This window comes from Pezoporus wallicus, unplaced genomic scaffold (genome assembly GCF_028554395.1).
Source record: "Pezoporus wallicus isolate ANWC-B61680 ecotype Strahan unplaced genomic scaffold, APGP_CSIRO_Pwel_v1 contig_13350, whole genome shotgun sequence".
Lineage (NCBI taxonomy): Eukaryota > Metazoa > Chordata > Aves > Psittaciformes > Psittacidae > Pezoporus > Pezoporus wallicus.
The window spans coordinates 8015-137284 of NW_026637943.1; the positions used below are offsets into that span (position 1 = coordinate 8015).

The following is a 129270-nucleotide window of genomic DNA, read 5'->3' on the forward strand; positions in this document are numbered from 1 at the left end:
GCCACCTTCAGACACAGCTGCTCACTGGAAATGGGCTCCAAAAACAGGCTGTTGGGGTCCATGTCTGGCAGGGCTCCACGGCTCCTTGAAACATGCTTTCCTCCTGTGGGAAAAGGGGGGGGGGAGGGGGGATAAAATCAGGATGCCTTTGCTAGCAGCCGGTCCTAGAAATGAGTCAGGAATTTGCACTGTGATGATACAGCCCAGCGCTGCCAAGCCGGCGGTCTGTACATCCCTGTAGGCTGTCTGGGGACACAGGGACACTGAGCGTGCTGCCTGTCCCCACCTCCCATCTGGCTGCACACATGCAAATGTGTGGCAAGTTGCTTTGTTGAGTGATAGCGGAGATTTTGGGGGGCTGTTGCTTGGATTAGTGAGCTACCGGCCCTGTCGCGGCAAGGAGGAGGGTGAGGAGCATAAAGGTCCTGGCACTCGCTGGGCTTGCAACAAAACAAAGCACCAGATGGTTTCAACTTCGGCATAATACATGGTGGAAAACTATTTGAACTGGGGCTGAAAAAGCAAATGTGGAAAGAGAGAGAGAAACAAAAGAAAGGAAAACCCTCAGCAAGTGTCAGAGCAGAAGAAAGAGTTGGAGAAAAATGGCAAATGTTAAAGACCAAAACAAAAAGCCCTCTCCCAGCGCAACGCTCATGGCAGGCAACATCTGTCCAGCAAAGCCTCTTGCCAAAGGCCCCCTTCCCTGTAAAGTCACCTTTTTCGTTGCCTGTTGTGACATGGCCCCATCCCTGGACAGGGCTTTGGGGGACGTGTTTGGTGCTGCCATGTCCCATGGCCATGGCATTGGCATGGGGGCAGCTGGCAGTGATGTGTGGACACTGGGGCAGCAGAATTATCCCTGCTGCAGCAGGCTAATGTCTTATCATGGTTTTTAGCTCACATATGGTGTCCCCATAGCCAGTGGGGCTGTGTGGCAAACCAGCTCACATCTCCACTGCAGGGCCTCGTGGAGTTTTTAGTTTGGTTTCCTATCGAAGGCTTATGCAACCTGCAATGTGTGCATGTATATGGCTGCGAGGCTTTTGTGTTCCCCTTGCTCCTCCCCCATAAACACTTGAACCTGCAGACCAACTTCAGAGATGTCTTAGAAAAGGGAAGAAGGCTTCAAAGTTGTTACATTCCCTGGCATTTTTGCAAAATGAGCAAAATAAGCTCATGCAATTGTGTGAGAGTAGATTGCAGTGTTAGTGTGTGTGTGTGTGTGTGTGTGTGTAACTCCTTGTTAGCCATCGGAGAATCCACAAGCCATAACCCTCCACGACATTTGGCTTCCTGCCACTCAGCCTGTGCTGCTGGCGCTGAGGAGTGTGAGCGGCTGGTGGCTCTAATGGTGGCTGCTGAGGTTTAAATAAGGGTTTGAATTTTGAGGTGCCCATGGGAGGTGCGTCAGTGCCCTGGACCCTCACCCCCTATGGAATGGCTTATGGGGCAGAGGGTGATCTCTTTCCCCAAAGCAAGTGGAAGACACAGGTGGGTTTGTGTGCTGAGACACCATGGGTGCTGGAGTGAGTGACAGGACTGGGTGCCATGAGGTGCAGCATGGTGACACAAGGACACCCATGGGGGATGCCAACTCTGCAGGCCCTGGGATGGCAGGGATCCAGGGTGCCATGTCTCCCAGGCAGGGGACAGTGGGGTGACATCATGCCATGACCTTCAGACATGGGGCAGCCCAGATGCGCCATTGTTTGGTTTTTTTATGTAATGAAGGGCTGTAGGGCCATGTCCCGAGGGGTGCAGAACAGTGGGGAGCCGGGATGATGCCCCCTGGGGTGCGAGATGGTCAGAACTAACGTGATGCCACCCAGGGGGGAAGGACAGCGGGGACCACGGCGGTGCGAGACACGGGGCGGGGACCACGGCGGTGCGAGACACGGGGCGGACCCCACGCAGCCGTTGGCAGCTGCGCGGGGCGCTGCCGGTGCCGGCCACAGGGCGAGAGCGGGTGGTGCCTGCGGGACCCCGCTGCACAAAGGCTGCCGGTCGCTCCCGCTCCAGGGCCGCCCCTACTCCGGGACCCAATAAGCGCCGCTGCATTTGAACGCGGCGCCGCCTCTTTTCCATTCTGTTCTGTTCCGCTCTCTTCGCAACGCTCCGCCGAGCCGGCAGCTGCGCCGAGTGAGCCCGGGAGGGGAACGGCGCCGCGCCGTCGGGGGTGGGGACATACCGGAGCACCGCGGTACAGGGGTGCGCTGAACTCCGGAGCTGGGGCGGGGGGGATGTGAGGCTCTGGCAGCCGCCGGTCCCTCCTCCGCGGGCGGTGCTGGGGCGCAGCCCGCCCCTTCCAGCCGTGTGTGCGGGGCCCCGGCCCGGGGAGACCCGGTAAGGTGGGTGCGAGGGGACAGTTGGGGGGTGCTGCGGAAGGGAGGGGGGTCCCGTAGTCAGAGGGTGCGATGTGGTGATGGGGTTTTGAGGAGTGGGGGAGCCACGGCAAAATCATCGTGGCCCCGGTAGTGGCAGCAGCACCGGTGGCAGAACCCTATCTCGCGGTGCACCGTCGTCCCCGGACAGCTGGCTTTGATGGCCACCCTTGAAGAGCTGAGTGTGCTGTCAAATGATTTAGTGGTATTTGGGTGCTCTGAACGCCCCAAAATGCTGGGAATGGGAGCCGGTTCTGGCCCAGTTCTCTTCAGGTTTGAAAAGCAGCAGGCTGAGGCTGGAGGAATTTGTAATAGCAGTTGTTTTGTCGTAGGCGAAGTCCCCGCTGTCACCAAGGCGGCAGACAGCATCTGCTGTCTGGCCGCAAACCGTGGGCCCCATCACCTCTGGCGCATCCGGGTAAGGATGGGGTTGAGGCTATGAAACCCAAACCCGCAGCCTGGGGGGGTCAGCCCCCAGAGCAGGGTGCACCCGGGGTTTGCCGCACAAGCGGGTGTCAGTTTGGGGGGGTGTGTGTGTTTATCCTGCCCGTCTTTCCCATATGCTCACCAAAACGGGGATTATGGCAAAGGCCCGGTCCCTGTAGTATGATGGGCATTGCCGCCGTGATTCAGCATGGACTGGGTTTACCGGAGCCAGCACGGGGCTGAGCTCCACAGGAATTACTGTATCACTGACTTCCTGGTGTGCGAGGTACCACTGGTTAAATTGACAGCTCGCTTTGTTTACTTCTGAAATTATCGGCTTTGTGCCTCTACCTTGGGCTTTATGGAACGCAGGCTCCCCCAGTTACTGCAGCCGGGTTTGAAAACCAAACCAGATGGGCGCATTGTTTTTCTTTATGGAGGGGAATGCTGCTGATTGAAAGGCCCTATTACAATGCAAATACCAGGGTGGTGTGAATATTCAAAACACTGCCTTCTTTTGAAGCTCTTTACATAAATCGATAGTGCTTTATAAGCTATCACTGCTTTGCTAATCTGGAGTGGAGCTTGGTTAACAGAATCTCCTTTCTCTGCCAACTTTGGAGGGTTTGCGTGTGTTTTGGGAGCACGGTGAGAGGTGGCATTGAGGTGCAAAGCAGCCAGTGCCAAAAAATTATGGCTATGCTCAATGGGGAGGAGGAACCGCCAGCTGTAAAGTTTGACTTCAGTGGTGACCCTTGAAGAGTCGGGTGTGCTGTCAAGTGATTTACTGATACTTGGGTGCTTCATTGCCCTTTTGGGTTTTGTTTTTCCCTTCTCCTTGCTTTCTTGGTGTGACCCTTTGTGGATGGGTGTTGCAGGGTGGGCTGAGCTCAGAAATCACCTTGACAGAGGCAGTGGGGGGGGGGGGGTTGGATGTGTACTGAGTGAATTGCTGCAGCTGCCATGGATGAGATGGTTCATTAGGGGAAAGAGATAATGAGTTAGATGAGACAACCTTAGCTCTGAGTTTCCATCAGGGGCTTTAGGGTCCGATTTTGGTGGCTGATGGACATCTTGTCATAAATTCTGCCATTAAAAATTGGGGTCCTGTTGTTTTTTTGCCAGTTGCGTTCACATCATCCTTGTTGGCTCAAGTGCAGGGAGAAAGGCAAGTTGCTTTTAACGTGGTCACACCTGGCCTTGCTCTTCAGCATGGGGTGGATGCCACCAGATAGTTACATCTCGGGGAGTGGGTGTTCGTGTTTTGAAGGTGGCCACATGATGCTGCTCTGTTGGACACTTACCTGCATCTACTTGCCATGCCCTCATTTGAGTTGAGGCAATCAAGTAAGTAGGAGCAAAGCAGCATTTTCCATGCTGTCTCTTGAAGGAGACTACTTGCTCCAGGCCACTGCCTTCTGTGGAGGGCTGGTTGGGATGGAGGCAGGGTAGCCCATAGCCCTGGAGAGGGGCAGTTGGTGATGGCAGCCCATGAAGGCATTTGGGCAGAGCATCCCTAAAATCCCCAGCTTGTGCCATTGAGCAGCTTGCATGAATGCTGTTTGCATTAATACTGTTTTGCACCAAAAAAAAAAAAGACATTGTGCTAATTGTGGTGTTTTTACTTGTTGGTGCCATAGATTGACCAGGCAGTCTGTGTCTTCATCGGTCAGAAGCTGAAGCTTCGAGCTTGGTACTGATTCCAGGAATTTAATATGCCAAGTGGTAATTCCTGCTTATGCCTATACCGAGTTAAATTTAGCTGCAAATTCAGTTGTATCAGGCCCCCACATTGTGTGCTGTGAAGGTTATCTGGCTCTCAGGAGGGGGTGGATTTAAAGGAAGGAAGGAAGGAAAAGAAATGCTGGTGAAAACTTCGTTTCATCATCCCTGACCACTATGCTTTTAGGGACTTGTAGGGAGAACAGGAATAAACAATAATGTGGTAAGGACTCCAAGTAGTTCTCCTAAACCCGCACCTTCCTGTGCTGTCTGCTCAAGCCGGTCATTTGGGGAGACTTAACATGGCACAGAAGGGCAGCTATAAATCTGAACAAAGTGATGCCCTATGTGGAGACCAGGGAGCCCCCACTCAGCTGCTGCCCACCCCTATTATCCTGCCTGGTGTGCGCTGCCCTTCTGCATCTCAGCTGCTGGCCCATCTGCAGTGGAGATGAAAGGCTGGGGTTTAATTCGGGCTTTGTGTGCCTCTTGTGCTCCTCCTCCCCTCCCCCCCAGCCCTTTCTCCATTGCCAGTCTCCCATCCCCTACCCTGCAGGGCAGCTCCAGTGCGCGGGTGCAGAGGGTGGCTGTGAGCTGGGGCTCTGATGCCGCTGACCTCATTATTTTGACTGCTGGGTGATGCCAGGCAGCCTGTGAGATCATCAGGTAGGAGGGTTGGGCTTTTCTTTCACCCCCCCTCAAAGCGCTGCTGAATAATTCAGCTGGGAGTAGGCATCTTGGGTCACCTTGTGCAGCCGGCTGCCTGCTGGAGCCGGCTTCCTAAGATGGAGGTTGTGCAGGATGCGTGCGGGATCGCCTTGCTGCCAGCAGCTTGCCATTGTTGACTGACTGCAGGTAGGCGAAGAGCGTTGTCATTCTTTATTTCTGATGCTTGTTATGTTGAAGGTATGGAATCCCCTCCCCGGGCTGCGCGAGGGTGGCTGGGTCTCACTGAGCTTGTGTGGAGCTCCGACCATCCCTCGCCATGGGGATATGTGAGGCTGGCGGGGCCAAAAACCTCACCGGGGCGGTAGCGCAGCCCTGCCCCAGGCAGGGGCTATGCACCTGATGCTCTTCTCTTTTGGGGATTGTATTTTTCTTTTATGGGGTCCCAGGGTCCTTCAGCCCATCTGGACTCATCTAGGGTAGGTTTTGGGGGCTGCTTGATGGTATGGCTCTGAGACAGGGTGATCCCAATGTTCCAGCAGCATGGGTGCTTGGGGACATATTGGGAGGTGGCATTTAGGCTCTTTGTGCTGTCTGACTGGGGGAACTGGTTCTGGTAGTGTGATAGTAGGGTCAGGTACTGGTGAGAGAGGTCTCTGGTGGGCAGGAGGTGGCTGACTTTGAAGTAACTCATAAATGCCTGGGAAGCTCCATGGGTCGGTTTCACCTTTGCTGCAGGATCAGCTGTGAGCTCTGGATTGGGCAGAGCTCTCCCGGTGCTGGTACCCAGCAACACTATGGAGCCCCATGTGTGCTGAGCCACGGGTGTGGGTGGGAAATGGGGTTGCTGGCTTGAGAACAGAAAGTAGTTTGTTGCCTTCCTTCTGCTAGCAAGCACTTGAGGTTTTGGGTGCCAACAACTCCTCTGTGCCCTGAGCTGAATGCAAATGCATTTGTATCTTCACCTCTTCCCACAGTGCTTGGGTGCTTTGCTAAAGCAGCTCAAGTGGCATCTGGGGCAGGGCTATAAACCAGGGGACACCAAGGGTTTGGGGCTCAGGTGGGGCAATGTGGGGATGGGGGTGGGATTGTGTCCACTCTCTTGAGATGTTCTGTGATGCTGCCATCCTTGCCCATGTTGGCAAGGGAGGAAGGACAGCCAGGCTGGGCTATTTCTGTCCTGTGAACCCTGCATGCTGCTTGGCACCAGCCCTGCATCCCTCAGCAGGCACGGGAGTCTGGTGCTGCTCTGCACTGTCATCTACTCCTGTGGCCGGCAAAATCAAGGACACAGCTGCTGCAGTGCTACCCTGGATGTTTCCCACTTATCCAGCCACATTGGACAGGCTTTTCTAATTGCCTCCCTGCCATGGTGTGCTTGTGTGAGCTGATGTGATGGCTCATGATGTTCTAGAAGATCAGTGTTCCTCGAGGCTGCAGTAGTGGACAGGGCGTGAAATCAGGCTGCACCTTGCAGTTGGGGCAGCTTCAGTTGTTCCGGGATGTCCGTGAGCACTGTCAGTGACACAGGCAGCTGCAGGCACCCTGCAATGCTAAGACGGATAGTGGGAGGTGGCAGGGCTGGACATCGAGGGGGTTTGGATAGGGCTTCATCTTTGGGAAATCTGGATGAGGTGACCGGCAGCAGCATTGGCAGAACAAAGCTCACGCAGAGGCCTGGCTGGCTCTTGCCTGATGGTCTGAGGCTGGCTGAACATCTCGGGCTATCCTTGGGGCACTGGGTCCCTGCAATGCCTATTGCCACTTGGTATGCCCTGTCGATGATGGCTGCAGTGCCTGTGCATGTCTGCTGCGGTGGCTGTGCATGCTAGAGCTGTGTCATGGCACTGGGCTATGCTGCTGCTGCATTGAGCCAGGCAGCCAGGCTGGGTAATGGGATGCCAGCTGAATCCTTCATTTCAGACAGGAAATATCCTTCCCTGTTCCCTGCCAGAACAGTTCCTGGGGCTATGATGCTCTGGTTAGCAATGGGATGAGAGAGATGAGAAATTGTTGACTTGGAGGAGAGGGTGAAGCTCTTGGGCAAGTGGTAAGGAAACCACCTTGGCTTTGTTTGCTGGTGCAGGAGACCAGGTATGTTTCAGCTGCCTCTGTGCTGCGCTCAGCTCTGTTCTGGGGCTGGGTTTGCTGCCGTCCTAGCAGTGTCCCCTGTCAAACAGCTCTCTGCTTTCAGACAGGGTTTGATGTGAAGTGCCTGAAGCAGAGCAGTGCCATGGGACTGGGCAGTGATGCAGCGGGGCCACGCTGGGGTTGTGGAGGAAAGCAGAGATGCTGCACACTGGCATCAACAGGGCTGACAGTGTGTTGGGGCTCCCTGAAGTCAGGCCAGCATCAAAATGAGCATATTTGGCACGAGGATGTGTTTTGTGTTCATGGAGGGAGGTGCATATGGTGGCTGGCTTGCTTGAAGTGTTTGGGATGAGGGCAGAGGCAGTAGTTGGGGTGTCTTGCCCTCCCCTCTGCACGCAGAGAGCCCCACACTTTTCTCCCTGCCACTGGTGAGCTGTGGCTGCTGGGATTGTTTCTCTTCTCGCTAAGGTGGGCAAAGCATCACCTGTGACACCTGGGAACCAGAAGGGCTCAAGGGAGCAATTTTCCCCTGCAGCTCCTCAGCTGCTCTAGCTGAGACACTAATTGAGACAGTGTGGGGTGGCTCTGCAGGCTTGTCCCCGTGGTCTCTCTGCTGTGCAACTCCTGCCTTCACCTGGTGGGATGGAAGAGACTGTAGCAGTGGTAGAGCACTAGGTTCACTTGCTGTGAACAAACAGGTTCTTGGGCTGTCCCTGTACCAGCCCTTGGGGATTTTAGACTGCTGTGGGCACCGTAATTGATGTTAACTGGCCCCATCTCTCCCTGCAGGTGAGTGTGGCAGGCTATGGGATGGATGAAGCTGAGCAGGACCAGTATGAAGCTCGCCTCAAGGAGCTCTTTGACAGCTTTGACAGCACAGGCACAGGGTCCCTGGGGCAGGAGGAGCTCACTGACCTCTGCCATGTGCTGCACCTGGAGGAGGTAGCCCCAGCGCTGCAGCAGACCCTCCTCCAAGACAACCTCCTAGGCAGGGTAAGTCTGGGGTGATGGTGGGGGACAATGGGGGGCCTGGGAGCAAGGCAGTGGCAGGCAGCTGCTCCTGTGTGCATGGGAGGGTGATGGAAAGAGGCAGAACATCTGTAACCTGTGAATGTCCAGCACCTCTGAGGCTCTGGGGCTGCAGGACTGGCAGTGTCTGTTGGTCTGTTCAGCAGGGTGGGCACAGGGCAGCTTCCGAGGGGGGGATTAGTGATAAAAGGGAAGGAAACTGCTCACTGATGTGTCTTCCCTGACTGGAGGTAGTCTGCACTCTCAGAAACAACCACTGTATGTTTAGCCTTGCATGCTGGCATTGTGCTGATGCATGGTGTGTTGTCCCAGTGTCCCAGGCTGAGTGCTGGGTCCCTGCTGCCTTCACACTGGTGCTGGGCCCAGCACATGCTTGTTAACATTGTGTGTGTGCCCCCGGCAGTGGTTAGTGCTGCTTCTGGCCTAGGTCATCTCCCCAAACCAGCTCACCGGGTGCTTGCACAAACTGCAGGGCTGGGGAGGTATAGCCAGGACTTGAGCCTGTGATTTACCTTGACTTAAGCTGTGGTTAAACTGGTGGAGCCGCATGCAGTCATGCACATTTCTCAGAAGAAGAGGCTATTGTCCAACACCGGCAGTCGCTGGCTGAGCCACCTTTGTCTGTGGTACCTGGTGCGGGGTTTGGGGGACCAATGGCTCCTTCTGCAGGGCTGCAGCATCCCACCAGCCTGAGGAGGGGAGCTGTGGCCAGTGAGCACACCATGCTTTCCAAAGTGACTTTTTCAGTTGTGGTTATACCTTTATAGAGTTAAATGCCAGGTTGTTGAGAGGAAGCTGCTTGCCCTTGGGGGAATCTCCATGTTCAGCATGGATGTCCTTGTGTTCGTGCATTATCTCTTTGCTGGCACACTCTGCTCAGAGAGTGTTGGATGCTTCTCTCAAAATCATCCTGAAATCCCATCACTGCTTACTAATATCAGAAAACGCAGAGCAGGCAATTGGGGCTCTCGATAGACATAAGCTAAGCAGCCATCCCAGCTCCAGTTTCCTATCAAACTGCAGCTTTCACAAAACAACTCCTTTAATGAACAAAGCCTCCTCTTCCTTGCCTGTCCTTGAGCAGTAGCTCTTCTGCTGAGAGTGAGAGTGCTGGAGAGCAGATGAATCCAGATAGGGGTTTCTGACCTCTGAAGTTGCAGTGTGGCACTCGCTTGTGCGCTGGAGACTTTCTGTGCTGCTTGGACATCCTGAGCTTCCACTGCTCGGATGCTGTTCTCTGGCTTTGCTGCTTGCAGGATAGTGGGCTAGAGGTGAAGGAAGGGCAGTAAGGATGTGGTTGTCATGCCTGGTCAGGGCTAAAACAGCAGTGCCCATCCCTGTAGCCTGCTCAGAGTGGGAGGAAAGCAAGGTTAAATGCTGTAAATGCTCAGCCCAGTGGCACCAAAAAGCTCCTGCTAAAGCATCCCAAGTGCTGGTCATGCTTGCCCAGCTCCATCCCTGTGACCTGTCCCATGGCACAAGACATCCTGAGGAGCATTTTTATTTCGTTGCCCTGCTTTGTCTTGGGAATGGTTCTCGTTTACAGCCTGTGAATTGAATCATGTCAGAAGAATCCATCTCCTGTGCTTCCTCCCATCTCTCTGGCATTTGTGCTCGTTAGCAGCAGCAATGGCCCATGTCTAAGCGCGAGCCTGATTTAATAGCTATCGAATCCTCTGGGTTTCCTAGGGAGCTCATCAGGAGAATAGCAGCAAACATGTTGCTCCCTGAGTGCAGGCTCCGTGCACCTGCCCTGCCAGCTCCTTGCCGCAGATGGTCCCTCTGTGTGGTGGGAGCAGCCTTTGTTTGCCTTCACTTCCAGAGGCTGGGTTTTACAGGAGGGCACTGGGAAGGGGGGGCAGCGGAGGGACGGTTTTGTCTGCTGAGGGGCAACTCGGTGGGGCCACGTGCTTGCTTTTGTGCCGGTGGCTCTGCTCTGGGGATGAATGCTCCGTGGTGGGGCTGCTCGGTTGGACCGGGAGCTGAGCCAGCATCCTGGTGAGGGGCTGGATGGGCTGCATCCCCGGCACACTCGGTGCGATGCTGTGGGGATTAGTGGGTACACGCTATTTCTGAGCTGTGGCGGGGGTGTGCAGATCCTGCCCTGACTCGCAGCAGAGCCAAACCATCCCAGGACTGCTTTCCCCATGCAGTTGCACGTGGAGGCGATGCAGTCACAGCAATTCCTAAGATTTTTTGGGGAGGCTGTTTCCTCTGGCCCCTTACACTTTACTGCAGGACTGAGAGGATATGCACAGGCATGTCCTTCTCATCTGGCCTCCGAGAGGTTTTGCCCATTAATTAGCTAATGCAGAGTGGTGTCTTGGGGACAGTGCTCGTGGGCTGCAGGATGACCGTGGTGATGTGCTTTGCAAGGATGGGGCGAGTCGGGCACCTCCAGACCCTGCACAAGGACCGTTCTCAAGCAGGGACAGGGAGTTCAGGTTTCACCCTGCCCTGGTGCTGTTGCATTAACAAGCCTGCAGCAAGGACATTGTGGCATGGGGCTTTGCTTTGCTTGTAAGCTCCTTTCGATGCTTTGGCTGGTGACCTCTTGCAAATATACTCCCTCTGAGCCAGCTGTTCTGCTGCCCCCCTAACATGCAGCATCTTTTTGCATGCCAGGCAGGAGACTGGCATTGTGAGATTGCCCTGTTCCTGTTTCTTCTCCACCTGACGTTTCCCTCTGCAACCATGCATTTGCTGCTGCTAGAAGGGGTTTGCAAGCCCGGACAGGGCTCTGGGAAAAGGACTTTGCTTGAAGATCAAGGAGAGGGAGCTTGAAGAAGACACCAATGCTGGTTTGCCCCAGAGTCTGGGGTTGCAGACTGCTGCTTTGCATTCCAGGGACAAATAGTGAGAAGCAGCAGGTAGCTTGACACATGCACACTCTCTTTTTAGTGCTAATAAATCACAGCTTCATAGGAAACTTGCTTTAAAGCTGGCGTCGAGGTATCTCAAAGATGCTGGGGTTGCTCAGTAGCTGGCAGCTTGGCTGGTCTCCGATTACTGTGAGGAAGCCGGCCTGAGCTTGCTATGCCTGTGTTGGTGTATTAGTCTTGATTCTGATTTACTTGTTCTTGGGGACAAGTCTCCTCTCTGGGGACTTAATGTGCCTGCAGCACTGTGCAGAACCCTGGTCTCACTGTGGGGTTTGCCAGTATCTGTGTCCTGTCCCTGATCCATGGCTCTGAGTTGGCACAAACATGTTCCATGTCATTGCCTCCCAAGCTCTGTTGCATTCGGGCTGGATTGGATCAGGCCTGCTGTTCAAGGTCCTTGTGAACAGATGCACAAGTTGGAATCTTGTCCAAATCTAGTCCAGCATATTGAAAATACTATTAAACTTCAAACGCTGCAACAGTGTTTTTGCTGGTATGTGCATTCTGTCCTGTGTTTGTCAAGTTTTTGGGTTGGTTTGAGTGTCTGAGGCTGTTTTCCGTAAGTGGATGGTGCTTTGTGCAGTGCTGCTGCAGGTAGTGCTCTCCTCCCCAGGGCTGTTACACCTGCCCTGTGCTGGGAATATTCTCTAAGCAAAGCCCAAAGGTTGTTGCTGTTACTTGTGCCTGCCCCTGTGGGCTGTCACATCCCTGGAAGTGCCCCTTGCCCTTGCAGGGTGCCCATACCCTCCCTGACATGGGCTCTCCAGGCAGGAGTGTGACTCTCTGCCAGCACACGGGTGCTGGAGGTGTGCTGGCATCAAGCATATGAGGCTTTTTTTAAAATAGGAGTCATTGTAGTGTTTGTGGCTTTGCTGTCAGGCAGGCTGCCTTGCCTGGCTTGTACTTGAGCACAGCTCTGATTTAAACAGTTGTGTTTCCCTAAGCGCTCTGTGTACACACATGCAGCATCTGACCTCGGATGTGCGCCACACACACCTAACCTGGTCATCTGGTGTTGGGATAAGCCAGAAACTTTCCTAAAGGAAAATAACCCCCTCTGCTACCTTGGGCTGTGTCTTCAGAGTTGGGCACTGCTGCTCAGAAGATGCTGTGGGACCCTCTGAGCCTGTTCAGGTGCCTGCTGTTGGATCTCTCTGCTGCTGATTTGCATTTTAAATCCTGCTGTGTAGCTGACCAAGGCACTGGCATGGGCAGGGGGACTGGAGGTTGGCCACCTCCTGCCCTGCAGCCTAATCTTCCACAGGCTCCTCTGGACATTGTGGTCATGGTAAAATTGCTCCATGGCCTCAGTGCCGGAGCCATCTGTCCTGCGTGCAGCTGTGGCAGTGAGGGCTCAGCCCCCCTCCTGCCTTCCTCCCCTTTACTGCTTCTTGGCAAACACGAGTTATGGGGCTTGTTAAGCAGAGCAGGTTACATGTCAGTGGTGCTGTCTGCACCTGCACAGGTGGTTGTACTCGTACAGTGTGTTCGCACAAGTGATGCAAGTGATTCCTTATTTTCTTACTGCCATGAGGTCCCATTCAAACCCAGCGCCAGCACTCATCTGAGGACCAGCTGTGTCTATCCCTGTGATTGTTGTCCCTGTTCCTGAGGAGATCCCAGCGGAGGGACCTGTTATTCGAACACCCTCATCTTTTATTCATGCTCATTTAGTCTAAATGTCAAGTTTTTTGAATCGGACAAATTCTCCTATCTCTGTAAAATGTCCTTTTGAAGTACACCAGTGTTTGGAAGTGAATGACCGCAGTTAGTATTCAGATGAAGGCATCCTTGACAAGTTTCTTTGCTGAATATATTTCTAACTGTTTAATTACCTGGGGAGCGTGCATTTTGAACCACAGAGATGATTTGCAGCACATGTGCTGCAGTGTGAGGTGCTCCCCTGCATGGGGACCCATGGCTGAGCCCCCAGGTCCGCTGTCATCCCCTGCCTGCCTGGGAGATGTGCTCCCCCACAACATTAGAATTCTCTCTGACTGCTCCTCAAGCTGGATTCGCAGCAACAGCTTTGCCAGCAAGGGCAACCTTGGTGGGTTCTTTAAGTGAAGTCTCTTGTTCAGTGTAAAAATTCTCTCCAAGATTTATTTAGCCAAAAGGAATCATAGCAGCCAGCTTTGTCTTGCCACTGACCCATGTCAAATAGCTTCCCCAGCTGTCCCTGGGTTCCTGTCCCCCACGGCTGGAATTGCTGACATTCCCCAGCGCAGCTGTGGAGGATTCTGTAGCCCCTTTGCAACTGCTCATAGTGGTGAGGCAGGAGGCTTTCTAGGAAGACACAGATGGGAAAGGAGGGGGGGGAAGCCCCAGTGGTAGGCTCATCCCTGCTCATGTTTCCCATAGCCTTGCTCCACACATGGTATTTCTATTCCAGCCCCTTTGGAGCCGCAGCAGGCTGGAGCGCCAGGCTGGGGCTGCCCGGGAAAGGACACTGCCATCCACTTCAAAAAAGTGGTTTCTGAAGCTTTATTAGGGGAGTGGAGTATTTCCACAGCTGAATAGCTCATCCCAGGTCAGGACTGGTATCTCGCTGTAGGAGCCACTGGCCCTGGCCAGGTCATCCCAAGCAATAGAGATGCTCCCTGGTCCTGTGGATATATTATTTCATTGTCTTGCTTGTAAGAAAAACCCGACCAATGCATTAAAGCAGTGGCTTTGACTCATTCTATGATAGCAATCATTTTTTCCACATGCTCAGAGATGCTGTTTGTGTCTTTGTGTGTCATTTCCCCAGGCCCCAAGTCTGAGGTGCACTCTTGTCCCTTGCTGAGGTGGTTGGCAGATTCAGGCATGCTCTTGTCTCAGTGTGGTGGGCTGAGTGCTTTGCATTGCTGCCTGTCTTCCTGATGCATTATTAGCATGATATTTAATTTTCTGCACCAGTTGATTTCTTCCTTTCTTCCTTTTTTTCCCCCACAGGTCCACTTTGATCAATTTAAAGAAGCACTTATCCTCATCTTATCCAGAACCCTGTCAAATGAAGAGCACTTCCAAGAACCAGGTAAATACTAAATTATCTAAATCAGTCTGTTTTTCTTTGGCAAAGCAGACATGGGTGGCTGTTACAGAGGGGCTTAGAAGAGAAAGTGATTTCTAGGTGCTAAGGTAGGCTCTTCTGCTTGGATGCCCAGACCTGGGGAGAATGGAGCTAAGGTCTGTTGTGGAGCCTTCTACAAAAGCATTTTCTGAGCTATTAGATATTTATATCCCATTAGCATTATCTGAATGCCTGGAGAGGCACATGATGTCTGGGCACAGACCCCTAACGGCACTTCAGATGCTTAAGACATCTCAAGGCTGCTAAATGTGCTGAGGTCTCTCTATCCCATAACGCTGCCAGTGGCCAAGGATGCTTTGGGTGCTCTCCAGCTGCAGCAGATAGTTAGGGGCAGGCAACCAAATGGCCACTTTATTGCTGTGGGTGCTTTTTTTGCAGCCAGGGCTGGCACACCCCCTTGCCCTCCACTCGAGTGCTTCAGCTCTGCGGTGATGTGATGTGGCACAGAAGCCCCAGCTCAGCAGAAGGCCTGAGCCAGCGGTAGCTGCTGTGCTCCTGCCATGCCTCTGAGGGGGTGCTTGGTGGGATCTGTCTTGAGGGACAGCAGTGTCTTGCTGGAAACCTGTGCTGGTTTTGGGTGCTGCTCTTTGTTGTGAAGGTTGTAAGGGGAAGCTCTCGACAAGATTTCCTTCTAGAAATGGGCTGCTCGATGCAGAAATACTCCCCCTGTCTAGCACTGATTTGCATTATTTTTCTTTAAAGTCCATACTGTTTTCTTGTGTCTGAGATGAGCAGGGTGAGCTCAGACCTGTCGCAAGTTAACTCTGAGGTGACTGTTTCTCCCAGGGTTCTGAACAAGACAAGCCCTCTGACAAACCAAGTTGGGGCTAGTTGGAGAAACACTGGCTGCTTCTCTTCCTCGCTGTCCTGCTTTTTATCTTGCTTTGTTTCAATGTGCCTTGAAAATGTAGCCTTTTTAGACCAGGAAAGGGGGTCACAGGTTTGGTGTGCCACCCTGTTTGTGCATGTGGGCTGGCAGAGCTGGAAGCACTGGGGAGCTGTGGAGGACTGAGCCCCTGTGGCTCCATCTGGAGCTGGGGGTCTTCAGTCCGCCTGCTGTCACACCTGTATGTAAATCCCTAATCCTGCCTTTGGAGCAGCAGGGCTGTGAAATCCCCAAAGGAAAAGACAGCTTAGCAAGGACGGAGAGGGGAAACTCCAGGTTTTCTCTCCTGGAGCATCAGTCTCAGCTGGAGCATCCTCCACTAGAGAGCTCAGCCTCTCAGCAAAATTACAGCTCTTCCCATTAAATAGGCTGCAAAAACTGCAGGGCCCAAGAGATGCGATTGATGGATTACTTTTATTTTCCACCCCTCATTTCCAAAGCTCTTAATGCTTAGAGGGATGTGGGCGATGACAGCACTTGCACCCAGCATCCCTTAATGCAATTTCCCAGCACAGGTCAGTAGATGCTCAGGAGCAAGGGGGGAGCCTCACCGGTGCCTGGCAAGAGGTGAGGTCTGCTGTGATCCCTTCCAGCCCCTCAGAGAGGAGCTGGCAGAGCAGGAGGCAGCCCCAGCACCCCAGTGAACCAGAACTAATCCAGCGCTCTGCATTTATTGGGGAATCATGTGGCTGAGAAGCTCCGGCTTGATTTAAATATAAATAAATCTTCTAGAAAGGGCTAAATTTGGGGTTATTGCAGGGGAAGCTACAATTGCAGCCGGCAAGAGGCTGCTTTGGAGCTGGAGAGCCCTCCTTGGGGACACGTTTATCAGCTGGGTCTTGCATGGCAGGTAATCAAAGGGCATGCAGTGCAGGTAGGGAGCCTGCACCAGGCAGGCCTGGGAGGCATTCATTTTTAATGCGTTTTGACAGGTCGGTTAACGCCAAAGTCTTTGCTGCTTTTAATTTAGATCAAACTTGAGATTTGGAGAACAAGCTGTTTTGTGCTGTTGGTGTCAAACTGTCAAGAGACTGTGGAAACGCTGGTGTTCCAGCCCGCCCCAGGCTGGGCAAAAATTGAGTTAAGACCTTCAAATCATATCATTTAAATGAAAATTTAATTTGGGGGGGAGGGGGGGAAGGCACACAGATCTTAAAGCTGTTTGCTGCATCTGCAGTTTGCTCTGCAGGGAAGTGGCTCTGTACCTTGATGAGGTTTTACCCAGGGACTTGGGTGATCGAAAGGCCCCCTGGGGACAGGTGGAGGGCTTCTGTCTTTGATCTCCAAACCAGCGGCTTCCAAACAGCCTGTGGACATGGGCAAGGGGACCCAGCAGGGGAAAGCATCCTTGTCCCGGTGGGTGCAGTGCAAGCTTGCTCAGGGAGGATGGCTTGGCACAAGGAACTTCTGGATGATGGGGCAGCCCCCAGGGTCGTGGTGGGTTCCACAGGCTGGGGACACGGAACCAAAACTGCCATGGGATGCAAAAGCAGATCCTGCAGAAGTGACTGATGGGGCTTTCCTTGTTTGGTGGGGGGGAGAAGCAGTCAGGCTTGCAGATGGCAGCTGATGTATTTGTTTTGGGGTGGTTTTCTTCTTTACAGAGAAGCTAAACTCCCTTTCTGAAGGGACGGCTGCCAGGAGGCTGGTCCTGATGTGCTGCAGGCACAGGGAAGCAGCCCTGAAAACCAAGGCAGGCAGAGTTCCCAGCGCTGCTGTCATCAGTTCCATCCCTTTGAGGATGTGGGGTCAGACCCAGCTGCATGGGTGTGAGGTGTAGGAACAGATCCAGCTGCAAACCTGGGCATCAGCCAGCCAGGCAAACCCCAGCTCTGCTGGGAAGTGGAATGGCTGGGCAGAGAGATGGGAGAAACACTGGGAAAAGCAGAAAAAGGCCTGAATGCTCTAAAAATAGTGTTTGTTTTAGTGTTTGTTTTAGTGACTTCCAGGGAGACCCATCACCCCCAGCAGCACCTTGTGCAGAGGTAGCCTGGATTGCTGGGGTTAGATGTTCTGGAGAGATGCTGCTTCAGGGCTGGGGCTGAGCCTGCTCCTGCTGCGAGCCCTGGGCTGAGGGCGGCTGCTGCCAATGCTCTTTGTCCGTGGGCCACTGTAGCAGTGAGGAGGGCCTGGGGACAATAAAATAGATTTAAGGGTTTGGAAAGAAAAAAAAAATATCAGTTTTGTGGGTGATGGGGAGGGAAATCAGGCAAATAAAGTCAGCTCTGTGTGCTGTGGAAGCCTGGATAGGAAGGGTTTACCAGGGTGGAGCGCAGGATTACAGGAACACCAAGGACAAATTAAAGAGCAGCTTGATGCCATCCTTGCTGCGGTCGTGAGGGGCTGTTGGGTTGTTGTCTTCCCAGCATATGGAGACAACAGAACTGCCCTCCAGAAGTGTATCTGGTGGGGATGATGCTCTTGCAGAAATCCCGTCCACGGGCAAAAGGTTGCTCCCGTGGCTGCAGAGGTCTGGCTCCTGCTCCACAAGCAGACCAGGGTGCGGACAGGTATAAAACCAGTGTCACTGTCCAGACAGGGTGACCTAGGCACCTAGGCATTGCCTCTGGGCCAAAATTCATTGCTCCGGTGCTGTGGTGCCCAGCCATTGCTCCTGTCCACCTCAGTTGCTGAGCCCAGGGTGTGAAACAGAGTGTAAAAGGAGTTCAGACAGTACCTGGTGTCTTGGAGGATTAGGATTTAGCAGATCCCAGCTGTGATGAGCTTTGCCCACTGGAAGGCTGGCTGCTGCTGTGAGGAGGATCCCTCCCTTCCAGATCTTAAGCAGTAAAGAAGTTCATCTCTAAACGGGCTTGCAGGACGAGGGTCTTCCTCCGTAAACCTCCTTTTGTCTGCATTTGGTGGCTTTGATGCTGGGCCCAGGAAAATGCTATTTGGCATCAAGTAGAGCCCCCCCCTCTCCTCCTCAGGCATCTGAGGGTAGAGTAGGATTTTGAAAATACTCATCTAGCAGAGAAAGGCGAGTGTAAATCTCCAAGCGTGGAGGCATTTCACTGTCGAGGTGGGTGGGGGGAGCAAGCCAGGGAATTGATGGCTTTTGTCTGCAGTGCTTAATTCAGGGGAGTTCTTGTGAAATGCTTTGGGTTTGTGTTGTTTTTCAGGAGCGGGCAGGGGGTCAGGGAGGTGAGAGGCTTGCTCTCTTGGCAGCTTCTGCTCTTACCCCTGCCCGGGGGCAGTTCAGGGGGGCAGATCAGACCCCAGTGTCTAATTAGCTCTGGAGTGTGTTTTGCTAAGCCCATGCATTGCCGAGGGCTGTAGGAAGGAGGGAGCATTCCTCCTATTTTATTCTCTTTTTTTTCCCTTTCTTGGTGCCTTGTCAGCCACACAATAGAGAGGGTCTTGGAGGAGCAGCATCTCTCCTTGCTGCTGGTTGCAGACAGGGGTACCAGAGGTCAGGCTTGAGGAAGAGCAGCCTCCCCTTGAAGCTCGATACCAAGATATATTTTACAGTGTTCGGGATAAATAGCACATGGGGCTGTCTCATGGGCATTTGCCTCACTGAAAGCTTTGATTTTATTTTATTTTTTTTGGCATCTCCCTTCTGTTTGTGTGCCTTTGAAAGAACATGTGGATTGAGCAGCTCTTTCCTTTCTCTTTTGACTGGAAATGAGAAACTCAGTTCAGCTCATCGATGAACTTTGCATTCAGGGATATGGGTTGCTGCTATTTGCTGGCATGTGTGCTCAGCTTTCTCTAAATCCTGGGAATGCCAAGAGTACCAAGAGCATCAGCTGCTTTGCTGGGGGGTTGGGTTAGAAAAGCGGGAAGGTGAAGGGACTTATAGGATGCTGCATGCATGGGAGGTATCCATGCTCAGCTGGTCCAGAGATGATGGTGCACGGAGTTTTCTGCAAAAGAGATGGGTCTGTGCTCCCAGGGATGGGGCTGCAGGCTGCTGTCTGTTACACCAATCCGACGCCATGGCCCTGTAATGCTATTGCTTTGGTCTGCACTGGGTACCCACCAGCCAACAGCACAAAGGTGCATGGGGGCTAGCAGAGAAAGAGCTGTAACGCAGTATTAACAGAAGCACTCTGGCTCTGGAAATGGGGTTTCAGGATGTCTGAGCTGGGATTCTGTCTGTACCTGGGCTGAGGCACAGCCTGTTTTGAAGTTGGCTTTGCAAGGCAGGAGTGAAGTTTCTGCTCTTTTCAAGCTGTGAAGGGTCACCTTTCTCTCCTGGGGATGTTCTCAGGCTTCACAGCTTTTTAATTGCACAGGAAAAACAAGCACACCCAGGTGCTGAGACCAAAGAAGAGGGACAGAAGTCAGTTGCCAGCCTCCAAATGCTTAAAATGGAAAAGGGGGGAGATGTTCCCATTTCTGCTTGCTGATAAAGCACTTGTAGGATGGCATGGTTTGAAGGCACCTGTATTTCCACATAAAGCTGGATTTTCAGCTTCAGCAGTGGCTAAACCACACTGTCAGGGTGGGAAGCATTGGAAAGGGAACCCTTCTGAGCATTGGGGAACCCAAAAGGAAATTTAGCCATAGCTTCATTATTGCTCAATTACAGTTTCTTTTCCCCCCACATCTTTCCAAAGACAGATGGGTGAGGAGGTGTGTTTGTCCTAGAGGAGGAAAAGCTATTTCTCAAAAACCCAAAGCCCCCCCCGCCCCAGCCCTCTTCTGCAAGGGCAGGGAGATGGCAGCAGGGAGAAAATAAAAGGGTGAATGAGTAGCCACAAACATTAGCATTTCAGAGAGAGCTGCTCGATGGAGATTGTTCACCACCAGGCAAGCTTTAATAGGAGTGATAAGGTTTGCTTTTGTTCTCGGGCTCTTACTTAATCAGCCTGCCTCATTGCGATTTTTCTATCGGCACACTTCATCACACAACTTTCATGTACGAGTCCCAGCTGCAGCAAATCTTGTTAAAATGGCCTTGTTCAAACACAGGCCGCCGGGTTTGTTCCCTAGAGCTGCAATATGGATAGATGGAGTGCAAGGCTGGAGGAATCAAAGGACTCCTAGGCCTGTGTATTTTATAATTCATTGCATAGCTAAGTTGCAGAATATTTTTCCTCTAACAAGCTTGAAGCTTTCTTCCATATCTAAAGGAATATTATCCAAGGAGGCATTTGGGCGGGGGGGGGGTTCAGAGATTCTCTGCTTTCTGTGTACCATTTGTCAGTGATTGAACAGCTTCCCTGTGCCTTACAAGTATTGCACTGTGCATTTGTTTTGTACCAGAGTGCTCTGCAAATAAAATTTCAAAAGGCTGCTGCTCTTGCCACTGCCTCAGTGTGCTGCAAGTGGCAGAAAATAAAGATGATCAAGTCCTGGGGGGGTTTTGATGGCAGGGTTAGCAAACACCGAAGCGGAGCGCGGCAGAGAGCCTTTCCCTAATTGAATCCCTGGTTAATTTGGTCCTCGCTTTAATTTGCCCCCTGCTCCAGACATTGAATGATTCTCACTGAAAATAGCCCAAAACATGCTGATTTATTTTTTGGTTTGATCCTTATCAGTGAGTGCTCCTGGATAATTCAGTCCCCAAAGGCAAAAGCTTGATTTGGGAAGCTGGAGCCAGGGAATGTGAGCGGAGCCCCCTGTAATTAGATGACGACTCCAATGGGTTATTTAGATCTTGCAGTTGGCATTAGTTGCACAGCACAAGCTGGGACCTGCCCCGCTGTCGCCTGAATTAGCCGCTTGTGTTGGCCCTCAGGAGGCGTTTGCCTCCAACCTTGCCCAATTTTTCTTCCACTTGCCACACATTTAATCGAGCTGTGATTTAAATCCACCAAAAGCAGCGGCAGTCACCCAGGTGTCTGCATAATCCGGAGACTTGAGCTGCCTAAGTGCAATGCTGTCCCTAATTAAATCTGCCCATTGCCGGTAATGAAGATCAGTGCAAGGAGGAGAGACCTAATGGACTTTCCATCCAAAGCTGTTTGCAAGGTTGGGTTTTTGGGTTTCTTTTGCCCCATCCTGTGAACAGAGCAAACGTGATCTGGGAATTGGGAAAGGATGAGGAAGATGGAGCCCTGATTTCACTTGATGACAGCCTTTTCATTGAGCAGGACTCATTCCAAGCCATCAGGCCAGATGGTATTGAGGGTAGTGGTCCTGGGAAAGGAGCAGCCACTGTTGCCTGCCCAGGGGCAATGGTAGTGGAAATTTGGAGCTCAAAGTGCTGCAACCAAGCCAGTGCTGTGTGGTGTGACCTGGAAGCAAAAACCATGTTACTGATAATGTTTTGTTCCTGAATGTCACAGATTCATCCCCAGAAGCGCAGCCTAAGTACATCAAAGGCGGCAAGCGCTATGGCCGGCGGTCCCTGCCGGAGTTCCAGGAGTCCGTGGAAGACTTTGCTGAGGTGACTGTCATTGAACCGCTGAGCGAGGAAGCATGTCCCCCACACATCGCCTCCAGCAGCTGTGAGGAGGTGAGCGTAAAGGGTCCTGGGTGCTGTGGGAGCTCGCCATCCCCAGACATAGCTGCCCCCCACGCCATCCTGAGGTGGTTTGGGTGTCCTTGGGGCCTTCCTAGCAAGGGTGATGGTCTCCCTCTTTGCCGGTCCCCGGGGATCAGCCGTGCCCGGCAGCACCTCCCTTGCTGCAGCCCCAGAGTCCCACCTGCAGGCAGGCTGCTGTGGGGAGCTGGGGAGGATCTGGGCACTCGGTGATGTGCATTGGTGCCACTGATCTTCCTCCACTCCTGGCTGCAGTGTGGACCAGCGGTCAAGTGAGGGCTGAGATCCTGCTTCTGTGGCTAATGAAGTATGGGCTGGGAGCTAAGTGAGCAGAAGGAGCACATCCTCATCTATTATCTCATCTGCAAAAACCTGGCCATGGCTCTGGTGCTCTCGGGTAGAGAGGATTGGGAAGAGGGGTGGTGAGCAAGAGAGCTCTGCAGCAGGCGGCTGCCTTGGGATGGTGCCCTAAATGCAGAGCCACCAGCTGCTTCTTTCAGTCTTCTACTTTTGATTTTCCCAGCAAGAATCTTTTGCACCAAAGCTGCATGGCTCTCACCAGCCCCCATGCTTGCTCCAAAATCCAGATTTTTCTCAGGTTTCGTGATCAAAATTTGTGTCTCTTTGTGCCAGTGCTTTCAAGCCCAGAATCTTTTCTCGCTTGTTCAGAACAGAAGAGCGGAAAGTGAAGAGTGGTTGGGCTTGATGGGTGTGCATTAGCATACAGCCACAGCAGCACTTCTCTGACACTGGGCTCATTCCAGCCTGTCCCAGTTTGCCAAGTATTGTTGATTTAGTGCTGCATGTTCAGGAGCGCACAGTGGGAGTTTTCCACTGGGAAGGAGGAAACTGTGATGCTTTCTTTGCTCATCTGTCTCCTGGCTTCACTTGTGCTTTCCTAAAGATGTGGGGGCTCTGCAGCCACTGCACCCAACGCTGCATGGGGAAGTAACAGAGAAATTTCCAGGTTTCCAGTGTTATTCCTATGCAGTTGAGCTTAAAAACTTTTTATATATATATATATTTATTTTAATTTTTATTTTTTTAGAAAAAAGGCTTTTCCACCAGAACCAGCTTCCTTACCCTATTCTCAGTGATGTTTGCTCACCACCACAGGGATGCTCCTCATCTGTCTCCTGGTGCTGGCCCCATGGGTTGCCCTGACCTTGAAATCAATGTTAATCTCCCCACAACCCCCAGGGAAGCTATGTTCTTGATGGAAGAGGTCCCTCTAATTTTACTCCTCTGTTTTAACTGTCAAGGAGGTGTAAAAGGCTAGTTTATTAACAAGGTCATTCAATTAACTCAACCAGTACATAACCACACTGTGCTTCCTGGTGGGAACACTTGGCTGCACCTTCTGGGGTGGATGGGATGGTTAACTCTCTTGAAACTTAAGCAAACCACAAGCTAATTTTGTTTAAATCCCCACTTGTCAACTTTATCAGCATTACTGTCTTATCTCTGAAAGTTGATTCTCTTGGTATGCACAGAAACCAGTTGTTTGAAGGCATAGGGGGTCCTGGGGCTGAAATGCTGGGCAGTGTTGGAGACTCCTGATGCGTTGGCTTCTTGGTACCACAACTAACAGCTTTTGCCCAGTTTTCTCCTGTTGCACCATAAACATGTTGTCGCCTGCACTCTGCAAGGCTGCCTCTAGCCCAGGGTGTTTTGCTGGCCTGAGAACTGGGGCAGTGTGGCTTAATTGGTGCTTTCTTTCAACCAGTGCCAATTAAAAGGGCTCAGACTCTGTCTGAGAGGCTTCCTTCCCCTACTCATCTCTGTAAACAGGAGAGGAGAGGCTGGAGGGCTGGTCTGTGTGTGTGCGGGATCGGCTGCCTGGAGATGCTCTGTGACCTCCATCCCTGGTGGCTTTCTAGGGACTGGACAAAGCCATGAGCACCTGGGTGTGAATTCAGCATTGACCTGGCCATGGGCAGAGGGTGGTGTAGGGATGCCAAGCTTCCCTTTGATCCACATGAGTTTGTCCCCATGGATACTACTAGGAATATGGGTGGTGAGGAACAAGTGGCTTTGGCACTGTTATGAATGTGGTGCTAATGGAGCTGCCGCAATGAAAGCCCCTAGAAATGCAGTGTGAAAGCTTGTGGTGGTTAAAGCTGTGCATCTCCATCCCTGACTACCACTTGAGCTTGTTTGTTCCAACTTCTTGATACAAATGATGGATTTTGGTGGGCTTGGGAAGCACTGTGACTGCTTTCCTTTCTGCCTTGTGTTAGACCTGGTGATGATCTGCTCAGCGGTGGTGATGCAGGGTTGGGATGGGGAGCAGGTTTGGTGGCCATGGGGTACCAACCCCAAGCTGGTGGTGGAGCAGCAGCACCCTTTGGCTTGTAGGTTCGCAGCAGCACACCCCTGTGTACACAGCCAGACATGGCCAGTCTTAAGGCCATGCTCACTTCCAAACCTCAGTGCAGGGCTTCTATCATCTCTGCTTCCCCAGCTGCTGCCTCTGCTCTAGGAAAGGTCAGTCCTACTTGCAGGCTGTAGAAACTGCTGTCATGTCCCAGCTCTGTCCCTTCACTGCTCACCAAAGCCGGTCACTCCCCAGACATCTGTGCTTGCTTCTGCATAGAGCGGTTTCCAGCATGGCATGGCCTTTCTGAGCAAAACCTTCTGGGAGGGTCAGGCTTGAAGATTTTTGTCTTCAGGTCCTACATGCACAAATGTGTGGCCCGCAAAGGGCAACTGTTCTGTAAGGCCGGGATCTGCAGAGAACAGCTCAGGATAGTGCTTACCCCACACAAATGCATTATTGATGTGACTCTGGTGCTTTGCAGCTGAAGGCAACTGGCAAAATGGAGTGTGGAGATTTGCTGGCAAAAGGGGTCTGTGCTCTGGCTGCTCAGACCAGGGCACTGACCTCCGTGTAAGCATGCAGGGAGGGGAAAAACGGGGTCCATCATCATTGATGCGCAGGCTCACCTTGCCGTGTGCAAAGCAGAACAGGCTCAGCGTGTGCTCCTGATCGTTGTTTTAATTAGCAATATATTCTGGCAGAGAACAAAGGCCTGTCTTGCTGAAGCAGATGGCAGGGGGAGAGAGGTTGCTGCCTTATTATGGGGAGAGGCCACCGCAAGCAAACAGCACAGGCTGCAGATGCTAGCCTGGGCTCCAAGCTGGAGGGTGGCGAGCATTGAAAGCCACAGCCATCTGCTCCTCAGCCCGGCCAAGCACGTGCCTGCCCAGATAATAATGCATTCCTGGGATCTGCACTTCGCCTGGATGTGTGTGACCTGCATCCAGCTGTAGCACTGCCGGGGCCAGGGAAACAATGCTGTGCCTGACATTGGGATGCACTGTCCCTCTGCACCCATCCCAGATCTGCTTTGTCCTCCCGCTGGCGGTGGCTGACCCTGAGCCCCCACTGCATAAAGGGACCCCCTTGCCCTCCATAGTGAGGCCCTGGCATGGGGAGAGAGGTCACATGAGCTCCTCAGGGTCAGTGTCAGGGGGTTACCAGCCTGCAGCACACACACACATGCACAGCCCTCCTGTATTCAGCCTCTTCAGGTTGTTGGTGTTCATAGAGTTACCTTGTGCTGCGGTTTGGGGTTCTTGGTTTTGTAAGTCCCCAGCTTGAGAGAGTCTGGTGCTAAACGGTTTAGATCTGATTTTGTATAAAAATACATGTTGCTTATGCAAAAATACTTGGACATAGCAGTGGATCCCACTTCTGAGCATCACTGCTCAGATTCCCCCTCGGTGTCCCCCTCAAAGACAAGGATGAGTGGCTGTGGGGTGGCAGCTCTGTCTGGCACCCAAAGATTCCGTCTCTCAGTACAAAGTTGGCTGTTGCACATGCACAGGCACCTATGGGTTGGGCTGGGTTGGTGTCAACTCATACATTTTTGGGAACACAGGCTCTTTTCTATCTTTGCACATGGTACTTCAATGGTACCTGTTGCCTCAGCTCCTGCTTTTTGTGTGTTCACCCTGATGGTTTATCAGGCAAACCAAGAATCTGCCACATGAACACTTCCATGGTGGTGCTGGCAAGACAGCACTTGTTTGGGCCAAAATCTGTAGATTTCTAGTGCAGTATTATAGGTGCTCTTGGCTTTCTCCAGAGCATCCAGCAAAGCTGCTGTGACTGCCTGCCTTGGAAAGCAAAGGTGAGGCCGCCTAGCTCCATCTAAGGGTCTCCCTGATTCCTGCCCTGTGACCCTCCCCAAAGGCAGAGGGGTACATTGAGATGCTGCAGCAGCAAACAGCCCTTGCCTGGTCCAGGAGATGTCACAGGAGCAAGCAGCAGAGCTAAAAAAAGGTCTAGTGAACTAATCCAGTTTCCATGGTAACATTGTAGATTAATGGCTTTTAGCTGTAATCTGAATGAGATGCATTGAACTTTTATATGATGATTTAGAGCCTCTTTATGTCCTGGGTGACTTTGACTTCAAATCCATCAGTCACATGCATGCAGAAGTATCCACTTGTAACAGTGGAGAAGTGACATCTGCCGCTGGCACAGCTATATCAGAAGTTAATATCACTGAGCATTGTGTGTGATTAAATACCCTTGGCTGGGACAAGGGTGGTAGAGACATAACAACGTGTAGTACATGAGGAAATCACTTTAAACAATGTACTTGTGCCCTGCTCCCAGTGTCCCTGAGCTGATGTGGTATTGCTACAGAGGAAGCAGGATGGCTTAAGACCAGCAGATAGCATGTTGGGGTTTTGTTCTGCCGCTAGCTCAGTGGAGAGCTTGTTGGCAGTGTTGTTCTGTCTCCTGACCTAGAGCTACAGCTCGTGGAGGTGGTTTGGAGTGGGCTTGGCTGAGCATGTGCCAAAGTAGGGGAGGATAGGGTGCTCGAAGGGACAGCCCAAACTCAAGTAGTGGCTATATGCAGTCCATGATCGTAGAACTACAGACTGGTTTGGGTTGGAAGGCACCTTAAAGCTCCTCCAGTTCCAACCCCCTGCCATGGGCAGAGACACCTTCCACTAGACCAGGCTGCTCCAAGCCCTGTCCAACCGGGCCTTGAACACTGCCAGGGATGGGGCAGCCACAGCTTCCCTTGGCAACCTGTGCCAGTGCCTCACCAACCTCACAGTGAAAAACTTCTTCCTAATATCTAATCTAAATCTCCTGTTTATCAGCTTAAAGCTGTTCCCTCTTTATCCTATCCCTACATGCTCTTGCTCCAGCTTTCTTGTCAGCTGCCTTTAGGTACTGGAAGGCTGCTCTAAGGTCTCCGTGGAGCCTCCTCTTCTCCATGCTGAACAACCACAGCTCTCTCTTCCTGAATTTTTATCTTGACCACTGATACCTCTAAAGACAAAGCAGCATGGTTTCCTTGGAGGGCAAATCTCTTCTTCCCTCCCCATCAACCTGCTGGACTCTGATCTGTTACCTCTCAAAGGTCATTTGCAGGGCTTTAGGCATCTTTCTGCAGCTGTGGTTTATCCCCACGAAAGAGCCTTGCATGCCAGAAAAAAAGAGCATCAAAGAGCCATGGATTGCCAGCCCAGCCTGAGGGGAGTGGGGAGATGAAAGCCTGGCGGTGTTGCTGGAGCCCTGTAGCTCATGCTGACTGCAGAGTCTCTTTCATGTGGGCGATGTCTTGCAATAATAATAACTTGGGAATCTTTTGTTTTCTCCCCAGCACTGGAAGACGCGAGACAGCGAGGAGTATGAGGCTGAGGGTAAGAGCAAGCAGCAGTACTTGTATGTGCTTACTCTCTTTTCAGCTTTGAAGATGAATCGGAGGGGCACACTAAATCTCAGGCCATCTGGGTGTGCTGAGCAGTCCCAGCTTGGTGTGGTGCAGAGTTTGACAAGGTGCATATGGGGCAGGCAAGCCCCTAGCTGGGAATTAAAGGAAAAGCGGGGCTTCTTGGAGGTCAAAGTCTTGTGCCTTAGCCCTTCTGCCCTCTTTTCTTCCTGCTGCCTGATGCAGAGGCTGTCCTGCTACAGGTGCTTCTGGTCTCCCTGGCCTCAGCACCCCAAGAGCAGGTCCCGGTCCCTGCTCCTGCCTGGGGGGCTCCTGTAGGAGAGGACAGTAGGCACTAGATGTCATCGTGGACCAGTCATTAAATATTTCCTAATTTTCCTACAAGGGAGAGCAGGGTGACCCCTGGTGTGATGGTCGGGGTGACAGTTGGGCTTTGGCACCAGCCCCCAGCACAACGTGCAGCTTGCAATGGTATGTTTATAACTAAGCCATGCAGCTTTTAATCACTTCAACATCTCTTCTATATTTCAGCTGCCCTCTAACACCTACTCCATCCAAAGGGACCAATTTTTGTTTTCTTTTTTTTTTTCCTCAGAAAGTTACTTTTTTAGCCCCAGGATGGTAGCGGATGCAGGGAGGTGTCAAGCTCTGACTGGTTTGTGTCTAGTGGCATTTGCAGCTGGATGAGGCTGTACTCCAGGCATTTGCTGGAGGTAGAGGAAGTGTGTGCACCTGAAGGCTATTGGGTTTTGAATTATTTGTTTTATTATTTTTCTTCCCCTGAAGAAGTGCTTGAAAGTATTTTTAGATCAAAACATACACTAGAGCTTACGTTCGAAGGGGATGGGAGTTTAGGAAGCACCGCTTGTGGGTTGGCGTTTATGGAGACAAGCAACCATTGAAGTTCTTGACCTGGTCATGGTTCGGTATGGGGATGCAACTTGCTCAATCCTCTCCTTGACCTTATAACTGCCCAGAAGAGGAGGGGCTGGGTCCCTTCTCCATCCATGCCAGTAGCCAAGGCAGCAGGGGTGTGCTTCTCCTGGCTGCCAGCCCAGGTTGGCACAATGCACTTTTCCACAATCTTTCTGGCCATGGTCCCGTCCTCACTGGTATGTGGGGTTCCCTCAGCTGTGGTGGCACATGTGAGTTGAGTGCTGAGCAGGATCTGCTTCTTATTGTAGAGTCCAATAGCCATACCCTGAAATAATGAGTGTGCTCTGAGAGGGATGGGGTAAGGCAAATGGTCCTGTGGGGTCTGACAAACAGTGAGGGATGCTGTGCCTGCTGCAGCAGCAAGTCCCCCAAGCCTTCACCTGTGTGCAGTGGGTGGGCGGAAACCAGAGCAGCTCTCCCCTGTTTCCAGGGCAGCTCCGGTTCTGGAACCCTGATGACCTGAATGCCTCCCCTGGTGCCTCACTGCCCAGCCCAGACTGGATAGAGGAGAAACTGCAGGAGGTCTGCGAGCACCTTGGCATCACCAGGGATGGCCACCTGAACCGCAAAAAGCTTGTCTCCATCTGTGAGCAGTATGGGCTCCAAGCAGCAGCTGGGGAGGTGAGTGGCCAGGTGCAGACCTGCTTGCTCCAGGGTGTACATCTGGGTTTTGGCATGGCCCCCACAAAGTCTGTCCTGTGGGTGACTGCAAGCCTAAAGCACAAGTGCTGGTTCATACGTCACCACTTGGAAAGTAGTTTTCAGCCCAGCTTATGGTTTTCCAGTGAGGCTGTTGGTGTCAAACCACCAGAAATGGGAAACTGCTCTGGTAGAAGGCAGCTGCCAGCCGTACTATGCAGTGTGCGTGTCTTCTCATGCATTCGCAGAGTAAACTGGATTTTAAAACATATTCTGGATTCCAAAACATATTCTGGATTCCAAACGTGTCTCCTTAATCCCCAAAATCTTTGAGCTAGACAGTAAATATTAGTTAAAATATTCATAGCTGGTTGCTTTTGAATTTGTTGAGGGCCTGCAGGCTGTTTCTGTCCTGCAGGAAAAATTCATGAGAAAATTATTTCTTTAGCAAAGAAGTTTGTTGCCAATTTATGGTGAGTTTTCTTAAAAAAAAATTAAAAAATTGTATTTTAAAATACAAATTGTAATAATTTCCTTCATGAAACATGAATACATGAGCAAGTATTCCTTTGCAGCATTCATAATAAAATGTTTTCAGGGTATTAAGGCACAAAATGGAAAGAATAAATTGTAAGTGAAGAAACAGCAAAGGACTAATCTTAACATCTCTGGTCCTAATAAGGTTGGTCTTGCTTTGCAGAAAGCAGACTGCCCCGAAGCATAAAACAGATTTATAAGACCTTGCAGTGTTTTACTGTGTGTTTTGCCCAGTCACTTCAAGCTGCTGGGGGTTTGGTCTGTCTCACCACCTTGCACTTGAATCCTGAGGTCACTCTGTCTCAAGAGCAGAACGAAGTGAGGTGTCTTCATGCTGCCTCACAAGATACGGAGGCTTCAAGAGGACCAGGAGCTTACATCATTATACAGGCAGGATTTTCATAGTGTGTGTGTGTGGATGTACAATTTTCTATACGAAGGTTGCTGTACCAGTGTTAGGCTGATGCAGTGTAGCAGGCAACTCTTGCTTTGCGTTTTTCCTTGGCAGAGCCTTGGGAATAGGGTGCTTTCTGCTCTGTCAAATTGTTACCATTGTGGTTTTGGCAATAGCAAATGTGATTTCTATCCCTTGCCACTTGCAGGTGCTTGAAGAGGTACTCCATAACCTGGAGCAAGATGGCACCATGAGCATAGAGGACTTCTTCTATGGCTTGTTTAAAAGTGGAAAGCCGCTGATGCCCTCAGCATCTACACCATACAGACAACTGAAACGACACCTTTCCATGCAGGTGGGAAACTGAGGTGGATCCTGGGGTAGAGGCAAGAGCGGGGGGGAAGTCCTGAGGAAATAGCTCCTAGCTTGCCTCCTGCTTTTCTTGCCCATTTGTCTCTGTGGTGGGGCAGCTGTGACTATCCCCCAAATGGGTAGGCTGAAGACTGTGGGTATGCAGGTCCCACATATATTCTCTAACTATTTTGGGGCGAGGGGGGAAGAGTTTGGAATCTTCTGCCCATCTTTGCTTTGAAGCTGAGGCCTACAGCAAAAGCACCTGTGCATATGCTTCCTGCAGCCTTCTTAGGGGAGGTGATGCTTGAAACCAAAACCAGAGAGTGCAAAACACTTTTGAAGCATTGAGGACACTCCAAAGTGCCTGGTTGTGCTGTGGTGCTGGGATGTCAGCAGCAGCATTCCTGCTGGGTATTTGGCTTGGCAATGAGGAAGGGCAGACTTAATCCTTAATCTCCAGAATACTGTTAGTGAAATTACATTTAGAAGCCTTTCTTGTCACGGGGTGGGCAGATGCCTGGCTCTGCCTGTGCCCCATCACATCCTCTCCCCTTTCTCCACAGTCCTTTGATGAAAGCGGGAGGCGCATGATCACCCACTCTGCCATGTCCAGCACCATTGGCTTCTGCCTCTTCTCCAACCTGGATGATGGGATGGGCTATGGCTGTGTGGAGAGTGTCCTTGACTGCTGGCACCAGGAGGGCATAGAGAACAGCCAGGAGATCCTGAAGGTAACTGACAGCTGCATCTTAACTCTTCTGTTTGCCTTGTTTTTTTATCCCAGTATAGGATGCTGAACTGTAGCCAGATCACTTCTTTATTTCATTTCTTTGATTCCCAGTGCTAGTGAGAAGAGTCTAATCCCAGAGAGCTAGAAGTTAATGATAAAAATGTAACGTGACTTCCAGCTTAGCTTGGAAGAGGTCACCTTTATTCATAGAAAGTTGACTATGAACCAGCAGTGTGCCATTGTGGTCAGAAGGGACAATAGTATGCTGGGGTGCATTGGGAGGACTGTGGCCAGCAGGTTGAGGTTCCTGTACTTGCTCCTGGTGAGGCCACATCTGGAGTACTGTGTCCAGTTCTGGGCTCCTCGGTACAAGACAAGGAGCTGTGGAGAGGGTCCAGTGGAGGTCACAAGGATGATTGGGAGGATTGGAGCATCTTTCTTATGAGGAGAGATTGTGGGAGCTGGGCCTGTTTAGTCGTGGGAAGAGAAGACTGAGAGGGGATCTCATTAGTGCATATAAATATCTCAAAGGCAGGTGCCAGCATGATGTTGCCGCACTCTTTTCAATGGTGCCCAGCAACAGGATGAGCAGTGGCCATAAACTAAAACACAAGTTTCACCTCAACATGAGGAAGAACTTGTTTATGTTGAGGGTGGTAGGGTGCCCAAAGAGTCTCTCTGGAGAAGTTCAAAACCCTCCTGGACTCGTTCCTGTGTAACCTGCTTTAGGTGGCCCTGCTTTGGCAAGGGGGTTGGGCTAGATCATCTCCAGAGGTCCCTTCCAACCCTAATGATTGTGCTTCTGTGAATCTAAATCCTTTACCTCACTGAACAGCTGCTCCTGCAAACGTTTCAGCATTGGGATGTCCTAAATTATTGCCTGTGCTGAGTGGAGGGACAGAGCTTGGAAACCTTGCCCAGTCCTTAGTGTTTTATTATACAGAGTAAAGGGTAATGGGGGGTTGCAAATCAACCATCTGAAGTCATTCTGCCTGCCCATCTCACTAGAAGCTGTGGCTGGGAGACGATAAATTCATGTGTCATTCTGAGACCATCGCTGGGTTCCCAGCAGCAATAATGGCAGATTTCTTTTGGCATTCAGTGGCTGTGTGGGTATTGACACCCAGGTGGTAATAAACTCTGCCATAGCTCAGGCTTTAAAACCCACTTGTAGACCAGTTTGATAACATGGTACTACTTACAGTGGACTTGTGTGATTATGCCTTCTGCTTGTTGCTTTACTCTTGTAACTTGCCTTGTTATCAGTGTTCGCAGTGTTTCAGTCCCACTGCCAGCCCTTCTGTGCTTCACTTTGTGTTCCTGCAGACTTAAGTTGAAGGAAATGAAAAGCAGTTGAAGGAGAAAAGAAGGTTCTGGGGAGACTTTAAGGCAGCTTCCAGTGCCTAAAGGGACTGACACAAAAACTGGAGAGGGACTTTTGACAAGGGCCTGTAGGGATAGGGCACGGGGAAATGGCTTTAAGCTCAAATAGGGTGGATTTAGATTAGATATTAGGAAGAAGTTCTTCCCTATGAAGGTGGTGAGGCACTGGCACAGGCTGCCCAGAGAAGCTGTGGCTGCCCCATCCCTGGCAGTGTTCAAGGCCAGGTTGGACAGAGCTTGGAGCAACCTGGTCTAGTGGAGGATGTCCCTGCCTGTGGCAGGGGTTGGAACTGGATGAGCTTTCTGGTCATTTCCAACCCAAGCAATTCTATATGGTTGATTCTGTATGATTCCTTACTCTGTGAGAGGTGGGATAGTTGCTATCAAATACCTCCTACAAGGCTGTTTCTGTGTTTCTACTGCAAGAGCTGATTTTGTTTAACATGAGCATCTTCAACCACTTTCTTGCAGCATTTGAAGACATAAGAAGGCCAGTGTAGTTATGTCCTCTAGAGAATTAGTGGTTTTAATCAGGCATAGGCTTAATTTCGTGTTGGTCTTACAGCACAGCCAAGACACTTTCCATCTCCACAGCTGTCAGCAGCTCTTTAACATAGGAAAGTGGCAGAGATGTCTGGTTTATTGCCCCAAAGGCATTTGTGACACATTAGTCTCTTCTGAGCCTCCTCATTTTATTCTGTCACTCCATGTACAAATGTCTTCAGTCTCCTGCAGGGCAAGAATGCTTGTTCTGCTCTAACAATGTGGTGTTCTGCAGGCTTTGGACTTCAACTTGGATGGGAAGGTGAACCTGACAGAGCTGACGCTGGCTCTGGAAAACGAACTTTTAATAACCAAGAATGGAATCCACCAGGCAGCCCTGGCAAGCTTCAAAATGGAGATCAGACACTTGCTGTAAGTCACCTAGATTGCCACCTCTGCTGTTTCCTCACTGCCCTCTCCCTTTGGCCCAGCAGAAGTTTAAGTAGGAGCTGATTAATGATGGTTCACAGCACTTCTCTGAGGGGCATTGATGTGGTGCTGCCCTTTTGCTGGAAGGCAAAGTTCTTTTCTAGCTTGGTCAGAGACTTTCAGTGCTCTCATTTTGCATGGGTAAAACACTCAAACCCAAGTATTGCCGAAAACCAGACTTAATAAAATCCAAGCAGTAGGCTGTTCCCAGAGCCCGGCTCTGCGGTCTGGAAATGGTCACTGCAATCTACAGTTGTCGATGGCCAAGGAATGCAAACCTGAAGATGGAGGCTGGTGCAATTTGATAAGCAGTACCTTTAATAATAACTGATTTCTTGTAGTAGCATTACATAGGTTTTGGCATGTGATAAAGGGGTGGATGAGGTACAAAACCACCTTGGATCCCCGCTTTTTTCCTTTGAAAGTCAACACAGTTTGAATTTGCACTGGACTTGCCACGCAAGCCTCTCTGTTAAGAGAGCATAGGAGATGAGAAGCATATTCCCCTGTTTGTATGTTTAATATAGATATTATTTGCATGTGCTACTGAACTCAAATATTTCTTCATATAGATACCAATGGATCACCTTGTCCACCACACTTTGGAGACTGCACCCTCAGTTTTGCATTGGTTCATTCCTCTTGTGTAACTGTGGCATCCATCTGCCATGTGCATGAACTCCAGTTGCTAGTGGTATTTTGTTTGTACTGTAAATCTTTGAATAGCTTAGATAATTATCAGGTTATGCATTCAAACCCATGCAACACCACAGATGACTTTCATTGGTCATCAAGACTGCAAGATCATTAAGTCCTGTTACTTGTTGGCTCACCACTTGTGCTTGCAAGTTGCCCACTTTGCTTGTATAAAAAGATGAGGTTTTCGGTGTGCTTGCATCTGCATGTGTAAATAACTTGTGTGTGAAGAGATTTGTTGTCAAATTATCACCAAGAAAACTGCTCAGTGTAGCAGATCTTACCAACTTATGATGAAAACCTGGGTGGGTGTAGTGTAAGGGTGAAATGGTAAAGGTAATAAAACAAGAGAACAAATAAATGGGCAGAAAGCGGCTTGTCAAAATGGCATAGCACTGCAGTTTAGGAGGCTAGACCACAGCTGAGGAGCTCATGAGTTGAGGTCTTGTGAATCTAGGAGTCCAGAGCTGTGTGTGCAGGTTCATACCTAATGACTAAATGCATTTGATAAGACCCTTGGACAGCTTTCTGAGCTGTTTTTCTCTCATGAGCCTCTTGCAAGTATCTTCTTTGGGGGAGGTGTGAGGGATGACCTAATCCAGACCAGCTGTGCTTACCTTAGGGAGAGAGCTGACCAAGTGGCCAGAGAGAAAGAGAAGCTGCGGTCGGACTTGGAAAAAGCTGAAAAGTTGAAATTCCTGATGGCCTCCGAAGTGGATGACCACCACGCTGCAATTGAGCGCCGGAATGAGTACAACCTCAGGTATGATATCCTGGTTCACCCCTCTCCTTCTCTTTGGCATCATTGCCATAGTGTTGCAGGGACTCAGAGGTGGAGCGGCTTTACACCTGCTGATTACCACTGAGCTTCACTCACAGTATCACTGGCTGACTGCTCCTTTTAAGAGCTCTTCTTACTTCCAATGCCTTTGTAGGAAGCTGGATGAGGAGTACAAGGAACGAATTGCAGCTCTAAAGAATGAGCTCCAGAGAGAGCGGGAGCAAATCCTGCAGCAGGCTAACAAACAGCGGCTGGATCTGGAGCAGGAGATAGAAAAGCTGAAAAATGATGAGAACTACATCCGCGACCGCCTCGCCCTTTCCCTGAAGGTAGTGGGCACTAAATACAGCTCTCTTTTTCCCCAAAAAGACAAGGGAGTGCCACTTGCAGCATGGTCCTTGTTGAGGAGATGTGTTGCAGTGCATGCTGAGCTATCTGAAAGTAATTTCAGCAGCAACATAGAGGCATATCTGTGAGAACTGGGGTTTTTAGGTCACCTTGATAGGTTACTCCTTGGATTGATAAAGCTCCAGTTCAAGTTTCTGCTGCCATCAAGTGCAGAGTGTACATGTGTATGGTTATCAGATGGGCTGTGTGCCCTGCTGGCTGTTCGGCTGTCCAGCCAGGAGCTAATGTCTTGACAAAGTTTAAACTATTGTTTTAAAAACAAACACATAAAACCCCTCTTAAGCAAGCTGGCTGCTATCCCTGTTGATAATTTAACTGCTGCCTAATGCAATGGTATTACTCACCCGTGACCCCACAGATTCGACTCCTGTTCTAGATTGTTTTGTTTTGTCTGCTGCTGATCATGTAATTAACTTTTGCTCAGTATAAAAACAAAATGTAATCAGTAATGGTGCTGTCTTACGAACACAGGAGGGAGCTGATGCACCTTTACAGTGTTCAGGTGAGCAGCTTTTGAAAGGGAGTGGTTGTCCTGTGAGCATCGGGATCATTGTAAAATGTTCTTTCTAAAGAAGCCAGCTGAAAGGTGAGAAGAGCCAGAGGAGCACACACACTTGCTGTCCTGCTTCAAGCAGGAGGGTTGTATGTGCATGGGTTCACAATTTCTGTCTTTGAGTGAAGTTTGTAGCAGTGTCGTGCTCTGACTTGACTGGGAGAGTGTGCTCATGGCTTCTTCCTCCTTCAAAATCTGAGGCTGTTGGGGTGGTTTTTTGATGCAGAAAAACAGCCGCCTGGAAAGCGAGCTATTGGAAATGGGAGAAAAACTGTCCAAGTATGAAAGTTTGGCAAGCAAACTACAGAGGAACTTGGAAAACGTCCTGACTGAGAAGGTAAATCCTCCTCTTCCCAGTATGCTTCCAGAATCAAATTGCTTTTTGGTTACTACACTCAAGCTGCCAATTTAATACCTGGAGGCTCCAGACAGTACCAAGGCACAGCCTGCTTTTTGACATGGGCTACCTACTTCACTTCTAGTTAAGGAAGTTAGAGATACTCCATTTTAGCTGTAGTAACAGCAGGGAGCCTTAAGGTGAAGCAATCATCCTGCAGATCTGCGGGGATTTTATTCCCCAGCACAATGTTTTGGATAGACCCAACATGCAGGCCCTTTCTAGGGAAGGTGATACATGAGGTGTATCTCTGCTGCATCTTAAGTGAAAAGTGAGGAGAACAGCTGATCATGGTTGTATCACAATAAACTCATCAGAATAACAGCTTCTTCAAAGGCATTTTGGGGTGGGTGTGTGCGTGCTTCTATAGGCAGAGGCTCATGTACTGAGATGTGCATATGCTAAGATAGAAAATCGAGGTCTGAAATCAAAGTTAGCATGAGAGCTATGGCTAGTATCTTCTAAGGAGGTTGCTTTTTGTCCCCTACCAGCAGTGAAGCAGAGCTTCTGTATTTAAAATAAGATAAACAGAGGGGAGGGGGTGCAGGCTGCCAGGCTGCCTGTGGATGGCGGCCAGGTTGTGATAAGCAGGTGATGTGATGGGTATAAGAGTAACTGTATTCTGTTTATGCCATTTCAGTTTGGGGACCTGGATCCCAGCAGCACAGAGTTTTTCCTGCAGGAGGAGAGACTGGCACAGATGAGAAGCGAGTACCAGCAGCAGTGCAGAGTAAGTGAAGCTCAGGGCTGGAGACCTGGCACCTGTCTGTCCATGTTCATCAAGAACATCCTTACTGCAGACATCAGCACAGAGCAGCAATAGAATGCTGCCGAGTGTTTTTCCTGGCTGAGCTAAAAGGATGAGGTTCCATAAGGGAGGGCTGGGATGGGGTCTGTGGAGCCTCCTTCATTCCCCAGCTGTACATCTAGCCCAACTTCTTGCACAGTTGTGCACTAGCATTTTTTTTGATTTATGAAATAATCTTTGTCCTAATTTGTATCCAGAGTTGCAGGAACTCTGCAGTAGAAATAAGATATAGCTCAGTTTTGCTGGTTTCCAAAACAGTAGTGTTTTCTTAAAACTGAAAAGGTAAAACTTGTCTTCTCCTCTCCACATCTTGTATGGCTGAAATACTTTTTTAAGGTGGGCCTGCAAGCTGTCTATTTACATACCTGTTTTCTGATGACTACAATGGTTACTGGCATTTGGCTTATCAGTTCTGCATGATCCTTTTCACTCAAGAAAGGACTGCCTTGGCAAAAAGTTTTCTAATCTGAAACAGAACAGTAGCTCTCTTAGGAAGCTGCAGTTTAAAGGCAAAAATTGTCTATTCATTGAATTGATTTTGATAAGATGTTGCTGGAATATGCAACTGATTTTCTTGAGTACTGGCAGATATGAATCAGGATTTGAGGTTTATTTTCTGAACCTTTCCAATCTTCAGGATTGTGTTTACACATTCAGGGATTCGCATTCCTCAGTAAATGCTGTTTATCAAGCTGAGCGCATGGCATTTGGCACAAACACTCAGGATATTCCTTTGGCAAGTGGGCAGAAGTACCAGATGGTAAATGCTGTAATGAGGGTATCTCTTTCCTAATTTGATCTTCTTGCTTCTGATTTGATTTTTCAAGTAGATGGAATTTGAGGGGGTGTTTCTTGACTGTTTGAAAATGTTCCTAAGCTGCTGTTCAAAAAAAGGTCATAGGAAGAAGGAATAAAGTGAAAGGTCCTGGAGCACAATATACTGTACAGGCAGAATATACACAGGCTGTCTGAGGAAGGTTCTACTCTTTTAGTAAAAAACATATTTGTTGCTTGCACATGTTAGAACCTGGAGAAGGGTGTTGTTTTGCAGGTAGGAGGTTGACTAACTCTGGCATCATGGCAGGATTATTGACAAGTCTTTACCTACTGTAATTCCCTTCTAAATGTCTCATTGTGGGAGTGTGTGAATGTACAGCTGCTGAGCTGTCTTTGGCTGCTTTCACTCAGGCTTCTTGTTCCCCTCTTTCAGGAGCTGCAAGACCAGATAGATGAGCTGCACTCCGAGCTGGAGGAGTACCGTGCCCAAGGCAAAGTGCTGAGGCCTTCACTGAAGAGCCTGCTGTCAGAAGAGCTTGACATTGATATGAAAAGTCATGGCAATAGTGGTATTGAGCCTGACCAAGGTAAAGCACATCTCCTGTATAACCAACTTCTCTGCTGTAGGTATGATAACATCTTGGAGGCAATTAGTAAAAACTTTCCCAAACCCTCACAGTAAGACTCAAACACCACCTCTGTTTTGCTGCTTAATGTGGAATATGGCTGTTGTACTATCTTCAAAGCTGAAATTAATGCTTGCAGGTTTTTGTCTGTTTGTGCAGTGGTAACATAAGAGCTGCAAGTTAGCTGCTAAAACAAATTTAAATTGATGAAACAATTCTGTTGAGAATGTATCTCTTTGGGCTCCAAGGAGAGAGATATATATATATGTATATAATTACTGTTTTTGAAGGACTTGGTTCAGAAGACTGCAACCCGCTAAATATGAGCATAGAGGCAGAAATGGCTATTGAGCAAATGAAGGAGCAGCATCACAGGGATCTGCATCACCTCAAACAAGAGCTTGAAGACACAGTAAGCTATTTTAACTTAAAATGAAACTTCACACTTTTTTCAGTCTCTTCAGAGGTGGAATGGTCTTGAAGAAGGACTTTTAATTCCTGGTCAAATTATAACCTTTCTGTGAACCTGAGCCTTTAGCTTCCCTGCTCCTTCTTCACATTGCTGTGCAATGGAGGTGTGCTGGAGAAGGCTGAAAGAATGCTGTGGTAGATACACATGCCGCCCACCAGATAATGAGAGAGCAGTGAGCTGTTCCAAGGCAGTATTGCATTTCCTGCAGAGAAAGCCTGCTGCATCTGAATTAGCTGCTTCATTCCTGCTGGCATGGGATAACTGTGGGTTAGAAAGGCTGCTGGCAGGAGTCTGCATTGCTAAATGCTATGCTTGTGCAGTCTGGTGGCGTCTGTACTGTGGGAGTATGGAAACTGCTGTTTTGATACTCATGCTACTGAAAATGGGCAGTCAGCTTCCTCTTTCCTGTGTGTCCATCTGCAGTTATCCTTGCCATGCTTGCAGAAATATTTCCATGGGTTATACGTGGAGAAAGACTGGGTCTGGGTGGGCTTTGAGACACCACTGTAGTGCCTGGGGTGCTAGGGTGAGCTGGCACAGGTCTGGACATGGCACAGTGTGCTCACTGCCAGCCTGTGCTGGCATCCCTGTCAGGGTCACAGTGTCCCTCTGCAGGTGAGATGCACTGGTGTAGAGATGGCCAGGCTCATTCTGTGGGAGTCAGTCCAGGAGCAGAAGTTGGGGGTCCCATCAAGCTTCCCCTGTGTCTTTCAGATATAATTGTTATAAGACTATAAATATTCATTTCACATATGGCATAACATTGAAACTGTATTGTGATGCAGCTGGGACGGGAGTGGGGAAAGGGGACTGATAAAATATCACCCCGAAATAATTATTTTTCCTTAAGTATTTGTCTCCTATCAGTTTGGATTTTTGGGGTTTTGTTTGGGTTTTTTTGGTTTTTTTTTTTTTAAAGGGCAAAACAAAAAAAAATACAAAAAATCTGCCTCCAAACCAGAAAAATGCACCAAAAGTAATCGGTGAAATACAGTCCACTTGCAATTTGCAAAACTGACTTAGGGCTTCATAGTAGTCAGTGACTTCTCTTTTCACAAATTCATTTAATGGAAAAGCATGAATTTCACTGACTTCTATGTAATAATCATCTTTAACCCACCAAGTAAGAAACTAAGCTAGGCATTAGCATTCTTTGCAGGGGAAATCAACATAAGATGCTAATGTGCAAATCAAAATATTCTATAGAATATATGGAAATATTTTGTGCAGAAATGTTGAGAAAACATTTCTGTAGAACATTCTGTTGAAAATGAGTCATTCCAATCTGGTTTCTTTTTTGTAGGTGAGCTATTACGAAAAGCAGCTAGATGAGACAAAAATCCACTCTGAAAAGGAGCAAGAAGATATGAGGAAGAAGTACACTGAAGAGATGCATGTCATGGAAAAGCAAATAACTGGTCTTAAAAATCAAATTGTAGAACTGCAAGGAGAGGCAGCGGTGCTCAGAGAACAGCAGGAAAAGCTTGACTGTAAGCACAATGATGAGAAAAACAAATTACAAATGCGTTTTGATGAGGAAAAAGCCAATCTGCAAGAACTACTGAGGCAGGAGCATGAAGAAGACATTAGAGCCAGACTGGACCAGATAAATGAGAAGTTTAGTCAAGAACGGGAAGAACTGATACAAAATGGTGTCTGGGTGGAAGAAAAGATGAGAGTTTTAGTGCAGACACTGCAGGAAGAGAAGGTAGAGCTGGAACGTGGCTTTCACGAGCAGCTGAAAAGGATGGCTGAGGTGCATGCCCTGGAGAAGAAAGAGCTCCAGCAAGAGCTGCTGAGGAAGCATGAGCAGGACCTGGAGGAGGAAAGGTAAGTGTCACTGCTGGTAGGGACAGTGGTGGTGTATGCTGACCTCAGTGGCTTGGCATGGTGACCGTGAACCTAGTGCAGAATTGACTCCTCATGCTTAATTAAAGTGTACAAACTGTTCAGTGCTGTTATGCATTTTATTCCACAACATTGGGGAACTATCAAGGGGTTGTTTTTCTTCTGGCCTTTCTTAAGCAGATATTTCATATTGATTTTTAACTCGCCCAGAGGCAACAATAGTTTTAAAACGTAACCAGACATTAGTGACTTGAGTTTCTGCTCAGGATCTCTGTGCTTTACAAATCCCGGCTTTGTACTTTTAAAGCATTTGGGTTTTCAGACCTCTTTTCTGAAGAGGTAACAGGTTGGATGGTAAATGTTTTTAGCTAAGATCAAGTGTTAAAAGAAACTGAAACCCTCCGGAGATGACAGGGAGTGATGGGGGTAAGAACATCTGCCCCTACAAATCTTATCGCAAGAATAGAAGGACATATATTGTACACAAAAGCTTTCCTGAGGATATTTCATGAGTTACACTTTTCCAAGGCAATTAGGTTTTTATTTTTGAAAGTTTCAGCAACTTGCCTCAAATTTAACTTTGGCTCTCGGAAACACCCATCACGTAGTACTTCATCTAAAACTCAGTGAAAAAGTGAGAGTTTTTGTCAGCTTGTTTTATTCAGCCTAAAAAGCCATTTGAATCTATTGGAGTTAGTCCAGAGTTTAGTAATATCTTATGCTAACCATGTTTAGGAAAAAAATGGAAAGTGACTGTAACAGAAGAGCATCTCATTTGGAAACTCCATTTTCTGCCAGCACACAAACACTTGTGAATAAATACGAAGAAACAATCCAAAATCTGGAAGGACATTACCAGCGAGAGTTGCGTGAACTTGCTGAACAGCAAAGAGAGGCAAAATCTCAGTGGGAGTTTGAAAAGGATGAAATTGCTCAGAAGGCTGCTGAAGCCCACGAGCAACTGAAGGAAAGTCTGGCAAATGAAAAGGCCATTTCTTCTGCCCTCACCCAGGAGAAAGATCTCCTGGAGAAAATCTTCAAGGAGGAAGTGAACAAGCTTGTGTGCGAGAGGGAGCAGCTTCAGAAGGAACTGTGGGATCTGAGGAGTGCTGCTGAGAAGCAAGAGAAAAGACTGAATGATGAAATAACACAACTCCAAAATGACCATGAGAAAGAGCTAAAGAGCAAAGAGGAGCATATATCTGTGGTGGAGGAAAATGGGAAGCTGTTCAGGCAAAAGCTGGAGAGACTTCACAGTGAATATAAGCAAGAGAAAGAAGACCTCAATTCCAAACTACTTGCTTTGGAGAGTTTAAACCAGGACATTTGTGTAAGAGCAGAAACAGAGAAGGCCAAGATGAATTTAGAAATCTTAAACCTTCAAGGGAGAATACAGAAATTGCAGTGCGAGACCCATTGTTTTTCTGCACTACAAAATCATTATAGGGTCCTGGAAAATGAGTGTACAAAAGCAAAGAGCAGAATTGCTGCTTTTAGTGGTATGGCACCTCTGGGAGGTGATGTGGATGTCCTCTTAAATCTGCAGAAAGTGCATGAGCAAGCAGTGAAGGAAAATGTCAGAATGGCTGCTGAGATCATCAGGCTGCAGCACAAATTGCAAGCAGCAGAGCAGGAGATGGTGCAACCTCCCAGTCCTGGCTGCTCCTACTCCAGCTCAGAACAATCTCAGCTGCCAGATGAAATGGATCCCATCTTTCAAGGGTTGCCCAGCGATTGTAACAGTGCAGACAAGGGAACAGATTTGAATGTCCATTCATTTTTGGAGGCTGATTCTACAGACCTGGAAGAAATGACTGAGATGGATTCAGAACTGGAGAAAGCATGTGTTAAAGCCAGAGCAGGCAGTCATGCCTTCAAGGTGCAGGTGTGTCAAATGCAAGGAAGGAAAGCAGCACTGGAAGCTGCTCTGGTTAACCCAAATGACATGCATCTCCACAAAGAGAGAGAGGAGAGGCATACAGTGGAGCACAGCTTACAAAGCACATGCACTGAGCTGCAGCAAAAAGTTGATCTTTTGAGGTAACGTACATTTGCAAAACTTTGTGGGAAATGTGCTGCTTAGAAACTAACCTAGCATCCCACTCGTTGCTTTGTAGCCACCTGCCTGCTGTATGGCTGCTGCATTAACTACTGTAGTTTAACTCTGATTAGAGATCAGTGCCTTGGACTTGTAACTACTAGCAAGCGGGCTGTTTAATCATGGATAGTGACAGTTGAAATGTGTGACTTACTCCTCTCTGACCGTGACCTAACATGAATGGTAAAACAGGAGCAACCTGCCAGCTGTTCTGTCTGTGGATGCAGTCACCTTTGCAGTGCGTAGTTTATGGTACATCGGAACCCCCTGTATTTTTATGTACAAAATACTATGGTAACACTTACAGAATGCATTTACCTTTTACTAATATCACTTCTTCACTCAGTTTGCACCCTCCTAGTACTCAATGTCACTTGGAATGCTGAAAATGCTTCTGTTTTTTCCAATATTTAAGTTAATACTCAAGAGATATGGTAACTTTTTCCCCAGCAGGAGTACTTAGTGTTAGGAGTCCATCAGGTATGTAATATGGTAAATACGATTATAACACAGAGAATATAATAGGTTTTACGTACTTGTTTATAACTGCTCTATTTTTTTTTGTTTTTTTTGAGGCCATGTCATGTTTTAAGCATTATTCTTAGACAAATTCGTAACCCAGCACTATACCAGCTACTAGAAAGAAAGTTAACTCTACCCCAGCTGAAACCAGGACACTATCCACTCTGTATTTCATACCATTCACATCATGCCAGGTGCCATACTTCCCACCATCACCTTTACTGTCTTTAGATGTATAAATATATATATATATATATATATACACACAGAGATCATTCCCATAGTCTGTGGGCCATCCATACAAAAGTCTGAGTTCCATGATCTGGGGCTCTATCTGTCATAACAGTTTCTCTAGGCAGGAAGGATGGATAGTGTGTATGTTGGATTGTTGCATGCTGAAGTTCATTTTAGTTCCATCACTGCTGCACTTGTCCAATTTTATCAAAGTTCATTCTTCATTAACATGGTGATCAAAAGGGAGTTAGGTTCAGATCCTCAAATCTGAAGCAGTGGGGATGGGTGCCACAAGGTGTCCAGAACAGTGATGGATTGCCGCAGTGAAAGCACTAATATTTAATGTTGTACAGCATCATACAGTTTATGTAACTGGCTATTTTAACCCAGAATCAAATGTCCTTGAGGTACACACTGGACTTCCCCATCCTCTGCATTACCGTTCAAGTGCACCCATATCCTTGAGCAAAAGTGATCCCATGAGTGGGTTTGCCTTTGCCTGAGGCAGGAATAACCCAGACTGTCTTCCCCAGCAAATTCTTTATGTGCACCACAGGAACTTTACCCCCTTCTATGGTATGTAGAAGTTTTGATTGGGCTTGGCCAGCCTGGTTGGCAGATCTCTAGTAACTAACCATGTGACCTTTGCTAAATGTGCATTCCAGTGTTTGAAAGTTTGGGATGTGATGACATCCATGCAGACATTTTATTTCCAAAAATTGGATCTCCTATGCAGGTCCCTTGATCTTACTCTCTTTTATGGCAAACCAGCTTTCAGAAGGACCTGGATTATTTTCTTCCCTTCCTCTCAATGTATTGAAGGTGTTCGGGAACTTGCCCCTGTTCCAGTTCCCTCAGGTACTGGATACCCCTCTCTATGGCCTACAACATCTTCCTTGAAGGGATACCTTTCCTTCACAGCTGATAGGAGTCACTTCCAGAGGCTGAGGGATTGTGTCCCCTTTCAAATTGTCTTGTCAACACCTGCTTCCCTAGAAAGTGATCCCAGCTGCTTGGATTCTCTACTCTCAAAGTCCAGGCTACTATCTCCATTGTCCCAGCATTGTAGCAGCCAGGTGATAATATGCTCACATGGACAACGGTTGGAATCTTTTAATATGTCCTGCAGCTCCCTCAGAGACAGGGATCAAGAGTTTACCTCTGGTTCTACCACTTCCTCTGTTTCTTGTGAAGGCCCTGTTTGTCCTGTTTCACTACTCAAGGTGACTTCCATGTCCCTTTCTTTTTCTGTACAGGAGTGACTGATAGGGGCATGGACTGGTTCTTTGGTTCAGATGTAGTGTCTTTCAGTGTGGTTGGAGTGGCTGCAGCATCTGTTGTCAGAGTTAGAGTGGAGTAGCTGCAGTGTCCATCATGGGGTTAGAGTAGCTGCTGTGCTCATTGTCGGGGCTGGAGTAGCTGTGGTGTCTGTTGCTTTGCCATCTGATTCAGAGACCTTCTTTTCCTCTTGAAGGTACTGGATAGTGTTGAGCAGGGCTCTGTAGGCATGGGCCAGGTCCCAGCACGTTGCAGTTATTTGTACCTATCTTGCACTGCCAGGATGACAGTGTACTTTTTTCTAAAGGTTTTACTAGTTTTTTTCAGATTTTGCATTTGCTAAGGGGTGAAGCTCCAAAGCACTAGAGGGGCCCACAGGCCTAGGTACTCGCCCATACTATCTCACACACCCTGCCACTCATAACTATCCAGCCTTGAGGAAGATCTCTTGGTACTATTCTTAAGTAGTTGTTTAACCTTAAACAAGACCTGAACCATAAGCAATATGCTGGTTCCCAGCAAAAAGGCCAGGTTGGTTTCAAGAGTACCCAAAGGATGTTCAAAACCTTTGAAATTCTCAAATGCTACTCAAATAGGCTGGTGGGGAAGGTGTGGGAGGAAGTTCTCCATAGGTTGGGCCTCCAAGAAGAAAAGGCAAGCAGTATAATTATTAATAGTTCTCATTAGATGGCTTCCAAGGTATAGAGGTGATGGCAATGCTGAGTACATATGCAATTAGCTTCATGACCAGCAATAATATCATGTTACAAGGCATTATTAAAAATGCAACAAAACCAAGAACCTCAGTCCAGGCACTGTGGATGATAAACATCACTGCAGGGAGCGCATACTGCAAGTGTTACATAGTGCAACTCTGAGAGCAAATAAATCAACATTGTGATCTGTGACTATTAAACCAATGCAGTGAGCGTTTATAATGAATTTATTTTGACAGGCTCTGGTGAGATCTGTCATTATCGCAAACCTTTGTGCCCTATGTTGGGCATCATAAAGGACCCAGCCAGTAACCCATCACCACACAGCCCCTTGCTCACCCCTCCCTCTGCCTTTCCCCACCGGGTGGGATGGGGAGGAGAACTGTGAGTTGAGATAAGAGCAGTTTAATAACTAAAGTACAGTATTATACTACTAATAATTATAAGGGAAATAACAAGGGGAGAGAAGATAAAACTAAAAGGGAAAAAAAAAACAAAACCAAACTAAAAACCAACCAACAAACAGCAGTGATGCCCAATACAATTGCTTAGCACCTACTGACTAATACCTAGCCTGACCTGAGCAGCAATTGGTCTTTTCTGGGTAACTCCCCCCCCCCCCCCCAGTTTATATCCTGGGTACGACATGCTGTGGTATGGAAATACCCCTTTGGCTAGTTTGGGTCAGGTGTCCTGTCTCTGCTCCCTCCTGGCTTCTTGTGCCCCTCCTCACTAGCAGAGCATGACAGACTGAGAAGTCCTTGATCAGGGTAAGTGCTATTGAGCAATAGTAAAACTTTGGTGCATTATTCAGCATTGTTCTCAGACTGAAGCCAAAACACAGCACTGTGCTGGCTAATGGGAAGAAAATTAGCTCTATCCCAGCCAAAACCAGGACAGGAAAGTAGCTGCAAGTAGCTTCATTATTGTTCAGCACCAGCCTCCTGCAAGAAATCATTCTTTCACGTATTAAACCATGGCTAAGTTACTTTCTTACAGTTGCCTCAGGACAGAAAAGGCATTTTCCAGTGCTGCTGTTTCCAGCATACTAGACTCCTGAAACAGATTGCTCTCCTAGCAATCTGCATATTGTGGTGTTAAGTTGCTTAAAGTTATGTTATTTGTAACTTAAGGGCTGAAAGGTATAGTACAATATTAGTGTGAAACTTTTATTAGGTATCTTAGAGTTTAACCAACTTCAGCTGTACAAAAACATGCACAAAAAGCACCTTTTTTCAGTGATTTGGGGAGCCCTCTTACTAAATGAAATGTAAAATCCATATACCGTTCATACAAGATAAGTCAATTGTAGCTTTCTTCTGAACTAGTACAGGTAGCTTAGGCTTTTGGTAAATCTTGTTGCTGTGGGCCTAGATGACATACAGAACCAGTTTTCACTTGACTTCTTTCTCTGTCACAGATTTGAAGCTGAGAAGCTCAGAGAAGAAAATATTATTCTGAAAAATGAAGTGACTTTACTGAATGAGGAGGGTAGTGCTTCCAGCCTGAAACTGAGGGAGCTAAATGGGTCCCAGGAAGAAATGCGGTAAGAATTCAATGGGGCATGTACTGCATATATGCCTTTCGGCTCTTGCTGCAGTGCAGACAGGGTGGTTACATCCCTTCTTTCAAAGCTCCTACATGTGTTGGATATACTGTGAAATTTGAAATGGCCTTATTTTCTGCAGTTAATCTGGCTTCTGTTAATGAGCTTTCATTTTTCTTAGGCAAAAGATAGAAGCAGTGAGAAAGGAGAAAGTAGCTGTACAGAAGATGGTTGACAACCTGAAAAAGCAGGTATACAGGCTGAGCCCATAACCTTTCCTGTAGAAATCATCACTGTAGAAAAGCTGTTCCTTACACCATCACAAAGGCAGTAGAAATGACCATTATATATATTTAAACTCTGATAACTGTTCTTACTAACAATGTGGGATTAATGTGAGGCATGTTTGACCTGATCAAGAAACTGCAAAGCTACTGTAACTACCCATCTTATAGACTTGAGAGCACTTTCCATGGTTAACTTGGAAAGTTTATTTAATAGAAATATAAAGTTAAACTATTTCTTTTTGTAGTTTCTCTGGGTAATGCTCTGCTGTAGCCCTTGGGGAGAGAGAGGTTACGTGATTCAGCCTCTACTTATTTCCCAGTTATGTGGGTCTAGGAACGCTGCCAGCCATGACCCTTTGCTCGTATCCATGAGACTGCTACTTTTATTTTAAGGTTGGTTTGTTATGCTAGGCAAAGGAGAAAGTTTAAATGGCTCTTACATTCACACCCCTCTTAGTATTGCTTAGTAAAATTCTACTTGCTCAGAATAATCTACTAGCTCACCAGCACAAGCCTCAGAATATACATCACATGGCAAAGGGAAGGAGGAACAGAGTGGTGAGCCAGATGACTGCTGTCATAATTGATATAATTGAGGCCAATTATGAGAAATTTTGTTTGCAAGGCTGAACACGCATGCAACAGGTCATCAGGAGGACTCCTACTCCTAAATATGATTCTACTTGATTTGGCCTAAAATTAGAGCATGAAGCAAGTTAAAGAGCTATAACGAAATAAAGCAAGCAGTGCTACTGGACTCGTGACTGTTACATAGAGTGAAGGTAACAGCTCCGCACCACTGTTCAGAGTCATTCAGTTTACTCCCCAGTGTAAAAGCAAACGTAACTGACACTGCTTTCCTGATTCAGGTAGTAGATCTGAAGACCAGAAACCAGCAGCTAGACTCCGAAAATACAGAACTTAGCCAGAGGAACTCCAAAAATCAAGCAGATGTGCAGGATCTTAATCAGCAGCTGGCAAGGGTGCTCAAGCAAAAGGAAAGAGAATCGGGAAAGTGTACCCTGGAAGAATGGGAAAAGGAAAGACTGGTACTAAAAGAGGAACTGCAAAACTCCAAAGTAAAGGTAGAGGATTCCACTATTTCTAACAGTATGAAATAACTGAACTTCTAGGAGTGTGCAGGTGCCATGGAGTTAGCATCCCATTCCTGAGCTATGTTGTGTTCTTTCAAAACTGGACTTCCAAGTACTAGCTGCAAACATACATGCATGTGGTAGTGGGGGTAGAAGGAAAGTCTGGCAGCAGCCAATAGCAGGGAGAAAGAAATGTTCAGGTTTGCCTTGAAAATGTGGCTTAGTGATACTAAAGATTTACCTGCATTTTCCAGCATCTGTTCTATACAGTACAGTGCCATCCCAGCTCCAAGCATGTCACTGGGTGCAGCATCCTCTGGTTAATCTTTGTTACTCTGCATGTCTCCTATGTTGAAACCTGAGCCTTTTACTTTTTGCAGTCATCAAATATGGTGTCTTCCTTGGAGACGGAGCTGTCGAAAATAAAGGTTCAAGCTCGCATGCTGGAGCAGGAGAACCACATTCTCAAGCAGGAACTTGAGAAGACAAAACAGGTATGGAAGCTCATTTGAGTGCCATGAGAGAATGCCGGCTGCCTCTTAAAAACATGTCCTGCTCTCTTGTCAGAGTTGGAAAGAGTTATTTCTCTAAAGAAGTCATAACAGCAGGGCAATATAAATCCTCTTGAAACAGTCTCTGGGTACAATGCATAATTGTTCAGATAAGGTTGGTTTCACTTAGCCCTTGCCAGAATGTCTTCCAGAGTAGTGGATCTACAAAGGCAGGCTTTGATAATGAAGGCAAAGACTTAAAGCTCTAATCAAGGAATAGATAGGGCTTTTCTAGTTTGTGCAGATGGGATAGAACTGCATATTATATAGTCACAGAATGGTTTGGGTGGTAAGAGACCTTAAAAACCATCTAGTTCCAAGCCCCCTGCCACAGGCAGGGACACCTTTCTCTAGACAGGGTTGCTCAAAGCCCCATCTAACCTGGTCCTGTGTAGCTCAGTTTAAGGACTGGTCTCTTCCAGCCCATCATTTCAGAGAGAATTCCTATTGTTAAACCCATCTGGAGACTTCAACATCTCATAGCTTCTGAGGATAATTTCCTGGAGAGCCTGGTTAACACCTGCCTAAGCATAGTTCAATTGGCTGTAAATATATGCTAATAAACACAGATAATGAAGGCTACAAATGAGTTAGCTCCCTTGAGTAGGGCTTCATAAAGTAATTCTCTTTACGCTGTAAAGCGCTCATTTGATGTATCCAATGCTTAGAATAGATAATGGTCTTAAAAAGCAAAAGCAGATGAGACCTATTCAGTAGAGAGTGGATTGTGGCTTGAGTGTAATTAAAGAGAGAAGATTGAGTGGGCAAAAACAGAACAGCATAGGAGAAAGTTGAGTGTTCATAGAATCACAAAATAGTTAGGGTTGGTAAGGACCCTAAGATCATCTAGTTCCAAGCCCCCTACCATGGGCAGTGATGCCTCACAGCAGACCGTGTTGCCCAAGGCTCTGTCCCACCTGGTCTTGAACATTGCTAGGGATGGAGCGTTTAATTCTCTGGGCACCCTGTTCTAGTGCCTCACAGCCCACACAGTAAAGAATTTCTTCCTTACATCTAATCTGAACTTACTCTGTTTAAGTTAAAACCCACTACCCCTTGTTGTATTGCTACAGTCCCTGATGAAGAGTCCCTCTTCAGCATCATTTTAGGCCCCCTTTAGATACTGGAAGGCTGCTGTGAGGTCTCACCTGGAGAATGGAATGAGGTGTTACGCTAAGGCACTGTGTCAAATGGGAAAAAGATCAGAAGTCAACAGTAAAGTTTGAGGTTTGTTTTTTTTTTTTCCCCTTTTATAGAAGAGGCAGAGAAGAACCAGCCCTAATGCAAATGCCAGGACAGGGCAATTAGGAATCCTTAGCACTGCTGTTGCAGAAAGGATGCCTTGGATCATATGAAGGGTACTCATATGGTCATTTGTACTGAATTGGAGTACACTTCTCTCTTCCACTCTACGCAGAGTGAGATGCTTGGCCTTGAAGAGAGGACGGTGTAACGCATGCAAAATCTGAAACAGCACAGAAATGTAACTGAGGGGTTTGTTTTCCACAGCTGCCCAGATGTCCTGATCTTTCTGACCTTCAGAATGAAGTTTCAAGCTTAGTTTCTAAAAATGAAAAGCTGCAGAAAGAAAAGGAAGCCCTGAGTGAGGAATTAAACAGTTGTATTGATAAGGTAAGAAAGAACTGTAAATTCACATAGCTATCTATGTGCTGTGATGAGCTGTTAAAATTCTTGTATCATTATCTGTCACCCTAATCTGTAAAACTGTTTTGGATTGTTTTCTTTTTTATTTCCCTTCAAGCCAGATAAAGACTTAATGCCACTCCCTTGTTTTGTTTGGTGGTGGTTTCCCCCCCCCCCCCCCCCCCCCCCAGCTGGTCTTAAAGCTTCAATTCTGGAGTGCAGCTTTACTGTAATTTGATTACACAGAAAATTCCAGACATTGCAAGGGACACAGGCCTGGCTATACACATTGCAGCAGGACAAGGAAGACAGTGTTCTTCACTTTTATTGCAACTCTTACATCTTGTAACACTGAGCTCGAGCAGTGTAGCTAGTTATGCACACTGTAAATAATGATCCTGTTGTGTAGAGATTCAGGGCTGGGAGCTGGGGGGCTGTTCTGCTCTCACGCATTTTCTTTGCATAGCTGTAACTCTCTCTAACTTCTCTCTCAAAGCCAAATTGAGTTTAAGCAAATCCTGAATAACTCAGGCTTACCAGTGTAATCTTATTTCAGGTGGCTAAAGCAAGCTGCTTAGAGAATGCAGTTGGCAGCTTGAAGCAGGAACAGAAGTCCTGGGAACAGCAGAGTCAGACACTGAAAACACAGCTCACAGTTTCACAAGAAAAGGTATAAAAGTGTTGTGAAAGATGAGTGGTTTGGGGTCTCTCAAGGACCATCAAAGGTATTAGCAAGAACAATTTTAATATGATTTATAAAGGCACGACTTGGAGTGAATCTTGCCGTCAAATTCTTCTATTACTTATTACATGGATGAAGCATACAGAGGAAAACAGAGGTAAAATCGATCTAAAGATGATTAATACAGAGACTGAAGGCACAAAGGATAGGGGAGACTCTCCTGTTGAGTCATGAGGTTCAGATTGGACCCCCTTGCTTTCTAAATAGCAAACAGAGCCTAGGCGCATTTAGTCTCAGACTTAGTCAATGGTATTCATCTAAAGGGTTCCAAGTGTCATTAAGCATCAGTTTGCAGTTTTAAAGTGAATCACAAGATTACTTTTGCCAATTCATTCTGCTCAGTTATACCTAAAATACTGCAGAGGTCCTGCTGTTGCTGTCTTCTTTTCTGGCAGTGGCTCATCTCTCTCCAGGCAGGGGAGTGGAGCGAATGGCTATCTGCTTGGCCGATGACACAGGGGTTTTCTTGTTGGCCAGGGGCTGCCAGGAAGAATAAATAATTCAAGAGAAATATTCACTTCCCAGGACATCACTGTAAATATTCAGGGAACAAGAATGTGTCTCTGAATGCAGTGTTGTGGCTGAATTCAAAGTGGATCGCTACTAATTGGGAACAGAAAGTTAAAATCATTTGGCATTTTTAAAGAGGGCTGTCAGCATTGTAACTTCTTCATTCCTTTTCTTCTCTCCTTCCATCAGAGACCCTAAATGTGTGTGATATGTGGTGCATACACATCCAAGCAGACTAAGGTTACAAGAAACGTTGGTCCAGCAAATGCCAAGCTGCTTTCTTGCTCGTTACAGGTTCAGAGTCTAGATGAAACACTGCAAAATACAAACCTTCAAATGTCCCGACTAAAATCGGACTTACGGGTGATACAACAGGAGAAGGAAACTCTTAAACAAGAAGTGATGTCTTTACACAAGCAGCTGCAAAATGCAAATGAAAAGGTAACAGACTTCAGGTGTCTCAAAGTCAGTCAACTTTGCATGTCAGAGTTACAGACACTGGCTGCTGGTTTTCTGTAGCTATCTTTACGATAGCTCATCCACTAAAAGAACACATAGTGCTGCAGGCTTGAGCAAGTAGACTGAGTTGTGCAACTATTGATGTCTTATTATTATTTCTAAACAAGTGATATAAAGCTAATAATTACCAAAAACAGCTGAAAGGTGGGTACAGAAAAGCCTTATTTTAATGTTGGTTTCTGTATTTTGTAGTTTTCCATTTTAAAATGGCTAATTATACTTATGTTATTATAATTATATTAGCTATAGTTATAGTTAACTACAATTAGTCTTGTTTGATTGTATATAATGTGCAGATTTTAAACTTATTTTTAGAAAACTTGCTTTAAATTTTGAATATAAGGACAGGGGATGGTTAGTGCATCTCCTGAGGCTGCGAATCTGTGGACAATGTATGAATTCACACCTATGAAAGCTATAATCATTGACAGTCAAACCAGTAATTGAAAGGGGGGGGGGGGGTGTCTTAATTTTCAGTCACACTTGGTTTTGAAAGGCATGGTATTATATCAGCCTCAACTGATAAGGAACTAACTGAAGGAGGTTGTAGACAGCAGTGCTGGGATTGGTATTATAAATTCAGTTAGTAATTTGGCTTGTTTGCCATGTAATTAAGGAATATTTAATGTCCACTTGGAAAAGAGGCTGTTTCACAATTGTACAACAGGAACTAAATTACAGCTATTACTGAATAATATATAATACTGAGTTCTATTATGTGCTTGATAAGGCTGTGAAACGGAACACAAATTGCTGTTTTGTAGTGTTGAACTCTGTGCACTCCTATCAGCTATTCTGGTGCAGCGCTATTAGCTATGATTTTAGCAATGGGAAGCACTTTGGGTTTGCACTGTGATTAGGATGTTGGGTTTCTTAGTGGAAAATGGTGTGTAGGCTGGGAGGAAGACTGGAATCCTGTGACTTTAGAGTCTGCAGTTACTGAAAACCTACTTATAAACTCACCTGAATAGAGAAAATGTCTGCTTCTTTGTTTAAGGCCTAACCCTGCAATTCTGTCTGTCTTAAGAATCGGGTTCTAGAACTGGCTGTGCCTTCCTCAGGGCTGCAGCAGGACCAACAGCGGCAAATACACTGGGATGAGCTGGACCAGCTGACAAAACAGGAGCAGCAGCTGCTCAGGCAGGAGAATGAGAGGCTGCAGAGAGAAGTGCAGAGTGCTAAAACTGACCTGACTCACTCCAGGGAGAAGGTAACCAGAGCAAGCTGACAGATCACAGAGGCAGTCTTTAGTGATTCCTGTTTAGCAGTGGGTTATAAAGGAAGGGAATGTTGTTCATTAGCTTTGAACAGAAACATTTGCAGAAAGAATGTGTAATGGAGTAGTTTCTTTATATCTGCACCTAATTAGCAGACACGCTTATGATGGTCTTAAACAGCTCTTTATTTAAAAGAAAGTCCTGATAATTCCTAAGTTTCTGGTCTGACTTTCATTTAACACACTTCAATTTTTTTTCTTTATTAAAAAAAATTAATATTCCTGGCATTCTCCTTGTGCGTTTCGTGGCTCACAGTATTAAGCAGATTATGGGGAGGAGGAAGGGAAATAAGGACGAGATGGTCCAAGCTAAAATGTCAAAAAATCTGTTACAAGTCTGAAGTCCGTTGGTACTCAATATTTTAGACGAAGCAGATGTGATTTTTGGAATGGTCTGGAACATCTTTCAACATCTGTTCATCTCTGGTCTCTTTAGATCCGACAGTTGGAATCTACTATCCTTTCCCTCAAGCACCAAAAGCATCAAAGCCAGTTGGGCATCGTCAAAGCCATAGAGCAAGAGAAATTAAGCTTGAAGAGAGAGTGTGAACAGCTTCAGAAGGAGTTGTCATCTGCAAACAGGAAGGTTAGTATTAGAGGGCAAATAGGTGACTCAATGCAGTACTTTCCATCTCTAAGAACTAATGTGGCAAGCAGTGAATTTTCTTCTTTTTCTCTGAGCTTTCAGCTTTCTGTCTCTTGTGAATCCCTGTCCCAAGTTGCTGATTGTCTTCTGTGTTTCTGCAGAGCATACAGGGTGGAAGTCCTGCCAGTGTGCTGCATGCCTTCTAGTTGGTTCTAACAGTTCAGTGGTGGAACACAAGAACAACAAACAAAATGTGGCCTGTTCCAAGTGCTCAGCAATACATAGGGCTTACATTACCACTTCTAGATTAAACCCTGCTGATTCTTTACAACTTGTCAGAGGTGCTGCATAGCATTGTCTTAGACATTGCTTTCAGCAAAGCATTAGACTTGTCCAAATACTTATGTCTTTTAATCCTGAATTGTCTTCACATGCAATGATTTGTGACTTGCATATGGGGGGGATAAAATAAGGAACTACTACCTTCCTAAGGAAACTTCTTGTCTTTAACAGATCAGTCAGATGAATTCTCTTGAACGTGAACTGGAAACCAGGTCAGAAAATGAAGGGCTAAGGAAAAAGCAAGTCAAACTGGATGATCAGTTAATGGAGGTACTTGTCAATCAGTGCTGAATAGTGTGGGGCTTTCTCAGTATCTCCCTGAATCTAAGAATTTATTTAAAGACAACTTTTAGATGTGTAGGAAAGGTGAAAACTTAAAGGAAACCAGAAGAATTAATCTCCCCCAATGCCTATTCTCATCTTTGTGATCAAGATGCTAGTGTGGCAAACTGGCTTCTTTGAAGCATGTTGTGGTTTATCATAATTCATGTAAGGCTTCAGATATCAAATCAAATAGCAAAGACATTTATTGCTGTGCTTGAGGCACTTTCCTCTTCCTTCCTAAAACATGTCATCTCAAGTTTCCTAACTAATATTTGTATAATGCTGCTCTTAATGTACAAACCTGTTCCTATTAGAGGAATAATTTGCTGAATTTAAGCCTTGCTACCCTATCTAGATCACGATAGGACAACAATTTACCCAACTTGCCTTGGTTACAGGGATGAGCAAGCTTAACTATGGTATGTTAACATATCCCTTCAGATTAGGCTAGACCTCTGTGTTGCCTCTCAGCAGTCATGCCTAAACTTGAGGTCCTGAATTTGAGATTAAAACATAATATTTTAAAAAAAACCCAAACATCACAATTTTGACTTATTCCATAAATCAAAGCATCTTCTAGTTGAGGTTTTTACAACACTGTTTATTAAAAGACTTCATATTTTTCATCAAGAGAGCAAATGGGAAACATTATGCTGAATATAGTATGTAATTAGCTATAAAATTCTGAAAACTTTATTAGAAAAGATCAGATTTTTTTTTACAAGTTACTGAGAAGACTGTTTATGTGCCATCTGTTTTTGTTTATATGCTCTTAATTGAGCTTTGGGAAAACTCCAAACACTGTTAAACTCTTCAATATAAACACTAAGCATGGAATTGTGTTTTCTCCTAAAATTTGTATTTCAAACATGCAGGACTTTTGTTACCCCTGATAACATTTTCCCAGCAGGTGTGTATAACATTCACTTAGCACTTTATGACTTCTAACTTTCTCTTTTGTGCCTGTTCTCCTTTTGTTTGTGGCTAACCTGTCTAGAACTCAGTGGTTGGAACTAGCAGAGAAGGGTGCAGTTCTCTTTCTGAAATAGTGTGCGAAGGTAGAGCAATCATTTTCAATGTACTACCACAGCATGAAGATAACATGTTTCTTTTATGGATTTTTTTTTTTTTCTTCTGTGCATCTCTTGTAAAGAAGCCACTATTCATTTTTATAGAATGACAGAATGGTTTGGGTTGAAGGGGACCGTAAAGCTCATCCAGTTCCAACTCCCCTGTTGTGGGCAGGGATACCTTCCACTAGATCAGGTTGCTCAAAGCCCCATCAACCAATTTCAATGTAAAATTTTTACTCTTTGTTGTTAGTATATATCATGCAAGTTGACTCTGTATGCCAAGAAGTTGCATACTTCTAAGGCATTGCCATGAAAATGGAGAGAAATGACCAATTGCGTCCAAAAGAATTAAACTCAGCATAAGAAAATGAAAAGTGGCTCAACTCCTTCCTTTTAACCCGTTGACTGTGAGGCTTGAAGGTGTTTGCATATTTACTCGGAGATCTGCATGCTTTTTCACCACTGTCAAATGTTTCCTTAATTAATTACTTATTAATTAATAATACTAACTGAAATGTGATTACACTTAGTGTCATCTCTAATAGTTTAGTAAGTTTGTTACTGTTCCGCTTTCTTCCACAGAAGAATGCGGTAAGTCTATATTGTTTTCATTAGCCAAGCAAATGGTATGTATTTTTAAGAAGCGTTAACATTGACTGTTCTTTCAGCTATTTCATTAGATACTCGTGTACATCACAACCTTACAGGGAAATCCTAAACAAATCCCATCAAAACCTCTTTAATTTCACTGTTTATATTGTCAGTAAAAAGAATAGCTCCTTTACAAACAAGTTGATTCAAGAGAACCTTCTTACAGCTTAAAAAGAAAATACAAATAGTTTTAAACTACTTTAACATATTTCCTGTTTATCTGGGCCAGCAGAGATGTAGAGAGGCAAACACGGCCAGAAGAGCTGTGCCATTATGAAAAATGCTTAGTTATTTACATTACAGATGGCCTCAGTAACTGATATGTTACACATTGACGCCTTAATTATACCACTGTGAGAGGAAAATTTAGACCACTAACATAATCCTATGTGCCTTTTCCTAAGGGAATAGAGTAATGGTTTTCAGATAACAGGTGAGAATTTTATGAGGATGTCAACTGGGGACCTTTATGGGAAGAAGTATTACTCTTATGCAAATTCAAGCTGCAAATCAGCTTTTCTGAAATATCAGGAGTGTTCACTGTACAGTTCTGGTCTTTTATTAGTATTATTAACTCTTACAATGTGAGCTAGTCTTACCTGGATTTCCCCTTAGTCTAGAAAAATGCTAAATTGTTTCACGTGACTATCTTAGCTCTTAATACTCTCTGAAAGATCATCTAATGCTGGGACAGTTATCTAACTTGGTCTGTCGTGGTTACAAAGCTACTATAGTAAGACAATGTCAGAAATGCTTCTTCTCTAGCCACTTTGACCCAGTAACTGTCACAGCACTGCTTGGCAGCAGTACTCAATGAAATGATGTGGGGAAGGTAAACTGTTTGGGACAAGTCGGTTCTGAGCTGCAATCTTTGCTGCAGCAAGGACTATCAAGAGTGTGATCCTTTTGTCCCATGTGACATGCCTAGTTTTACCAATAAAAACTTCTTTGGTAGCGTAATTTTAACAACCACCATTACACACAAACTATTTGTTAGTGTCTGTTGCCTTTACATTAAACAGACTTGCTGATGCATTTTTGTAAGCTTTTATTTTCTTACTTCAGATTGTTACGTGCATCCCTCTCTATCTCAAGGGCCCCTCTGAGTATACTTTTGCTTATGTAGCACATATACTCAGGTCTCCAGACTCAGTATCAAACTCTGCTTGTGGCATGTCTCAAAATGAAAATTATAAAATATGTTAACATTTCTACAGTTAGTAGTGAACATAAGGAAAGATATATATGGGATTCCAGATACTCAATTCTGAATACTATAGCAGCAGGCATCAAATTACTTAAGTCATCATACATGACATTGAAAATTCATTTTGCTTTTGAGAAAGTTCTCTCTCCATTGTGAATTGAAGATGAGAAATACTCGGCAGTGGTGGACAGTTTTTTCAGCCTGCCTCATGCTAGTATTTTTATTTGGAAGTGGATGCTATTTTTAGAAGAGCTGATGAGATCAAGGTTAAAATTAAAAAGCACTATTAAGTTAAAGCTCACTGCAGGCACATTTAACTATGATAGGATTTTATCAGAAATTCAGTGAATTTTTAATTCAAATCTGAAATCATAGAATCTTAGAATGGTTTAGGTTGGAAGGGACCTAAAATCATCCAGTTCCAACCCCCCTGCAATGGGCAGGGACACCTTCCACTAGACTAGGTTGCTCAAAGCCCATCCAACCTCGCCTTGAATGTTTCCAGGGATGGGGCAGTCACAGCTTCTCTGGGCACCCTGTGCCAGTGCCTCACCACCCTCACGGTAAAGAACTTCTTCCTAACATCTAATCTAAACCCTTTCACTTTAAAGCCATTCCCCTTTGTACTTTCACTACATCCTCTTCTAAAAAGTCCTTCCACAGCTTTCTTGCAGGCCCCTTTAGGTACTGAAATTATAAGTCAAAGCTCAGATTCCTTTAGATTTCAGAATTGCAGATAAAGATGCATCTTTTTGTCATTGGAAAGAGAAAAGCTGCCTCTTTAGCTTCTGTTACTGAGTTCAGGCTTGTTTTTCTTTCATACAAGAAATTGTTCAAGAGTAAGCCAGCATTGCCAAAAGATATCTTGTATGTATGGCACTGCTGCTTTCTCCTGATGGCCGATTTACTCTGCTCTTCAGATGCTCCACTCAAACACCAGTGTGATACTTAGCCACTCACCGCACTCCCGAGAGCTCCAGCAGCAAGGCTGTGCTATGGTGCCCAAGGAACAGTTCCTGCAGCTCCAACACCAGCTACTACAAGCAGAGAGGAGGAGTCAACGTCTTCAGGAAGAACTTGAAAATAGACCCTCTGAAACAAACATGCAACAGGTAAAGCTCTCATTACTCTACAGGTTACAACTTTAAAAGGGTATCTGCTTAGTTTTCTGGGTTTTTCAAATTCTGATGAGATCCGTTCTCTGTTTATGCCAGTTCAAAAATTAAAATTAAAATTCATTCTACCAAACATATGTACAAAACAGCCCTTTCTTATTTAGCATGTTCAGCTTAAGCCATACTTAATTCTAAAGTCCTCGTAATGTTTTTGAGCTAAAAAACATTCCCATCCACACACAACTGGCTTTTCTCCTTATGATCGATGTGCAGCAAGTGTTTGTAGGTTGGGTTTTTTTTGTTTTCTTTACGTTATGTCGATGTCTGGAAACACTGTTTTAAAAAATACACATTACCTATTGCACAAGCACATACTCATTGCACATAAAATACTAGTTTGGGCTGTTGCTGTCACATGGAATTCTGTCAGCTGTAGTAAAGCAGAATTCAAACAAATTAATCCTTTTTATAAGGTCATTTTATCCTCACTATTTGGCCATGGGAAAAGATGTTGTTTGGAGAGCACTGCTTTTTCCTCAGAAATGCCAGTGTTGAAGTTTCTGTATGACAGTAACAATCTAATTCCAAGGGAGATTATATCCACTGCACATATTGAACAGAGTCACTTTTAGTAGTGTTTGTGGGGTTTAGCATGTAAAACTGAATTACAGGCAATTTTTATGTGGGAGAGGCAAATTGTCCTACTTATTAAGTTTGGGGACTAGGCTTACCAAATCACAGCATCACAGAATGGTTTGGGTTGGAAAGGACCTTGAAGACCATCCAGTTCCAACTGCCTGCGACGGGCAGGGACACCTTCCACTAGACCAGGTTGCTCCAAGCCCTGTCCAACCTGGCCTTGAACAGTGCCCAGAATGGAGCAGCCACAGCTTCCCTGGGCAACCTGTGCCAGTGCCTCATCACCCTCACGGTGAAGAACTTCTTCCTCGTATCTAATCTAAATCTCCCTCTGTCAGTTTAAAACCATTCCCCCTTGTCTAAATATCTGTTTGGCTCAGGCCATAGGTCTTACATAGTATTACAACTTATGAGAAAAGATAAAGCTCTAAATAACTTAGATAAAATACTAACACTTTTATTTATCTCTTAACAGGAAAAAAATACCAAACAACAAATGAACTTTACATTCTAAACTCAGATACCAGTTATACTTTTTAAAAAAATAAGACCAAGTCTTTGAAGCCTAAAAATATCTGAATGTGTTTATAGGATAATCTGGAAAAAAGGTATTATGGAGAGAGCATATATATATAGTAACAGTTTCTGAAGTTTCCAAAAACTGAAGTAAGAATTCTTTTTTTAAGAAAGGCATAAAATCAAAGTTTCCCCAGAAAAAGAACTTAACAGCAACTAATATAGGATAAGTAAATCAATTGTAAGGTTCTCTGCCTTTCATCTGAGTCCTAATAGAAGTGCATTACCACAGATTAATGTGCTTGGTGCCAGACAGTGGCAAGTGAAGCCTGCCATTCAGTTTTGAAATCAATAAAAGCCATATTACAGCAGCAGCATCTGTAAATGAATGTGCTGTGTATTGCATTAAGAGGGATGACTTTATCATTTTGCCTTTGAATGCCTGAGAAACAATTTGCAAACTGGTCACATCCTGGAACTTGCAGTTCTACAGATAAATCACTTATACAGTTCCTGTAACAGCTTTTATTCTGGGAAGCTTCTTGAATTTAAAAATAGTTTCAGAGAGGCTTTGCAAATATTTGGTGCCAATGCACTAATGCAGTTAATCAATTTAATTTTTTCCTATCATGTTGTTTTTTTGTGTGCATATATTGAATCAATATTCCAGTTTATAACATCTCCTTCACCTTTTTTTTCATGGGCTTTACTAGATAACTTTCTAAAACCATTATTAAATACATGCATTCTACAACTATAAACAAGGCCAAATTTGTTTTAGTTTAGTCAAAGCGTCAACTTTGACATTTCTGTAAGCACATTCACTTTAATTCTCACTGTTAATTTTTCTGCATTGTCCTGATGTTCAAGGTTAGCATTTAGTTGAGCTTATGTCCATTTTAATGTCCCCTTTAGCATCTTGAAAAATTGCATCCTAATCTCTGTTCATCACCTTTTCACCAGTGAGTACAACATCAGGTTATGTCCATTCTGTCTGTGTAAATTTAGTCACCTAGTTTTGGTACTACTGCTTTGCACTCTGCAGCTTTCTTAGATCCTGAGTAATAAGGTATTCAGAGTCATCCCCTTCCACTTTGGAATTCTTGTGTTTATCATGCTTTGCAATTTCCATTGTTTTTTTGATCATGGCTATGGTGATCTGTGTTTTTATTCATTTTGCAGTCAGTCTTGAGCTATTGTCCTCCAAAGGCTACTGTCATAAATTCAAATTTCACTAATTTAAAACTCCTGAGCCCCTTCTGCTGTGTATACCTGTGTGAACTCTTCTGAATTCCCAATGGCTGTTTCTGCTCTGTCTAGTGCTGTGATTCTTACATACTGAACAGTAACAACACACTTGCTCTCATATTCCTTGCTCAACAACTAGATTTGGAAGCCTGTTAATGACCCAATCTTTCCTTAAGTCCTCTTAGAACACCTGCTAACCCATATTTTTGTCAAAGTACTTAGAGTTGCTCAAATTCCCCTTTCTTCATCTCTATTTCAAAATTCAAATCACCTCTGACCAACTGCTTGTTCTCCTGCCTTAGGAAAAGGCTACTAGGTTTAAATGCAAATAAGCTTTCAAAGGTGGTCAGCTGGACTGTACTTTTCAGAAATGTTATTTGGCAATCTGAGGTTTTATATATACATATATTGAGAGAGGCAGATAATTTCCTCTAAGAAACAACTACTAATTGCTGTTAATCAATGCCACTGATGGTTTTAAATCCCTCAAAAACATGGATGAGCTATCTGAAGAGCCCTTACATTTAGAAAATGCATCCTGAATATCTCCTTAATTGCATATGTGTAGTGCTAATACTAATAGAGAAATCTAATATGTAATACTCTGCATATTTTCTTGTGTGTGTGTTTTTTGTCTTGTGTTGCTTGCTTTGCTTGTATTGGTGGTTTGCTTTAAGTATACATAAGTATTTAAAAGAAAATCTGGATATCAGGGTGAAGTATCCCACTTGCCTTCTTTCTCTAGGCCTTGCTACCGGAGCAGCGAGCAGTGCATGCAGATTCCTACCGGAGGATTGGGCACCTCTGACAGCTTGGCTGCTTATGATTTCATTCCTTACCATGATAAACACACACAAACACACGAACTGGCATAAGCTGAGAAACTTGAGGATCCAATTATTTTGTACTTTTTCTTTAAAAAAAAAAAAAAGTCTCCACAGTGTTATTTATTTCTCTAGAAGCTATTTTGTGCAAGTTTACAAGCTGTCTTTTTTAATTTGTTGCAAAGACTTTTTATTTATGTTATTTAAAATATGGGGTTGCTCAGTGTGGAAAGAGACTATTTTTTCTCAAATGGAACTAATTTTATATGAGATTTGAAGAAAACCTGAGGTGTTTATACTCCACTTTTGTATAAGATGTATAAAGTTTTTAACAGGGAAAGATGACATTTTTGATGTAAATGAAAAATAAAAATTTTTTAAACATAATGTCTCTTGTCTTAATAGTATCAATAGTTTCAGCTTTGTGAACAAGATTTAACAAATTTTAGACAAGGTATTTGTCTTTGATACTGAGGATTGTCGTATCAGGATTTCTGGAAAAGATTTCTAATAGGAATGTACTTAAGTACAGATACTCAGCTTCTCTTTAGCAGATGTACCTGCACATTTAAGGAAAGAATTTGCATAGTATGTGGGCATATTCTATTTATTGTAGCCATAAAGTAAACAGGCAGTGCCAGAAAAGGGAAAATTAACACACCAGTTTCTTGGACAGCATTCTTTATTCTTTGTCTCAAATTACCAAATTAAACTAGATTTTTAATTCTTTAATAGGTTAGCAAAACACCTCCTTAAGGCCTACGATTTTTTTCTAGATGGGAGCCATGAACCATTTCAGCTCTGTTTTCAAAGATCTTTTTGCTTCTAACTTTCTAATGGCCTTAGAGCTAACACTGCAGCTGGCCTCTCTCGTTAAATGTGAACTAATATGAAGTTAGAATGTTCTCAAATCAACTTTAAGGCAAAAAAAAACCCCAGGTATCATGGGTGTTGAGACCACTATAAATTCTTAGTTTCCACTTAACTACTCACTCAAGGCTCTTGCAATCTGTATGAATTTGTAATAGTCAGCTATGTTTTTGAATTCCAATCAAACTATGAACGATGGCTCAAGATAACTTGGCTACTAAATCCCCTCAATTTCTGCTTAGTAATGCTTTTTTAATCCAGGAAAATATCCAGTCCAGCCACAGTGTAAACCTGCTTTCTGTAGACTTTTTTCCAATTTTTCACAAGATAGTCATATAGCCCCTTATATAGATTTAAGGAATTTCTGGTGTTTATAACAAATAAAATGTTGAGTGGACTTCAATCAGTCCCCTAAGAGGATCTTTCTACAGTGGTTTAGATGAGCAACTACCTACCTGAAACAATCTTCCCGCAGTTTTTCATTTATCTTCCCAGACGTGTGAAGGTGCTTTGGTTTTGATGGTATGTCCTTTGGGGAAGGTTAGTGCTCTCTCAAAGTTAATCTTCTCAGGTGACTTCCTAGAGTTAGAGTAACATGGTAGCTTTAAAATAAAGACTCCCTTTCCTGGCTGTCAGTGTCTAAAATTCTCAGATACAACCAACCTTTCTTGTAGTTCCTGGTGTTTCTGTTATTTGAGAAAAATTTCATTCAAATGTTGGTGCAATGGGCACTCCAGTAAGTTGCTAGACTGTTACCTCACAGAAGAAAAAGAGGAAAACCTTTATAGAGTTCCTATTTGGTAAACATTGGTTATGAACAGCTAATCTTGTGAGGAAAAAAAAAAAAAGAATCGAGTTTGCGTAATAGCATCCTACTTTTTTAGGATATTACTTCATTTCAAAGGGGCTTTGGTGTGGGAGAGTTGTACTGTCAGACTTGCCCTTATGACTTCACCTTAATTTTTTCTGAAATCATTAAGATTTTGATTGGCATTTTGTTTCCCCCATTCAAAAGAAATATGGCAGCACCCAAGAACACAAAAAGGAGACTTCCAGATCTATCACAGTAATGACAGAACTTAAATTTTATATGAGTTTCTCTTAGATCTGGTAATCTCGAGTGTAACTTAGAAAATCAGTTTAATGCTGCAAGTGTTCTTTAAGTGTTGCCATAATATTTTGCTTCCACGAATAGTTTATTCATTTAGTCTACTCTATAAAATAGACTCAAATGGGGAGTGCCAGCTATTTTCTTAAGCATAAACTGGGGGAAAAAAAGAAAAATGAATGTGAACTCAGTTTGGTTAACTGATTCTCATGTAAATATTGCTTTACAGGGGGGTCATGAGCAGCTTCTAAAAATGATGGAAGAACGCATGATTGATGTTGAACAGAAATTAAGGCTTGTGAAGAGGCTTCTCCAAGATAAAGTAAATCAGCTGAAAGAACAAGTAGGTGTTCTTACTCTCTTCCTCAGTTTGTCCCCATTACTTCTGTAAATAACAAGCTGCAAAGTCATTCTTGCTTAGAATAAAGTTAAAGGTGCTTTCCTTTTTATTTAAGGCTTCTGAGCTAAACTACAGCCTATTTGTCTATTCCTAAAACTCCAAATTGGGCTTACTTCTTCAGCACTGTTCTTGCTTTTAATTTATATTTATTTTCCTTTTAATTTGCTGAGTAATTCTGTTCTGTTCACAATTCAGCTTTCCAAGAACACTAAGGCAGATGCAATGGTCAAGGATCTCTATGTTGAGAATGCACAACTGCTGAAGGCTTTGGAGATGACAGAGCAGCGGCAGAGAACTGCTGAAAAGAAAAACTATTTACTGGAAGAAAAAATTGCCAACCTCAATAGGATAGTAAAGAACTTGGCATCCCCATCATTTCATTCAGCATCCGAGATAAGGTCATAGCAAAGACATACAGTATGCCACGGTCCCGTGCACTTTACTAAAATTATTTTTTAGCTTTTTACTGTGTTGCCTTTTTGTATTGGTGACTTTTAGTTAACGGGTACCTCCAAGGAGAGGACAGAGCTAAATCCCAAACCAGACACTGCCAAAACAGAATTTTTGTTTATTCCCAAACTGTTTTTCTGCTAAGTTTTGTCTAAAAGTAATCTTTGCTATGTAAAAGAACAAGACATGGTTTCTTAGGTTAACTTATTTTGATACTTTGTTTTTAATTTAAAATATAAATTCTGAATTTACTGTATTGAATCAATTACTCATATCTAGATTGAAGCCAAGGTCTAATGCAAACATGCATTACTGAATTCAAACCTTTAAAATACTTTTGGCTTTCTAGAATACTTCATGCTCCAAAGCCAGTAATATTGATAGGTGAGCCTTCAACACTGTCAGTATAACTGGTATTGAAAGCAAGACTTTCTTGATATGGTCTGCGTCTTGTAAATTGATTCTGGTTTTTGTAAAGCAATATGCTCCACTTGATGTGTTGGGCTTCTGGGTTATTCCTCATGGCCATTTCTCTGCAGAGCTCAGAGAAAAAGAAAGTTTTATTTAAAATATGTAAATAGCCTACTGCCTCCAAGTAAGTGTAACTGCTTCATCTGAAGAATTTTCCCAGCTGGCAACTAAAGACTGCTACTCTTTTTTTTTCTTTTTTTTTTTTTAAGCTGTGCTGCCAGACAATGTAAAAATTGTAGAGGCCTTATTTTTTTTTTTTGCATATGGAGATAAGTTACTAAAGAAGGGAAGAGTCATTAAGCTGAAGATGGGAGTTTTGCTTATATAATTTATAAATTCAGTAAAGCAGCAGGACAAGTTTGTTAAAGAACTGGAAGAAGAATGAAGAGGGGGATTTGAATAATTTCATCAGTGAAATCCCATCATTAGGCCTCACAGATGTGGGCCTTTGCCATTAATGCAGTGTTTGTTTCAATCTGAGTGGTAATTTGGAAAAGCCTGTCTTTTGCATTAGGCCCTAGTATAGAATCTAAGTTTGTAATTAATTGTGAGGAAACATATTCAATGTGACTATGAAGAACTCAGGGAATAACAGCCTAAATTAGTTTCCTTCAATGTTATAAATGTGGATATTAATGTCAGTGGATGAAGATAAATATGCATTGGGGAAGGCAGGACAAAACAAATTGCACTTGGATGAGTATTACCTTAGTACTCCTAGACAAATATGCAGAAGTTCTGTGGCCATGAAGGTAGCAGAACATCAAGGTCCTGTTTGATCAGCCCATGAGGCTGGGGAGATGCAAGTTTTCTGGGAACACCTTCAAGACTGAGAGGCGTCTGAATTGGAAGCAGCTGAATAAGAACTTACATGCTCAAATGCTTGTATGTAACCTATTACTGCAAATAGTCTAAATGCCCTGCAACTGCCTTGTCTCCATCAGACCAGTAAGACATCTAAACAATGTAAGTAAAACTAGTGAAAGGGGCCACACCGGCAATGCTTCAAACGGGACCTCTTCATATACACGTGAATTGAGAATACAGAGGAGGAGAGTAGATAGTTTGTCTCTGAGACCACTAGTGAGGTGATGGTTCCGGCTGCACTTGTAATGAGCCAAAAGTCCCCTAGAAACGGGGATAATTCTGCCTTACAAGGTCAGTACTGATCAGCATGTGGCTGTAGGGGATGCTCCCTATGTCCAAGTGATTATTTACCGATTTTGGAGGGTTGAGGGACTGAGCTAGACACACAGGGTGATGACCTCCTCCTCCCTTCCTTTCTGCAGGGAATATAGTGGAAGTGGAAATACGATCATGTAAGAAGAACACATCGGAGTATCAAAGTCTCTATAAATTACTTCACTGCTATGCTATTCTAAATGCTTTTAGTGTGCATTTTTCCAAGTAATCTCAAATTCGGGGATTTGTATATCCTGCTTCTCAGAGGCTGCAAAAAGTTTTTTGCTGTGTGTCAGCAATATGGTAACTGAGCAAAATTTCAAAATACTTCCAGGAAACAATCTTAAGCAGGTTCAGATGATCAGCACTGTATTTTGGAAAATATTATTAGCTAGCACATTTTAACACTACTTCATATCTTGACCTAGGTAACCTTCTAACACTCAGTCTGTGACTGGTGTCTGAATGCCAGTGAGAAGGAACGGGTACTTCACTTAAGCTATTGTGCAATTAGTTTCACATTACTCAGTTTTAAAGGCTAGACTACTTAACTAATTCTTTTAACCTCCTGGTAGTTACCAGGCTTTTCTAAACCAAACATACAGACACTTTTAGAGCACAGTAGCAAAAAGGCAGCTGGGATGCTGGAATAGAGAGGGGAAAAATGGAGTAAAGGGAATTTTGACTCCTCCCTTTCTCACCTAACTTGCTCTACTTTTCTTTCACTTAGCTTCTAAAAACTAATCTAATCACAGGAGAGAGGAGGAGGTTTGGTAAATATTTCTTAAGCGAAACATCAGTTTCACTGGAACACTTGTGTGAATTAATCCTCAGAAGTGCCTTTTGTAATTACATATTCTAGAGCCTTTCTGTACTGTACTGGTTTTGTGGCTACAGGAAAATTCAGGATAATCCCTTCCCAAAAGGAGGGAACACAGAGAAAAGTAGTGCTGCTTGCAAACAAGTGTCACGTTGCTTCTTGGTCCATTGTGTCAGCTCAGAAGATAAGCAGCTAGTTTATTAAGCCCACACTACTGAAAACAAGCATAGAAACACATAATTTATTAAGTATAAATGGTCTTTTGTGCATGAATGTGTATCCTATGCAGTATAGGCTTTTTAAAGATACCAAAGTATCTATTGGTATTGTACCAGTTGAAAAGAACTGAATTTCTAGGCCTCACTCATTACAACAGGTCTTGTCAATTAAGACACTAACTACCTTGTGACCAGAAGATGTTTTAAATGTTTTCAACTCTTGCTTTATGAATCACTGTGAAAATAAAGGCACATGGATATCTCGGGTTAGGAGTTTGGGAAGGGGAGAGACAGCAAGTTAAGTTTATGTGTACTGAACTCTCACAGTAGAAGTGCCACTTGTCAATTTGGAATTATTTAAAAGGATACACTGTCACATGTTCTCTAATTACTACTTTAAATGTAAGGAAAATTGAGTTCTTTGAACCCTGATTGGAAAAAAAGGGGGGGGGGGGGTAAAGATTCTACCATGTTTTAATTTAGCCAGGTTATGTGGAAGGTAGGGCATGGAACTGTTTGGCTCTATAAAGAGAAAGCATCCTTTTGTTTACTTTCAGCAAATGCTATCACTGTCTCTCAGGTTTTCCATCATTTACCTGTTAAGTCTCCTGTTTGGTGTCAGGTGCTGTCATTTCATAACAAATGACTTCTGTGTAAATGAGAACAAGTGTGTATTATTTTTTCTATTGAGTTTTTTGTTCTGGTGTAATGTATTGTCCTTGCAACATCAGGTAAAACTGAAAGATGAACCAACTACACATTATTTATAATGAATGTATTAAATATATAAAAATATTGTATTATCCATATTTGTGTCATTTGTGTTTTATCCAATATCAGAACACCTCACTATCTTCCCATGGAAGTTTTAGGTACTTCAAACCCAGTCTGCAAAGGCACAGGCAAGGCTATCGTAACAGGACAGTCTGGGAGCTACTTTTGGAGTGAGTAGTTTATTCTGTCATGAAAGTATGAAAAGTGTAGAAAACTGAGAGGTAATGAACACACCTCGTCTTACTTTCAGGCACACTCTGCCCTCGCCTTCATATGGAAAATACCGAGTGTTTCTTGCTTTCCCGTTTAACCTTATAAATCTCACTTCCCGTCACTGGGATGGGAGGCACGGCCGCTAGTCACGGAGCTCCGACTAGGCCCGAGCTCCCCACGGTGCTCCGTCGTCCCTCCCGGCCAGGCGAGGGTCCCTCAGCCGCGGTGCCTGCAGGGCGGTGGGGTGGGTGCATCCGCCCTCCCCTGTCCCTGGCGCCGCCTCTCGGGGCGGGCGCTGAGGCGGATCTCGTCCCGCCGCCGCACCGGCTCAAGCGCCCTCCCGGCCGCGCGGGGGCGCTGTGGCGGCGCGCACCGGTTCCCCTCCCCTGCCCCGCGGCCTTCCCCGGAGGGCGGAGGCCGCTGTCCCACAAGCCCCCGCGCGCCGCCCGTTTCCCCCGTGTACGGTGTGTGTACCCCCGGCCCCAGGTGCGCAGCCATGAGGGCGCGGAGCCACCGCCGCCCTGCTTGAGGGGGCCGGGCAGAGCGGGGAGCGGCGCCGGGCATGCGGGCGGTGGTAGCGGGCCGGGAGGTGGGATGCTGTCGCGGAAGAAGACGCGGACGGAGCTCTCCAAACCGGGTGAGGTACAGGGCAAGTACGTGAAGAAGGAGACGAGCCCTCTGCTGCGCAGTGAGTGTCAGGGATGGGCTGGGGGCCGGGCTGGGCGGGCAAACCCGAGGACTTCGGCGGGGGCCGTGTCCTTTGTGTGCTTCGGAGAGTCCCAGAGGCTCTGGGGACTCCCGGGAGTTGTCCTGTTGTGAGACCCGAGGGTTGGTAGAGGGAGGTTCAAGCTGGAAAAGAAGCTGAATTTAAAAGGGAGCCCGACACATAGTGTATGTACGTGTTCATAGGTGTTCGCTGTAAACAAACTTTAGCGGTTCTCCGCAGCAGTTGCTCAGTTTCAGCAGATGGGGGTTAAGACAGTCTCCGCACAGATATCGCTGAGGTGAATGGAACAGATAATAGAACCACAGAACAGCTTAGGTTGGAAGGGACCTTAAAGCTCATCCAGTTCCGCCCCCCTGCCGTGGACAGGGGCGCCTTCCACTAGGCCAGGTTGCTCAAAGCCCCATCCAACCTGGCCTTGACCATTTCTGCCTTTCCAGAAGTTAATGGTTGTTTTCCCAATCTAGGCTGTGTGCACTGCCAAAAGGTGTGTGCTTTGAAAATGAGATAACTGTATGAGACAGTTGCATAAAATCCCTGTGGAAGCAAGTGCTCCAGTTCTTAAACCATGAATCAACTTGATGAGGTCACCGCTATGTACCTGAGATGCATTGATGTTCTTGCGGTTAACCTGATGTAAATGCCACAGTTCTGCTCAAACTATACTATACATGTTATACTATACAATACACATTGAAAGTGCATTTAGATTTCTTTCTGTTAATCTTTGAAAAACAACCTGACACTGAAACATATTATGCTAGAATTGCAAGATTACCTTGGAGATCACTACCAGCAACAACTGATTTGCTGGCAGGAGCAGGCACTCTGCTTTTCTGGAAGTCTGCTATATGAACAGCTGGTTCACTACTCAACAGGCAGAATCATTTAGTAGTCTGACTACGTTGGCTTAATCCTTAAAAAAAACAAACAAACCCAACAAACCCACATTTTTTTGCAGGCTGTGGGCTTGTGTAAGTGGTTAACACCTCTTAGACATTTATGGTAGTTGCCATTATGTAATGACCAACTATGATATGACTGCTTTGTAGTGATCGTTATAAATTTATTGATGATGCCTTCTGGGATGCACTGAATATTTACCCTGAGTTATAAGACTTTAAAATTAAAAGTATTTAATAATAGGCATAAGTTTCTTCTGAATGAAAGTTATAATTTGTATTAGCTCACCTGACAGGAAACTACTTGTTTATATCACATTTAAAGTAGTAGTAGGCAGAACAGTAATGTATGCCTCAATAGAGAAACAGTGAGATTGTATGAATGGGTGTCACTGTTGGTGTGTAAAACCTTTAGGTAAACAAGAAAACGAAATATCTTCATGATAATTTGAGAACATCATGTGTGAAGAATGACAGCATCTTACTGGCTGAATTTGGTGATTAGTGGAGCAAGTATATTCTGTTCCTGATTCTGTCATGGGTTCTGTGGGCATTTAGGCGTTAACATCTTTAGTTCTGCCGAGTTCATAAGGAAAGTGGTCCTGATGAAGTGGTGGCCAGGACACATAGATTTTCTTGACCCATTTAGTAGTGATGAATGAAGCCTGGTATAGCCACAATACAGCATGAATAGCTTTTGGGTTTTTTGATGGGGTATGGGTTGGTTTGTTTGTTTATTGTAGATGCAGTTATACTGGCAAACCTGCACTGTTTTGGCAGTAGTTTGTTGCTGGCAGAAGGTGTGATGGTTTCTGTTGCACCACTACAAAGTGCAGCATTACTATTATGCTTGCATATGCATTAGGGGTGCCTTAAAGGGGTACTAGCATTTGAGTCTCCTCATTTTCATGATGCAAATCAGTATTGTGACTAGCCAAATACTTTACATGTAAGTACAGCCAAAGTTCTTACTTCTCTTTCATTTTATATATCAGATCTGATGCCTTCATTTATCCGTCATGGTCCAACCATTCCGAGACGAACTGATATCTGTCCTCCTGACTCAACAAGTTCTGCATATGCTTCTGGTGGAGATGGAGTTGTTTCCAGAAATCAGAGTTTCCTTCGAACTCCAGTGCAGAGGCCGCCTCATGAAATAATGAGACGTGAAAGCAACAGATTATCTGCACCTTCCTATCTTGCAAGAAGTTTAGCTGATGTCCCCAGGGAATATGGCTCTTCCTCACAGTCCTTTTTAACAGAAGCTAATTCTGTTTTGGAAAATGGAGGCGCTGGTGCCCATTGTTACTATTATGACCATTTTTATGATGCCCAGAGGAGGCGTCATTTAAACGATCGTGTACATGAGGACTACAGGTATTATGAACACAACAGTGATCTCTTTCAGAGGATGTCACAGAATCATGGGAGGCACACTTCAGGTAAGTATTAATTGTTGCGTCTTTGAAAATATGTTTTTGATAAGACTTTAAGTGCGGAGCTATATCTGCACAATTGGGGTCATGTTTTTAGGACTGTTCTGTAGGACAGAGCTGCTTTTTAATTACATTTCTGGCATCCAAGTACACTGTATGTTCACATTTCTTGGACTTAAGAATTCGAGTGCACATATCCAGAAGGAAAAATATACTTAAGCCAGGATTTATTTATGAAATATATGGGCTAAGGTCAAGCAAGTTCTTATTTTAATGCCAGGCACATATGCAGCACCTCTACACAAAGTTGAATCAGTTGCTAGCTAATAAGGGATTTTATTCATTAGGGGATATCTACTGTTTTCATGACATAGAGAATAACCAACAGCTCCAAACTGTGATATTGCCATTTCATTTTACTATTACTGTATTTTAACTATCATCATGTTACTATTTAGTTTCACTGTGTTAATTTGACAGCAGTAATTATAAATAGTCAAAGGGTGGCATGACTGGTTTGCATAATTAGCAAATTAGCATATAATTAGTGCTGAAATTGACATCCTAGTCCTTGATGCTTTTTTTTTCTTTTAGATTGTAGTATTGTTTGTAAACATGCCTGTTTCCCCCCTCAATTTCACTGGAACCTGTCTTTGTTTTCTAAAGGAAGAACAGCATAAGAAAGAAGAATCCAGTAAATACTACTTTTTTGAAATATTTGATTCTATCTGTGGTGCCACTGAAGAATAATTCTTTGGTGCTGTTGTGAATCTACTGGTGGAATAAAAAATCTGGGATTACAGTGCTAGCCACAGAAAGGTGACCTTAAATGTAATAAACTTTGCGGTATTCCAGCACTCTGTATACTACAAAAACTGTTCAAGGAGTTTGAATCAAACATTTCAAACCTGTAAATAATGTGTCTTCAGTATGAAATACGTTGTTAGTTCAGCATTACTTGCAATCTGTCAACAAAATGGCAAATAGTCTCTAGCAAAATAAATCTGTCTAGAAAAATAAATCTGGGAAGAACATAAATTTTTAAGGCTACTGACCTGGTGCAATGCTTTGTGGGTTTTTTACTACAGACAATGCTTTGTGGGTTTTTTACTACAGACGCATTTCCATGAAAAGTAACAGAAGAGTAGTGCTGGTGTTACTGCTGTCAGCCAGTAAATTCTGAAATACTGAAGTTTAAGACTTGCTACTTCCATCCATGTTTATTTTGCTAAATGCTAATATATCTGATCTACCTAGATTTTGCATGAAAGCCTTCCATCTCTGTCAGTTATTGTTCAGCCAGCAGTCACTGAACATTTACCTGGTCTGGAAAACAAAAATAGTTTGTGTGCTGGGATGTTGCAGGGAGGAGAGACAGGAGGGCAGGATTTCATAAGCCAGTCCATCAATTTAACATTCAAAATTACCATAGTAGCTGTGTGAGGAAGACTTAAAAAAAATGGTGGTGCTGCTGGGCAGAACTGAAATGCTGTTAAGTGGAAATGGAGTTCTAGCTGTTAGTTTGAAAGTGGAATTTAATCTAGCAAATTTTTAAACCAAGTTGAAAGTAGGGCTTAACAGCCATGTATTTCTCAATTGTAGCAACATGGATTTCTTTCTGAACAGATTTCTGCCCTCCTCCCCTGGCCCATTTGTCAACATGCCCCCTTGGCTACCTGAAATCATGAAGGAGCTGCTGATATTTGGTCCTCTGTCATTCGCTCTCATGCTTTTACATTTAATATCTTGAACAAATTCCATACATGTTTTGTAATGCGTGGGTATTCAATCTGCATTTGTAGGGAGAGACAAAAAAAGGTGAGCCTTCTGTCTGCAGAGTGTCCCTTCTCCTCTTTTTTTTTTTTTTTTTTTTGCTTTCATCTCAGCATGAATATGAACTCTTCCTCTTTCGGTTTCACTGCAGTAAGAACATTGACCCAATGCCCTTAATTTCTGTACATCTTTTCCAGAACTGTAAAGTAATTATGTGGCCAAAAATAAGTAAACCTTCGATTTTCTTACTTCTTTCATCTCACTATTAAGCTTCTTTTTGTTTGAACCATCCATTGCCTTCAAACCTTCAGTGTTTTCCTTGAGATACACTATTTTTTCTGTAATTTCTAGTTCCCTTTTTTCCTGCATTTTCAAAATACTGAGGCAGGCCTTTTACTTTTGTTGTCTTTGTCTAGATTACTTGCCTTACCATCTCCATTGTTGTTTTTAAACATTTCACTTAATCAAAATTCTTCTTCAAGAGATGTCAGAATTGCCCAACACCCACAGTTTCAATGTGAATTCTGTTAATTAGCTGGAATGTATAAATGCTGCCTCCTGCCCTTTTCCTCCTCTCCCACCCTCCATCAGAAGGTGCCCTCAGTCAGTCCTGTTATGGTTTGGGTTGATTGCTGCACAAATATTCCCTGATGAGCACAAGGTGTACTTGCTGTCAGTGAGTAATACTTCATTTAGTGCTGGTTACAGGTGGGATGACATTTTAGAAGCAGTGATCTGGAAGTGAAGGGGTGCATGCGAATTTCAGCTTTCATTCAAAATAAAGATTCCATTCTTTATAATTTGGAGAGAAGTTAAAACTATGATTTCATTGTGAGCTTCATACTTAAAGTATTCAGCGAAGTATTTAAGAAAGTCCCGTGATTTTTCAGCAGTTGATGTTGACAGCATTGATACGTTCTTTCACCTTGAAGTCATGCTTTCTGTCTCAGTATGGTTCAATTCTGCCGTGTCCTCCTTCTCTTGTTTTCATTAGATTTGGTTTTAATTAGCAATCTAGGTGGTTTTCAAAAAAAAAAAAGACATAATTTGACTTATTTCCTGATTTTGTACGTTTTGCTACCTCTGTGGCATTTCTTGATTTTTATTTTTTTTATCGTGTCCATTTCAAACTTAATTTTAAGAGACTTTACCTATCTTTCCTCGACATCTCTTTCCTCTCTTCTAGGTTAAAAGTTTGGGGAGGTCTGTGGTTGAAGTTATATCTACAGTATAGATTGGAACTAACTTGTAACCAAGACCTCAGTTATTTGTACCTGTTTGAGCGGTAAGCTAAAAAATTCTTACGTGTATATGAAAATTGCTGAGATTAAAATCACAGTGTAAAGGGAGTTTCTGATGATGCATAGTAAGCAGTTGACTGTGGTGTCAGAAGAGAAAAACAACTAATCCTGTGAGCAGAGAATCTAGTGTGCTTTAATGAAAGTAGGGTCATCTCGTGTTAAAATGTGCCCCTTAAAAATTGCAAAATGGTATTCGTGCTTAATATAAGAGCAAAAGAAAGAAATACACATTATTAAATGAAACCTATTTAGAGGTAAAGTTGCAGCGCTTTTCTTTTTAGGTGTGTACACTTAACTAATTTTTAAACAAATGGCAGTTCCTGCCCTTTTCTTCTTATGTGCTGATTTTGCTGTAATTTCTTTGTAGCATACTTTTCGAAGCTTTCAAAGTACTTCCTGTCATTTCCTATTTTGTGAATATATACGTACTTGGAATGCCCCATTCCCTCTGCAAATGAGATACTTCTGCTCAGGAAGTACCTTCAGATGCTTTGGAATGAGTTAGAAAGGCCTAGAAGCCACAGACCTTTCTAAACAAGAGTTATTGGAACTTCTGTTGCTTTTTTTCGTATTACTTACTCCCTTAGAATTAAGCAGTTTGTTCATGTTCTCTTCCTGTTCTTCATCCTGGTTTGTTGAGGGGAAGGGAGAGGATTTTGGCATTCTGAAAAAGGGCTGTTGAGACAATTGACATAATGAAAAATGAATTTGAAGGCATTTTGTTTGGCTAAATCTGTTCTTCAACACTTTGAAATTTCGTTGAAGCTAGTTGTGGGGAGTTCATAGTGTGAAACTTCTGTGCCTACATCAGCATGATATCTGATAAACAAAGGGAGACTTTCTACTCTCTTTGAGGTTTTTTTCCACTTTTCCCTGCTGTGGTGATGCGCTTTTTCTCCTGTGCTTCCTGCCAGGCAGCCTGAAGAACTGCCTTTTGCTGACCTAGAAGCCTTTCCTCCTAGGAACTTTGACTTCTTTCCAGGCAGTTTCTTTACAACGAAACCCCTTCACTGGGCTGTGAAAGCGTTAACACATATCCCTTACTGATTTTTGTTCCCTACTAATGGAACAAACCGAACAGAATTTCGTTGATTGAAGAAGATACTACATATTTGTCACATTGGTGACGTCACTAGGTTAAGATAAATTTTTAAAGAGAAGACTATTAAATGAAGGACCTCTGCACCAATACAGTGCACTGGAATTTGCATTGTATTGCTCAAAGTTAAAGTTTAGATTCTGGTATTAGGACACCCTATTGTTGAAGAAGTTGAAAATAAGACTGAATTTAGGGCCTGGCCTTACTTAAAACTGTGAGTGTTTTTAATTTTACAAATAGCAGCAATAAGTGGTTGATGTCCCTTTGCACTTGTTTTTTTCGAAGCGTCAAGAGCATACACAGCAATACTTCTAAGCAAGCAGACTGCATTGAAGAGGATTTTACTATTCTGTGATTCTGTTGCTTTGGGACAGCATATAATGCCTCTCAGCCTGGTTGACAAATTATTTCAAGACCTTAAACTGAAGTTACTGTATTTTACAAGAGAAGGAAAAAGCAAAGCCACAAATGGTGTTCAGTATTGATGTTACTTAAAAGGAGCAGCTGAACCAAAATATACCCAAAACATGTACCATTGTGAAACATAATTAACAAATGAGGCTAGGCAAGGTCTAAAAAGGCAACCTGAAAAGATTTACAATTGCAAAAATTAAAATTCATAGTGGACCATTCTTGAGATGTGATAGTGCCACTCAGGGAAATTTATAAATAACTGTGCATATCCTTGAGCAGAGGAAAGGAGGCTTTTAACATTTAGAAAAAGCAGGTAAGTTAAACAAGTCTGTTCCCTGGGAAAGCGGGGAGAATGTGAATTTCTGTCTTGACATAGGTAAAACAGCATGTGAACAAGAAAACCCCGAGTAGTCACAGTGAACCGGTTTGACTAGTCTGCTTTTTTTGTTTATACTCCAGTAACAGGAAAATCACAGGGATTACACTAGGTATTTTGATAAAAATAGTTCATGTTTTAAGTTTGTTTTCTGTAGATAGTTTGCATTGTATTATGTAAATCTCATACCAACCCATGATGCAGGGAATATCCTTGGTGCACACAGTAATACCCTGTGTGAAGCTTTGGGCTACTATGAAAATGCTTTAGGGCAAAGACCTTACCTCAGATTTAAACACGCAAGAGTGTTGTGCTTTGGCAATATGATACACAACGTATAGTGCTCACAGGAGATGGTTTCAGGCTGTCTTGTAACTTTCTTTTTTGATTTATGCTTTGGAAAAGATCACATAGGAATGTGCTCTTCCAAGTGTTGTTCAGTCTTACTCATACTTAGAGGTGTATATATATGAAGGCCAATTTTCATTTTCTCTTAGCGTTCAGAATCATAGCAGGAGCTATTTCTCTTGCATGTGTATCCACTCTTCCTTGAAGGAAACATGTGCTGAGTTTTATATGGAAAACCAACATACAATTTCTTTTGATCTCTAGTAACTCCAGGTATATAAACAAATGGCTTAATTGTCCTAATTGCTGATTTTAATGCCATAGTGGGTTGATGGTTGTGAGATGTTGTATTACCTGAGGTCTCCAAACTTCCAGCACACAGTATTTCAGCATGCGTTGTGATTTTAAGGGGAAAAATGCCCATTAAGACTATATATGATAATTAGAGCCTGAAATATTGCAACCATCAGTTCATAAATCTGGCCTTTGATTTCATAATTAGAGCTTGGTAGTTGTAGAGCCTGGAACACTGTTCAAAATGGGTAAGTGATACAGCTGCATAAATTAAGAGTATGGCTCTCCTTCATAGGTGAAGTCAAAATAGCAAAAGAAATGTGTGATGTGTCTGTGGTTCAGTGTTATTTTTGTTCCTTGCATTTTAAAAATAAGCTAGCATTGTAGCTATGTAGCATAAAGCTAGAATTAAATGATTGTGCAAAGACAGAACTGCCAGTGTTGCCCTTCCGTTGGGTACAGAATTACTTTTTAGCCTACTTTCTAGGTGATTTCTTTATCTAACCTAGATTTTGGCTTTCTTCACTATCTGAGTCCGTCTTCCAATCTTATCAGGCTTTTTGTATGAAGAGGTATAGGCATCGAGTCAAGAACTTGTGTGGAGGATAGCTTGTGCAACTTCTAATAACAATGTCCAAATGTTGGAAAGCATTAACGTGTACCCCAAGGAATGAATATATATGTATTTGCTGCTGGAATCGTGCTAGAATTTAAGTAGGAGGAACTGTAATGAAAATACAGATATGTGCTGGTTTTAACAGTAAACAGAAAAATACATTTATAGCTCTGTGAAAGTTCTTTCCCCAGTCAAGTTTGTGTGTTCAGGTCTTCTGGAGTGGTGATTTAATAGTCAGTTTATACACACGCAAAACCACAACACAGCGGTCCAGTTAACTGGAGAAAATAATTTGTTTAGCCAAAGGTCAGAAAGCCTCCAGGATATATTTTCTCATTGGAAGTAAAGGTCTAGGTTGCTTAATCATAGTATGAGATGGGAGCTGTCACAGGAATACAGCCATCACCTTTCCTTTATAGAGATAAAAAATAGGTAAGTACTATTACAAGAGGAAATGCTTCAAGACCAAATAGTTCAGAACATGAAAAGGCTAGAAAAAGATCTGTAGGTGAGCACCAGTGTTTTAAAGATTGAGGAGGAAGTTTGTGAGATTTGTTTGTTTATTATTCGGTTGCTTTGGAGCCTTCCCATTACTTTATTGTTGATGACTGCTGACTTGTATCAGAATGACAGCCCATTCAGTTTTCAGTTTTTCATTTCATTTGTAAATTAAGGTTTTAAAATAGTTGACATCCCTTGGCTAGCATGCTCTAGCGTGTATGTGTTGTTGAGAAGGACCATTGCTTTTGTCTGCCAGCAAAAGCATGAAATTGCCTGAGAAATATAACAACTGCTGCATTTTCAGTATTACTGTTGTCTCTTTGAGTTAACGACCACACTTGGAACTATTTTTAATAGTACTTCAGATGAGATGGACTTTGCCTTTCCCTTCCACTCTCAAAAATGTGATCACACAAAAAGGCTGTTTCTGAAAATCAGAAGGGAAAGGGTGTGTTCCCCAGGCAGTAAGTGTGGTGCTTGTGATGGAGTCACTTTCTGACTTACTAGAAAATAGAAAAAGTGGCTTCTGTACGCCTTGATCTGGTGATGGGAAATAGTAACACACGAACTGATGACTACTGTGGTTGAATAGATCGATTTGATTGTGGGATTAAAAGATAATTGGTATTTCTTTAAAGCCAGGGACTGTTTAACTGTAGAACTGGGGGTAACTGAAGGTAACTACTTAAACAAATTTTAAAGAGAGAGTTGAATTTGAGCCAGCACTTCCAGTAGGTAGTAGGCTTCCCAGGAATGGAAAGAGACCTGCGGAGTTCTTGATTATATCACTTGGGTTTTGTGGTTGGTTTTGTTGGTTGGTTTGATGTTTGCTGTTGGTTTGTGTTTTGTTTGTTTGTTTGGATTTGGGTTTTTTAGTCTTCTGTAATTATTATTATGGTTTTTATTTCAACTGGCTAAGTATCCATAGCGTACAGAAGGAAGGAAAAGATGGAATTGAGTTTCTTTAATACATCTTTCAGCATCCAGGATGCTAATTTTTAAAATATAAAACCTGTGTGTATGTTACAGCAAATCACATATTTTAAAATGCTGGTGAACAGTATCTTAACTTATTTAGTGATAAATCCTGAACGTGCTGTGTTTCTGGGACAGAAGTGGGAACTTCATCAGCTACTGATCCCTGTCAGCTCTCGAACCACCAATACACATAACCTAGGCTTTAGTTCTCTTGCTGGAGGAGCCCTTCCAGTGCAGCCCACAGCACCAGGAAAAGCTGGAAATTACTTCTTTTCACATTCCTCTTCAGCATTCTGAACCATAAGGGCTCACTTTGAAAGAAGAGCAAGATGTAGAGAAGCAGCTATACAGCCCACTAGACAACAAAACTTCCTTGCAAGATCTGTGGGAATGAAGGAGGAAAGGGGGGGAAGGGCAGGAGGGGAAGAGATGGGAGATTTTGTGACTTGCTCTGAAAAGGTCTGTGGATCTTTTCTGGTCAGCATTTGAGCAGCGTTATATCCCACCCAGTGTGCAGTGAAGGGCTTGTGCGGGATCCTCCATGGATCCAGCTCTTCTGTTTTCTCTTGTTACTGCTGACACTTTTTATCCATGATTGCATGCACTTTAGTAGTAACATTCAGTGCAGGATAGTGCTAACTTACATCTCTTTCCTTTATTAGTTTACCTGGTCCTTTTACTTGACTGGTTAGTCTGAAGAGCTTTGTTGGTATTCAGTGAATTTTCTATCTAGTTGTAAATACCTGGCTAACTAGAAAAAGAAATAGCTGTGGAGTTTTTGTAGATAAATAGTTTTGATGAAGCTGTGATAATATTAACAGAAACAGTTATTTATGTAAAGCTTTAACATTTGTAATCTTATTATCAGCTCTCTGCTCAGCAAATTGAGACAGCAATAACAGCTTCATCCCCGTTATGTATACTAATGTATGTCTCTAATTGAAAACAGCAAGTATGCTTTAACTGTCTCTGAATGAACCTGTCTAGTGAATCTGGAGCTGGAGGAGAGCAAAACAAGTGAGACTTAAAAGGGAAGAGCTATTTTGACTCAATTGCCCTTTTTTACTAACATACAAGTGCATGCGCCCTAAAGGCCATGATATTGTTCAGTATTCATAGAGTGCCTGGAGGGGGGAAGTTGACTTCGCACGTAATAGTGGGATTTGGTATTAGCAGTTCAGCTAAACATTGCTTTCCCTTTTTTCTTTTTAGGCATTGGTAGAGTTGCTGCTACATCTCTAGGAAACTTAACAAATCGTAATTCTGAAGACTTACCTCTTCCTCCTGGCTGGTCAGTGGACTGGACTATTAGAGGAAGGAAATACTATATAGATCATAACACTAATACAACCCACTGGAGCCACCCACTCGAGCGTGAGGGACTGCCTCCAGGATGGGAGAGGGTCGAGTCAGCAGAATTTGGAGTGTATTATGTAGATCACATCAATAAAAGAGCTCAATATAAACACCCTTGTGCTCCCAGGTAAGGCATCTGCCTTCTCTTCTGTGACTGTTGTTTTTTTCTTAAGCCACTTAAGAAAGTGGAACTGTTTTTGTCTTGTATAATGCGCCAAAAACTTATTTTTAGAAGTAAGTTTTACTGGCTCTTGAGTAAGATTTTTAAAAGTAGTTGTAATTGTTAGGTTTCTGTCTCAGGTGTTACTGTCTTAAGTTTAGAAACAGGATATTGTTCTTAACTCACTAAAACAGAGCAGCTATTCTCTTCAACTGTCAGTAAAACAACAAAGTTGCTGAGAACAAAATTCAGTTGTATACTGAAAAGAAACTCGATCTGATGTTCCGGGAGACTGAACAAATAGCACATACCATCTGAAACATGAATTAAGTCTTGTCTAGAAAAAAAATTAGTGTTTTAGCTGCTTGGAATTTCAAGGTAAAATGATGTTAGTATGCACCAAATCTAACAGTTAATTTCTGCTACTTAATCTACTTTGCTGCTACCCAGGAAAAGAAAGATTTTTAACTTGTGGCACAAAAGATAAACATGTGAAAATATTCTTTGTTACAAATGGAATAACTCTTACCGGCTGCTGCCTGAATACATTCGTTCTAATGTATTAAATGGTGGATTTCTTGGCTGAATCAGTACTTGCCTTTTTAATGTAAAACTTGCCTTTAAAAACATTCTGCTTTAGTATCCACGTAGCGGGCAGTAGGTGAATAGGCCCAAGGTGAGTTTTACAGTGTGCTAACAGATAGCAGCAACACATACAGTCGTGATTGGCGTGAAGTACAAAAATAGCGGCAGAAAGTTGCTCTCACTATATGAGGAGTGTTCATTGCTGAGGCAACACTCCATTTGTGATTGCATCATTGGCCTTTGCATGTATCAGTCTGTGTACTGATGTTAATGAGTTAATATTGGTACGTTTAAGTTACTGCTTCAAGGTTATGGACTTTGTCTTCCTTTGTGCAGTGTTCCCCGTTACGACCAGCCTCCCCCAGTGACTTACCAACCACAGCAAGTGGAGAGAAGCCAGCCCCTCCTTGTCCCTGCAAATCCTTACCACACTGCAGAGATTCCGGACTGGCTGCAGGTCTATGCCAGGGCTCCTGTAAAGTGAGCTTTGTTTTTTTTCCCTTTTCATTTCACACTCTGCATGCATTGCTTAGAAGGAAGATTAATTTTGATGACTGACTCTAGCTGGTATCTATTTCTTAACTGCACAGGTACTATTGATGACAGCACATGAGTAAGTTGTACCAAACATTCATCATATTAGTTTGCTTTGGTTTAGGCATTACTTAAAATTATCACAGTACTTCTGGCAGTTTGCGTGATTTGCAGAATGTATGTTAGAGAGCCGAGGATGTGATTTACTTTCAGTGTATTTGTGAGAATGGCACCATGTGCTTATAAACTATGTGAAATATTTTTAGAGCGTTAATTTCTTAATCTATATCTTACCCCTTTTTAAAAAAGACAAACATATTTTCCTTCGCAATTGAGAATTTTGAATTCAGACTGAAATCCCTTGAATTAAGAACTAAGTGTTCCTCCAAGAAAGAATTTGAATCAGCATAATGAAACAAATTAAATTTTCTAATGGGTGCAATTCTGCAGAAGAGTAACACTAAATAGAAAAGCAATAAAAAATAATTAATTATGGAATCATGTACATTTTTCATAAGAGGAATGTAAAGAAACTGAGTTATACAGCAATGAGTAGGTGAGTCTGCAGTTGCAAATTTAGACTGTGTGTGATGTTCAGTGACTTCCACTAAAGAATCCTCTTTTCTTAGCTGCTTCTATTAACTATAATTTGAATGGGTTTTATTACTTCTTCTGGCTCCTGGGCTTGCCAGTAGCCCGTAAAGATTTAAACTGGCCTAAAATCCACCAGTACACTCTAGGCACCAGGGATATACATGTCCCTGTAACCTATGGGAGAACTTGTTTCCTAGAAATCCTTCTAGGTTTTGGCTGGAGGTGCATTTCTTTATTTAGGTCTTTGGCACGTCCAGGCAGCGTAGTTTTAAATATTTCAGCCTGTATTGTATGGACTCTTGTTGGTACTTTTCTTGAAACTTGAGAAGCAAATTTAAGACACTTTAAACATTTTAACGTTATCAGGAATGTCTTAAGTTTGTTTCAGCCTACTAGATATATTAAAAAAGCCCCCAAAACCACAACCTAAAACATTTAATTCATTCAAGCTGTTTAAATAGAATTTACATTGTTCAGAGTAATCAAAAATCATATATTTTCTAGTACCCTTTTAGCCTTCCATTACCGTAGTGCTGGTGGTAATAGGAATATTATTGTAATTCTTGAGCGCTTCTGTGAGGAAGTAAATTCTGATTTATGCTAATACTCTGTTAGAAAAGTGAAGAGGAGTGGTAGCAGCTGGCTTAGTGTCACCTCACCTTGAGGGCTCTTGAGGAACAATTGATAAGTTGTTTTCACTGTTATTAAAATCAGGATCTGTACATGTATTTTCAGTGTAATTTTAATAATGAACCTCTTCTCTGTTGCCAAAGCAACTGACTTAAACCTTAAGAGAACATCCAGTAATACTTGTAAGTTCTCCAGCAGTATTGTCCAAAAGCTGAATATGAGAACAGTATGAACATCCTCCCGTGTTCTGGTGCAGAAATGGAAGTAAGCAGCCAAACACTTTCATAGCAGCAGTAGAGGAATACCTTTTGTAATCTGCTATTTGAAATTTACTTTAAAAATCTCTTGATTATCAGTGCAGTTTTGCACTGAAATCATTGTGGTATGTTTTGTTATTATTTGTTACATAACACCTGACTCTAGCTTGATTTAGTCAACCAAAGGCCAGTTTTTGCTGAGTGAAGTAGCTAATCACAGTAAAACCAGGTAATGTTAGCTTTTGTTTCAGTAAGTTTCTCTAAAGGATAAGGATTCTGGCTGCTGGGAAAACCTAATGGAGAGTTTAGTAGGTTTTAGCCATAACACATCCGATTTTAATAAAAAATGGTCAAACAAGATAAAGAATATGATAACTTGGCTCATTAGATGATGAAGAGGCTTTGATGTCTAGTTGAGGTAACAATTTCCTATATCAAGGTATTTTTGATAACTTGAAGCATCCTTTTTCCCTCTCTCCTGGCATCTAGTTTTGAGAGCAGAAGTGCAGTTACCAGAATTTGAATGCAGTGGAATTAAGATTCCTGCCTAGCAGTTAATCCTTTGCTTGACTCTGGAACTGAGTGTTTCTCCAACCTTCCAAGTTAGGCAGCCCAGTATTGTAGGTGTTCCCACAGTATGTTAGACTGCGTGCATGGGACTGTCAGGGTGAAGAGACCAAAAATGCCTTTCTTCTATGAGCGTTCATGGTTTGCATTCTTCCCCCATCTCTTCTGAACCAACTAACCCTGTCCAACCTGGCCTTGGAACACTGCCAGGGATCGGGCATCCACAGCTTCTCTGGGCACCCTGTGCCAGCACCTCACCGCCCTCACAGGGAAGATTTTGTTCCTCATATCTAATCCAAATCTACCCTTTTTCAGTTCAAAGCCTGCTACATACTGCAGGATCTGAACACAGGACTTTCTTCCTCTATCTCTAACCAATTGGCTGTAAAAATTCAGGGCAGGTCAGTGTCTCTTGTGTTAAAAGTGTCCTATTTTATATTAAATACTTGCTATCTACTGGGAAAAGCACTGGAGACTGGGTATTCTGGCTGTGTGTTCTGTCTAGTAAGCTCCTGCTTTCTAACCCAGGAGGGAAGGCTCTGCACTCTGCAGGAATTATGGACTAACATGTTTTCTCCCCTCAATTCCTGGCTCTGTGACTAGATGTCCTTCCAAAAAATGTGAGTCTAGGTCAGGTACTGGTACTCTGTGCCATGTTCCTCTATGCATCTCTGTGGTTAGTGTTCCTAGACCTTCAGTCTTTTGGATTGGAATGAGCCCGTTCCAACTGGGGCTCTGCTGATGGCTTCATCTTTAAGTAGACTTCTTGTCCTGTTCCTTGGCAGGCAAAACAAAGCTCTAACACTGGAAAATAATCCTGGTGTGCTGCTTTTCTTGAGAAACTGTCAGCAGTGAGAGCTTCGAAGAGCTAAAAACCACCAAGGTTTTATTATCATCTGTGATGCAGACCCCAGAAAACCTGCAAACACGTTATTGCATGTCATGGAGTTTTGGTTTCCTTTCTGCATGTGTTGCTACCTTAACAAGCAACACTCCTTCCACTAAGAATCAGCCTTGCTGCAGCATGTATTTTAATATATGCCATTGGCCCAGAACATTTGAAAGGATCCATCAGCACAGGGCAAACCTGGGGAAATCCTGCTCTCAGTTCAACTGAGTTCATGATGTGGGAAAGGAGCAGAGAGGGAAAGATGGTGTTCATGTAAACTCATTCACCAAGTGCATACAAAGATAGCTGTACTTGGCAAACCTCCAAAGCAGCAGCATGCAGTCCACCTCTCTCTGGAGTTTGGTCCCCATATTGAAAAACCAGCTGTAAGCTGGGCGGTTTTTCTCACTTTAGGGAAGAGTGATTTTAGCAGTGCAGCCCTCTCAAGACTTGGGATGACTTTAATATAGAAGCTGTTATTTAGGAAGGTTATAGAAGTTGTGCTTATTTAAGTTCTTAAAATTTCTCAGAAGCATCTTTGGTAGTCACCTGCATGTCTTGGTGCTTCTGATGCATGCAGCCTTCCAAGTATGTCCTTGCAATATGTAATGCAGTTTATTTGCTTAATTCTACTGATATTTTGGCTTTAGCCTCCACTCAAGTGAATATATCTTCTCATTATGGTGGAAGTGGGAAGAAATACAACAGTAAGAGGTTGACTTTAACAGCTGAGCTTGTTTCCATCTCAGCCAGATATTCCTAAGGGAGGACTTCAGGGTGGCACTGATGTTTTAAAGTCCAGGGAACATCGTCAGGTTCACAGTAGCTCATGTTTTCCAGCATGGGGAGTAAGAACATGCAGGATTTATAGCTGCTAGGCCTTGCATTGCTTCCTTGACACCTGCCCGTGGGGACAGATCACTGCACATAGCTGAGAGCTGTTAGGATATCCCTCACTGGTGTGAGTACTTGCAGCAGTTAATTATGGCCTAATTGGTTCTGTCACCACTCAGTAGTCGCTGATGCTGTCTAACATTGCCCCTTTTTGGGGTCTTATGGCATTCATGACCTGCAGTTTAAGCCACCATGACTTAGATTATTGCTGCTAATTAACCAAGATGGGGACAGAGTCCAAGAGCACTTGTTAAGGCTGGAACAAGAACACTTCGGGAACAGCAGCGGGTGGCAAGACTTCAGTATTCTGCTTGTGGTGAGGCACTGTCTGGCGAGCATTGGGGTGAGCTGTGGAAATAATTTTCTGTGTTACTCTTAAAAGATGTTTTATTGCTAAATCTTTGAGGCTTGTCATGAATGGAATAGCTGGTTTCATTGCTTCCAAAAGGTATTTTCTGCATTGGTTTATCATAGTGAGTTAATAGGATCTTTATTTCTGGAGTTTCTCTTGTTGTATTATAGTGATTCTGCAGTTAGAATCATAGAATAGTTAGGGTTGGAAAGGACCTTAAGATCATTCAGTTCCAACCCCCCTGCCATGGGCAGGGACACCTCACACTAAACCATATCACCTAAGGCTCTGTCCAATCTGGCCTTGAATGCCACCAGGGATGGAGCATTCACAGCTTCCCTGGGCAACCCATTCCAGTGCTTCACCACCCTTAAAGAATTTCCTCCTTATATCCAATCTAAACTTCCCCTGTTTAAGTTTTAACCCATTACCCGTTGTCCTGTCACTACAGTCCCTAATGAAGAGTCTCTCCCTAGCATCCCTGTAGGCCCCCTTCAGATACTGGAAGGCTGCTATGAGGTCTCCACGCAGCCTTCTCTTCTCCACGCTGAACAGCCCCAACTTCCTCAGCCTGTCTTCATACGGGAGGTGCTCCAGTCCCCTGATCATCCTCGTGGCCCTCCTCTGGACTTGTTCCAACAGTTCCATGTCCTTTTTATGTTGAGGACACCAGAACTGCACACAATACTCCAAGTGAGGTCTCACAAGAGCAGAGTAGAGGGGCAGGATCACCTCCTTCAACCTGCTGGTCACGCTCCTTTTGATGCAGCCCAGGATACGGTTGGCTTTCTGGGCTGCAAGCGCACACTGAAGCCGGCTCATGTTCATTTTCTCATCAACCAACACCCCCAAGTCCTTCTCCACAGGGCTGCTCTGAACCTCTTCTCTGCCCAACCTGTAGCTGTGCCTGGGATTGTTCTGACCAAGTGTAGGACCTTGCACTTGGCATGGTTAAACTTTGTAAGTTCAGCTGTAAGTGATGTTTTCTGATTCGCTTTGAGCCATGACTCCCTGTCTTCTGGGGTTAATTACTTTATTTCCTCACATAAAGCATGCTGACCTAGATTGTGATCGGTGGCTGTTACAACCATGAGGCCAGTTCTAAAGAAAATGCCCGGAACACTGCGTGGTCACTTGCAGAGGTTTGCAGATAGTCTCTCCTTTCTTTTTTTTATCAAAACAGATACGACCACATTCTGAAGTGGGAGCTCTTCCAGCTGGCAGACCTGGACACGTACCAAGGAATGCTGAAGCTGCTGTTCATGAAAGAACTGGAACGTATTGTGAAGCTGTATGAAGCGTACAGGCAGGCGCTCCTCACCGAGCTGGAGCACCGCAAGCAGAGGCAGCAGTGGTATGCTCAGCAGCACAGCAAGAATTTTTAAGCGACTCTTTTTTAAAACAGACTTTTATGAGGACACAAAGAGCTTTAAAAGGTTTTCACACTTAAAACTATGAAAAAAGTGCTTTTGTTGAAGAGGCAGCTTATTTTTGTTGATGTTGTTGCACCTTTGTTATTATCCTCTTGAATAATTTTCTACATGTATTATCTATTGTTTATAAAAATGACAAATGTTTGTTAATCTTTTTCCATACAAGAAGTAGTTTATTATTCTGAAAACCTGCACGGGGTTTAATCAGACACTTGATTCTGGTATCTTTTTCTAGCAGCCGGCTGCATTATTTAGAAGCTGACTGTCTACTTTTAAAGAGCAATAGATGCAACTACATGAAATGTCCTGGGTTCAAAACGTTGTTAAAATCCCATTGACTGTTTCTGGGTATTTCCCTTGGGATGTCGTATCCCTCTCTCTTGAGAGCTCTGCTCTTTGTTTACAGCTTTAACAGACAGAACGCAGACCCTGTTCCCTTTCGGTAAGGCCCAGTGCTGTAACCAGGCAAAACATAGCATGAAAGCAAAGTCCAAGTTGCCTTATTTTTTACTTCAAGCGCATTACTGCTTTGGATTTACTACTAGATTTCACAGAAATTAGAGGTGGAATTCTTTCCTGAAGATCAAGGTCTCTAAGCAAACTGTTTCCTGTTTTTTAAATCCAAGCTGAACTGTGTTTTGTGAAATGTGACCCAGTCACATGGGAAGGTAACGGCACTGTCTGACCAGCTGTGCTACACCATGACACAAAATCACTTTTAAACGAGCTTTAGTCTTGTAGTAACACTTCCTTACTGGGGGAAAATTTTTAATTGTACAGTCAGCCTCTCCAGTATTTTTATTTGGTTCATTGATTGTCCTGAAATGTTATTTATGGATTCTTTTTAGTGCAATAAACATAGTTGCAGACAAAAAAATCCCCCCAACATTTCTTGTAAATCCTGTTAACTCAATAAAAATTGTTTTGTTCAGTGAATGGAGGGTTGTCCAGCTCTTTTGTTTTGCCTTTTAGAATGTCAAACTGTACAAGCAGAGCAAGGATCTGATCAGGATGGTGACAGGCAGAAGCTGAGGCTCTCTGAAGCCATGTAGGGTTTGGAGGCTCCAAGCTTGGCTGTGCTGAGTCACCAGTAGGGTCCCTCACATCAGGACAGGTGAAGGGTGGCTGGGGCTGTGGACCTCAGCAGCAACCCTTCCTTTCAGCTTGGCTTCACCTGAGAAGCTTTTCCTCTGCTAACAGCCGGAGACTTGGTTATTCCCAAGACTTGCAAAACTTGGCTTTACCTTGTTTGTGAGAGAAGCACCTTCCAGCGGTCAGTCACCCCTGGGCCAGAGGCAGGCCAGGAGTGTATTCCAAATACCAACTTGCCATTAAAAACACCAAAAAGGAAACCAAGAATGTGAGGAACCCAAGAAGAGAAGCTCTCACCTCATTAGTCAACAACTGCTTCCTGCACTACCACAGTCTTAGGAACTGACAGCAAACTTTAATAGTTCTGACGATAAAAGAATAGAACCGTTGAACACACTTCCGATGCGCAATAATGAATGTATATACAGAAATACAGCAAAATGTTCTCAGTACATCTACAACGTGGTGCTTTGTGCATCGGTTACCAACAGAAAAGTACGCTTTCCCTACCAAACCATTAACATACTGTAGCAGAAGTGCCTTTAACGGCTTCTGATAAAGCGAGTTAATACATTTTTGTTTTTATAATTAAACAGTTAATGGAAGAAAAAACTTGGTTACATGTTATAAGTTGTTCAAGTATCTGAAAATAAGTTGGCTTTTGAATAAGCTAAGGTCTGAAAGATTTTTAGTTGCAGTATCATGTAACTTATGAGGTTTTAGTGACTTTGTAACAAATTAAGGGGAAAATAAGGCTTTGTAATGAGCTGGGGAGTATGCTGGCTATTACAAATTAAAAGCACTTTGTAGTTGCGGCAGTACTAACATGTACATATGAACAAAATAAAAACATGCCGAGGTCATCCTGTCACACATGGCACCAAACCACCTTGCACAAGATGTGTTCTCCACTCACGCTCTTTGCAGCAGGAGCTTGTGAGGGGCATGAGGATGAGAGTTGCTGGACTGAGGATGAGGTTTCTGTGCCTCCTTCATGCATTGACAGGAACGCACTGGGGTTACAGCTTCTTCCTCTCCGAGCCCTCTGTGGGCTCTGCTTTCTGTGCAGGGAAGGCGTGCTGGTAGAGGTGCCTGTGTGTCGCCGCCGCGCTGTACAGCTTGTACAGAGCCTGGGAAAAGAGAGAAAGTGGTTGCGTCCCCAGCCCTGCTGCGTGCAATGAGCAGGGTCTGTGAAGCAGCCAGGTTCAAACCAGCCGTGGCATGCGGTTTGTTTTGTGCACTAACACTTGATTGCATCTGCCAAGAGGGAGAAGAATAAAGATCACCATTCACTGATTCAAGTGTCAGCTGTGGGAGGAACCCCCTGGAGCTGTATTAATCAAGGATGACCCAGAGTGTGAGTAAGGGACTCGCAGGGGTTAGGAGGTTTTCCCCTACAAGTTTCATGCACAGGAGTTCAAATTTCTGCATCCTCAGCATTTTGTTTTACACCACCAGGCAGGCACATACTGCATCATATAAAGGCTTTGCTATGCGATGTCTGATTGACTAGATTATTTTTCTGCAGATTGCAGACTGCATGGCTTCGGTTGGAAGAGACCTTAAAGCTCATCCAGTTCCAACTCCCTGCCACGGGCAGGGACACCTTTCGCTAGACCAGGTTGCTCCAAGCCCCATCCAACCTGGCCTTGAACACTGCCAGGGGTGGGGCAGCCACAGCTTCTCCGGGCAACCTGTGCCAGTGCCTCACCACCCTCACAGGGAAGAACGTCTTCCTAATATCTAATCTAAATCTCCCCTCAGTTTAAAGCCATTCCCCCTTGTCCTATCCCTACAGGTCCTTGTCAAAAGCCCCTCTCCAGCCTTCTTATCACCCCCTTTACTCACTGAAAGCTGCTCTAAGGTCTCACCAGAACCTTCCCTTCTTCAGGCTGAACAACCCCAGGTCTCTCAGCCCGTCTCTGTAGCAGAGGTGCTCCAGTCCTCTGAGCATCTTCATGGCCTCCTCCAGACTCACTCCAGCAGGTCCATGATCTTCTTACCCTGGGCCCCCTGTCTTTTCCTGTCTTGACAGAGAAGCCTGGCCTTCACAAACAGCAGCAACACAGGCTTCTACAGGGCAGGAGTGAGCAGACTGCAGCCTCAGAACCATCTCCACAGGGAGACAGGCAACAGCTGAACACCAGCAGCAGCCCCAGAAGGAGCTGCTGCAGTGGCTGCACCAGCGTGGATATGGGCTGTGTTTCCTGTACAGAAGTCACATCAGAGCTGTTGTGGGGCTGAGACACGGCTCCAACCCCAAGGGGTGGAGAGAGGCAAGTACCACCACTCTGTGTGGTGACACACCATGTCTCTCACCCTGACATGGGCTTTATACTGAGTGCAAATGGCACAGGAGAAGTCAAGATCCTCTCTCTGTATAGAAGATCTACCTGCAGCTATACCAGGTATAGCTGCAGAGGACTTAAAGTGACTACCTGTCACAGCGCTGTGATTTCAACTTGAAATGAACTTCTCATTGGGAAGGCAAAAGAAACTCAACCAAAACTCCACCAGCTCATGCAGGGGACCTGAAGACTGTTGGTGAGCCAGGATTTGCTCAGGATGGGGTGGGAAGAAGCAGAAAACTGGCAGGAGAAGCTGCAGCAAGGAGGAAGAGGGTGTAGGGGGTGTAGGGGCTGTTTGGGGTGATGCTTGACCTAATGGGCCTTAAGAAATGAAGTGGAGCTTGTCTGCATGTGTGTTGGGATTGTCTGGGAACATAGTGGATATGGTGAAGGAACCTTCATGCAGCTTCTTTGTGTTTGTCTTGAAAATACACCTTCACATCCTACAAGACAGACACTGAGGTGCTGCAGTGGGTCCAGAAAAGGCCAACAAAGCTGGTGAAGGGTCTGGAGAATGTCAGATGAGGAACACCTGAGGGAACTGGGGTGGCTTAGTCTGGAATTGGCTCAGGGGGGACCTTATTGCTCTCTACAACTGCCTGAACGGAAGTTGTAGCGATGTAGGGTCTGTCTCTTCTCCCAAATAACAAGTGATAATGGCCTCAAGCTCTGCCAGGGGAGGTTTAGACTGGATATTAGGAAACATTTATTCACAGAGAGGGTGCTCAGGCATTGGAACAGGCTGCCCAGAGCAGTGGTGGAATCACCATCCCTGGAAGCATTCAAAGACTGTGTAGATGAGGCTCCCAGTGACATCGTTTAGTGGTGAACTTGGCAGTGTGGGGTAAGGGTTGAACTTGATGATCTTAAAGGTCTTTTCCAACCTAGCTGATTCTATGATTCTATAAGGGACCTTGCAGTATTTTAGGCTTTTTTTTTTTCCTGCTAAACCAGTCTCATAGAACTGACTTTTACTTGACATGATTTGTTCAAGAGCGCATCAGTAGCAAAGACTCCGTTCCGCCTCTTGCTGCTGCACAAGCCAGAGCAAAGCCACAGACCCAGTGGGCAGAAAGCTGTTAGCTGCTCAGCATCTGTGGCTCAATGAGGGACCACAGTGCTGGCCTGGGCTGGCCACTGCCTGAAGGAATGGCTTGATTTTTAATCATACATTTTTTAGTGGCCTTTTGGACCCGTGAGAGCTGCTCCAGCTTTCTTTTAAGAGGAAATCCCCACAGAATGCCCTACAGAACTCACTGGCTGAACAGTGTTGACAGTGGCAGGTGGAGCTCTCGGGCTTTGGTGACACAATAAAAGCTGGAGCTATCTTTTGTCGCACACCTCAGTCAGACTGGGGTGGTCCTTGGCTACAATGCTGCATTAATGTACGTGTGCAGTAAGGCTGTCTTTATTGTTTTCATTAGATGTTGATGAGGCTGCCTGTGTGACACCTGCATGGTTGGTGTTTTGGTTTGACCTCTCAGCACAACAGGAAAATCCCCAAACAGAGCTGATGCATGGGAGAAAGATGAAAATCCCCATCACAACAAACATGCTCCTCACGCAAATCTCTCCCTGCTTGGCTTCCAGCACTGCCTGGAGTTCTGCACCCGCTTCAACACCCTTCCTCAGGAATCTGGATCCCAGGGAACCACCAGAGCCCAGCCACCAGTGAGTGCCCTGGTGCAGGGCCAGGATGCCAGATGCTGCCCAGAGCCCTTGTGACCCCCCTGTCCTCCATAAGCCCAAAGGAATGTGGCTGAAACGTGCATTTGGGTCCGAGACGCTTGTCCCCATCTGGCCCACGGGAGCTGAGTAGTGTTGCATGCAGAGAACAGGAGCCACTTACCTCATTTGTGCTTCCCTGGGGAGAGGCATTGGGAAGGGGGAAGACAGAGAAAGAAGAAACAATAGCATCTCTGTGTATCATGCATGGTGCTCATGCCTCTGGCCACAGCCACTTGCTGGTGCCACCATGCCTATGTATTCCCAGAGGGCTTGCCCCACACAGGCTGCCCCTCCCGCAGAAACCCCTCACAGCTCTGTCCACCCCTCCTGCAGCCGGTCCCAACTGGACACTGAGCACTCACATGGCACAGAGCTACAAGGGCATTGAACCCACTGGCATCATGGTGGGCAGAGTTGTGCCACCCAAGCCCCGATGCCAGCAGCAGAGCCAGCACTGCCCATCTGCACAGCTCGTCCTTGGGGAACCTTCTCTCCAGTTGGAAAGCAGCACAGCAGGGGTCAGCCTGGGCCAGGGAGCAGCCCCAGGCACTTTCACCTCTTTATTTTTTCCCAGCTGGGCAAGTTGCAAATGGGCAACGTCTCTGTGTTCCTGCTGGCTGTGTCCTGCTCTTGCTTAAATCCAAAATCCCTGCTCTGAACCAGGGGAGAAATAGAGTCTTTCTTTTCGACATACACAGACATGCACATGAAACGCACGCACACTGGCTCCGAGAATACCTTCTCAGTGGGAGCCTAGGCAAAGCTGCCCATTCCCACAAGGTCTGAGGCTCCACAAGCTAGCATTTGGTGATGGATAAGATGGGAAGAAAAAAAAACAGGCAGAACAAAATAGCTTGCTGTGAGTTTTCTCATCCCCAACCCCGATCTACACAGCTTGTCTTTCACACTGGGTAAGACTCAGAGGCTCGGCCTCAAGCAGAGGAAGGGGTGGTACACAGCTCCTGCCTTTGCTGTTCACTCCTGCTCTGTGACCCATCTCATACTGCCTATCTTGCCACAGTGAGGCCCATCTCCACTCCCCAAGACATCTCCCCTTTACAATCAATTAAAACGATTTCCTCTGTCCCTGCCTTCCCATTTAAAAGGTCTAAGGAATGGGTCTAATCTTACTGATCACAGCACAACCAGATCAAGCAGCTGGATCTGCCCAGGCAGGTCCAGCTAGAGAATCTAACAACCCTAAATGCAAAAGCCATTTCAAAATGGGAGGAAAAGCCCCAGGAAACTCAAGAACTTGGTGGGATTGGTTTTGGTTTGTTTTAAATCAAAAGCTCTTTATCCTACCTGGTCCCATAACGCTGCGGCCACTTGGTCTATTACTGCGCCCAGTTCTCTGTACTCCCCAGAGTATCTGATATATGCCCAGGTACACAGTGTGATAAGTGTCAAGCCCATGATCATGTTGCACAGACTGGCTATGATGTCCAAGCCAATGAAGCCGGTCACTCCAGCTATCACGTAAGTGATGAAGATGACCACAAAGAGTGTGGCAGGGGTGCGGGCAGCGTGGAAGATGTTCTTGCTGTCGTTGTGCTTGATGTACTGAATGTAGAGCTCATCTATCTCATTCTCCAGCTGCTGGAGGTAGCGACGGCTGAACTCCTCCCCACCCATCTTCTTCACCCCGCGAAACAGCTTCACAGCCTCCTCCTTCAGCTCCATGTGTTTGGTCTGGAGGTCACTAGGTGCAAGGAAGGGCTTGTCCCCACCACAGACCTGCATGGAAAACACAGTCCAATCACTCCAGAAATCTCAGCATCCACAGGTCCTCCTGTGCTGTGCCATGCACAAATCACTGGAGTTAGGGCTCCACAGGCTCCTGTTTGCCACGGACCACCACATCCTGAATGACCACCTGCATGACTGTGGTGTTTGGGACAGCTCTGCAGGGTGCAGGTAAAATCAGGGCAGCAGGTGTCTGCACTGGGAAGCTGTGTCCCACAGCTCCCTTACTCAGCTCACTCACAGCCCAAGCCAGGATCTTGGGCAACACTGACAGCTGAGCCACACTGAGCAAACCACGGTGTTTTCTAGTTCTGGAAGCTCTGCAGCATTTTACTTCTGCTTCAGAGCATGGACACATTGGTTCTAAGGCTCAGGGCAGTCCACAGGCAGTTTGGCCATGCAGCTCCAAACCTTCCTCCTGCCAACAGGCAGCAGTCTCCAGTACTGATGAACAGAGTGGGGCCCTGAAGTGGCTGGAGACAGGCAGGGGCTGAGCTTCACCTTAAAACATCACAACCAGACCTCATATGAGCTGAGAGATGGGCTGACGGGGCACAGCATAGGTGAAAAGACAGTTATAATGACTTTATCCCCTAATTAGCACCAGCCATAGCACAGGCTGCACAGTCACGAAGCACTGCTGCCCCACTACATCACATTTTTGGGCTGCATCTACCCATGCTGGGGAATATTGGGAAGATGATGCAAATTCAGCAGAGGCCAAGGCAGTCTGCAGCAAACTGCCATCAGATTAAACAGAGACTGTTTGTCAATCCCCCTCCCCTGTCCTGCTGTGATACCCTGATTGCCCTCCTCCAGCCTGCAAGAAAGCCCGTTTTCCACCATGAACAGAGAACCTCTTTGGGACCCTGAACGTGCAAACCAGTCCTGGGCATGTCCATGCTGGACATTTTCTACCACAGCCCAGGCAGGGAGGATTCCCCACGAGGACAGGAGAGCCGGGAGACATGAATGAAACAACATGCTGAGCACCACCTACCTCTTCCATCCTCCTGCTGTACGTGTCTTTGGCAGTGGCAACTGCTGCTAAATTGTTTGCTTCTGCTGTGGCCTGCAAGAAGGGCAAAAGGGGTACAAAGTTTAGCTGCAGAAGGACAGGGTTAGGATGTGTAATTGAAGAGTAGCAGGCTGCCTGGGTACCTACCCATGGTCCATGCATGTATGTGGCCAGGATATCTGCATAGACCCAAATGCTCATGTACAGAATTACACATTAAATTCCCTTGTCTCAGCCAAGTGTACTCTCCCCAGCCTCTGACCAATGCCAAATAAGATCATCCCTTATTTACATATCCAGTCTCCTCAGTACCCCCAGGCAAAAGCCTGCATGAAGAGAGGTCTCCTACCCTCCGAGTCAGAGCAACGAAAACTTTGGCTTCAGCTGTGGGAAACAGCAAGAAAACAGACAGAAAGCTCAGTCATATGTAAACAGCTACAGCTGCAACCTCCCGCAAAGCTGTCTGGCTCAGAGAGCAGAGCTGCGGCCCAGCAGCTGCTGCCTGTGTGCGGGGCCATGTCACCTCCATGTGTGGCCCCACTGCAGCCAAAGATGACGCTTTTTACCTGCAGGGGAATGATTTCAGCTAAGCTGGCTGCTGCTGTGTGCCCAGCCAGCCAAGGTGCATGAGCCATGCTGCCGGAACTGCTCAGCCATGTCAGACTCATGACTGCCAAATGCTTCCAAAAGGGCTGTTTCTTGGGTTGTTACAATAAGGAGTTTGAAATCAAATCACAGAAGACCCAATGTACTGCACTACATGGGCACCTCTAACAATTAACTGGAAATCAACACCAATTATGGTGCATGAATATCCTCCAGCTGAGCCCTGCCACATACCTGCAGCATTGACTTTGGATGTGGCAATTCTTCCCCTTGGTAGATCTTTATGTACGCCTGCAAAACAGTGCAGAGAAAATGAAATCACATTGAATGCAGCACACATGAGCAACATGCAAACACCCCCACCCAGTCCCAGCCACAGCTTTAAGCAGGATGTTAAAGCACAGAAGAGGACATTCCTGGCACAGGATGGCTTTGGCAAGGGATGCTCTGTCAGAAAATGCTACTTAACATGGCTCAAGGTCAACTCCTTGGGTGGTCTGAGTCAGTCACTCAATGCTCTTGCTCCACCACTTACACCAAGTATCTCTGCCCTCAGATTTGCACCTACCTCCACCCTACATTGAAGGAGAAGGAGCCAGAGTCAGGTAGCCCTGGAGAGCAGGTTGTGAGAATTACTCACTGATATCTTGCACTAAAATGTTCCAGTAGTCATGACAACAAAAAACAGCTTTTTCCAAAGGCAACAGGAATACAACCCTCAGCCTGCCTCCCTCTCCTCCTCAATTCTCCAGGGGAGAAAATCAGCTCTGCCCACTTCTTGGACTTACCGTATGGTCAAATACATGACCATGAGGTGTTTGCTTTCTGCAGCAGTGAGAGTCAGGACTATTAGCTAGATCAAGAACATTTCCAGCCATCGAGTGCTGGCTTGCCTGCTGCTGTTCCCCTTCAATTATAGCCAAAGTTCAAGCATGCCACCGACAAATAAGCCAATACCTTAAAATACTCCACAAGGCCTCGGCAGGTGATATGGTTTCCATTGATCTCCTTAACATCCAGGTTCTCAGGACTAAGAAGCCAGGGAATCAAAATCTTCAAGTTCTTGATGAACTCATCATCTATTTCTGGAAATAAAACCCAATGTCATCAGTACCAGCCCAATGCCAGACCTATGCTTCAGTGTGCACTGACATAAAAAGAGCAGTGGAGTCAAGCCGGAGGCTCAGACACCCTGTAATTTAGTGATGTGAGCACCCAGAAATGATCATGGCCCCATTTAAGTTGTTACTTAACCCATGGACAGAATATACAGTTGTGCTACATCCACAAACCAACTTCATGGTCTCAAAAATATGAACTCAAACACAAATGTGACTGTACTGGGGAAAAAAACTGCTTCTGTTGATGACTCTGATAAATGTGCACACAACACTGATAGCCAGAGAGCAGCATCTTCTTGCCTAGACACATACACTCTTAACAAATCATGACCTTTAGTGGGCAGGGCATAGATACATGATGCACCTTCCCTTTGGTCTGCTCCATAGCACCCGTAATGGAAAAGTTCTGCCAGGACTCAGGCTCTTTGGCTCTCATCCCTGCCACCTCCTGTGCCAGGGATGCTAAGATGTTCTATCCTGAGTTCTTGGTCCTCTATGAACCCATATGTGAAATTCTCATTGCAAAGCATTTCAAAGCTTTGCAAACCATTAGGTGCTTAGTACAAGTATACTAAAGACTCCTGTGAGTGACTGTGCATTTACACTGCACCATTAGACAGCCCTTGATGCAGGTACGGGCACAATCTCTACTCCTAGCAGCCTGTCCCCTTTGCCAAAGAACAGAGCTGGAGTGGGGCACTGTTTGAGGAGGCCATGGGCTGCTTGTGTCACTTCAACAGAGGCTAAGTCACCTCCTAATAGTCATGTCTTCACAGTGGCTGATATCCATTTATTGCCATTTAAATTAAACTCTATGAGGCTGAAGACCAAAAAAACAATGCAACATCCAGGCATTTGTAAGGAGAGGGGAGGTTTCCCTACATCACTTCCATCAGCCCACAAAAAGCTGCATACAGTTCTGAGGGAACAAGGAGATGGTGTCAAGAAGCTGCTGACAACTCCTGTACCTGTTCTGCACACACCACTTGTTCAATACTAATCAGCACCTGAAATTAAGGAGGGAATTAACAGAGATCAGCTCCATTTCCACAAACACACTTCCCCACTGCTGCCTCACTGTCCTGCTTGCTGGTTAGCACAGAGATTGCCAGAAGAACATATCTGATCACTAGGTGGACAAAAGCAGAGGAAAATCAACACGCTGGTAAGCAGCTGGCTCACAACAAACAATTAATCCACAGCATGTGGCTCCTTTCAGGGTGGAGAATCTTACCACAGCTTTTTTACCTTCCCCTTTTTTTGACCTGTTGGACTAAGTCTGCCCTGTAGGGAAACCACTGATCAGATAAGTCAGGAAGATTAAATATTCCTTGGAAAGCTTTTCAAAGTGAAATAACATTCCCTTGAAAGCATGTGTAACCAGCCTTCCACTCTCCACAGGCACCAGCCTGCCTTGCAGCAACCAGTCTGCACCACTCTGCATCTGTGCTGAACTCCAAGTGAGGCACAGGAGTTAACTGCAGGGTTAACATCACATCCATGAACTTCCTGCCTCAGTCCTGCCCTTCTCTTTTTGCCTACCAGCCATCTGCCCCAGTGTATGTATTGCCGGTGGCTCCAAAACCTTTTCAGCCTCCCAAACCTTATCCACCTTCATCTCTGTCTTGGCCTCCATACGTTTCTGGCCTCCGTATCTGCCTGCTGATTCAGAAGAAGTAGCCAGGCTCGTGTATGTCACTGGGAGGAGGATCCAACTCCTCTCCCAGAAGTTTTTTCATGGAAAATACTTAGAGAATTTCAGGAACCAGCAGAACACAGAATCTAAGAAATCAGCTTAAGAAAACAGACCTTTGCCTTCGTACCTTTCAGTTTTCCGTCGAAATTAGGGTTGGTGGCAACTTTCAGGCCTGGGTGAGGCAAGAGGAAGCAGGAGATTTTGGTGAAGCAGGAATGGATGTGCTTTCTGACATTCTGCAGCTCTTCATGCTGATTTCCTGAGACCTGCAAGAGACCAGTCTGGGGTCAAGGGGCTTCCTTCTGATAGGGACACCAGTAATACTGGGCCAGAGGTGCTGGCAGGAGAACAGGGTACTCAGCACTGTGGCTGCTTACAGCAGGAAAAAGCAACACAGAAGTAGGAATATGCTGTGCAAGGTCAAAGACAAGGCTCTTCCAGTGACCAAGGACCTAGCATATCTCTGACCACATGCCCTGGGGCATGTTATTATCGTTTGGAAAATGTGCATGTCCACGTATGACAGGAATACAAAAACATTTGGGATTTCCCACTAGGGCCTTTCTTGTCTCACATTTAATTAGGTCTCTCCACTACCAAATCACCCATGCATTTCCTGATTAATCCCAGTGGAACCCTTGCCCATCATTTTTACTTTACAACTACCTATTACTAAAACATCATTCCTGATCTCTTGGGAATCTGCTGACTCCCATCTCTACCCCCTCTCCCTGCTACTCCCAGCAATGAGCCCCACGGAGCCTAGGCTTGGCCAGTAGCCTGGCACAAGCTGCCTGGGCACAAGCCCTCCACTGAACATGGCAAGGAAATTCAGCCTCCTAAAAAGCCTCCTCTGTGATTTTAAAGCACTGGCTAAGTGTGACCATAACCAGCATCTCTATACGCTACAGTGCACATCTAGCAGCCAGTGCTGTGGCCACACAGCTGAAACCTCACTGGTGCCAGTGCTCTGCATCCCATTTCCTGCCCCCTGCCCAGGTTTACACCCTCCAGTGCTGCTCCCCCTCAGACCAAGGTCTCACTCTCATGCCCTGTGCACTCTCCATCCACACAGGTAATGGCAGTGTATCATCCCTGGGTCACAAGCCAGATTTGCCTCTTCACTCTCCATCACCCACGAGCATGTCCCCAGGTTAACACTGCTGATTAAGTGAGCCCAGATCAGAAAGAACGCACCTTCAGCCGCTTCTCCAAAAATCTTGCACCACCATCAGATCCATAGGAAAATTCATAAGGGAAGCTCCAGTCACGAACAAGGAATATAAGGGACTAGAAAAGAGACAGAAACACAACTGGGTCAGTGTCAATCAGCACCCACTGAATCAAAGTCACCACCTGCTCCAGAACCAGTTCAGAAAAATTCATCTTTCAAGGGTGTTGCTCTGTTTTCTGCTAATCATAGGATCAGGACTCGCTGTATGAGATGTCCAACCCTGCCCTTTTGATAATCAAAAGGAGCTTCATGAGGATTTCAGGGCTTCCCTCCCTGCCACTACCACTCGCAGCAGATGTCAGAGCCCACAGCAGTGGCAGAAACCCCTGCACCCTTGCCACAACCTTCAGACCACAACAAAACCTGGCCCTGAGTCTCTGCCCAGCTCCAGCATCATCTCACACCTTTCCTGGTGGAAATACCAGCCTGTGCAAGGACACCCCATCACAGCACTGAGACCACGCAGACTCGCTGCATGTGTGGCTGTGTCCTACAAGGGGAAGTGGGAAGCAGACTTCCCCTTGTACCAGTTTGCTGGGTGGCAGTTTGATTTCCTAGCTTGAAAAAGAGCGTCAATCCTTTAAACTGCAAAACAAGAAAGAGATTTCTGCTAACCAGGACAAAAGGCAATGAGCTCCCTAATTCCAGCCACATTTAGTTCCATCCTATGGGAATTTTACAGGCTCATTTTTTCAGTCTTTTCCACTGGGCAGCCTTCCAGACAGACTTTTAATGAGAAACAGATGCAGGATAACAAGGCTGAATAAGAAATCACTGGCTTTTGTAATCTTTATTGAGGCATTTGAAGTTCCTATGCAATAAATAAATAAATACCAGCATGGTCAACTTGCAATCTTAAAAATAAAGTTTTTTAAACTGTTTTCAGAAGAAATCATGTCTCCAGTGCCTCATTTGTGCAAGGGACCTATGTCCCCTGTAATGAATACACAGCTTGGAGGAGGGGAAGCCCTGAACACCAAACTCCAGGAGGGCCTGGCAGAGGTGCCAAGGTTCCTCTCATGCACATGAATAAGCAGGTCAGCAAGCGGAATCTATTTCATTGGAATTCCCCTAAAAAATGGCTATGTTTAGAACAAAGATGTAGTGGAAGGAGGGAAAATATTTCCTCTCATTATTCTTCCATAAAACATCAGGAAAGCTTAAAAAAAAAAAAACAGTGTGCTGGCCATCTCTAACTGCATGACAAACCACAGCAACTGCACCCAGTTAGTGTTTCAGGACACGCTGTTCTTTTGGAGACCGTGAGATGCTTAGGAGGCATGTCCATGTTTAGGACTTTTCCACAAACACATGCCCTGCACTGCTTGACTTGGGAATTATTTTCTTCTTTCTGAAGCAGAACTGTTCCAGACGTGCTGTCTTTGCCATGCCCCACAGCCACCCTCAGCCCAGCAAACTGCCGGTACCACGCTCAGCCTTCACAAAGGCATCATGACCATCTGGCAAGGGCTCCTGGGGCAGCACAGTTACACCTCAGCGCATGTGCATGGACACACCATGGAGAGGAGAGAGCCGAAGGGATATGTTGATTTTCCACTGCCAAGTCTTACTTCCTTTCCAGCAGGATCAATGCAACTGCCTCACTATCCACACTTTCTCTGCACTCTCTGCTTGGCAGCATTTTCCTATAGGAGCTGTTTTCCAAAGCCTCCTTTACACATTTGTATATTTTAAGGACAAAAGAGGTTCAGCTTGTTTGACTTACACACGTGGAATCTTGACCAACAAACTCAAGCTGTAGACTCTCTCCTGCAAAGAGAGCTGTCTCAGTTTAAAGCCTGCAGCTACCACAGAAGCCCCTGCATCTCTCATTAAGCCACGCTACCCATTAAGTTGCCCCTCATTAACAGCGCTCCTCATTGCTAGTCTGACTTTGTCCAGTCTCACGTACAGACACTGAGTGGCATGCTGCCCCATCCTCCCCAGCTTATTCACCATTACCCTTTCCCTGCTTCCTAAACAAAACACTCAGCTGCCTTTAAAAAAGTGCTCTGCAGGATAAGGCCACTTTGCAGTGTGGACAGGAGGTCTCCATTACTCACCTGGCCACATCCCCATCAACCCTTCTACCAAATTTCATCACATCTAAAAGGGTTACCAGCAGCCATTTGGTATTTTTCCCCAGATCAGTAATAAAGATGACAGTGAATCAGAGAGACCCTGGGGATAGCCCGAAGGAAACACTTCTGAAGAATTATGATTCCCTATTAAAATTAGTTAAGTGCGCTCTGTCATCTATCAGTTAATGAGTTTTTAATCCATATATAATGGATTAAAACACACAAAGCTGACTTTATATGTTGTTCATTTGCTTTTAATCAGCATGGTAGGGAGATAAGACTTGCAGAAAGCAACATACCATGGTGATAGTTACCTTTATCAACTGAACTCGTGGTCTTTTAAAAGTTGATAATGGGATTGTTTTACAAGACTTGCTATCCACAAAAGTGTGTGACTTCACAGCAATTACAGTCTTTGGTAAAATCAGAGCCTATTATCCAGTCCTAATGACTTAAGCATATTTAAGTTTCCCCTTACAGCCTCCTTTTTATTGATGGAGTAGGAAGTATTTCACTTTCACTGAAATATTTGGCTTCATTATCCTAATAGTTTTTAAATAAGGAACAGGAATATTTGTTTTATTTCTGGCTTTTTTCTGTACTTCTTCTAGCTCTTGCTACTACGAGTCATCTATTTTTACTGGTAGCTTTCACATCATTTATCAGTCATCTGCCCATGCCAGCATCCAATATACCCTTAAAGTTCCCAAAAAATCTTGATTTACCCATTTGTTGTATATTTTAAACTTTTAATTTTATTTCCACTTCCTGACCACAGATACCCTATAAACCCCTTAGGCCTGCCACCACGGTGGTGAGGATAGCAATTCTCTTTTTATGTTGGAACACAAATGTAAATAGCCATAACCCGTTCCCAATTACCATTTGATTTTTTTACGGTATGGTTTGCTCTGTGCTGTGGTCCACTTTAGGAAGCTCACAAACCCCCATCCAACTACCACCTAACCTATCATGGATGCCAGTTGTAGTTGGACCAAGACATTAGGAATCTCAAAGAGCATCTGGTTAAAGGAACAACTTGCACAGCACAAGGCCATAGCCCCACAGAAGGTGTTTTCCTTCTATTTGTCACCCTGATTATGCAATGAGCCTTGCAGCTCCAGTGCAGTGTGAGGACACATGGGGACCTCACAGCATTGCTCCCTCCATCCCCTTAGCTCCCTGCTCACACCTGGTCCCACAGATGCCCGAAAGCTTCAAAACTCGACCACTTGCCCAGCCTCCCAGGCACAAGGGTTCAGTGCAGTAATAATCAAAGCCACACAAAAACACAACTCCATCTGTGAAAGGACTGGAGCTTTAGTGAGCTGCCACAGCCCTGTCATGGGTGCCTTCTGCTCCCCTACCTTCTGCTTTGTCTCTTTTCATTCATATTCACTCTCTTCCTGGAAGGGGCTGTCACAGCCAACTATACTCCCACCCCTGGAGCTGCTCACAGCCCTCATGTCCAGAGCAAGCTGGCATCTGCCTGACACTCCCTTTTTGAAAGCCAGCTTTTCACAGGTTGGAAGGCTGCAGGCTGAACAGATGTCCCTTATTTGAAGTGAAAGCCCCACTTAAACCAAGCTTTCCCACAGCTCTGCTGTCACTCGTGAGAGCTCTCAGCTAATCCTCATCCTTTCATTTTGCAGGCACAGGGATTCCCAGGGCAGGCGGGTTCAAACCTCTCAGAGCAAAGGCTGGGCAGAGCTCCTGAGTAGACGGCATGACAAACCTGCACCAAAACCTGACTGCTTTCCAGGCCTGGCAGGACAGGGCAGTGCTCTTGAGATGGCAAGGATTCAGAGAGGAAAGAGAGAGAAATGTTGGATACATTTGGAAGCTTCTTTGGAGGCAAGGAAGCACGAAACCTCTCCTTCGCGCAGCTGAAGTGCTTCCCAGGCCTCCCTATCTCCTCCCGTCCTGCAAACTGCAGTGACACCTCGTGGCGAAGTCAACCAGCCTGGGGACAAGCCACCTCCGGCACTGCAGACGGGAGCTGGCCAGGACCCTCGGACTCACCTGGAAAGGTTTCAGGAATGTCTCCTCCATGGCCAGCCGGCCATACTCGGTGAAAAGCTGGAAGGAGAAGCAAAGACCAACAGGAGTGTTAGCGGGTCAGTGTGCATGGCCGGACAGGGAGCTGTGGGCCACACAAGCAGCAAGGGACAGTTGTTGACTGAGGGCTAACAGCACCATTTGCAGAGCTGGAACAGAAACTGGTGAGCTGTATGCTTTTGGTTCACATACGAGAGGCACACAGAGCTGTTATGGAGAGCCACCATGCTGAGCCCTCATGTGAAAGATCTCAGCCTGGAATTTTTGGTTGCCAAATCTGTGAAAAACGGCTCAAACCAGCTGCTTGCTATTGCTTTCATACCAACCAGGAACTTCACGTGCTACAGGGGACTGCTGGAACCCCTGCTCTCTTTAAACACTCCAGGAAGAAGCGGAAATTAATTCAGAAATAAGTACTTTCCCTGCAAACCCCACTGTGCAAAGACCGTTGAGATCAGCCTCCCAGCAAAATGTGAAGGCTCTCCAGTCTCTCTGGACTCTAATTTCTAACTATATATAAATTTCACAATAATGTATTTCACAGATGCCTAAAAATGGGTCAGGCTGTTAAACAATGGCTTAAAATCCAAACTGAAAGATCAGAGTCACACTGGGTAAGTTCAGTGTTAAAAAGGCATTATTATTAAACATATTTACTGACTGAAATTATACAGAAGGTCTTCAAATGCTAGTTTTTTCCAGCTGGAGTTTTTCTTTTCTTTTTCTTAAGCTCCTGGAAAAAACTACCTAGCCAAACAACCACCTAAACAGAAGAGAAAGCTAGAGGTAATACCAGGAAATGGGCAGGACACCTGTGTCACAAAAATCCCATTAGCTACTTGCCTCCAACAGTCAGGGATGCAATTACTCTAAGGGGTCACCTGTACTGAGCCAGTACCAGATGTCAATATCCAGGCTTACAAATGGCTATCTAATTTCTCTGGGCTTCTCCTAACAGTACAAATAATGAGCAACGAAGTCCTGCAGCATGAACAGTGCAACTTCTGCATCAGATTTCCTGTCATTTAAGTCAAATAAGCACTTTTACTGCCCCTACTCACAGAGCAGTGGATGGACACTCGGCAGCAGGAGTACCACAGACACAGAGTTGACTCAATGGTCACTGAGTCCAATACATGGACTCAATGATCTTAAAGGTCTTTTCTAACCGGAATGATTCTATGGTTTTATAACTAATCTGGATCCTTTACAATTACCAGTCACTTTAGCCCCTTGCTACACATCACTGCATGTTTCCAGCCTCATGGGTCAGTCCTGGCCTCTAAAGTCTACTTCCTGAGGAACCCCACCATAACCCTGTGGAAGGATACACAGGCCAGTGTGGGCTATACCCAGACTGTCTGCTGCAGACTGTGATGCGTGCTCCACACTGAGAGGCCTTGTGATGGGTACTCTGCACTGTCTGATGCTCGTTTAACCACATCAGTAAAAAGTCAACTTAATCCCCTCTGACTGCAGCACCACCCATGCCAACTGGTCCCATGCAGTGTGGACATATAAAAAGATACTGCCTTCCACTTTGCAGCTTTACATAGCTGAAGACCATCACCACCTCCACTCACAGTCACTTTTGTCTCCTGACTTAGCAGTCTTGATTCTTTCAGTATCTCAGTGCCCTTCACCCACCGGCTGCAGCACAAAGCACAGCCATGGGCCTTTTGCAACTCCACAGGTTCAAAACAGTCCCTGGAACAGTCCTGGTGAGTGTTCCACTGACTGCCCTTCCAAAGGACACAGGCCCCCAAGAAGCCACATTAAAAAGCATAAGCAAGACAAGTTTCAACCCAAGTGACTGTTCCTCCATGAACCAGTATGAGAACTGAGAAATGGAGGCTCCAAATGTGAAAATGCCTTTCCAGAGCAACAGTCTGCAAGTGCAGAGTGTAATCCAGGCACCCCAGTTCTGCAGAGCAGCAGGGACAAGGGTCTTACCTGCAAGTGCTGCAGATCATCCTCCTGCACATTCTGGGACAGGTTATAAACCTGCATTTAAAAACAAAAACTTCAGAACACTCAAAATGGCCTGTCCTTTGGACCAACACAGCGGTCAGTGTGGTCCAACTCCACAGCATTATCATGGGGACACAGACAAAGTCATAGCTGCCTGTGGTGCTGGTACAAGGCTCTAAGCACAGTCATACTGCTGGACAGACTCACACAGTCGGACAGACAGGCATTGCTGGAGCAAAACTCTCCAGCATGGGAGCACCAGCCTGGAATCCTGTCAGGTCCAAATGATGTTCCTTCTCCATTTTTATTATGTGCTGAGTTCTATATGAAGACACACTTTCCACATTCACACTGCCCTCTAAACGCAAAGGCCAGATGGTAGGAAGGGAAGCCCTAACAGGCTATGTGGCTACTGGTGTGTGAGCCCCTCCAGCCCAGAGGTTCCTCAGTGCCAGCAGCACCAAGACAAAAGCTTCCCCAGTTCCACAGACCAAGGTCCCTTCCTTTTTGGTAGCTGGAAGCAAAGGGTGGAACTGCTGCTGGCCCTGCTCTTGAGGCAAGATGAGGAGATGAGACTGTTCCCTGTGATGATGAAGTCATATATGAATCTTGTACTCAGTGCAGCCAACACACTGGCCTTTAGCTTGCTCACCAAAGGCCCTGCCTAGCTGCTGTGTTAGGCAGGTGCTAAGCTACTGGGTTTCTGCCACTTCCCTTTAGGAAGTGATTGCTGTGATTCTTACCTGTATTGAGCTGATCATTGTGCTTAGGGCAAACACAGTTGCCGAATCCCGCAGGGTGGACTGGCTGTCAAAGGTTCCCTGTGTATCCATCAGCAACACTGCAACCTGAGAGGCAGAAAGCTCCATGTCAGCTTGGATGCGCCCATTCAGCATCTGCATCCAAGTAAAATCACTCAAATGTCAAAGGGATGTGGTCAGGGGTGTGAATGTCAGCTGCATTTTTGTACTGGGAATCTCACTGTTCCTGCCTCAGACTTAAAATTGGTGGAGGGTAAATAAAAAGAACAGCCCCAGACACTCCAGACAGTGCGATGACTCCAGCAGGCAGTGAAATGAATGCTATGCAAGGCAGAGGAGGGAACTGCTTTGCTCCTCAAATACTTGCTGCCAGTGTGGCTAGGTCTTTTCCGGAGTCTGCATTAGCTTCGTGTCACAGAAGGTAAACTCAGTAGCGCATCACACCTCCTTGACCCAAAACACATTCAACCAGTATTAGAAATCACACCGTGAATAATTCTGCATCACTTTGGTGTCGGGCTCTTTGTTAAAGAGTAGATGAATACGAATATTTCTGCTATAAATCAAATTTATAGGATGTCCCAAAATCCAGTCTGCATTGTGTTTGACCATCCTGAACGAAGACATGCCATTTTACAGCAGCTACTGCTCTAGGGAGGGGATGTAGTTTGCAAGGACCTCAGATTCAAGATCTTTGGGAATAGAAGAAAAATAAACTCTGGGATACCCAAAGTTAGAAGGACACCTAGAGAGCGTATCAGGGACACCTAGACATCATATCAACTCATTGCATTGAACACACTGTTATGGTTTAACCCCAGCTGGCAACTAAGTACCAGACAGCCACTTACTCACTCGCCCTACCTCTCCCCAGTGGGATAAGGAGAATCAGAAAAAGGTAAAACCCGCAAGTTGAGACAAGAATAGTTTAATAATTAAAATAAAATATTATGCTAATACTACTAATAATAGTAATTGTAATAAAAAAGAGGATAACAGAAATATAAATAAAACTCAAGAAAAAACAAGTGATGCACAGTACAATTGCTCACCACCCACAGACCGATGTCCAGCCTGTTCCCAAGCACCAATTTCCACCCCGGCCAACTCCCCCCAGTTTATATACTGAGCATGACATCTATGGTATGGAATACCCCTTTGGTCAGCAAGGATCAGCTATCCTGGCTGTGTCCCCTCCCAACTTCCTGTGCCACTCCATCCTTCCGCTGGCAGGGCCTGAGAAGCTGCAAAGTCCTTCACTTGTATAAACACTACTTAGCAACAGCTAAAACATCAGTGTGTTATCAACATTATTCTCAGACAAAATCCAAAATACAGCACTATACCAGCTACTAGGAAGAAAATTAACTCTATCCCAGCTGAAATCGGGAATCCCATTTATGCTAAGTTAGGGATATGGTATTGAAGACCTTCTCTAAAATTACACAGGCATTTGAGCCACCTAAGACAAGGCAGAAGAGTCTTATCAAAGCTCTAATTGAAAAACAAGCTGACCAGCAACAGACAGCAATGCAACAGAGAAACACACACCTTTTTACCATCAGGTTTGTCCACCAGGAAAACTTCACTCCATATCTGAATGCCGGTTGTCTCCCGCTCAGACCCTCCCCTCCAGGAGAAACCAGTCAGAGGCTCGTTGTAATCTCCAACCCAGTCCACTGCTTCCTGCAGGTAGGAACAAAAGAAGTTGCTGGAGTTCTCATTACACTTTGGTTTTATGCTTTTAATTCTGTGCTGCCTTCACCTCAGTGCTGGAGCAGCGCACCCTCTATAAGGGAGGTTTCCTACAGGGCAGCAACTGTATCTCAGCTCCAAAGCCAAGATTCTACTGGGGAACCACCAATGCACATGGCTGTGGCTGCTCTTTATTTTGTGAAAACCACACTAACAAGAAGCTTGAGCATTTCTAGAGCACCAAGCTGGTGTCCTGTCCAGCTCATCCCTGGGTGGTACATGGGAGCAATGAGCAGCTGCACCATACCCCTGGGAAAAGGCACCTCAGCTGGGGCCATACCTTATTGTACATGTATCGCAGCATGAAGTCCATTAGGAATGATTTTCCTTTTCTAAAAGCTCCAGCAACAGACACAGCCACAACCTCTTTATCTCTGACAGCCTCTGAGAGGAGGATGCGGTTCAGTGCAGCTTCATCCAGTTCAAAGGAATGGTCATCTTTGACAATGAGGACTTGCACTGGTCCTGCCTTCCTCACGGACTCCTCCTCCTCTGAGCTCCATTCGTAAGTCTTCTCTGCAAAACTACCTGCGTAAACAAGTAAACCAAGAGCTGTTAGGTTCCTTCTGCAAAGTGCAGAATCACAGATAGCAGGGCTGGATGGGGTGGTAACAGGCCAACTAGACCAAATACCCATCTCAAAACAGCACCATTCTGAGCAGATGTCTGTTGAACCTGTCCTCAGACATCTCAATGGAGGCTCCATGCTACTTTGGAGCAACCTGTCCACAGGCTGCCTACAGGCAGAGAGTTCCCTGCTGGAACACATCCATTGTTCCCTTGACAAAACACGTCCATTACTTTTTGTCCTACAAGAGTTGACATGGAGAACAGATCACTCTTTTCTTGCCTGTTACAACTTCTTACACATACAAATACTGCCATAACACCACCATTAGCTTTTTCTATGCTAGAAAAGAGAAGTCCAAGTCCCCCAGTCATCCTTGCAACCACATTATCTAAGCATCTGACTGCTGTCCTCTAGATACTCCCCACCAGGTCTTTCCTGAAGGCTGTCTCAAAAATGTCTCAGCATTCAAACATTCAAGGTGTCCAAGTACCTCATGTCTCTATCAAAGGACACTGCCTTTATGCATCCTTTGCAATTCCTGTTTCTGTAGCAACAGCAGAATCCTTCTTGATCTGCATTCTGAACTAATGCTTAAAGTATAATCTGCTTCTTATGAGACAGCCCCAGCAGGTACCACATATCCTATTAAGACACATGCCCATCCTGATAAAAGCCACTTCTTCACTCTCAAGCAAAGTATGACCACTGCTCACTTTCCCACTTTGAAATGGCAAGGTTCCCTGCAGAGCTGCTCCCTGGCATAGAGATGACTGCTGCCCAGGCTGTGTAGTGTTCATATGGCCTTACAAGAGGGCCTCATTTCCGTGCCAGGACTGGACAGAAGTGACAAGCACGAGGCTACAGCAGGAACATTTGGAGGCAAAGGACTCAGTTTGGTCACTGTACCCACGTGCGGCAATGACAGCATGCTAGACACATGTGTATCACCTGCCTGATTCTCCAGGCCAACACAGCTGAGATGATGACAGCTTTTAATGGCCTCATGGTCTGTTTGGGCTGCTTTACATACCTGACACAATACAGGAGATGGATGCATTTTAAGACCTGCTGTCCACAGACACTGCAGCCTTCGGCTTTGCAAAGAGCACGCCAGTCCCAGTAATTATCCTTTTGTTGTCTCCAAACTTCCCAACACAGGAAAGAGATTGGTGAAGGTGATTAATCATACCAGTCAGTTCACCTACAGCCACATGACATCTAACCAGCAGGAAAGGGAGCGTGTGATGGAAAGTTCCCCAACATCTCTACAAAAACTTCCTGGTTTGTTGGCTCAGGCTGCAACTTTCCAAACATGGTAGCCTCAAATTAAACCTCCTGAGGCTCTGTTTCAGACCCTGACCTCAGGGACCCAGTTTTCAGCCAGTCCCAGTTATTTCAAAGCACAAGGACTATGTCTGCACATGATAAAAGACAAGTTATAAATACCAAGAGGAACAGGGTTTGCCCATTCTGGGCCTCTTTATAAAGAAGCCTCCAGCAGTAACTTCATATTTTAAATAACAGCAGTGCTTTTGTACGAGTTTCTGATTTCCTATGGTCCCACAATGAATATCAGGATCATTAAGCCTGGTTGCTAGGGGATTTCTTATGGCCCTCGGACGTATACTACGAGCTTTCTTTGCTCAGAGTTTAAATACAAAGATCTTTTCTTCCCAATGCTTGGAGGTTTTTTAGCAAAACAAAAGCCCCAAACACTCTGAAAAGCTGGACTCTCCACCAGAGTGCAGCAGCCCAGGACCAGCAGCACCATCTCCCTTCAAACACCAGCCCCTGCCTCATACTAATGCTTAGGGGCCTCCAGGAAAAAAACAAAACAAAACAAACCTTTCCATTTCAAATACATGGACCCAAAATCCAGACACACCTTGCCAAATGACTTGAAAAATTAAGGCCTCTGAGAGCAGTCAGTCCTCTTGCCGCACACACCAAACATAATTTCCAGCATTTTGATCTTCCCAACACATGTGTATGGACAGGGGCCAAAGGGCCATAGACTCACATGCTCTTTTTAAGCATTGCCATGCTGCAAGTGCCATATAAAGTCTACAATAGGAAATACCTCCTCTCCCGTGGTTTTCCCAACACCCTGCTCAGCAAATTTTTTTTTCTTTTTACAGCTGCACAGAAAAGAACAGTGGAGAGAGCCTTGTACGGGATGTGATTCATGGCAGAGGCAGGAAAACGTTTGTAAATCATATTAAATCTAAGCATTTCTGACTCTAGCCAAGCCATCAGGGGTACAGGTAAATTAGCTGATCCACCTTCCCAGACCAGACAAATCCCACCTCCAGGCACACAGACAGAGGGAGAGAAGGACCAGCATTTCATTCAGCCCATGCTAGCAGTAAAGGAAGCCAAGCACCCAGTCGGGTACCAAGATGGGCAACTACCCTGCTGACTGCAGGCTTCAAGCACAAGGCAAGGCAGCACGGATGCCCCCAGCTCACACAGCTGAACGGACTGACAGTCCTAGTCAACATTCCAAGAACCATGACACAGGACTGAGAAAAGTCCCTCCCATCCTTCTACCAGAGGGACTGCTGGTGCCAGATCACCCCTTCTGGTGCCTGGACAGGATCTCTCGGGACTTGTTCTCCCTCCAGTTCAGCTGCCAGAAAGAGCAACAACCAATGCAGAGTAGAAGAGGTTGTGTTGTCCCTTCAAAACATGAGAACCTGTATTTTTTTAGCAGGTATTGACAGTTCTGGGAGAATGTCTCCACACACTGGTAACAGTCCAAAGTGGCCACAGTCTCCTAGGGGATTTTCTTGCTTCCATCACCTGACCACTAGGAAAACCAAGCTGCTTGCACAGCACAGCAGCAAAACACAAAAGTATTATGAGCAGGATATGTTGATTTCCCAGCTCATCGGAGACATCAGGAGGTCTCTGATTACATTAAGCAGATCTCTGAACTAATTTCAGCCCTGTTAGCTCTGCTTCTTTCATGTATGCCTTCTGCAGACAAAACTCTGTCTTTCATATTTATTTCCATGTGATGAAATGTCCACGTTCTTCTTATTAGATTATCTGCCACGCTGGAGAGACAGAGATTATTTTATAAAATGGCTGCACATTTCTGGAAATCAATTATTTTCATTGGCCTTTCCGGCATAAGTTAGTTATCTGCTTTGAAGGAAGTTGTACCTGGCAATGGCAAAACATCATCTGGCCAAAAAGGGAAGGAAGGAGACCTCAGCTTTCCTAAACACACTCTTGTTTTCACTCATTTTCTAACTTCACTCCTCCTTTCTGTCGGCTCTTTCTCGGCGCCCTGCAATTACGTCAATTCTCAAGCTGCTCATTCTGAAATTGCCAGGATACAGTTCCTTTTCCCCATTTCATAACAGCTCATTTCCATGACTCTAAAGCGGGGTGGACTCCACATCTCTTTTCCATATGGTGATTCAAAGTGGAAAGGTGAAGAAGGTCAGAATTTGCATTTATACCTACTGGGCTGTCGGAGAGCAGCAAGGAAATAGCCCAATTTGTGCAGACAGCCCATAATACAGGACATAATGCTGACTTTATTAGAGATCAAGGAAAAAAATAAAGCATTTTTCAACTGCTCTGGTTAAAACTAAAGAAATTAAATCAGAATATTTCATGCTGTGTCTGTGTACAGCCAATGTCTAATGTATTTAAGCTCCTACGGAAGAATAAATTAGGCAAATTACGTGTCACTAATTATGCAATGTACCTTTGGTGGGCGCTTGCGTAAGCCTGTTCTTCCTTAGCTATGGAAGAACAAGTCACAGAAATGCTGACTTATTTCCAGAGATCAACTAATAAGTGAGCTTTTTCCTTAAATGAGTTTGCACAGTAAGTACATTTTGTTCCAGAGAATGAAATGCAGACATGACCCATCATCTGTGCAAATACAAGCTGCCTAACCAGACACTGAGAAAGCCAGTTTGCCAGCCTGCCTCTTGTGCTCTCAAGAGAGAGGAGGAGCCAGGAGCCTTACCTACCCTAGCACTGCCCATGAAAAGCAGAGCCTGCAGCCTGGGCTCCAATCCCCCCACTAAAACACACAGATGTCATGTAGTGCTGCTATCCTGAGGGTATTTGAACCAAGTTACTTCACTGGAAAAACAGAAACCACCAAAGAGACAAAACAGAGGTCTGATGAGAAGCTTCAGCTTGTTATTTCCCTGGAACAGAGCATCCCTGCATCGACTGGGTTAGGTTGCTTATCAGCAGTCCTCTGGGGATTAATTCGATCAGCAGTGATAGCTGTGTGGATCTTTTCTGAAGCTGTGTTCACCCCAGCTGTTTACATTACAAACGTATCACAGTGCCACTGATGATACCATGTGCCAAGCGCTGAACAGACCATACAGTCAGGCTTGATCCCTACTCACATTCTCCAGAGAGCTTCAGCTTCCAAGAAGCTTATCTGCTCTCCCAAACAGCACTGGCAAAGAAAGACATCTCTCTCCAAGCTGCAGTCTCCCCTGCACTTATCACAGTCAACACGGCTGCTGTTGTGACATGAGTTCTGCTCCCTCTATTCACGCTGCTCTACCTCTGCCACACGACAACAAGCCAACGATCATCAGCAAAGCTCTGAGGAGGCCGGGAAAGGCAGCATCACTTTGAGCATGCACCAGACATCCTCTCCTCTCTGAGACAGGCTAGCACAGAGCTCTGCATCTTACCCAGCTAATGAGGGAAAAATGAAAAACAAAGCACTGAAGCAAAGCATATATATTGGACAGCCAGGGAAGAGGGGATGTTGTAGAGCAACAACCTGTATCAATCCCCCACAAAGGATGCACAGTAGCTCCCAGCTGCATCCCAAAGCGCTGAGACTGCCCTGCAAGCCCGGCCTGGACAGCTGTGAGTTAGCAGATTCCCTCAGTGGGGGGCTACCAGAAGGTGTCTAGACTGAGGTGCTCCTGGGAGACAGTGTCTTCGAGAGGACAAAGCAGGGAAGCCTGGCTGGGTAAAGCCCTTACACCCATCTCTGCTCTGCACCACGCTCTCTTAGTTTTCCTAGCCAACAGCCTCCTGACCTGGGTTTAACAACACTCACACATTTTCCACCCCCTTCTGTATCCTACCTACATCTCCTGCATCCAGGGCACAGCTGACCACACAGGCACACAACTCTCCTGTACCCTGCTCACACCTCTGCTGGGATTTGTGACACCCCCATGGAGTCAGAGGACCTCGGACCTCAGGAGGGGAAACACCAGATGCCAGTCGGTGGCATCCACAAACCAGAGCCACAGGAGCACCCTTGAAGCAGTACACATGCAAGTACCTCTCTCGGGCCCCAGCCTTCCTACGCTGTCTCCTTATGCTTGGGGCTTATGATCTGGGAAATACAGCAGGGAATGGGAGGGAAGGCAGACCCAGACTTTCTCGTGCCCAAGGGGGAAACCACTTGCACCTCCCCAGAGAGGATGAACAGATGCAGTCACAGCTCTGCCATGAACTACAGTGCAAGGCAGGCTCTTGATACTTGTGGAAATGATGGGAAAATGACACAGCCTGCGATGAAGGCCTCCACCCAGGGAGCTGCAGAGCATTGCTTAGAAACAGGTGAAGAAAACTGTCACTTAAAAAGTCAGCCCTGTCCTTCAACAATCAAGACTGGCAGGTAAAAGGCCACAGCTGGTAGTCATTTGGGGTCTCCAAACCCCAAATGGGTATTTTGGGTCTTTGAGATCCCAAACTATCCTCTCCAATGTCAGAGTGAACTCTTATACCCCCACTGCACAGCAGTGTTAACACCTCTGCCCAATGCAATCTGCACTTCCATGCACTCCTGGCAAGCACGCTACTTCTCTGTACCCCAGGATGCTTGCAGGGAGCCAAGCAGGGTGGCTAGTGCTGCCAGGGTTGGTACTGATCCTTTGCTTATTTTGGAGCAGTGGTAAGATGCAGAGTGCACTCCTTCCCGCCAGCCCTGAGTCATCCAACTGGCAGCGCAGCAGCTTCAGCCTGAGTGTGGCAAATCAGCCCCTCTTCCCTTTGGCAGACAGAACAAGGAGGTGAATGATTATGCTGATAACAAGAGTGGTTTGGGAGCTTCCTGCATAAAAGTGCTGACAAAAACAAGAGCTTGGATGATTACCAGCTACCAAACCTGTCTGTTACAACAGACACATCTCAGATGCCAAAGTCCAATGTGAAACTTTTTAACAGCAATGCCTACTGCTGTGAAATTCCTAGGCTGAGCTGATTATTAATATGCTTCAGAGACACAGGCACACAACTACCTTTGGAAGAAAGCAGGTCAGACAGAGGTTTTCCTAGGAAGTTTTTCAGGAAGTTTAAGGTCACATTAGTTATGCTATGTCCATGCCAGTTTGTGTCAAAGACTGGCTGATTCAAACGCAAGGTGGGCAATTATCAGAGGGAACCTTCTTCCCAGCTGTGTTCATCAAAAGACTGTTGTAACAGAGTGCTATCAAGAGGCCACTATTTATTTATCAGGTACAAATCCTGGTCCTGCTCACTTACCCACATTTAAGCCTAGCCAGAATCAGGTGTGATAGGATGTCTGAAAGTAATCTTGCAAGAGGGTCCCCAACATAAGACATACATGGACCTGTTAGAGCGAGTGCAGAGGAGGCCACAAGATGCTCAGAGGGCTGGAGCACATCTGCTTTGGAGACAGGCTGAGAGAGCTGGGCTTCTTCAGCCTGGAGTACAAAAGGCTCTGGGGAGACCTTTAGAGCAGCTTCCAGTACCTAAAGGGAATGATAAAAATGCTGGAGAGGGACTTTTGAGAAGGACATGTATGGATAGAAGAAGGGGGAAGGGCTTTAAACTGACAGAGGAGAGATTAGATATTAGGAAGAAGTTTTCCACTGTGAGGGTGATGAGGCACTGGCACAGGTTGCCCAGAAAAGCTGTGGCTGCCCCATCCCTGGTAGTGTTCAAGGCCAGGTTGGTCAGGACTTGGAGCAACCTGGTCTAGCATAAGGTGTCCCTGACCATGGCAAGGAGGCTGGAACTGGATGAGTTTAATGTGTCTTCCAACCCAAACCATTCTAGGATTCTGCAATTCTATAAGAATAGGTCTCCAAAACTCTGGCTTCACTCCTAGCATGCATTTTCTGCATGGTCCTTCATTTGCTCTGTTTGTCAGGAACCAGCCTCCTTCGACCACCAGTACCTGATTTAGTCAATTCTGGCATTAAATTATTTTCAGACTTTTGTTGTTACAATTGCCTAAAAAAAAAAATTTGGTAAATGTGCCACAAAATCTTAAGATCTATCATGAAAGGCAAATATACTCTGGAGAAAATGTTCATGTATGCAGAGAGCTTTAAATACATTTGACTGGCTTGGCAGAGTTCAGCACCTTCTCTGGAGCCTCTACCCCATTTGGGAGATTTGTGTTCAGTTACTTTATTACTGTTAACACAACCGTCCTTCAACTTACAGCAAACGTGAGCATTTCTGCCAGTAACAGAGGAGCTGGGGTCTCTCTGGACTGAAGTGACTTTCAGAGGTTACCCAGTGGACATCTTGTGCCTCCCAGAGCATGGTGATACCTGCACCAGACTCGCTTCCCTGCTGGAGAAGGTTCCAGTCAGTGATGCAGGTAAGTTCATATAAGGCCCACTGTCTTTGAGCATCACCTAGGTCCTAAACAATATTAATGTGTGCTGTTTCTCACTTATGGGCTTATCAGAGAGAATGCAGCAAGATACAACCAGCACCCATACACTGCTTCTCCCTTCCATTATTTAGGCAGGCAGCATTCCATTATTCAGGCAACACCGAAGGCTCTCATGGCATGGATGCAACATGAAGCGTGATGAAGGCACCATGTCATTGCTGCAAGGCAGGTTTGGGGCATCTCAGTTCTTCCCCCAAAAGGGGAAAGGCAGGCTGGACTTGCTCCTGCTTATCTTGCAGTGGATCAGACCATGCTATTCAAATCCTCTGTACAACGCTGCTGCCTCAAAACCAAAGGTACAGCAACCAAGCTTAGCTTTTAATGTTGTCTTGTTTCTTCTTTCAAGTCCTAACACTTCATCTTCTTTTCCTATTTACAAGCTGGTAATTTGGTTGTGAATCTTCTCGTGTCCGGTGGCTTTTTGTGTAAAGGCCTGTCTGACTGAAACATCTCAGCTTTCACTTTTCAGGACGTTCCCAGCATTTAGAGTCACAAAGAAATGCCAGTAAGTGGAATGTGAAAATCACTGAATCACAGAATGGTTGAGGTTAGAAGGGACCACTAGAAGTCACCTAGTCCAACCTCCCTGCTCAAGTAGGGTCACCTAAAGCACATCCACTGTTAAAAATCTACCATAAAAGGTCAGAAACCAAATAAAAGGCAGAAAATACGTTAGCACTATCAGTTAAAAGAAAAAAAAATAAACTACCAAAATCATCCTTTTCTTGCCAGTTTAACCCACTGCTGTGTAGTCTAAAAGTGTGGCAGCGATGATCTTAGCCTGGCCTGTGATGGAGAGGAGTCCTTTCTCCATTAAACAGTTGCTCAGCCCTTCCTGGCAATCAGGCCCCTTCTGGAGCTCTCATGAATCTCATGTCCAGTTTGAAAATCCTGACCAAGAAGTATATATAACCTCTTTAATCCCTTTTCCGGTTTTAAAACTGAATTCCTGATGAGTGGGTCATTCCAATTATAACATTGGCCCTGATGGGAAACATGATGGATTTCACAGAGTTTGTTTCAGTCTCTGCTGTTGAAACGAGGGACTGGGAGCAGAGATCTCCAATGGCTTTACTGGATCAGAGGGAGCAGGCTGCTGAGTATCTGCAACTGCCAAGCACAAGGAATTTCAGAAAAACAATCAGTGTACTCCAAGCCTGCATTGAGCTGGCTGGACTTCACTGTGCTGATCAGGATTGAGACCAACAATCCTTATTTTAGGAAAAGCAGGGACCCCTACTCTTGGTGAGAAACTATATGTGATTTTTTTTCACCTGCAGCTCCCTCAGCCATTCATCCAGCAACTAGCAGCATTTGTGAGGTTTATGCACCACTTAGCACACTCAGTGAGAGAGCCTTAAATGATGCACAGCCTTCTGCTGACTTTCTGCCCAAGGCTAAACCCTATGCTTGATGCATTACGCACCCCTACACAAGCTCCCGGGGATGTACATATGTGACAATAACCCAGCTTTGAGAGCTGACCGGGGGCAATTTCTTCTGGGTGCCATACAGTCACCCTAATTTGCTCTGTGATCTTTGAAAAGGCAAATTATATTTATGAAACAAAGGAGGAGGGTTGCACTAAGCAGTTGCTCATTTTCAGGCCTGACTAACCAGAGAGTAACTAGGACAAAGTTTGATCCATTTCAAAATAGCGTGTATTTTTAATGACCTATAAGCCCATTTTCAGAACACAGCAAGGACTTTCTGCTTTAGTTTGAGTAACAGCCTCGGACTCCTCCTTCTCCAGCAAAGCTGAAAAACGTAGCAGTAGAATAGTCACCCCACAGACTGATGTCACCAGACAATGCTGCAGTCACTGGATATAAACACATCTTTCAGGGCAATGAGATTCTGTTATACAAATGTACACTTTTATTAAAGGGGGCTTTTTTTTTCCTAGTAAAAATACAGGCATTTTGCTCCCTAACGTATTACCTGCAGTGTCACCCAGCCTGGCAAAGTGGCAGAAAATCATTCTAGGAATTGGTAAACCTCTGCAGAAGACAGAGTATGATTTTGACCTGCGGATGGGTTGCAGCACAAGGCAGCTAATCCCACAGAGATCCACTTGGATCCATGGATGGTTCCAGATTCTTGCAAAATTCACAGAGAATCTAATCAGTGACACATCAGATTTCACTCAAGTATGGCTTAGCAGCCATGTTCAGACTGAGGGATGTAACCAATTGTCTTGCTGGACCAAGGCTACAATTTCCAAGATGATGTTTTCTCCATTTAGATCTGTTTCAGCACCATTTGCATTTTCTTCTGCTATCAAACTCTGATGGGAAAGCACCAGCGTGCGTACGTGTATGCGATATTCAACACACACAGAGACAGGACTGACACGTCTGTCACACGCTCTGTGAGACAAAGCTGAGAACATCACCATATTCACTGGGAAGTTTTCCCTTCAGTTTACCCAAAGGTCTAACGACCTTCATCAAGAGGCACAGTTAAAAATAGCACCAATAAAATGAGTGCCGCTCATTTTCTCCCTTCTGTCTTGCAATAAGACCACCACGCGCTTTGTTTACTCAAATCACACACTCTGTTATCCCAACGCTTCTGCAAACATGTCCCTGAACTGTTAATCATTACCATGGGAAATACTACTCTCATCTATACAAATTATAATGTAATTTGTGTATCTAAACATCACAGCTCAGCTCACCTGCTCTACCTGAGGAGGCAAGATACCATGCGCACTGATGAGTTCAAAGGGAATACAACTCAGAGGAAATGACATTACACTCGTAGCCTCAAAGAACCGCAAATGGCTGTATAAAACGTGATTTTCTACAAGACAGCACGCCAGTGGAAGCTGGTAAAGCAGTACCTCACTAAGCACCAGATGCAAGACGAAAGCCAGCAGGAGCCCCGCTGCTTGCTCAGGGCAGCCCACCTGTGGGACCAGCTTTGGATCAATGGAGCAGCAGTAGCTGCTGGTGGATCCAGGCCCACCGCAGGCAGGAGGAGCAGGGAAACCTTGCAGGAAAACCCTCCTCCTCCCTGGCGATGCTGTTGCCAGCTCCCCCAGGCTCAGGTGGGGTTTCTAAAGGGATGAATTTGAAATGTCCCCTGTCTGGAGGGTCTGACACACAGAGACAGCCCTGCAGCCTCCAGAAATGTGAAGCACCCCTGTGCAGGAGCGACCTGTCGGAGAAGGCCGGCGTCCCCGTCTGAAATAAGTGGGTTGAGCAGGACTCCTGTTCCCCGTCTGGAGCGGGTGGTGGCTGAGGTGACACCCCACCCCGGGGACTGCGGGCAGGTGCTGCGTGGACAGGGCCGTCAGGGCAGGCCGACGGAGGGCGCGGGCAGCCGTAGGGCTCCCCGCAGAGGCGGCTGCCGGCGATGCCCGCCCCGTGTGGGGCTGAGGGCGGTGGCAAACCAGGGGCACCTCGGCCCGCCCAGCACCCCAGCGAGGCCCCCCAGCGACGGGCACCCCAGCCCAAACCGCCCCTCCCCGGCCACGCTGCGAGCAGGCAGCAACCGCAGGCAGCAGGGCAGGGGCAGGCGGACACCCACGCCACCGGCTCCAGACCCCGGAAGGAGGGGAAAAAGGGAGGGAAGATGCCCGTGTGTCCCCACGGGAGAAGCGGGGACAGGGCGGCCCCCCACCCCCGCAGGCCGCCCAGCTCCTCCAGGGACGGCCGAGCCCCCCACCACCGCCCGCCAGCGGCACCGCCGCCCCGCCCCGGCGGCCCAGGCCCAGGCGGGGCTGGACTCGCCCTCCGCCCCAGCGCAGAGAGGGCCACGGGCCGCCGCAGGCCCGGTATTGTTCGCAGCCCCGGGGCGCTGCCCGCCCCGCCCGGGCTCTCTGCCCCTCCGCGGGAACCACCCCGCCGCCGCCCCCCCGCCGCCTACCCCAGCTGCTCCTCTCCCGGCGGTTCCGGGCCATGGCGGGGCGCGGGGCTGCCCGGGCCGCGGCTGCTGCGGGAGGCTCCGTGCACGCTCCGAGCCGCGCTGCGTCTGCCGCGGTGGCGCGGGGCGGGCGGGGGAGCCGGCAGCAGCATCCCCGCCCGCCGCTACGGCGTGGCACGGCACGGCACGGCACTGCACGGCGGCCCCTGGGGCATCCGCCCAAGCCGCACCCGCCCTCGGGCACCCACTCGTGCATCAGGCATGGAGACCAGGGACACCCACCTCCCGGGGCGGCCACACCCTGCGACACCCTCACACCCAGCACCCTCTTGGGCACCCACGCACCCATGGGGGCACGGCTGGGGACCCAGCACAGCCAGGATGCGCCTGCACCCGCGTCACTCTTACCAGAGCACTGGGCTTGGGGAAAGGGATACCCACATGGGGGGCATCCACACCTGGGGACACTAAGCACGTTCATGGGCATCCCCCCCACCGGAGGCAGCCCCATCTGGGCCACTCCCATGGGCACCCACCCATGGGGGGGACACTGGGCACATAGCTCCCCAGTTGGGCTGCCCTGTGTGTGATGGACTGAGATGGGGCTGACAGACATTCATACCCTCCAGGGTGACACTTGCACAAGTACCCACCCAGGTAGGATCACTCACAAGCAGCACCCAGGTGGGACACACAACCCAAAGGAAAGCTATGCACAGCAGCTCATGCACACACAGAGCTGAAACATGTCGTGAACCGTACCTACAGTGTGCAGCGAGCACACAGGGACACATGGGCCGAGAGGGATCCTGCCCTGGCATGGGGGTAAGTCAGCTCCAGCTCCCCCAGTTCTTGCCTGTGCCAGCAGCATCCGCGGGCAGCAGGAGATACGTGCTGTGCATGTGCGGATGCTGCACAAAAGATGCAGCTTGAGGACCCAGGCTTGGGCACCCCTGGGGAAGATCTAGCTGCAGTGTGATTGATAACATGCACCTTCCCTCCAGATTTTCCTCTTTAACAACAAGCGCTTGTTCCCTTATATTTGGGATTGATTATGCACTCTGCCATGTAAGACCATGACTCAGCCCAAGGCAACAGGAATGCCTGGGTGCAAAACTTGGGCAGGGGAGCAGTGATGCTATCTCCACATGCTGGCTGACTCAACGTGCCCCTTGTGCCCTCAGCCAAAACTTCCCACCTGGAGGAATGCAAGAAACATGTTCTCATTTATTTTAACTTGTCTTCCTGTGTTTTCTTGCCAGCTGCAGCCTCCCAGGCCTGTGTTCATTGTGCAAACCCAGGAAAAGTGTTGAAGCCTTCTGCAATGCCAGGCACAGAGAGCTCACCCACTCCCACCCACACTGTGCAGACCAGCACATAGGTAAACACACTTGTCCTCAGCTCATGTTTGCCCACACTTGATGCCAACAAACTGCTGGAGTTGACCTGTCTCTGAAGCCACAGCCCTGTGCTGCTCTTTGGAAGAAGCACAGCACAGTGCTCAAAGAACAGTGGATTAAACTGGAAATGTGACAGTCACCAGAGGATTCTGTGGACCAAAATCTGGAAGGATGAGAGGAAACTGAGCCCAAGACTGCAAGAAAAGATTCTGGGAGAGTGCTGCTCATTTCTGCACTGCTAACCTCCAGCAGTCAGGGAAAGCTGTGGCCATCCAGCATTGCTGGATGCACAGGAACAAGCAGGATCCACTCTTCATTTCTGGAAGTGGGAAGAATGTTCACAAGTGAACCAATTTTCTCTTCCAGGCAGCTCATCCATGCTACAGCCATGTGTTGTTGCGCTCCCACTGATGTGCTGGTACTTAATTTGTAAGCGCCTTTTCCACTACTCGGCGACTGCCTCCCGTTGGCTTCCTTGCTGTGTTTACAGCATCATGGCAAAACATATAATTTCAGCTTGCTGAAGTGCTGGCCCACGTGGCAGGCAGCTGAATCCTCCTACCCGCAGCTGCTGGGCACTGCGACCGCGAGGAGCTCAGCCGCTCGTGGCCTCTGCAGAAGCTCCCTTATGATTTTTATAAATAATCCCTGCAATTGCATGTGCCTGCTGCTTCTTCAATGTGGCAGAGAAGTAACTGGTATTGTGAGAGGGGGAATTTCTTATGCTGGATACTGTTGGAGGGGTTCAAATAGGTTGAAAGAGGAGATTAAAAGAAAAGCAGCTGGGAAATGGAGACGGGTAAAAGAAAGAAGATGGAAAAGAAGATCTGTTCATTTGAAAGTCTAATTAAACTGAGATGGGCTTAGGTTCTGTATTCCTCATTTCCTTTGAGAATTGCTGCTTAGGTCAACCTTGTACTCCCCATTTACTGGCATTTTTTCCCTTTCTCTTTCCATTATGGCACGTGGCATGAAAATGAAAGCAGAGCGGAGAGGTTTGATCCTGTGCCATGCTGGGGGGATTGACTGCATGAATTCCTGAGGCCTTTTCCTGCATTATTTCCTCTGATCCCTAGTCAGGGGGTTTTGCAGATGATTTTGTTTCTGGGGAGTGACTCAGCATTTGTTCATTTGCACCCACCATCCATCCCTTCAATCCATGAATAGAGCCTTCTTTTATTTTTCCAGGTGCAAACAGCACTTCCTAGGATGTATCTTTACATTCTTGGTACCCAAGTTGTCAGATCACAAAGAGCTAATTTCACAGCAGACATGGTGAACAGGCATGCAATGGAAGGATTCTTGAGGAAAAATAATACTCCACAGAGATAGACTGAAGGCAGGGGATCATCCAGGTTGATGTGCCAGGAGATACAGTGCTGAAAAGGCCCCAGAATTAGGAGAGAACCTGGGTTTAAATCCATTCTGTGTATTGCTCACATAGCGTGCAGGGCAGCTTCATAATTTACCTTGATTTGACTGGCCCACTTACCCAGGCAGCATTCACAGTTGCTTTTGATATCCCCAGCCATTCACAAACAGAAACCAGCTGCCTTGTGCAATATTTATGTAAGAGGTGGGAAAGAGACGCTACAGAATCTCTGCTCTTTCTCAGGTGCCACCAAGTACTCGCCAGGACTTGCTGTTGAGGGAAACCATGCTGTCTGCACAAGTTTTCCTTGCCATGACACAGACAAGTCTTACCCCAAGTGACAGCTCTTCTTATGGTGATTATACAAGGTTCTTGAATATGTTTGCTTCTTCCCTGAAGTTATTATTATCACTTCTGCCTTCTCAGTCTTCACTCTTTCACTGCTTATGCTTAATTGCATGGGAAAGTAAAAGGATTATAGATCCTAGAAGAGCATTACATGGACTTCTCCCAAGCAGTTGCACTCTATGGTGGTGATTTGTCATTGTTTTAATTTTTCTATCCCTATTCATGGGTGAAGAGGCCACAATTCCTAGCAAATACCAAAAAGTGATAAAATAGAATCAGCTTTTTCCCCACTCCTCTTGAAAGCTGAAGCTGTCCTAGCATCTTTCTGGTTTTTTTCTTACTGAATTATTTTTAAGTAAAGCTGATCTTTGTTGCTGAGGAAATCCTATTCCGGCTGTTCCTACTTCTCACTTCGAATAGTGTTATGATTGCCTACATTTACATGGGGTTTGCAGCCAAAGGAATTATCTTTGTTTGTCTTGTAAACATGATTGCACACTATTGCTGTAACAGAGCCATCCTATTTCACTCATAGAGGAGGCAGAATTTAGTGATTAATTAAATTACATGTTTATTCAGTCTGTGCAAAGGTCCTTCCTTCCGGAAGATGCTCTGCAAACTGAAGGAACTACTTAAGAATACAAGAAGCCATGTAGATAAAGAGCCACCAGCCTAAAACTTTAACACCATCATCTGAGTTAGACTATCACGCCAGTTTCCAGTAGGTTCCTCACCCCAAGCAGCATCCTCAGGGCTCTTGCAAGGTTTTGCTGGATTTGAATAAAATATCCCAGTCTCAGGTGTGCATTCAGATAATATGGCAGACCCATCTGTGCATGTTTTGATGCTGTATCTGGAGCCTCACTGCCTCGCAGCACCAGGTTATTCTTTTCTGTCACAGACACAGGTATACCGGCATTACACAACTAACTACAACCTTCCGAGATTTCTCTTCCTTTCTCTTACCTCTCTATAGAGGTCAGTAAAATCTCTTCTAAGCTCAACTTCCCATCTATTTCCAATATTGTTTTTAATTTGTTCTTTCTGTCCTGCACTGACAGGCAGATGGACGCAATATTCAAAATAACCTTGCCAGTCTCATTTTTTGCAACGTGGCTTTAGTAAGTCCAAGCCAAAATCTGTACGTGCCAAGTTTGTTTCTAGGATTTCCCCCTGAAGAAACACCTCGTCCAGGGAAAGGGTTCAAGTTCCTCTTGCATCTTGGCAGAAACAACTGAATCCACCTGCCTGCATGATTCAGCAAGATACCCACAATATGTTCCAGCCAGGTTTGTGCACCTGGAAACTGGGGAGCAGCCAGGTTCCCAGGCTGTGCTCTCAAGTCCCCTTGTTAATGCTGTTTTTTATTGAATGGTCACATTTTCTTGCATCTTTGGGCTGAGCAGTTGCTGTCAGCAGAGCTGCCTGCTTCACCTCTGCCCTCCTGCACATGCAAATGGAAAGGAAGGGCATGCAGCTGGTTTCCTTCCTCTGAATGCAAACAGCACAATCAGCTGCAAAAGTCTCCTGAGATACATTTATGTAAACAGGGAGACACAAAATTAATGTATAGCCACTAGCACTCCTGTTCCTTCCGTGAAAAACAAACCCTTGCACAACGGCCTTGGTTAAGGCTGGTGTGAGGGTCTGAGCTATGTCTTATTTAATTGTCCTGGCCTGCAAGGAATACAAGTCTCCCGAGAGCCTGAAAAGTCTTTGCTCTCCCTTAGTGTCTTTTCTGTCTTCCCAGAGCATCTCAGCAACAACCCCTGGGGAGATCCTCAGTTTATGGGACATGATGCTTTCTTGAGCAAGTGAATTCTCACGCCGAACATTAAGAAGCATCTAACAGCCCTGGACACCATCTCCTCCTTCTTTTGCCCAGAGATGCTCCCTCAGCTGTATTCATTGTATCTGTCTTGCCAAGACCTCTCTGTCTTTCTGCTCTTGTGACAGAAATAGTATGCTTTCAGAGCTCCTTTACCAAAGATCTTTAGTTTCTTCCAGGCATCTTCTGTATTTGCTATCATGTGTCCACAACAACTGCCACTCCATCTGCCCCAAAGGGCTGTTCAAGCAGTGAGACACCATTTGGGACCCCGTGAAACTTGCCTTACCCCTCTTATTCTGGGTCCCAGAAGCAGAGCTCACCAGGCAGGTAAAGCAGCATTAAGAGCACTAAAAGCTGCCGAGGTGACCCCAAGAAGCTTTAGTAGGTTCAGCATCCTGCCTGTCACAGGCAGAATTGGACTCAGTGGCAGAGAGCTGCCCACAGAGAGCCTGGAAATAGCTCCTCTGCAGGCTCTTCGCTCGTGGCCATGGAGAGACAGGGTGTAGCAACAGAGTGTGTTTTCACTGGGGAGAAAAAACAGCCTGAAAAACCCAAACCACAAACTTAGGAAAAAAAGCTACATCTCAAATCATAGGGAAGATGCTGCAGCATTTCTTGAGAGCATACTTTGTCTCCTCAAGTTCAATGTAAAATACAGTATACTGCAGGAATTGGTAAGTGGGAAAAGCTGCAGGCCCTTGAGTTGATTCCCAAGTCTTCAGCCTCAGCATTGCAGTGCAGCTGATCTATTTTATTATTTGAACACACCACAAACATGAACCAATCCCACAAAGTATTTTTGAGTACCTTCTGTGTGAGATTGTTAGAGTATGTGAAATTAAAGACATTTTAGCAGTCTGATAAAAACTAGGGCTGAAGTATTTTTTTCTCCATGCTGTTGGCTCACAGCTCAGAGGTTCTTACTTGACAATGAACATGCATTCACACATACGGCACATTCCGCTGCTTCAAACCCACCTTTATTATATTGCTAAATTAGAAATTTCTACAGTTTTGCATCCACCGTTACAAGACAAATCTCAATGTCTCATTAAAATAACCTTGGCTGTTCTTTGTCTTAAGACTACAATGCAAACAGATCACATTCTCTAATCCTACGTAATGCCTTATGTAAAACCACTTAACGTTCCTTTTAAGGCTGGAACCCGTTCAGACGAAAGATGCTGCATAAAAGCACATTCCTTAACATGCTTGACCAGAAAAGCAATGTGGTCTAGGGTGGAAGATACAGAGTGAGGATTGGTATGTGTTCAAGAGTACACACCTGGCAGTGTGCAGTGCTTGGCCATGTCTTGCACCATACACTTTGTACAAATCATTTACCTCAATCTTTCTAACCATGAACTGGCACTAGGAATACAGTTCTGGTGCTGCTATTATTTATGTAGACTTTCCAGTAGTGCTTCCAGCAGGGACTGAGACCCCGCTGGGGAAGGTGAACTAAAGCTAAGATCACAAGGTAGGCTCTGAGAGCTCACTCTTTACCACTGGCAATGCAGGACAGGGAACTACACCTCCGGGTGAGAAGTGAAACTTAACCCAGCAAGGCCAAACCAGTGATCAATATGGAAGCCTTTGCATTAAATTGCAGTTGTTGGACAGCCCTTGGATGTGTAAGATGTTCTGGGAGACCAAGTCTTAATGCAACATCTGCTACTGGAAAATTAAATTGACTCTTTCCTGTGCTGTCATCTGATGGCCTGTCAAGAGCAGCAAATCAGTAGAGGGAAAGGAGGCGTTCAAACTTTCAGCCAATGAAGAGAAAACCAAAAGGATACAAACAGCTCGCTATCAGGAGTGCAGGAAGCTAATTTATGGGGGGAGAGGTAATTGTTTTGTTAAAAATTGCTCGAGGAAATACAGCTCCCTAAAGGGTAAATAGTTTCTTCTTTATTTGCTGGGTGTTCAAGGAAAACTTACCTATTTACATTGGAAAGAACATACAGGATGTAGAAGGCTTTCAGAGTACAAGGGGAAAATCAGTGTGAATCTCTAAGTTAGCAGTTCTGTGCTCCCCTGTCTCCCTGGAAGCAGGCCAGTTTACATTTTGCAGTGTACTTCTGACACACACAGTTTCAAATGAGTCCATAAATAAAGACCCAATAATATCAAACTATGCAATTCCCGAGAGTCTGCACACGTTGTTTTTGAGTATAACCTGAAGTGACAAACTGATCCTAATGACTTATACTACAGAGCCTTGAGTTTTGAAGGAAAAGCTTACACAATCAGCACTGCTGTTTCACGTATTTGCATGTGGGATTTCTAAATATGCTGGAGTAAGCTTAAAACGAAGACTCTAATTTAAAGTAAGAATTAGTACCCAGATACTTTGTCCATAGACTATATTGGACCTCTTTGGGCTGTCTGACTGGCAAAGAGGCAGAATCTATTCTTAAATAACCAATCCAGTGTCCTGAACACCAGACTCGTACATCTGGCATCCATTTAATTTTTCTCTACCTAACTTTTGCAAACGTATTTCCTGCTTTGAGTATGTGTTGGTTGTTGTTTTTTTTTTTGCGCCTTGAAAATGACACCTCCTTTTAGGCCTTAATGATTTTATGTGCAGGGAATACTACTGCTAGCATTCCAATACTTCATATCCCCACCTCTGGGTTTCTTAAATTCAGGACTCATTTGACAGCCCATAGGTGAGTTCTCCAAAGAAGGAAAGGCAGATACAGAATACTTTCCATCTTACAGTTTCACAGAAGCTTTTTTGACTTTAAGAGCCCAAGAAAACAAGTCTTGACAAGTCCAAGTTAATTTGCGTGTGACTATCATTGCATTAGCTGCCCACAAAGCTAAATACCACAGTGCTTGATTAGCCCATGAAAAGGATTACATGATGCAGCAGCAAGGTTGCAATCCAGATTGCAAAGGAGAAGACTCACTGCCCAGGGAGTCCTACTCAGTTCGCATCCCTGTTCCCCCCAGGTCAGTACATCTTCCTCCTCTTGCTCCTCCTTGCACCTTAGCTATTAGGAAGAAGTTCTTCCCTGGGAGGGTGATGAGGCACTGGCACAGTTTGCCCAGAGAAGCTGTGGCTGCCACATCCCTGGCAGTGTTCAAGGCCAGGCTGGACGGGGCTTGGAACAACCTGGTCTAGTGGAAGGTGTCCCTGCCTGTGGCAAGGGGTTTGGAGCTGGGTGGTTTTTATGGTCCCTTCCAACATAAACCATTCTGTGATTCCATGAACCCTGTGACACAGCAGCCGCATGGTCACACTGCACCCTCAGGGCAAGCAGTGGCGCCTTCAGCCGCACCGTGCCCTCTCTGCACCCCTGGCTCTGTCTCCACCGTGCAGAGA

The 129270-nt window shown here is 45.6% G+C and overlaps 3 protein-coding genes across 12 annotated transcripts; 2 read left to right on the forward strand and 1 right to left on the reverse strand.

Annotated features, from left to right (window-relative positions):
- Positions 1 to 2234: 2234 nt before the first annotated feature.
- NIN (ninein) lies at positions 2235 to 65158 on the forward strand. 9 transcript variants are annotated; one of them, XM_057408444.1, is made up of 31 exons: positions 2235 to 2343; positions 2714 to 2799; positions 8076 to 8279; positions 14135 to 14216; positions 21399 to 21568; positions 27226 to 27265; positions 28661 to 28851; positions 30009 to 30155; positions 30718 to 30885; positions 33046 to 33182; positions 34558 to 34698; positions 34871 to 35045; positions 35904 to 36014; positions 36715 to 36804; positions 38093 to 38246; positions 38576 to 38697; positions 40061 to 40587; positions 41341 to 42645; positions 46874 to 46999; positions 47181 to 47250; positions 48156 to 48371; positions 48761 to 48874; positions 50441 to 50563; positions 51132 to 51245; positions 52122 to 52268; positions 53374 to 53556; positions 54059 to 54208; positions 54722 to 54820; positions 58726 to 58917; positions 64355 to 64468; positions 64721 to 65158. In XM_057408444.1, exons 3-31 carry the CDS (start codon positions 8097 to 8099, stop codon positions 64928 to 64930), a joined length of 5601 nt encoding a protein of 1866 aa, XP_057264427.1. In that variant the 5' UTR covers positions 2235 to 2343; positions 2714 to 2799; positions 8076 to 8096; the 3' UTR covers positions 64931 to 65158. The 9 variants fall into 9 exon arrangements, with proteins under 9 accessions (XP_057264427.1, XP_057264428.1, XP_057264429.1 ...); XM_057408445.1 differs by lacking the exon at positions 2714 to 2799 and having other exon boundaries at positions 2241 to 2343; XM_057408446.1 differs by lacking the exons at positions 2235 to 2343; positions 2714 to 2799 and adding an exon at positions 5065 to 5195.
- A 4042-nt stretch (positions 65159 to 69200) lies between these two features.
- On the forward strand, positions 69201 to 88602 carry SAV1 (salvador family WW domain containing protein 1). The gene is made up of 5 exons (XM_057408458.1): positions 69201 to 69341; positions 71275 to 71721; positions 80628 to 80898; positions 81853 to 81996; positions 87417 to 88602. The coding sequence occupies exons 1-5, from the start codon at positions 69248 to 69250 to the stop codon at positions 87616 to 87618; spliced, it is 1158 nt and encodes a 385-aa protein (XP_057264441.1). The 5' UTR covers positions 69201 to 69247; the 3' UTR covers positions 87619 to 88602.
- A 491-nt stretch (positions 88603 to 89093) lies between these two features.
- On the reverse strand, positions 89094 to 121144 carry ATL1 (atlastin GTPase 1). 2 transcript variants are annotated; one of them, XM_057408456.1, is made up of 14 exons: positions 120989 to 121144; positions 109162 to 109409; positions 108678 to 108812; positions 107109 to 107213; positions 106348 to 106398; positions 104359 to 104415; positions 100219 to 100311; positions 99149 to 99287; positions 97162 to 97289; positions 96439 to 96495; positions 95581 to 95652; positions 94140 to 94571; positions 92956 to 92970; positions 89094 to 89888 (listed from the first exon to the last, which is right to left on the reverse strand). In XM_057408456.1, the coding sequence occupies exons 1-14, from the start codon at positions 121020 to 121022 to the stop codon at positions 89778 to 89780; spliced, it is 1677 nt and encodes a 558-aa protein (XP_057264439.1). In that variant the 5' UTR covers positions 121023 to 121144; the 3' UTR covers positions 89094 to 89777. The 2 variants fall into 2 exon arrangements, with proteins under 2 accessions (XP_057264439.1, XP_057264440.1); XM_057408457.1 differs by lacking the exon at positions 92956 to 92970.
- Positions 121145 to 129270: the final 8126 nt, after the last annotated feature.

What these genes read in the sequence shown, in the direction of transcription:
- NIN (XM_057408444.1), top strand. Translation starts at nt 8,097, where the DNA reads ATGGATGAAGCTGAGCAGGACCAGTATGAAGCTCGCCTCAAGGAGCTC. An exon ending in TGGTATTGAGCCTGACCAAG is followed by an intron (nt 38,247 to 38,575) that starts GTAAAGCACATC and finishes CTGTTTTTGAAG; the next exon opens with GACTTGGTTCAGAAGACTGC. An exon ending in AACAAGAGCTTGAAGACACA is followed by an intron (nt 38,698 to 40,060) that starts GTAAGCTATTTT and finishes TCTTTTTTGTAG; the next exon opens with GTGAGCTATTACGAAAAGCA.
- SAV1 (XM_057408458.1), top strand. Translation starts at nt 69,248, where the DNA reads ATGCTGTCGCGGAAGAAGACGCGGACGGAGCTCTCCAAACCGGGTGAG. An exon ending in TCATGGGAGGCACACTTCAG is followed by an intron (nt 71,722 to 80,627) that starts GTAAGTATTAAT and finishes TTTTCTTTTTAG; the next exon opens with GCATTGGTAGAGTTGCTGCT. An exon ending in AAACACCCTTGTGCTCCCAG is followed by an intron (nt 80,899 to 81,852) that starts GTAAGGCATCTG and finishes TCCTTTGTGCAG; the next exon opens with TGTTCCCCGTTACGACCAGC.
- ATL1 (XM_057408456.1), bottom strand. Translation starts at nt 121,022, where the DNA reads ATGGCCCGGAACCGCCGGGAGAGGAGCAGCTGGG. An exon ending in CCGGGAGAGGAGCAGCTGGG is followed by an intron (nt 109,410 to 120,988) that starts GTAGGCGGCGGG and finishes TTGTTTACGCAG; the next exon opens with GTAGTTTTGCAGAGAAGACT. An exon ending in ATCCAAAGTCAATGCTGCAG is followed by an intron (nt 95,653 to 96,438) that starts GTATGTGGCAGG and finishes CCCTTCTTGCAG; the next exon opens with GCCACAGCAGAAGCAAACAA.